This window comes from Saccopteryx leptura, chromosome 11, assembly GCF_036850995.1.
Source record: "Saccopteryx leptura isolate mSacLep1 chromosome 11, mSacLep1_pri_phased_curated, whole genome shotgun sequence".
In the NCBI taxonomy this organism is placed as follows: domain Eukaryota; kingdom Metazoa; phylum Chordata; class Mammalia; order Chiroptera; family Emballonuridae; genus Saccopteryx; species Saccopteryx leptura.
The window spans coordinates 22,534,641-22,660,346 of NC_089513.1; the positions used below are offsets into that span (position 1 = coordinate 22,534,641).

Genomic DNA, 125,706 nt, shown 5'->3' on the forward strand with positions numbered 1-125,706 from the left:
ACGTGTCTACAGTGCCTGCATCCCTTCCTCCCACCCTCCTCCTCCGCCATTCACCTCCGTTAGCCGCACTCGTCTGTCTCCAAGGTAAGAATACAGTACAGTACTAAATAATACTTTTTTCTTTTGTTTCATGTATTTTGTTATGCATTGGTAAAGTATACATGTGTGTTCTTAATTAAAAACGTGTATTTTAGGCCCTGGCCGGTTGGCTCAGTGGTAGAGCGTCGGCCTGGCGTGTAGAAATCCCGGGTTCGATTCCCAGCCAGGGCACACAGGAGAAGCACCCATCTGCTTCTCCATCCCCCCCTCTCCTTCCTCTCTGTCTCTCTCTTCCCCTCCTGCAGCCGAGGCTCCATTGGAGCAAAGTTGGCCCCGGGTGCTGAGGATGGCTCCATGGCCTCTGCCTCAGGCGCTAGAATGGCTCTGGTCGCAACAGAGCGACGCCCCAGATGGGCAGAGCATCGCCCCCTGGTGGGCATGCCGGGTGGATCCTGGTCGGGCGCATGCGGGAGTCTGTCTGACTGCCTCCCCGTTTCCAGCTTCGGAAAAATAAAAAAATAAATAAATAAAAGTAAAAAACCATGTATTTTTTCATAATTTAGGATGGTTTGGGGATGTTTCACAGGGCGGGAACGGATTAAATTTATTTCAGTTATTTTAAATGGGAGAAATTTGATATACGAGTTGATTGACTTACGAGCTCAGTTACAGAACGAATTAAACTCGTATCTTAAGATGCCACTGTATTAAGTTTGTATAAAACTTCCAAATAAAACACTTCAAAAGTTTTCATGCAAATCTTGAGAGCACTTTCATGAGTAGATCTGTTTGAAATAGCTATACCTACTGATTATGACATTTTTAAAAAATTTATTTATTTATTTTTTTAATTTTTCCAAAGTTGGAAACAGGGAGGCAGTCAGACAGACACCCGCATGCGCCCGACTGGGATCCACCTGGCTTGCCCACCAGGGGGCGATGCTCTGCCCATCTGGGGTGTCGTCGCTCTGCCGCAATCAGAGCCATTCTAGCGGCTGAGGCAGAGGCCACAGAGCCATCCTCAGCGCCCGGGCAAACCTTGCTCCAATGGAGCTTTGGCTGCAGGAGGGGAAGAGAGAGACAGAGAGGAAGGAGAGGGGGAGGGGTGGAGAAGCAGATGGGCGCTTCTCCTGTGTGCTCTGGCCAGGAATCAAACCTGGGACTCCCGCACACCAGGCCGACGCTCTATCACTGAGCCAACCGGCCAGGGCCGATTATGACATTTTAATGACAATTTCTTCAAATTCTTGTAGATGCGATTGGAAAGAAATTTTACCTTTTACAATCATGCAAAAGTTGAAATTATATTTTAAAAATCTAATAGGCATTCTTTTCCTCTCATTTTTATCAAATATAATTTTGAAAATTTTTATAATAGGCTCTAGATTTCAATTGTGCACATAGCACAGAGAGAATTCCATATATCCATTTCCTTTGTTGTTAACAGCTTGTATTAATATGGTATATATGTCACAAATAGTGAACAAATGCTGATATGTTATTATTAACTAAAGCTCATACTTTATTCAGTTTCCTATTCCAGGACCCTAACCAGAATACCACATCACATTTAGTTTTTTTTGTTGTTATTTGTTTGTTTGTTTTCTGAACCCCATGTCCCCCCAATTCACAATACAGACCAGGCAAAGAGCCAGGGCTGAGGTGTAGATGGGTGGGCTTACTCTGCCTCCTCTTTCTGTACCGTCAGTGTAAGAACACAGCCTGCGGGAAGCACTGGGAGGCCCCACGTTTAGTTATTAAGTCTCCTTAGGTTCCTCTTGGTTGTGGCTGTTTTTCTGATTTTTCTTGTTTTGGATGATCTTGACACTTTTAAGAAACACTGGTCAGGTAGTTTGTAGAATGCCCCCTAATTGAGATTTGTCTGACTCTTCTCTTATGATTTAACTGGGGTTATAGGGTTTTGAGAGGAAGATCACGGGGCAAAGTGCCATTCGCATCACATCATATCAAACCACATACTATTATCACGGTTTATCATATCTCATCAAAACTGGGGTGATGATTTAAAAAAATGTTTCATGACAATTCTTGTGATAGAGAAGTGAATAAAAAACAGACTTGGCCTGACCAGGCGGTGGCGCAGTGGACAGAGCGTTGGACTGGGATGCTGAGGACCCAGGTTTGAGACCTCGAGGTCGCCAGCTTGAGCGCGGGCTCATCTGGCTCGAGCAGGGGGTTGCTTGGTCTGCTGAAGGCCCACGGTCAAGGCACATATGAGAAAGCAATCAATGAACAACTAAGGTGTCACAACAAAAAACTAATGATTGATGCTTCTTATCTCTCTCTGTTCCTGTCAGTCTGTCCCTATCTATCCCTCTCTCTGACTCTCTATCTCTGTAAAAAAACAAAACAACAGACTTGTAGCAGTTCCTCACAAACCTGCAATGTTTTTTGTTTTTGTTTTTGTTTCTGTTTCTTCAGAGAGAGAGGGGGATAGACAGGGACAGACAGACAGGAACGGAGAGAGATGAGAAGCATCAATCATTAGTTTTTCATTGCGCGTTGCCACACCTTAGTTGTTCATTGATTGCTATGTGCCCTGACCACGAGCCTTCAGCAGGCCGAGTCTTCAGAGAGAGAGGGGGATAGACAGGGACAGACAGACAGGAACGGAGAGAGATGAGAAGCATCAATCATTAGTTTTTCATTGCGCGTTGCCACACCTTAGTTGTTCATTGATTGCTATGTGCCCTGACCACGAGCCTTCAGCAGGCTGAGTAACCCCTTGCTGGAGCCAGCAACCTTGGGTTCAAGCTGGTGGGCTTTTTGCTCAAACCAGATGAGCCCACGCTCAATCTGGTGACCTCAGGGTCTCGAACCTGGGTCCTCTGCATTCCAGTCCATGCTCTATCCACTGCGCCACCGCCTGGTCAGGCAACCTGCAATGTTGATTTTTAGTTATTTGATCTTGTTTTCTGACATGTCTGGTAATTTGTGAGTAAATGACAAGGATTGTATATGAATTATATGCTGGTTTTCCCTTTCATTAATTTTTTTTTTTTACAGGGACAGAGAGAGAGTCAGAGAAAGGAATAGACAGGGACAGACAGACAGGAACGGAGAGAGATGAGAAGCATCAATCATCAGTTTTTCGTTGTGACACCTTAGTTGTTCATTGATTGCTTTCTCATATGTGCCTTGACCGCGGGCCTTCAGCAGACCGAGTAACCCTTTGCTGGAGCCAGCGACCTTGGGTTCAAGCTGGTGGGCTTTTGCTCAAACCAGATGAGCTTGTGCTCAAGCTGGCGACCTCGGGGTCTCGAACCTGGGTCCTCTGCATCCCAGTCCGACGCTCTATCCGCTGCGCCACCGCCTGGTCAGGCCATATTTAAAGTTTTAATTTTCTCAGTAACCATGGCTTTAGGTACAACTCACAAATTTTATTTTATTTTTTTTAAATTTTTTTCTTTACAAGGACAGAGAGAGAGAGAGAGTCAGAGAGAGGGATAGACAGGGACAAACAGACAGGAACGGAGAGAGATGAGAAGCATCAATCATCAGTTTTTTGTTGCGACACCTTAGTTGTTCATTGATTGCTTTCTCATATGTGCCTTGACGGCGGGCCTTCAGCAGACCGAGTAACCCCTTGCTTGAGCCAGCGACCTTGGGTCTAAGCTGGTGAGCATTTTTTTTTATTTTGCTCAAGCTAGATGAGCCTGCGCTCAAGCTGGTGACCTCGGGGTCTCGAACCTGGGTCCTCGGCATCCCAGTCCAACGCTCTATCCACTGCGCCACCACCTGGTCAGGCAACAAATTTTAATGTGTAGCATTTTCATTATTATTCAGGTAAATAGTTTTAAATTTTTCATTGTGATTTCTTCTTTAAGCCACAGATTATTTAGAAGGGCATTTCTTAATTTATAAAATTATAGTGATTTTCTAGTTATATTATTTATTTTTTGCTTAATTGTGCACAGAACATAATCTGTATGATTTCAGCCCTTTAAAATTTGTTGAAACTCAAAAACAAAACAACAAACTACTGATTAAAAAATGGGTAAAGGGCCTGACCAGGTGGTGGCTCAGTGGATAGAGCATCGGACTGGGATGCAGAGGACCCAGGTTTGAGACCCCGAGGTCGCTAGCTTGAGCGCGGGCTCATCGAGTTTGAGTAAAACTCACCAGCTTGAACTCAAGGTCGCTGGCTCCAGCAAGGGGTTACTCGGTCTGCTGAAGGCCCGCGGTCAAGGCACATATGAGAAAGCAATCAATGAACAACTAAGGTGTTGCAACGCGCAATGAAAAACTAATAATTGATGCTTCTCATCTCTCTTCGTTCTTGTCTGTCTGTCCCTGTCTATCCCTGTCTCTGACTCACTCTCTATCTCTGTAAAAAAGAGAAAAAAATGGGTAAAGGACTTGAATAGACTTTTCTTTAAAGAAGATATACGAATAGCAAATAAGCACATGAAAACATGTTCAGCATCACTAGTTTTTAAGGAAATGCAAATAAAAACCATGAGATACCACCTAACACCTATTAGGATAGCTACTGTTAAAACCAGAAAATAACAGTGTTGATGAGGATGTGGAGAAATTGAAACTCTTGTGCTTTGTTCGTAGGACTGTCAAATAGTGCAGCCACTTTGGAAAACATTATGTTCCTGGCTTAGTGGATAGAGCATTGACCTGGCATTTAGACATCCTGGGTTTGATTCCTGGTCAGGACATACAGAGAAGCGACCATCTGCTTCTCTCCCCTCCCTATCCCCCTTCTCTCCTTCTTTCCCTCCCATAGCCAGTGGCTCGAGTGGGGCACTGAGGATAATTTAGTTGGTCCAAGCATGTCAGCCTCAGGCTCTAAAAATAGCTTGGTTAATTCAGGCATTGGCCCCAGACAGGGTTTGCTGGGTGGATCCCGGACAGGATGCATGTGGGAGTCTGTCTCACTATCTCCCCTCTTCTCACTTAAAAACAAAAACAAAACAACAAGAAACACTTTTCCTTAAAGAATTAATGAAATAAATTAAAAATAGTATCACCATATGATCCAACAATTTTATTCCTAGGTATATACCTCAGATAGTTGAAATCAGGATCTTGAAGAGATATTTGTACACCCATGTTCAAAGCAGCATTATTCACAATAGTTAAAAGGAGAAAGCAACTGTATCTCTGTGTCCCCTCAAAACCCATACAGTATTTTGAAGCCCTAATCTCCAGTGTGATCGTACTCGGAGATGGGGCTTTTGGGAGGTAATTGGGTTTAGCTGAGGTCATGAGGGTGGAAGCCCTATCAAGATTGTTTCTGGCAGGAGGCTTGACTGGGAAAGAGCAGGAAGGAACTTTCTGGAGTAATGAAAGTGTTGTGTATCTTGATAAGCATTTTTCAATACAAATTGAAGAATTTACTTAAGATATGAGGATTTCACTAGATGTAAATTATGCCTTTGTAAAAATTATTGTTTAAATATTAAAATTATTGAATCTAATTAGAATGTATACTGTATAGATATGTTCATTGTATTATGCTTTCAACTTTTCTTTAAAAAAACTGGAAATTTTAGAATAAAAAGTTTGGGATATAAAATTAAAAGTTAAATTCATCATTCAGTTTTCTTGATATTAGTTTCAGTAAAGATTAAGTCAAACACTATCTGCATAGTATAAAAAAGTGAAGAAATATGATTAAAGTAGATCTATGTTCATGCACATAGTGTGAGTGAGATATTTCTACAGAGCTTATTAAAGTCAGTTCCTTTCATTACCACTTAGCCCCAGTATTTCCAACCATTGTTTCCACACAAAGACAAGTACTGACGACTTGCTTGTTTTTTTCTATTTCATTGAAAAATAATTGATATATATTACCATATAAATTTAAATTTTTTTTAAAGATTATTATTTATTTATTTATTTATTTATTTATTTACAGAGACAGAGAGAAAGTCAGTGAGAGGGATAGACAGGGACAGACAGACAGGAACGGAGAGATGAGAAGCATCAATCATTAGTTTTTTGTTGCGCATTGTGACACTTTAGTTGTTCATTGAATGCTTTCTCATATGTGCCTTGACCGTGGGGCTACAGCAGACTGAGTAACCCCTTGCTCGAGCCAGCGACCTTGGGTCCAAGGTGGTGAGTTTTTGCTCTAACCAGATGAGCCTGCGCTCAAGTTGGCAACCTCGGGTCTCGAACCCGGGTCCTCCACATCCCAGTCCGACGCTCTATCAACTGCGCCTCCGCCTGGTCAGGCATCACCATATAAATTTAAGTACACCATGATGGTTTGATTTATATCATTGTGAAATGATTAGCACAATAAGTTTAGTTAACATTCATCATTCATACAGAAATAAAAAGAAGAGAAAAAAAATTCTCCTTGTGACAAGAACCCTTAGGATATGCCATCTTGGCCCTGGCTAGGTAGCTCTAAAATCAATTTTAAAAAAAGATATGCCCTCTTAATTCCTTTCTTTATATCATACAGCAGTGTTAACTATAATTATCATGTTGTACATTGAATCCCTAGTAGTTTTTTTGTACATTACATTCTTATGCCTTATTTATTTTATAAATGAAAGTTTGTACCTCTTGATCCCCTTTACCTATTTCTCCCACCTCCCAATCCTTCCACTGCCCCAGCAACCGTCTATTTTTTGTATCTGTGTTGTTTTGATGTTCATTTGTTTTGTTTTTTAGATTCCACATGTTAGTGAAATCATATGATCCTGTCTTTCCCTGTCTGACTTGTTTCACTTAACTAATGCCCTCAAAGTTCATCCATGTTGTCATAAATTGCAGATTTCATTATTTTTTATGGCTGAGTAGTATTCCATACACACACACACACACACACACACACACACACACACACACACCCCACATTTTTATCTATTTATCCATAGAGGGAGACTGAAGTTATTTCCTTCTATTTCTTTTGGCACTTAAATTATATAATTAAATAACATAGCTTTAGAATTAAGCTCTCTTTTTTTTTTTTTTTTTTAACAGAGACAGAGAGAGGGATAGATAGGGACAGACAAGAATGGAGAGAGATGAGAAGTATCAATCATTAGTTTTCATTGCGACACCTTAGTTGTTCATTGATTGCTTTCTCATATGTGCCTTGACCGTGGGGCTACAGCAGACCCAGTAACCCCTTGCTCGAGCCAGCAACCTTGGGTCCAAGCTTGTGAGCTTTGCTCAAACCTGATGAGCCCGCGCTCAAGCTGGTGACCTCGGGTCTCAAACCTGGGTCCTCCGCATCCCAGTTCGACGCTCTTTCTGCTGCGTCACCACCTGGTCAGGCTTAACTTCTTGATTTTCTGTTTTCTGCATTGTCTACTGGCTTCTTTCTCTGGAAGGTGAGCAGTTAGCCTGCTCTCCCTTTTTCTGCCATCAGCCATGTTCCATCCCCAATTCTCTGTCCTCTCAATGTGGTTATGTCATCTTTTGTCTGGATCAATATTCTGTGTTCACATTATTATGATTTAGTAAATGCTATTCACTGCTGAGGTATGGAATAAATATGATGACTTTTCCTTGCACAACCCTTTGTGTTCTCTGGAGTTAATAATTGTCTTGCTACTTTTCTTAGTTTTCTACATACTTGTCACAGTTCCATTCCCAGATTATCCCCAGTTGTTAAAATTTTCTGTTGATACACTCAAACACATCAGGCATTTTATCTTTTTGGATACTATTCTTTTTTTCTACTTTTTATTGAATTTATTGGGGTGACAATGGTTAACAAAACTATACAAGTTTCAGGTGCACAATTCTACAACACATCTGTACACTGTATTGTGTGCTCACACTACAAGTCATTTTTCCTTCCGTCACCATTTCCCCCCCACCCCTCCTCCACCTCTTCCATCCCGCCTCCCCTGTCAATCACCACACTGTTGTCTGTGTCCATAGGTTTGTCTTCCTCTTTTTTGTTTAATTTCTCCACTCTCTCACCCAGCCCCCTGGCCCCCCTCAACAGCTGTCAGCCTGCTCTCTATCTATGAGTCTATCTCTGTTTTGTTAGTTCATTTTATTCATTAGATTCCACATATCAGTGAAATCATATGGTACTTGTCTTTCTCTGGCTGGCTTATTTCACTTAGCATAATGCTCTTCAGGTCTATCCATGCTGTCATAAAGAGTAAGATTTCCTTTCATGTGCATCAACACTTTTGATCAAAATTAAAATTAAATTACAAAGAAAGCATTCTAACTTGACCAGGTGGTGGCAGCGGTGCAGTGGATAGATATGGGCTTGGGACACAGAGGACCCAGGTTAGAATCCCCAAGGTCGCTGGCTTTGCTTGATTGCGGGCTCACCAGCCTGCGTGCGGGGTCATGTCATGATCCCATGGTCACTTGGTTGAGTCCAAGGTCGCTGGCTTGAGCAAGGGGTCACTTGCTCTGCTATAGCACCCTGACCAAGGCACATATGAGAAAGCAATCAATGAATAACTAAGGTGCTGCAACAAAAAAATGATGCTCTCATCTCTCTCCCTTCCTGTCTGTCCATCTGTTTCCCTCGCTAAAATAAAATAAAAAAATTATTCTTTAAGCAGAGTAAATCTTCATCTATCATAATAGATAAAAATCTAAAGGAATAACTATTATTTATCTAATAATATTATGAAGGAAAAATTCAGGTTCGGTGAGCAGTTATAGAGGATTTGAATTAAAATAGGGCATGTGGATTTAGGTTTTTTTTTTTTTTTTTAAAGAAGTAATACTTAAATTGAGACCTTAAGGATGAACAAATGTTCAAGAGGGGAAGAGGGAAAGAGTGGGAAGTTATTGTTGGCCCAGGGATCACCATTCAGAGGTCTTAACACCTGCTGCTGGTGGTGGGTCTGATGGAGGAACTGAAAGAAGTGCATTTTAGGTGGAGTGGTAAGAGGCAGTGGGGTAGGAACCAGATTAAACAGGGCCTTATAAATTATATTAAGTGTTTTAAAATCTTTTCGTGGGTGAGTTCCACCCACAACTTCAAGGAAATTTGAACTCTGTGTTCCATCCAGTGAATTTTCTGACTAGCTTGATTCAGCATCTTCTCTTATCCTTTATCAGCAAGTCAGGGATGCCATCAGACTTCCTCCATCTTCTCAGCACTCGCCGTCTCAGGCTTTTGGAGCTATCACATTTCCCTGACCCCTCCACTTTTTACCATCGCCCTCTAAGTGCTCTTAGTTCACTACTCCCCCAGCGTCCCCCACCCCAAAGCCTCTCAACTCTGCTGCCCGTGACTTTCAGTCTCCCTTCAAAGTCAGAATCAGCTAGGTTAGTACTGAGAATGTGGATGTAAAAGGGGCCACATACTAAACCTGACAAGCCCAGAGGAGGCCTGCATGGGGGCAGGGGGTGTGGCAGTGCTTACACACTGGAGACCTGACCACAGAGGATGGTCTGAAATTAAAGCTTACTAACTCAAAGCCAGTCCTGGTGGGTAGTCCCGGTCTAAACTGGTATCTTCCTTGACAAAGGTCAATTTTCACCTTAACTGAGCTTGTCCATTGTCTTTGCGTCCACTATAAAGTCAGGGTAACTTCCTTTTTCCACTTCAGGGCACACTCTTCCACCAGGGGAGACCACAGAACCACTCGTTGTTACCGTGTTAATTGCTGTTAAGTATCCTACACCCCCCTCCCCCCATATAAAAGAAGTATGTCAATTCCTTTTATTTTTCATCCAATCCCAGGGATATCCCCGTTTTGCTTTCTCTCGCCTCCCTGATCTATCACCAGTGGATTCCATGCAACCCCATTATATCTTCTTCTTGGGTTTTAATGTATAAGGTGCAAAACTGCTCTTCTTCGGAGCATTTTCCCAGTCCCTTGAGACTGTCTGGCTGAAATGAACTCAAACTCTTATAGGTTTGGACGGTCCTACGTGGACAAGGATATTAGGAAACTCAGAGGTCCCACCAATCGTGCATCATGACATTGGAACAATAGCTTACCCAACACCCACATTTAGATTGTTCCCACACGACTACTCTGGGGGATGGTTTTATTTGCGGCTGCTTCCTCCATCCAAGCACCATGTGGAAGGGCACCCTGAGAATATCCCGACATGTTCCTGTCAGGAGTCCCGGCCAGCTCTTCCTGAGCCACTCCCCCGGGCCAGGCCTTCCTCCAGGCCCCACGGTAACGCCGCAGCGGCCACGGCGCTTCGGGGGGGAGGGGGGTCAGGCCCCGGCCTCCGCGCGGGAGGGTGGGGGAGAGGAGGCAGCGCGCTGAGCAGAGTAAAGAGTGGGGGCCGGGAACCGGAAAACGTGCGGGAGGCCGGCAACCCACGGAGACGATGGCAGCTGACGCGAGGATCACGCAGCGCAGGAGAGCGCGGCCGGAAGACGCACACCCAAACTGGTGGGCCAGTTGGGCGGGGGCGCCAGGTGGGCGGGGCCTCGCGTGTCTGGGGCGGGGCTTCCGTGTTAGTCACGTGAGGGGCCTAGTGGCGGCGGCGGCGGCGGCGGCGGCGGCGGCTGTATCGGCCGCGGCGTCTTCGACGGCGCCCAGTGCAGGATGGTGCTGGAGGAGGCGGCGGCGGCCCTGGTGGCGGCGGCATCGTTGGCGGCGGCGGGAGGGGGTGCTGTGGCGGCAGCGGCGCCCGCGGGTGGTATAAAATGGCGGATTTCGAGGAGTTGAGGGTAAGCGGGGGCGCGGGAATGGAGAGCCGAGGCCGCGGGGGAGGGGAGAGAAGGCGGGGAAGCCGCAGCGTCGCAGCCGCCGCCACCTTCTTGCTACGCGGGGACGGGTTTGCGGAACTCCGCGTCCCGGCCCGCCTCCTAGCGGGCGCCCAGTGGTCGTGGGAGGGGAGCGAGGCGGCGGAGGGCGCAGGGGCCACGCGGAGGCGCAGGGCCCGGGGCCGGGGCCGGAGCGAGCGGTCGGTCCAGCCGGCCAGGGCTCCGCACACCTGACGCGGGCGCCGGCGCGGTCTTCGGGGCAGGGGGAGGGCACGACTTCCCCGTTATTTTAGGGGCTGAGGTAAAAAGCAGGATGTGCTTTTCCACCATCGTGAGGGGTGTCAGTGTTTATGGCGATTCAGAAGTCCACATGCTCCTCAGTCGGTGGGAGACTTGTTTTCTGAAACGTGAAGTTGCGTTTAGGAATTCCCTCACTTCTGTGGCTGATGCTCCAGTTTAGTCCGATGTGTCACGGGAAGGGTCCCTTCCTCCAGGGCTTCCTCAGCATCTTGGAGAAAAGCGTGGTCTTGGGGAAACCCTGCTTTTAGTAGTTGGCCTTGAACTTTGATATTTTCTTAGTGCCATGGTAAGAAATCTGCAAAAGTCGTGTTGTCTTCAGGGTTGTGAACTCGCCTTGCTCTTGAGGAAAAACATTTTTCCTCCTAGCCTTAGAACACGGCCACAACTTTATTGCTGATACTTTTGTATGGTGGATGATTGAAATGGGGTCTGCTGGGGGTAGAATGGAATGGAAATGCTATTTTCCCCGCGCTGATAACCTTCAGAGTCCTCAACGTAACGAAACTGTCATAAACGAGTCGAATATATTTTTTATAGCTCGCTGAATTGCCGGCGACATAATTGGAATACTTAAGAACGGAAACCCAACCCGGATTTTAAAAACAGTCAAAGTAGAGTTGAAAATGTGAACTCGAAATTAACCGCAAAACTTTTTGCAAAACATAGACGTCTGATAGGGTTACTTAAAATAAGAAAGAAAAGGAATCAGGGAAAAGATTCAGTTTTGTAAATGTTTGTAATTGCTTTATGTTGGTCGGGGAAGGATGTTGGTTGGTTACCTGGCCTATACGGTGGACATCAGCAAAACAACCAATTGGTGATTCTGGTTTAAAGGGAGGTTGTTAGAGTTTGCATAATGCCTGCCAGTTTTCCTCCCTCTGTTCAAAAAGAATTATTTAATTCCCAATAAATTGAAAATTCATTAATGAATTTATGCCCTGTAGTAGTTTTACAGAGAACCATGATAGTAGGTAAAAGGTGGGTCATAATGGTAAAGTTTATCATTTAGTGTCTTAGAGCTTTTAACACCTGTGGAGCGTATGAAGCAACCAGGCCTGAGCCCCTCACCTGTGTAAATTCATGCATTAGGTTTAGAAGGGGTTGAGAAGACTGAAGTTTGAGATTACATTTATTTTTACCAGGAGGTTAAATTTATTTTTACCTGCAGTAGTGTCTTAATTTTTGTCTATAACAGATGTATATAACTTGGGCAGATGTTCGTAAAGTCTGTATTTTCTGGTTTTGCTCACTTTGTTAAAAATGGCTGCTGCTCACGTGATGACGCCACCACGTGATACTGATAATTACCTTTCTGCGTGTGAAGTGGTTTGGTTTTGCTTCTGTGTGTTGGAGGAGGGGCTTTCATGCCGAAAAGTTTTAAAGGAGGAGCTAGGAAGCCATTTTGGCAGAGACCACGTTGTTGCAGAGGAAGAGGCAGTCAAGATGGCGGGTGGCTGAAGGAGAAGCTAGTTTGTGCAGGAGAAGGAGATGGGGAACAGAGGTGAATAAGGCTGGTGTGGCCTTGGATTCTAGGAAAACAGGGAGAAAGTCAGTGGCTTTGGGAACCCTGAGTGGAAAGGGAAGTGTTTTCCCACTGTGTGTATGTACTCGCCTTCTGGTTGTGAGCTAGAAGATGGCTCACCAGTTCTTGGCTCTGCCCGAATTCAGTGAGAACCTGTATGTGAATGGCCACGATGGCAGAGGCCCCTGGCCTTGCGGTAACTTTTCCTTTTTGGAGGTTTTTTTGTTGATGAAAACTTCCATGTCTTGTATTACACTTGTATAAACGTTGTTGGTCAAAGTTTAGTAAAAAGCAGAGAATTTATTTACTGATACAGGGTGAAAGGGGTGGTCAGTCCCTAGCTTGGAGTAGAACCAGAAACTGCAAAGTGATTGGAAACCAAAGAAGCTTTTCTCTTTGTCTCCCTCCTACCCTCCTGCCTTTTGTTTTGTGGGTCAGCTTCATCATCTCTTTCTGTAAATCACTTTGCTTCTCTGTGCACTGGAGCATTCTGGTGGGTTGAGGGAAAGGAAGGGGGCGAATTCTCTGTGAAGGGAAATTGTGGGTGGAACCATCAAAGATTATTATAATAACGCATCACGTATTAGAAGCTTCCAAGATGCTGGAGAAGAAACTATTCAGTTCATCATTTGCTTATTTACAACACTTATGTGGGTTCAACTTTGTAGATTAACTAGTTTCCAAATTAACCTGAGACAAGCTCTTAAGAGCTGGTGGCCTGGACCACCCTGCTTTCTGTTCTCTAGCAGAGCCAAGCACAGAGGTGGAGAAAAGGCCGAATAGTTGGGGTTCTGACAGCTATCATCTCTAATTCAGTCAGAGTGCCTTTTTTACCCTTGTCTTTCTCCTCCAGTTGCATAATTTCATGCCGGTGTGACCCTTCAGCTGTCCTAAAATAGGTTCCTGCTGCAATTTAACCTGGTTGATCCTCTCTTCCTACTTCTCTCCATTCAAGTGTAAGGGTGGATGGGGGAATCTATTGTAGTAAGTTTTTGTTTTTTTTTTTTAAAGAATCTCTCTTCTGTATTCCTCTCTCCTTTTGTGCATTGGAAGTTTTTATCTCTGTCAAAACAAGAGCAAATGTGGTGTCTGGGTGTGCATTTAGGCTAGTAAAGGAGCCAGTGATTATAACTTTCTCAATAGATAAACCAGGTACAGATAATCTTTTATACTAAGAGGCTTAAGCAATTTTATAACAGATTTCCTGTTCCAAAGGCTTTTTTTTCTGTTTTTAAAATTTTAAAATTTATTATTTTTGTATTTTTCTGAAGTGAGAAGCAGGAGGCAGAGAGACAGACTCCCGCACGTGCCCTACTGGGATCCACCTGGCAAGCCCACTAGGGGGCGATGCTCCGGTTGCAACTGGAGCCATTTTAGCGCCTGAGGTGGAGGCCATGGAGCCATCTCCAGTGCCTGGGCCAACTTTGCTCCAGTGGAGCCTTGGCTGTGGGAGGGGGGGAGAGAGAGAGAGAGAAATGAGAGGGGGAAGGGTAGAGAAGCAGATGGGCACTTCTTCTGTGTGTCCTGACTGAGAATTGAACCCGGACTTCCACACGCCTGGCTGACACTCTACCACTGAGCCAACTGGCTAGGGATGTTCGAAGGCTTAAGTGTTCAGTTCTTTATACCTACCAGGACTAGCCATCCTGGTAGCTGCAGGTGCTGTTGGGTTGCAGAGGGAGAATGAGAAGTTAAGGGGGGGGAGGGTGGCAGTTAGAATTCCTTATTCTTCCTACCCCCAACTACTGGGAAAGAAAATAGTCTAATAGATATTATAGCTGTAACAGAATCTTCCATGTGATTCTGAACTATTAGTGATGTTAAATGATAAACTGAAGCATTAAAATTTTAGGAGTTTATTTGAGCAAAAATTAGTTTGAATCGAGCAGCAGCAAACCAGAAGTGGTTAGGACTGTGATGGCGAACCTTTTTATAAAAACCACCCACTTTTGCAGTGCTGGTCAACCTGGTCCCTGGGGTCCCAGGTTTTTATAAAAAGGTTCACCATCATGGGGTTAGGAGCACTCAGTTGATAGTGTTATATCTGGAAAGCAAGAAAACAAACATTTTGCCACACAATTAAGTAGCCAAATTAAGGAGTCTTTATTTTAATGCCAGCAACTGCACAGGAACTATAGTTACCAAATCATGTGGCCCCGAATGAACTCAGGGGTTTGCTTTTGAAGGCAAAAAGAAGCGAGCACCTAGCCAAAGCAGTTTTACAGAAGCGAAACAGGCTTTCGGTTATCATTGAAACAATCTAGGGGGAGAGTGCTCACGAAGCATTTTAAAAAAGCAAAAGAATGTGCTTGGTTATCTTGACCTTTTACAGAAGTTGTTAGGCAGCATCTTGAGGGCTCTTCCAGAATCTAGACATCAGGGAATAGTTATGGCCTTTACAGAACTAACATTATGGCTTTACACAAATCTTTTCATTTACTCATTGCAAATCTTGCAAAACTCATTCTGTGGTCAGGGATATGATGTTTTTACATTTCAAAAGGAGCTGGGGAAAGAGAAAAGGCAGAAGTCACCTATGGAGATCATTGGCTGTAGTTTAAACCCGGGTTGGCTTAGATTTTGGTTTGCTTCTTTGGCACCACAGCATTAGAGCCACCTTAGTCTAATGGCCTCCTTGTTTAATTAATTTAACAATTTTTCCATTTTGGTTATGGCATACATGAGAGTTTGATTAGAAACCTGTTATTAGCACCACAGTTAGTTACTGTCAGAGTTAACTTGTAGGTTATGGTGTCAGCCATGGAAGAATTGCTTTTGCTGTTTATCCCATTCTTCATCTTTCTGTTTCTGGATCATGAGGAGAACCTCGTATGGTTTAAGGCATTCATTAAAAGGCATTAATTCCTAGGTTAAAAGGCATTCATTCTTAGCTGTCGTTTCTAGAATACCTACTCTTCAGGTTCTAAGGTTTGACCACATGTTGGAGTAAGTTTTTTCATGGAAAGCTTCCTTTACCTGCTGGAAAGACAATTTGGTATAATGCATTAAAGCTTTACAGTATTGAGTTATATCATAATGAATGAGTACAGCAGATGTGGTTTTATCATCAAAGGTACAGGTCTTGTTACTATTTCATAAGGTGTCAATTTATACTTTTGTATAATTGTTGATTTAATTGCCGTCAAAACCAGTGGTAGAACTTTTGGCCAGGGCAGTCCAGTTGAGTCTGTTAATTTAGCTAGCTTTAGTTGTAAGTTACCTTTTGCTTGTTGGACTTTACCAGGTGGCTGAGGACAGCAAGGACAATGGCAATGCCATTGTGTCACCAGTGTCGTATTTAATTGTTTAATTATTTGTGCAGTGAAATGAGTTCCCCTATCACTAGAGAGTTCTCTGTGGATACTCCATAAAGAAAATAGACATATTTTCTAAGTTTCTTAGCCACAGTTGTAGCGTCATCCTTTATCAATCCTGAGGCGATACAGTCACAAGAACATATTGATAACACATTGTGGAAAGCAGCTGAGCAAAATCCATTTGTGTGTGTTCAAATGGCCAAGTAGGTCACCAGTTGGAAATGCCTTTGCCTGATACCTTCGTGACCTTTCCAAGGTTATAGGCTTGAAAAATCAGACATTACTTGTAAACCAAATTTACGACCTTGAATCAGTCATCCCACTGATATTTTTTCATAAGATCATCTTATCTGTGCCATGATGTGTTAATGAATGGAGAGCTTTTAGTAATGGCATTTTTTAAAGGACACGGGAAGAACCAGGTGGTTTTCTGGACCCTCAGTGAGTCCTTAATATTGAATTTGCACCCTTATATGAGTTTCGGCATTGTTACTCTAGCTTGGGTGCCTGATTTTGTCTTTTATATAAATTATAAATAATTTGGTTAGACTTAATCATACAGAGTTTATTGCATATTGAAACAATTTAGTTCTAGTTGATATGACATCTGCTAGAGCATTTCCCTGAACTGAGTTTCTGTTTTTCTAGTATGAACTTCCAGTTTTAGTAATTGCAATTTGGTTAGGCAGAAGAATGGCAGAGAGTTGTTCATTTACTTGGGGCCTGTTTTTGATTGGAGTTCCACTAGAAGTGAGGAACCCTCTTTTTTTCCCCCTGGAATTGGAAATGGGGAGGCAGTCAGACAGACTCCCGCATGCGCCCAACCGGTATCCACCCGGCATGCCCACCAGGGGGCGATGCTCTGCTGCAACCAGAGCCATTCTAGCGCCTGAGGCAGAGGCCATAGAGCCATCACCATCGCCCAGGCCAACCTTGCTCCAGTGGAGCCTTGGCTGTGGGAGGGGAAGATAGAGACAGACAGGAAGGAGAGGGGGAGGGGTGGAGAAGCAGATGGGTGCTTGCCCTGTGTGCCCTGGCTGGGAATCGAACCTGGGACTCCCGCACGCCAGGCCAACGCTCTACCACTGAGCCAACCGGCCAGGGCCCCTCTCTGTTTCTTTAAATTTTTTTATTTTTATTTTATTTATTTAGAAAGGAGAGAGAGAGAAGGGGGAGGAGCAGAAAGCATCAACTCCCATATGTGCCTTGACCAGGCAAGCCCAGGGTTTTGAACCGGCAACCTCAGCGTTCCAGGTCGACGCTTTATCCACTGCGCCACCACAGGTCAGGTGCCCCTCTGTTTCTTTAACATAGCAAAGTCATGGACCACCCCAAAGGCATATCCGCTAGCAGTATAACTTTATTGATTTTTTCATTGGATAGCTAAAAAGCTTCAGGGAGAGCGTGTAGTTCTGTTGGTTGAGCTGAGATAAACTGAGTTACAGCATATTGTGCTTGACATTTCTCTTCTGCCTTCTTAGCATAGGACTCCTGGAAGAAGAGCATTAAATCTGGGCTTTCTAATGGTATGTTTTGCAAGTCAGAGGGCTTAATAACCATGACATCACATCTACATAGTTATGGTGATTTGTTCCATAGGCAACAGTACCAGGGTTGAGCAAGTTGCAGTGCTTAAGATGGAGCTTAAGGGTGACAGGAGAAGGATCTCAAGATATTTGCTGAAAAATGTTGAGTCTAGTTGTAGCTTGATAGACTCTCAACATCATGAGGTACTTGTGAGGATATAAGTCATATCTTAGTAACCATTCAGCTGAGGCTTCCACAAGTTCGGCAGCTGTGGCTACTGCTTTCAAACTGCTTGGATATGTTCTGATTACTGGGTCTAATTGTTAGTATAATTTGGAAGCCCTAGGACAGGAATTTTTTGTAGGGCTTATTTTACTTGGCTCAAGTCTTGCTCGTGATTTTATTCCTAGAGTAAGGGGTCTGGAATTGAGTTCCGTGTGAGCTTATACAGAAGAGTTGCAATCTTGGAACCCAAAATCTGTAATACTCTGCAAGTCCAAGGAAACTCATTAACTATCATTTAGGTCTGGTGAAATTTTGGATAGTGTTTGTTCTTTCAGGTGAGAAGGAAATGCCTTCAGTCAAATCATGTCCTAAGTAAGTGAACCTTTTTAAAGAATTGAAGTCCTTCTGACCTTTACATGCTAATTGTAATACGTAGATAATTTGAATCTATTTCTGAATCCTCTCTTGTAACAGAACATAACAAATCACCTATATATTGAATGCGTGTAGAGTTCTTAGGGAACTGTAAAGTTGCCAAGTCTTGTAAAACCTGCGTAAAATAGAATGGGGCTTCAGTGTACCCTGTGGCAGGCATTATAGTACAGGTATATGGTTAGTTTTTCTAAGTGAAGGTGAATAAATACTGATTCTTGTTGTCAACTTGGATACTAAAGAAAGAGCAGAGCAAAGATCCACCACTGTGAACCATTTTGAGTCTGTAGGTACATTAGATCAGTGTTTTTCAACCAGTGTGCCATGAGACATGGTCAGGTGTGCCGTGGGGAGCATGGGTCCCCAAACTACAGCCCGCGTGCCAGATACAGCCCACGGAGGCTATTTATCTGGCCCGACGCCAGCCGCCTCCATCCAAACATAAACATTCCCCTCACAATCCCTCCAGCTATCAGCGACAGGAAGAGTGGAGGCACAGGGAACGCTCACTGACCAATCACCTTCTAGGATTCATCCCGACCACTAGCGATGAACCAATAGTAGGCCGCCTCTCATCCACACCCAGGAAAGTCCCGCTCAGGCTGCTGCGCACTTGTCATTGTGTGGCTGCAGCGAGTGGTTGAAGCTGCTACTCCTCCCCATGGTCCCGATTTCTAATCCTGGTCAGGACTGGAGGTAAATGTTGCCACCACTAGATGAAGCCTTAGCCTCAGCTGGTTATGTCTATTCTGATGGTGTATATAGATATTTGACCTTTTTCTTTTTAAAAGAGGCCCCCGCAGCGGGTGATATACAATGCATCACAATGTTATCTAACTTTAAAGCTAAAGTTTGCTGATCTTCCTTTGGACAGTTTTTGGCTATCTGTTGCCAAGGAGTTCCCCATTCTGGCCAACAAAGCTATTTTGACATTGCTCCTGTTTTCAACCACATATCTATGTGAGCTGAGCTTCTCAAGCTTCACTGCCATAAAAACTAAAAACAGAGGAGAGACTGAGAACTGTTGAGGAAGAGCTTCGTGTGTGTCTTTCTACCATTTCTGCCAGGCTATCCCTTTTGTGTTCATTGAAACAGGCCCAGGTTTCACACTGAGTATAAATACATTTAGAAACTATATTACTAACTATATGTATAATATGTACTGTGTTAGAGTGTCATTTTGTGTCAATTTGGTCCGTGGTGTGCCCCAGGATTTTGTAAATGTAAAAAATGTGCCGCGGCTCAAAAAAGGTTGAAAATCACTACATTAGATAACAAGGTTTTGGAATTTGGAACTACAGGGAACCTTGGTATCACAGTTTTATTCATTGCATTCAGCAAATTACCAACCTCATCCATTTGGTTTTAAATGGGTAAAATTGGAGTGTTAGAGGGACTAGTGCGTGGAATTATAGGTCCTTGCTTAATTAAGTCTTCTACAGTTGGTGAGAGCCCTAGGATACCCTCTGGTGTTAGTTGGAATTGAGGGAATTTAGGCAAGGGTTTGGAATGATCCGTTTGGATTTTTATGGGTTCAGCTCTTAATATTACCCTTGTCAGTTGAAGAAGAAGCTCATAGGCATTCAGGGACTTCTTGAGAAATTGGGGCTTTCAGACTTTCTCAATTTCCTCAGTTCCTGCTTATAGAGGAACAGAACAATTCAAGCTCAAGAAAGTTAGGAAATTCTAAGATAATTTCTCCTTCTTAGTTAAATGTTAAATGCCTTGTAAAGCCAGCAGCCACGGCCAGGGCCATCACAGTAGCCCGGCTCACGCAGGTTCGCATTGGATTCGGACAGTCGGTAAAGAAACAATGGAGCCCAAAACTGATAGGCCATTTTCTTTCATTCTAGCTTGCACCCGGCGGGCAAGTAAAAACACACACTGGGTTCCAAAACCCACTCACATTCAGTGATTACAAAGCCACTGACTTATCCGAGTTTCCTAGAATCAAAAGTTTCTAGCTCACCAGCCTTATTCTCCTCAGTTCCCCATCTCCTTCCTTATCCCAGATACAAACTCTGCACAAACTGGCGTCTCACTCAGCACTCCGCCATCTTGGCTGCTTCTCCTGGCCACATGGCCTCTTTCCGCTGCTCTCTGCTCTGCTCCCTCTGCTCTCTCATGCTAATCATCCCAGGAACCAAGAGAGCAAGCTCCCGTTCTGCCCCTATTTTATAGTGTAGAGATCCAAACCTTTAAACCAGTATACAAAATAGGGAAGTCTCTAATACAGGGGTCCCTAAACTACGGCCCTCGGGTCACATGCGGCCCCCTGAGACCATTTTTCTGGCCCCCACCGCACTTCCAGAAGGGGCACCTCTTTCATTGGTGGTCAGTGAGAGGAGCACTGTTGTGGCGGCGCCGCAAAGCACGACATCACTCACGTACAGTACTACTTCCGGTGACGCAGGATGCACGCATCACGGCTCCAGAAGCGCGTCATATCACTTGTTACGGCTAGCAGTGACAAATATGGAACCGGACATTGACCATCTCATTAGCCAAAAGCAGGCCCATAGTTCCCATTGAAATACTGGTCAGTTTGTTGATTTAAATTTACTTGTTCTTTATATTTTAAATATTGTATTTGTTCCTGTTTTGTTTCTTTACTTTAAAATAAGATATGGGCAGTGTGCATAGGGATTTGTTCATAGTTTTTTTTTTTTTTTTGTAGTCCGGCCCTCCAACGGTCGGAGGGACAGTGTGAACTGGCCCCCTGTGTAAAAAGTTTGGGGACCCCTGCTCTAATACAAAGTCACTTCTCTGAGGCATGATTGGATTGTGCCGCCCCACATCAAAAAGGGTGGGAAAGGCTTAATCCCAAAACCAAGCCCCAGGCTACAAGGATTCTGCCTGCCCACAGAGACACACATTAATATCACCTGGGCAACAGCCTCCTCGTGGGCAGCGTTATCTTTAACAAAGTGAGCATAATACATTTTATCTGCCCAACATGCCTCCTCGATTTAGAAAGCATATCTCAACCTAACAGGTTAATGGGGAAGTGTCACACAGAAGAAAAGTATGTTTTCCCCAAAATGGCCTTAGTGTTTTCTGGACTTATTTAAACACAGGTACCCTTTGAATTAGTTTAGAAACTCCCACTACAGAAATATTCTCTTTACTCCTAAGAATTTGCTGTTTTATGAAAGTAGATAAAGTGGCTCTAATATCCACCAAACTGCAAGATTTTTCATTAGTTTTTATCTTAGTTTCCCCTTGCTCATTTGAGGTATCATGGGGAGCAGCTTCCTGAAGGATCCGTTGGTGCCCCATCAATGATTCTTAACTTTGGTAATCAAAATTTTTAATACCCCCCTAATGGAAGAGCAGTCTGGCAAAAGGTAGAAGTCTATTAAATGATGGGTTCAAGTAGGGGTGATTTCCTTTTCCCGTGCCCTGGTTGTTGACAATAAAGGCAGACTTTTCAGGGCACGGTATTTCTGACTGGAGAACTTTTAGGTTCTGGCTTGAAATGTGTATGTGGAAGTCCTCTCCTCTTGGCCTCTGGAGCTGTTGTAACTGCAGGGCCATACATTTACTGATTTTAAAATTTTACCTACGGCCCTGGCCGGTTGGCTCAGTGGTAGAGCGTTGGCCTGGCTTGCAGCAGTCCCGGGTTCGATTCCCGGCCAGGGCACACAGGAGAAGCGCCCATCTGCTTCTCCACCCCTCCCCTTCTCCTTCCTCTCTGTCTCTCTCTTCCCCTCCCGCAGCCAAGGCTCCATTGGAGCAAAGATGGCCTGGGTGCTGGGGATGGCTCCTTGGCCTCTGCCCCAGGCGCTGGAGTGGCTCTGGTCGCGACAGAGCATCGCCCCCTGGTGGGCGTGCTGGGTGGATCCTGGTCGGCGCATGCAGGAGCCTGTCTGACTGTCTGTCCCCGTTTCCAGCTTCAGAAAAATACAAACAAAAAAATTTTTACCTACAAGGTTTTTTCAAAATGGTCAGCTGATTCATCAAGAGGGACAACTTTCCAGCCCATCTGGGTCTCTTGTCTACTTGGTTCAGACTGGAGCCTGCTAATGAATAAGGAAGTCAGGGCTTTTTTGCACTTGCGTTTAATAAAGAAAGCCCAGAATGTTCAAAGGGTTCCAGTCTTGTGTTGTAGTCTGAGATTGGTTCTTTTTTTTGTTTGCAAGGTTGAATGATAGACTAATTAGTTTTTTAAAGAAATACCTTGTCAGTACTTTCGAGTAAGTCTTGGGCTATTTTTCTAGCAGGATTTGGGCTACAAGTAACTTGAATGTGGGTCTTTAATATTGCTCTTGGGATCTTCCCATGTGATTTCAGCCATTCATTACAGGTGTCGCCAGGTCCTAATGTTATATAGATAAATTGGTAGAGATCTGGGAGTTTCAGATTGTAAACTCTAATTAGAATTCTAAATTCCTTATAATGTTTTTTTGTTTGTTTTACAGGGACAGAGAGAGAGTCAGAGAGAGGGACAGACAGGGATGGAGAGAGATGAGAAGCATCAATCATCAGTTTTTCGCTGTGACACCTTAGTTGTTCATTGATTGCTTTTTCATATGTGCCTTGACCATGGGCCTTCAGCAGACCGAGAAACCCCTTGCTCAAGCCAGCGACCTTGAGTCTAAGCTGGTGAGCTTTTTGCTCAAGCCAGTTGAGCCTGCGCTCAAGCTGGCGACCTCGGGGTCTCGAACCTGGGTCCTCTGCATCCCAGTCCGATGCTCTATCCACTGCGCCACCGCCCGGTCAGGCCTTATAATTTTTTTTTTTCCCCAATGCCTCTATTTCCAGGCCTTATAATGTTTTTGATGATTCTCTTTAGAGCTTGGAAATACAGTACTTTGAGGATGGCCCAAGTTCAATCTTTGACCATTGAGAAGCTGGTATTCCTAGCTCAGTGCAGGGCCTCATTTCAAAAGACAATTAACTTCTGCCTCATCTTCAAAGTGAAAAGGCAATGAAGTAAAGGGATTAGTAGGTTGAGAATGTTTAAGGAGAGGGTAAAATGAAGGAATCAGCGTCAAATTAGTTGATACTTCATTTTAGATTTTGTCAGCTTGTTCCTTAAATTCTTCATTTGCCTTTTGTAAAGAATCTTTTAGAGGTAATTTTTGATTCACTTAGTTTCTTAGACATTTCTGTATACCAATAAAAAATACACTCCAATTCGGGACCCTTTTTTCTCTAGACCATTTGAGCCAGTGACCCCTTGCTCAAGCCAGTAACCTTGGGTTTTAAGCCAGTGACCATGGGGTCATGTTTATGACCCCACGCTCAAGCTGGTGAGCCTGCTCTCAAACCAGCAATCTTGGGTTTCAAACCTGGGTTCTCAGAATCCCAGGTCGACTCTATCCTCTGCGCCACCCCTGGTCAGGTTGGGCTCATAATTCTTAAACATACTGTTAGCCAGGGGTCCCAGATGGAAGACTTTTGTGTGGATTCAGAGAAACCCATTTTTCTCTTTCTAAGCACTGGATCTTAAGTTGAACCCAGTCCAACCCTAGACCCAATCTGGTTTCTTTTAAGTCTGCTAACCTCAGACCCATTCATGAGAAATTATCAAATAAATTTGAAGACCTCTTTTAAACACAAAAGTGGTGGAACTCTGATTTAAGAGGTACTTACTTACTACCTGTGACTTCCAGATGCGTCGAGAAAGCAGTGAATTCACCAGGTTGCTTTTGAGGGTTGTTGCCGGGGGGGGGGGGGGGGGGGTTTCATTGGGTTCTGCATTTGACACCAGGTGTTAAAAGATAAACAGGCATATTAAAATTTTAGGAATTTATTTAAGCAAAAACCATGATGAAAATTGGGTAGTACCAAACTGGAAGTGGTTAGAAGCTGGGAAAAAACTTTCATAGAGAAAAGGTAAAAAGCAAAGTAAGGAAATTATTGCCTGGCTATAGTTTACGCCCTAGTTGGCTGTTTGTGATTGTTGTCCTTAGGTATTTACAGGCTTAGATCTTGATTTACTAACAATTAGATGCTGCAGCATTTGAGCCTGTCTAATGGACTCCTTGTTTAATTAATTTAACAGTAGATACTGGCTAAGTTAACAGATCTTTAAAAAAATTTTTTTAATTATTTATTCATTTTAGAGAGGAGAGAGAGAGAGAAAGGGAGGAGCAGCAGAAAGCATCAACTCCCATATGTGCCTTGAACAGGCAAGCCCAGGGTTTTGAACCAGCGACCTCAGCATTTTAGGTCGAGGCTTTATCCACTGCGCCACCGCAGGTCAGGCTAAAAATTTTTTTAAAATTATTTGTTGATTTTAGAGAGAGAGGGCCAAGTGTCCCTACTAAGGATCAAACCTACAACCTTGGCATACTGGGACAGTGCTCTAACCAACTGAGCGACCTGGCCAGGGTAACAGAAGATCTGTTATATTAATTAAGAGTCTTAAGTAATTTGTAACAGGAGATTTTCTGACTAGAAGGCTTGAGTATTCAGTTCCTTACACCTAGCAGGACTTTACATCCTGTTAGCTTCAGGTGCTGTTGGGTTACACAGGGAAATTGGGAAGGGGGTATTTGAGTTTAGAGGTCCTCATCCCTCCTCCTGCCCACCCCCTCAAGGAAATAGTTTAATAGAAATGATAGATATAACAGAATCTACCATATGATTCAAAGCTATTAACAGATACAATTCAAATTTCCGGGAGGACTTCACTTGAGATTATGTCTATGAAAGCATATTCAAAACGAAATACGTTTAACTCTTGAACAACACAGGGGTTAGGGGCTCTTGACTCCTGCACAGTTGAAAATTTGTCTTTTTTTTGTGTTTTTTGTTTCTGTTTTTTTGTATTTTTCTGAAGCTGGAAATGGGGAGGCAGTCAGACAGACTCCCGCATGTGCCCGACCGGGATCCACCCAGCATGCCCACCAGGGGGCGATACTCTGCCCATCTGGGGTGTTGCTCTGTTGCGACCAGAGCCATTCTAGCGTCTGAGGCAGAGGCCATGGAGCCATCCTCAGCGCCTGGGCCAACTTTGCTCCAGTGGAGCCTCGGCTGAGGGAGGGGAAGAGAGAGACAGAGAAGAAGGAGAGGGGGAGGGACGGAGAAGCAGATGGGCGCTTCCCCTGTGTACCTTGGTTGGAAATCGAACCCGGGACTCCTGCACACCAGGCCGACGCTCTACCACTGAGCCAACCGGCCAGGGTGACAATTTGTCTTTTGACTCTGCAATAGGCTCTTCAAATATACAACAGATTCAACCAACCACAGATCAAAAACTATTTCTTTTTTCATATATTAATTCATTTAGTCCTTTTATCAATTAATTTTTTAATAAATATTTACTAAGCACTTTAAAATTTTATTTATTTTTTTAAGTGAAATGAGGGGAGATAGACTCCCATATGCACCCCAACCTTATTTTTAAATTACAGTTTACTTTCAATATTATTGTACAAGAAAGCCTGGCAGTCATACAAAATGACCACTGTTCTAGAAATTAAAATTTCTCCGTTTGTAACTGTTTTAATCTTTTTTGCGTTTCGGTCAGCATTATTCTGTCGTGTTTTTGCATTTCTCTCCTGCCTTCGTCCAAGGGACTCATTTTGTCGAGACAGGCTTTTTTGTCTTGCACCTGAGGCAAGCCTTGTTTCTCTATGCTCATCAGTCTCATTTTGCCGAGAAAGACGCATTTGCTCTGTGACTGAAGCAAGCCTTGTCTTTCTCTGCTCAGTGGTTTCTTTTTGTTGAGAAAGCCGTTTTTGTGTAGCTTTAGCTCCTTTTCTCTCCTCTTCAGTGCTGTATTTTCTAGGAGGCATTCTTAAAAGAAATTACGTTAAGACGTAGTTTTTATGTAAAACAGATGATTGCCAATGCAAACAAATGTTCACCTTCCCCCTGACACGCTCAATTTGCGTTCAGCCTTAAATTGTTTCAAAAGCAGATGATTGCCAATGCAAACAAATGTTCACCTTCCCCCTGACCCACTCAATTTGTGTTCAGCCGTGGCAACTTCACCCCATTGGCTAGTACAGTTACGCAAGCAACCAATAAGCTATCGGCGACAAACAGACACTTAAGCCGCATATAATAAAGATATGGTTTTAGGTGTATAGCTTAGTGGTTAGACAATCATATCTATACTTTACAGAATGTTCTTGATACTTTCAGTAGCCCAACCAGTACCATGCGTAGTTATCACATTATTATTGACTATATTCCCTAGGCTTTACTTGCATCCCCATGACTATTTTGTAATACCAGCTTGTGCTTCTTAATCCCTTTACCTCTTTCACCCAGTTCCCCCAGTCCTCCTCTCCTCTGACAACCACTAGTTTGCTCTGTGTCTGAGCGACTGTTTCAGTTTTGTTTGTTCATTTATTTTGTTCTTTAGATCCCACATGTAAGTGAAATCATATAGTATATGTCTTTCTCTGACTCACTTATTTTACTGAGCATAATATTCTCTAGGTCCATCCATGTTGTCACAAATGGCCAAGCAATATTTCATTGTATTTATGTACCACAGCTTTTTATCCACTTCTATTGATTTGGCACTTGGGCTGCTTCTATATCTTGGCTCTTGTAAATAATGCAATGAATATAGGGGTGCATGTATTCTTTTGAATTAGTGTTTTTGTTTCTTTTTTAATAATTCCCCAGAAGTAGAATCTCTGGGTCATAAGGCAGTTGCATTTTTAATTTTTTGAGGAAACTCCATACTGCAAAAACTGTTTTAAATCTGCTTAGGAAACTGCAGTTGGGAATGAAAAAATACTGTTTTTGAACCGTGGTTGATTGAATCCACAGATGTGAAACCCATGGAAAAAAATCCATATATAAGTGGACTTGCACAGTTCAAACCTGCATTAGTCAAGGATCAACTGTATTTAAATTAAAATGAAGTAGATGATTTCTAATAGTTAACCAGATGATGTTGCGTATAGTTGACACTTTTGCATTTGTTTGCTACTTAGGTCTGCACCTCACCTGCTATCTTTCCTATAAAGCTGACATTTTTCTAAGTATATTACATTCTCATGTTTCTTTTTTTTCTCAGCATTTTTGCATTTGTGTATCTGGATTGGAGCTTAGCCTTTAATTTTTTTTTAAATTTAGATATAATTTATTATAAAATAAAATTCAGCCTGTAAAAGTATGTATGTATGTATGTATTTTGTATTTTTCCGAAGTTAGAAATGAGGAGGCAGTCAGACTCCCCGCATGTGCCTGATCAGGATCTACCCTGCATGCCCCACCAGGGGGCGATGCTCTGCCCATCTGGGGCATTGCTCCATTGTGGCTAGAGCCATTCTAGTGCCTGAGGCGGAGGCCATAGAGCCGTCCTCAGCACCTGGGCCAACTTTGCTCTAGTGAAGTCTCGGCTGTGGGAGGTGAAGAAAGAGCAAGAGAGGAAGGAAAGGGGGAAGGATGGTGAAGCAGATGGGCGCTTCTCCTGTGTGGCCGTGCCGGGAATCAAACCTGGGATTTCCACACAGCGGGCCGACGCTCTATCACTGAGCCAACCTGCCAGGGCTGTAAAAGTATTTAATTTGATGATTCTGGTCTGTTCACAAAGTTGTGCAACCATCACCAATATCTGGTTCCAGAATATTTTTATCATCCCTAAAAAACTTTATGCCCATTAGCAGTGACTCCCTATATCCTCTTTCGCTCAGCCCTCAGTATTCACTAATGTACTTTCTATCTCTTTGGATTTGACTGTTCTGAACATTTCATGGAAATAGACTCATACAGGTGGCGTCTCTCATTTAACGTAGCCTTTTCAAGATTAATTCATGTTGTAGCATGTATTAGTACTTGATTTCTTTTTTTTTTTTTTTTTTTTTTTTTTTTTTTTTTTTTTCTTTTCATTTTTCTGAAGCTGGAAACGGGGAGAGACAGTCAGACAGACTCCCGCATGCGCCCGACCGGGATCCACCCGGCACACCCACCAGGGGCGATGCTCTGCCCACCAGGGGGCGATGCTCTGCCCATCCTGGGCGTCGCCATGTTGCGACCAGAGCCACTCTAGCGCCTGAGGCAGAGGCCACAGAGCCATCCCCAGCGCCCGGGCCATCTTTGCTCCAATGGAGCCTTGGCTGCGGGAGGGGAAGAGAGAGACAGAGAGGAAAGCGCGGCGGAGGGGTGGAGAAGCAAATGGGCGCTTCTCCTGTGTGCCCTGGCCGGGAATCGAACCCGGGTCCTCCGCACGCTAGGCCGACGCTCTACCGCTGAGCCAACCGGCCAGGGCCTTGATTTCTTTTTATGAGTGAATAATATTCCACAAAATTTTGTTCATCCATATATGAATTTTTGTACATTTGGGTTGTTTCTACTTTTTGACTAGTATTCATCTACACAATTTTTTTTTGGTGTTTTTTTTTGTTTGTTTTACAGAGTCAGGGAGAGGGATAGATAGGGACAGACAGGAACAGAGAGAAATGAGAGCATCAATCATCAGTTTTTCATTCCGACACCTTAGTTCATTGATTGCTTTCTCATATGTGCCTTGAGTGTGGGCCTTCAGCAGACCAAGTAACCCCTTGCTCAAGCCAGAGACCTTGAGTCCGAGCTGGTGAGCTTTGCTTAAACCAGATGAGCCCGCGCTCAAGCTGGTGACCTCGGGGTCTCCAACCTGGATCTTCCTCATCGTAGTTCAACACTCTGTCCACTGCGCCACCGCCTGGTCAGGCTCATCTACAAGTTTATAGTTTTGTGTGAACCTAGTTTTTAATTCTCTTGGGTAGTTATCTGGGAGTGGGATTCCTGGGTCATGTGGTAGCTATATGTTTAAGTTTTTGAGGAACTCCCATACTGTTTAACAAAACTGCTGCACCATTTTACATTCTCATAAACAGTATATAAGTGTTCTAATGTTTCCACATCTTTAATTCATGGGTGTGAAGTAGTGTCTCAATTGCAGTTTTGATTTGCATTTCTGTGATGACTAATGATAGTGAGCATCTTCTCATGTGCTTATTGGACATTTTATATCTTATTTAGAGAATTCTCTTTCTAACCTTTTGCCCATTTTTAAAATTGGGTTGTTTTTTTTAATTACGTTTTAAGTTTTTTATTCTAGATATAAGTTCTTGATCAGATATGATTTGCATGTTTCATTCTTTTTTGTGGACTGTCTTTTCACATTCTTGCTAGTATACTTTGAAGCACAAAAGTTTTTAATTTTGACAAAGTTTATTTATTTTTGTTGCTTTTGATACCATCTAAGAAAGAAACCATTGCCTAAGCCAGTGTCATAAAGATTGATGCCTGTTTTCATCTAAGAGCTTATATTTATATCTATAGTTTTAGCTTTTACATTTAGGTGATCAATCCATTTTGAGTTAAATGTTGTTTATGATGTAAGATAGGAATTCAACCTCTTCTTTTTTTTTTTTTTTTTAATTAAATGAGAGGTGGGTGAGAGAGACAGACTCCTGCTGTGCCCTCTCACAAGCCCCCTATGGGACTCGACTCTGCCCATCTGAGGCCACTGTTTGTTGCTTAGCAACTGAGTTATTTTAGTGCCTGAGGTGAGGTGGTGGAGTCATCCTCAGTGCCCAGGGCCAACTTTGCTTAAACTTTTCCAGTTACGACTATGGGATGGGGAGAGAAAGAAAAAGAGAGAGAGAAGGGGGAAGAAGAGGAGAAGCAGAAGGTCGCTTCTTCTGTGAGCCCTGACTGGGAATTGAACCCAGGACTTCCACATACTGGGCCTACTCTCGAGCACCAGGGCAAGGATTCAGCTGTTTTTTCATGTAGATAATCCAGTTTTCCCAGCACTATTTTTTTTTTAAAAGACAGTTCTTTTCCCATTGGGTTGTCTTGACAAATTGTCTATTTTTATTCAGGTACCTCAAAATAAGTAACTGGAAAGTTGAAGTAAAAGTGTTATGTGGAATTCATTGGTATCCTAGTCCAAACTATTTTCTATGAATATTCATTTTGAACCTCCTGGTAATGTGGCCTTTTTCCTAGACTTTTTGGAAAAATGGTTTGTTAATTTTTTTTTTTCCCTCCAGGGACAGAGAAAGTCAGATAGAGGGATAGATAGGGACAGACAGACAGGAACGGAGAGAGATGAGAAGCATCAATTATCAGTTTTTCCTTGCGACACCTTAGTTGTTCGATTGCTTTCTCGTATGTGCCATGACCGCGGACCTTCAGCAGACTGAGTAACCCCTTGCTCGAGCCAGTGACCTTGGGTCCAAGCTGGTGAGCTTTTTGCTCAAACCAGATGAGCCCGTGCTCAAGTTGGCAACCTCCGGGTCTTGAACCTGGGTCCTTCCGCATCCCAGTCCGACGCTCTTATCCACTGCGCCACTGCCTGGTCAGGCTTTGGAAAAATGGTTTGAAACTAAGGTTTTTTGTGGGTTTTTTTTTTTTAATATTTTGCAGAAAACAATATAAACCTAACAAATATGCAGAGCTTTCCATGTAATTTTTCATATAGGTCAGTAAAAGCAAATCTTGATTATATCACAAAATGTATTAAATTCTTTTACAATCTTTATGGTGATCTCTTTATCTTTGGTTTGTTAAATATGTTTAGTTTTAGGCTTTTTTCATTCCTTCTGATGGGTACCTTTTCATTTCTAAAACTCTGGGTTTGGAGAATTATCTTCTGTGATAATTTTTTCCTCCTTTCCTGTTTTCTCTTAAGACTCTTGACAGGTGAATGTTGGATTTCCTGGATTGAAGTTTTATTTATTATACTCTGGAAGCGTTCCTTGATTTTGTCTTTGAACTTTTCTATAGAACTTATTTCAGTAATTATATTTTTAATGTATAAGAGCTTTATCTTCCCTGCCTCCCTTCTTCTTTTCTGAGTATCATACATATTGTTGTACATAGTTTGTTCATTCCCTTTCACTAGCAAAATAATAGAGTACCAGTTGCTCCATGTTCTTTCTTGTCCACTCTTTTTTTTTTTTTTCTGTATTTTTCTGAAGTGAGAAGTAGGGAGGCAGAGAGATAGACTCCTACATGTGCCTGACCAGGATCCACCCAGCAATCTCACTAAGGGGCGATGCTCTGGTCATCTGGGGCATTGCACCATTGCAACTGGAGCCATTCTAGCGCCTGAGGTGGAGGCCATGGAGCCATCCTCAGCACCTGGGCTAACTCTGGTCCAGTGGAGCCTTGGCTACAGGAGGGGAAGAGAGAGTTGGAGAGAAAGGAGAGGGGGAAGGGTGGAGAAGCAGATGGCTGCTTCTCCTGTGTGCCCTTGCCGGGAATCAAACCCGGGACTTCCACACACTGGGCCGACACTCTACCTCTGAGCCAACTGGCCAGGGTCTCTTTTCCCCTCTTTTAATTTCAGACATTTCAGTTGATGTTTAGTGGTTTTAATTTGCATTTTATATTCCCCATAACAAGTAATGATATTAAACTCTTTTCAATATATATATTTTTCAATATTCTTATTGGCCATATGGATATCTTTTGTGATGTTGCTCCCCAATCCCCAAGTTTTTTGCCCATTTTTATATTGGGCCATGATCTGTGTTGTTTTCATACTTTTTTTGGGGGGGGGGAGAGTTTTCCTTTTATTTGGTGCAGATTTCACTTTTTTTTTTTTAATAAATAAATTTTTATTTAAATGGGGTGACATCAATAAATCAGGGTACATATATTCAAAGAAAACATTTCCAGGTTATTTTGTCATTTAGTTCTGTTGCATACCCATCACCCAAAGAGAGATCGTCCTCCGTCACCCTCTATCCAGTTTTCTTTGTACCCCTCCCCCTCCCCCCTCCCTCCGTCCCTCCCCCCACCTCTCGTAACCACCACACTCCTGTCCATGTGTCTTAGTCTCACTTTTATGTCCCACCAATGTATGGAATCCTGTAGTTCTTGTTTTTTTTCTGATTCGCTTATTTCACTCCGCATAATGTTATCAAGATTCCACCAATCTGCTGTAAGCGATCCGATGTCATTTCTTCTAGCTGACTAGTATACCATGGTGTATATGTGCCCTATCTTCTTTATCCAGCCTTCTATTTTTTTTTTACAGTGATTAAAAGCCTTTAAGCAAACTCTTGGCCCATACAGCAAGAATCCATAAAAGAGTAGTGTCCTTAACATGTTCACTAAGTCCAAGTTGGCCCCATCACCATGTCAAATCCCTGAAAAATGCAACCCAACCACAGTTCAGTCTGTTAGGATCTGTCACAGGGAGCAGGAGTCCAGGAAAAGTCCGCATGGCACTGGAATTGTTGTCACCATTCTATACTTTGCAGCTCATGTCCAAGTCCCAGTGACCGCTGCTTCTAGCTGGTAATGATTCAGGTAGACTGGAGAAGCCATTTGCAGCATGCGTGGATATGAGCTTCTGTTCTCTGCCTGGAGAGATGAGACCAGGTAGCTTTTCCCTGGAGCTCTGCGACTGTGGCATGGTAAAGAGAACCTTGGGATACACTAAGCTGGGTGGCAAAGGTAGATTCATAATACAAGTTGGCAAAAGGGGGAAAGAGAGCTCTAAATTAGGAGTAGGTCCCAGCCTGAAATATGAGTGGGGCACTGAGATAGGAGGGATAAAGGAAACACTATATATTAAGCAAAGCAGCAGAACATAGGACTATCAACACCCACAACAGAGATCTTTGAGGGAAGAATAAAAAACCTGACTATTCAGGCAAAACATAGTTAAGTGGCCCTTGTGCAAATGAGATCAGTGTACCTGCTTCTTGGAAGAAATACCCTGGGCTCGTCCACAGTGTCGTAGATGGGGCCGACGGCCCTGGGCACCTTCAGCCTTCAGTGGCAAACCCCAGCTTTCTGGGCAAGGTTAGGTCATAGGTGGCTGGAGCAGGGCTGGAAGAGACTGAACCCTCCCTTAGAGGAGTGAGGGGGAAGCCTACCTTCCAGTGTCCCTGTTTCCTCACAGTAGAGGCATGTAAGCCTGGCAGGCTTTAGCTCAATGACCTTCCTTTCCACTATTGAAGCAGGACCCAGATGGCATCCTAGGAGACCCCTTTGGGGCGTTGGAGCCTTTAAGGGCGTATCCTAAAAGCTGGTAGTTCCCCTGATCTCTATTGGGTTTTTTCTGCCTCTAGTATCTTAAAAGCCATGCTCAGAAGATCTCGCTGAGGGGTTTGAGGATCCCCAGCCGCCTATATAAATCTTTTCCATATATCTGGAACTATTTGGAAAAAGACAAAACAGTATATTAGCAGGATCTAATAAAGAAGGTAGTAGTTTGCAGGCGAAAAAGATTTGGTGTCTCCTGTCTCCTGTTCATCAGCATTCAAAAGAAATGTAAAAAAAAAAATTTTTTTAAGTAAAAAGCAGTTTTCATACTTATTTGTAGGAGTTTATTATATATCCCAGATACCAGTTGTTACAGGTTATATTTTGCAAATAACTTCTCATTTCCCCAGCCCTGTAATTTTATTCAGAGTTCCATTTGGCTTCTCAACCTCCCCATTGCCCTTTTCCAATTGGCAAATATCTCCAAGGGAAAAGAAGCATCCAGTGTTTTAGGCTTCCCTTCTTAGCCCACAGCCTTGGCCGCTCATTCAGGTCCTTGCTGCCTTTGTATTATTGTTGCATGCCTTCAAACAAATTAGTTTTATATTATGTTTAGTTTTTAGGTTTTCACAGCGAGGGCTGGTTTGAAAAGTCTGGTCAGTGTCAAAGTCCTGCATTGTAGTTCTTCAAGACGCTGCTTGACAGTTTCTCCATATAATTTTAGAGTCACCTTTTTCAGTTACATGGATACACACACAGCCTATTGGGATTTTGGTGGGAAATGCATTGGAAAGTTAACATTTTGTTACTAAGTTTTCTTAATCATGAATTTGTGGTCATTTATAATGTCAATAAAATTTTATAATTTTCTTCAACTAAACTATTGCAGATATTTTGTTCGATTTATTTCTAGGTACCCTATGTTTGTATCAAATCATAAATGCTATCTTTTTATAATTATATTTTCTATCTTGGTGTGTAGTAGTAAAATTTGACTTTGTATAATAATCTGTCTATACTCCTAATCGTGATGAATTATCTATAGAATTCTTTTGGGTTTTCTGTTTAGACAGACCTATCTGTGAATAATGACCTCTCTGTTTCCTCCTTTCCAATTCTTATGCTTTTTTTTCTTCTTTCTTTTTCTTGTCTTAATGTGCTGGCTAGGATCTCCAGTACAATGTTGAATAGAAGCGGTGATGGGGGCATCCTGATCTTGTTCCTGATTTTAAAGGAAATGCTTTCAGAGTTTCAGTTAAGTATGATGCTTGCTGTAGGTTTATTGTAGATAATCTTTCCAGGTTAAGGATGTTCCTTTCTGTTACTGGTTTAAAAAATGATGATGAATTTTATCAGAAGCCTTTTCTGTATCTTTTGAGAGGATATCTTTTTATCTGTAACCTATTAATATTTTTCTTCTGTAATTTGTTAACATGGTGAAATACATTGACTTATTTCCTAATATTTAAATCAACCTGTGTTTACAGTATAAAGTCAACCTTGATCTCTCTGTCTCTTTTTCTATTGGACTCAGTTTGAAAATAGTTAATTCAGGATTTTTGCCTTTAATAACATGTAATGTTGACTTATAATTTAAAATAGATGTACTTTTTTCTCTTATTTTTCTGGAAGAATTGATGTAAGATTAGAATGATCAATTTCTTAAGTGTGTGGTAGAACCCCCTTGTAAAATTGTTGCTGGTGTTTTCTTTGTGGGACACTACCACTGTTTGAATTGCTTTGGTTGTAGGATTGTTTGTATATATTTTCAATTTTCAAACTGATTTTGGTAGGTTTTACTTTTACAGAAAGTTGTCCAATTCATCCATGTTCTTGGATTTATGGCATTAATTTGTTAGTCACTAATTTTGTAGTACCTGTAGTTGATGTTCCTTTTATCTTTTTAAAAGAATTTCTTTTCCTTGATTTGTGTTAAAAGATGAAAGTTTGCCGATTTTTAAAGACTTCGAAGAATCCTGTTTTTGTCTTATATGCTCTTAAATGTATCCTTCCACCACTTTATTAATTTCTGCTCATTTCTTTTTTTATACTTACCTTGGGTTTGTGTTCTTTTTCTGATTTTTAAGTTGGACACCTTGCTTATTTTGAAAATTTTAACATAGGCGTTGACAGCCAGGAATCCTCCACCCCCTTTTTATTGACTTTATTGGGTAACAGTAGTTAACAAAATTACACAGGTTCCAGGTGCACAACTTGAGAACATATCATCTGTACACTGTATTGTGTGTTCACTACCTCAAGTAAGACTTGGAATTTCTATGTATTGCTTTCCTGTGTCACATAATTTTTGATGTGCAATATTTTCATTATTTTCACTAATGAATATTTTTCTATTCTGTGAATTTTTTAGTTTATCATTAATTAAATTAATTACTTTCAGTGAGAGGAGGAGAGATAGTTAGATTCTTGCATGCGCCCTGACTGGTATCTATCTGGCAATCCCCATCTGAGGCTGATGCTCGAATCAACTGAGGTATTCTCCATGCTGGTCCAACACTTGAACCAGTCTATCACTGGCTGAGAGAGAGAAAGGGAGAGAAGGGGCATCGGGAGGGGAAGAGAAACAGATGGTCGCTTCTCTTGTGTGTCCGACTGGGAACCGAACCTGGGATGTCCATATGCCAGGTCAGTGCTCTAATCACTAAACCAGCTGGCCAGGCCCAATCATTTATTTTAAAAGAAAATTTTATTTTCAAACATAGAGGAGTTTCTTTAGTTATTGATGTGTAATTTTGTGTTGTGGGGTGATCTGTATGCTACACCCCTCCTTTGAAATGTATTGAGACTGTGTTGCCAGTTTTTATAATTTTTGTTTTTATTTGAAGAGAATGTGAGCTCTCTAATTGTTGGTGTAAAGATTTTTATATGTCCAGTAGTTAGGCTTGTTAATTGTATTGTTCAAATCTTGTATCTTTGTGTATTTAGAGAGCAGAATGTTCATCTTTTACTAGAATGGTATTTTCCCCTATTCTGTCAATTTTTAAAGCATACTTTAAAATTGTTACTATTACATGAAATTTTTAAACTTTATCTTTTCCCTTTGAATTGGAACTTTTACTATGTATAGTGACTTTTTTTTTTTTTTTTTCATTTTTCTGAAGCTGGAAACGGGGAGAGACAGTCAGACAGACTCCCGCATGCGCCCGACGGGGATCCACCCGGCACGCCCACCAGGGGCTACGCTCTGCCCACCAGGGGGCGATAATCTGCCCATCCTGGGCGTCGCCATGTTGCGACCAGAGCCACTCTAGCGCCTGAGGCAGAGGCCACAGAGCCATCCCCAGCGCCCGGGCCATCTTTGCTCCAATGGAGCCTTGGCTGCGGAAGGGGAAGAGAGAGACAGAGAGGAAAGCGTGGCGGAGGGGTGGAGAAGCAAATGGGCGCTTCTCCTGTGTGCCCTGGCCGGGAATCGAACCCGGGTCCTCCGCACGCTAGGCCAACGCTCTACCGCTGAGCCAACCGGCCAGGGCCTATAGTGACTTTTTTAATGCCTAGAAATGCTTTTTTATATTGCATGCTACTGTTATTACTGTACCTTCACTGGTTTGTTGTTTTTTTTTTTTAATTTTTTTTTTTGTCAGCTAATTTTGGCTGATTTAAAATATTCTCTTACATTTTTGTGTTTTTATTTTAGTTTTGTCTCTTGTGAATATCATATTACTGAATTTAAGAACATCTGCCTGATAGTCTTGGTCTTTGTAATTTTAAATTAAACTTTTTATTAAATTGTCAATTCATTTACAATTGTAAGAAATAATACAGAGACCTTCTATGTACACTTTACCCAGTTTCCCCAAAGGTAGTATCTTGCAAAACTATAGTACTATATCACAACAAGGAAGTTGACATTGACCCAGTCAAGATACAAATCATTTTCATCACCACAAGGACCCCTCATATTGTCATTTTTATAGCCACACCCACTTTCTTTTTTCCCTTCAATCTCTGGGGCCCACTTATCTTTGTTTCTACAATTTTGTTTTTTCAAGAATGTTATAAAAATGTAATCATATGTCACTTTTCAGTTAGTTTTTCTTTCATTCATTATAATTCTCTGGAAATTCATGTTGTTATATATATCAGTAATTCATCCCTTTTTATTACTGAGTAGAATTTCATAGAATGGATTTGTTTAACCATTCAATTCCTAAAGGCATCTAGATTGTTTACAGTGTTTGGCTACTACAAATGCAAGTGATATAAAGATTTGTGCATATGTATTTTGTGAATATAAGTTTTCATTTCTCTAGGATAAATTCCCAGGAGTACAATTACTGGATTGTATGGTCATTGTATATATAGTTTTTTTAAGAACTTGTCAGACTTTCCTAGAGTGGCTATACTATTTTAAATTCCTACCAACAATGTATGGAGTGATCCAATTTCCCTGTATCCTTGTCAGCATTTAGTGTTATCACTTCTTTTCATTTTAGTCATTCTGGGATGTGTCTAGTGAGGTTTTAATTTGCATTTTCTTAATGGCTAAAGATACTGGAGATATTTTAATGTGTTTATTTTTAATCTATATATCCTCACTGGTGAAATGTCTGTCTTTTGTCCTTTTTCTCAATGGACTGTTTGTTTTCTGTTGAATTTTAGAGTTTTAGATATATTCTAGAGACTAGTCCTTTGTTGGACATATGGTTTGCAAATATTTTCTCCAAGCCTATTGATTCTTCTTTCATCCTTTTAACAGGGTATTGCAGAACACAAATTTTTAATTTTGGTGAAATCCAATGTGTCGTTTTTCTTTTTGTAGATCTTGCTATGTAATGTCAAGTCTGAGAACTCTTTGTCTAAAGATTTTATTTTTTGTTTTTCTTCAAAAAGTTTTTTATAGCTGTGTTCTAACATTTAAGTTCTTGATCAATTTGGAGTTAATTTTTATATAAAATTTTAGACTAAGGTGCAAGTTTATTTTTTTGTCTGTTGGTGTGCACTTGCTCCAGCATCATTTGTTGAAATGCTGTCTTTCCTCCATTTAGTTACTTTTGTAACTTTGTCAAAAACGGTTTAGGCATATTGGGCATATTTCTTGGTTCTTGATTCTGTTCCATTGACCTATGTGCCTTGTCTTTGCTAATACCACAAAGTCTTGATTACTGAGCTAAGTTGTGAAATGAGATAGACTGATCCTCTCTATTCTTTTTCATAATTGTTGTAGTGCTTTTTTAGTTCCTTTGCCATTCCTTGTAAATTTTTTTTATTTAGAAAATTAAATGTAATGGGGTGACATTGATCAAAAAGAGTATGTCGGTTCCATATAAATTTTAGAATAATCTTAACTATATCTATAAAAGGTCTTGGTAGGAATGGTATTAAATCTATATATATATATATATATATATATATATATATATATATGCTTAGGGAAAATTGGTGGTGTTACATTGTTGAATCTTCCAATCCATGAAGAATACATTTATTTAGATATTATACTTTTTTTTTTTTTTTTTGTATTTTTCTGAAGTTGGAAATAGGGAGGCAGTCAGACAGACTCCCACATGCGCCCTACCGGGATCCACCCGGCATGCCCACCAGGGGGCGATGCTCTGTTGCATCCAGAGCCCCAGGCCAACTTTACTTCAATGGAGCCTTGGCTGCGGGAGGGGAAGTGAGAGACAGAGAGGAAGGAAAGGGGGAGGGGTGGAGAAGCAGATGGGCGCTTCTCCTGTGTGCCCTGGCCGGAAAGCGAACCCAGGACTCCTGCACGCCAGGCTGACTGACGCTCTACCACTGAGCCAACTGGCCAGAGCCTAGATATTAGACGTTTTTTCATTAGTGTTTTGTAGTTTTCAGAATATAAGCCCTGTACATGTTTTCTTATGTTTAACAACATGTATTTTCATTTTCTTCGGAGAGATTATAAATGGTATTGTGTTTTTAACTTCCTTCTATATGTTCTTAGTATATAGAGGTGTGGTTGGTATTTCTGTGTTGTTCTTGTATCCTGAGAGCTTACTGAACTCATTTCCTAGTTGTAGGAGTTTTGTAGATTCCTTGGGATCTGCAAATACAGGCAGTTTTATTTTTTTCTTTCTAACTGTACGCCTTCTATTTCTATTTCTTGTCCTTTTCCACCAGCTAGAAGTTACAGCACTATGCTGATTGAGAGTGGTAAGAAGACATCCTTGCCTCATTCTCAATCTTAGAGGGAATTAAGTATGTTAGCTCTAGGTGTTTTTGTGGGTTCTATGAAGTGGAGGAAGTTCTCTATTCCTACTATTTTTTTTGAGAATTTTTATTATGAGTGGCATGCCTTTTATGCATTGGTTAACGTGATCATGTGATTACCTTTTTTTTTTAGCTATTAATTAGGTGTACTACATTGATTTTCAAACATTGTACCAGCCTTGCTTTCTCACTCTTGAAGTTTCCACGAGTTATTTTTCTTAAAGTTTTAATGCATGTTTGCAAGTCTAAAATTACTATCCTTTTCTTTCTCACCTATAGCAATATTTATAAACTGTTCACCACTCTGCCGACTCATATGCATGCCATTGTTGCCTAGCGTTTTTTTTCTATCTTTTCATAGTCTTACAGGTTTGATATTATGGTTCTATATGGTAAATGTGTGTTTAGGGTAATCATTTCACTCAGGTTTATCATTTTATTTGCTCATCCTTCTGTCTTAATAGTCATTCCTTTAGGTTACTCTCTTCAGCAGTGATGGGCTTTTCACTTTCCCTTTAATTTTTTAAGCATGCATTCTTCATCAGGACTTATGTACCTGCTGTGTCCTATGCCTTGGAATGCTTTTCTTCCTCCACTATCCATTGGGTACTTTTTCATATTTCAGTTACTTATTGTCCTTCACAGTGAGACCTTCCCTCCATTAAATTGCAGTCTACATCTTTACTAGCTGTTTTCTTTTTCTCCTTTGTTTTTGCCAATTCTGTTCATCACCACATGTCATATTACATACTTTGTTTAGTAACATGTTCCTTAATCCTTGTTATTTCTAGTCTTTCTGTTACCTCACAGGTGTGTGGTAATATCTTATTGTGGTTTTTGTTGTGGTGATGGGGTCTTTTTTTTTTTTTTACAGAGTCAGAGAGAGGGATAGATAGGGACAGACAGACAGGAACGGAGAGAGATGAGAAGCATCAATTATCAGTTTTTCATTCCGACACCTTAGTTGTTCATTGATTGCTTTCTCATATGTGCCTTGACCGTGGGCCTTCAGCAGACCGAGTAACCCCTTGCTCAAGCTAGCAACCTTGAGTCCAAGCTGGTGAGCTTTGCTCAAACCAGATGAGCCCGCGCTCAAGCTGGCGACCTCAGGGTCTCGAACCTGGGTCCTCTGCATCCCAGTCCAAGGCTCTATCCACTGCGCCACTGTCTGGTCAGGCTCATTGTGGTTTTGATTTGCATTTCCCTAATGATTAGTGATGCTGACATCTTTTTATGTTCCTTTTGGCCATCTGTGTATTCAGATCTTCCTATTCTTTAAATCATGTGTGTAGTTTTTTTGTTTTTTGTTTTGTTTGTTTTTGTTTTTCGCCTTTGGGTTGTGTGAGTACTTTATTCATACCTCAGGACTATATCTGTTACATCTTATCAGATATGATTTACAGATAGTTTCTCTCATTCAGTAGGTTGCCTTTTTATTTTGTTGATGGTTTTGTTTCCTTTGCTGAGCAGAAGGAAAGAGGGAAACAAAGTAGTGAATTCCAAGTTAGTTATATATATTTTTAAAAAAAATTTTATTTCCCCACAGAGACAGAGTCAGAGAGAGGGATAGACAGGGACAGACAGACAGGAACGGAGAAATGAGAAGCATCAATCATTAGTTTTTCATTGCGCATTGCAACACCTTAGTTGTTCATTGATTGCTTTCTCATACGTGCCTTGACTGTGAGCCTTCACCAGACTGAGTAACCCCTTGCTGGAGCCAGCAACCTTGGGCTCAAGCTGGTGAGCTTTTGCTCAAACCAGATGAGCCCTCACTCAAGCTGGCGACCTTGGGGTCTCAAACCTGGGTCTTCGCATCCCAGTCCGACGCTCTATCCACTGCGTCACTGCCTGGTCAGGCTTCCAAGTTAGTTATATTTCTTTAGGAAGAATCATGGATATCTTGTTTTCACAGGACTGCCATTGTTGGTGTTAGTGTTCTCCATGATTTAATGTTCTTTACTGTAATATGAGCAAACTTTAATTAGGATTGGGGACTTTTGGGAGGATGCATTGTATTTTTTGGGAAGACACTTTCTGAAAAGCTGTCATAGTCCTTTTTATGTATGAAACATTGATTAAATGTTAAAACTGTAACAGGTATGTTGTGTGAGATAGGCCAAGAACTTACTTGTTTTCCATTTTTGTTATTTTTAATCTTTATTGTCCATAACATTAGGGGTAAGATAAATAAAATCATCTTAACAAATGGAAGAAATGAAGTGAGTTCAAGTATAATGATCATAATATGTTGATATGCAAGAGTCGTTTAGAGAGCTGCATTGTCCAGTGTGGTAGCTACTAGCCACATGTGGCTTTTAAGCACTTGACATGTGGTTACTCAGAATTGAGATGTGCTATAAGTGCAAAATACACACTGGATATTGAAGAGTTAGTATGGGGGGAAATCTCATTGACACTTTAAACAGATTATTTTTAAATTATAAAAATTGATTTCATGTTGAAAATACTTTTGATATGTTGGATAGAGCATATTAGAATTATTTTAATATTGCTACTAAAAGAATTAGAATTATGTATGTGGTTCCTACTTTGGTTGGTCAGTGGTGATCAAGAGTATAAAAAATGTTGCTAGGATTACAATTTAATAATTCTCTTACCTGTACAATATGGAGACATAGCAGATGAAGTAATTATGCTATAGCTTTTATATGCAGCTGTATTTGATACATTTAAATTTGTTTGCAGTTCAGAAAAGTAGCAAATATTATTCCCAACAGTTATTTAAAAACCAAGAAGAGTTTTTAAACAATTGCTTCTGGGCTGTCAATGAGACCTAAAGGTACAGAACAGTGGAATTTCCCTATTATGAATCAGTGCCAGCTGCAGGTATTGCCCCTGTATACCTACCAGGTTGAGAAGGAGTCCCAGGTAGCTGTGGGGTGTGCAGCACTGAGGAGGAGAGGTGGGGGAAAGTTTCCTTAGGGAAAGCGTAGTCTTCTTCTGAAAGGGCATTTGGTCACCTCTATGTTTTACTCTTCTTTCTGGAACGGTGGTGCACATGTTTACAACTAAATCTGACCCACACATGGGTTACCTCTTGAGTTCAGAATTGACTGAAAATCACTGAGTAAATGGATTTATGAGGGTAGCAACTGACTAAAAGTACATTCTAGATCAGGGGTCCCCAAACTGCGGGCCACATGCGGCCCCCTGAGGCCGTTTATCCGGCCCCCACCGCACTTCCGGAAGGGGCACCTGTTTCATTGGTGGTCAGTGAGAGGAGCTCCTGGAGTACTGTATGTGGCGGTACTGCAAAGCAGGGCGTCGCTCACGTACAGTACTACTTCCGGTGACGCAGGATGCACGCATCACGGCTCCGGAAGCGCGTCATATCACTTGTTACGGCTAGCAGTGACAAATATGGAACTGGACATTGACCATCTCACTAGCCAAAAGCAGGCTCATAGTTCCCATTGAAACACTGGTCAGTTTGTTGATTTAAATTTACTTGTTCTTTATTTTAAATATTGTATTTGTTCCCGTCTTGTTTTTTTTTTACTTTAAAATAAGATATGTGCAGTGTGCATAGGGATTTGTTCATAGTTTTTTTTTATAGTCCGGCCCTCCAATGGTCTGAGGGACAGTGAACTGGCCCCCTGTGTAAAAAGTTTGGGGACCCCTGTTCTAGATTGTTGTTGTTGAATAAATAGATAGTAAGATCTGAAGCAGAAACTACCTGTTAGCTTCATTTTACACTCAAAAACAAGTCAATAAAGAGTGGCTTGGAGGGAATCTTGCATTTGAGATTTGTGACCACTCATTCCATTGTTCTTCAAAGGTCTTTTCCTCATTGGATATTCACTTGGGAACTTGAGTCATTCTAGATGTTTGTCTGCAAAATAAGTTATATGGATTTTTAGCTTTAATTTTTAAAAATCATTTTCTTATATTGTCTGTTCCTCAATATTTGAGTTGGGGTAAAATATTCATTGGATTTTGGATCACCAATCTGTCTTGATTTTATAGATTTACAACTTAACAGCAGAAATTATGTATATAGTGTTGTAAAAATCTAATTGCTTGGTTAATTGGTTATAATACTATAACAAACATGTATTAGTAGGGCTTAGTTTTAGAAAGGAACATTTTTATTGGTTGTAAAATTCATAATCATAAAGCAAATACAAGTTTTTACTTGATAATAAACATAACGAGGACGTTAATAGAAACCAATAGACTATCAAAATTAAGAGTATAACAAAATGTAATGAACAACATAAGTTGAATGTAACTTGGTGGGATGGGGCTAGCAGAATAAACAGGAAAGATTCTAACCTGTTATTTGGAAATATTGGTTAGTAGACCATGCTACTTAATAGAATATTGGGAAAATAAGATTTTATAGTATATATTTTAAATTTTTTTATTTTTAATAGTCTATTTTAAATAGGGGTTTTATATGCTGTGGGTGACTATTAGCTTACGTCTTTTTTTTTTCCCCCCCTTTTAGAATATGGTTTCTAGTTTTAGGGTTTCTGAACTACAAGTGTTACTAGGCTTTGCTGGACGGAATAAAAGTGGACGCAAGCATGACCTCCTGATGAGGGCGTTGCATTTATTGAAGAGCGGCTGCAGCCCTGCGGTTCAGATTAAAATCCGAGAATTGTATAGACGTCGATACCCACGGACTCTCGAAGGACTTCCTGATTTATCCACAATTAAATCATCAGTTTTCAGTTTGGATGGTAGCTCCTCACCTGTAGAATCTGACTTGGCTGTGGCTGGAATCCACACGTTGCCTTCCACTTCAATTACACCTCACTCACCGTCCTCCCCTGTAGGTTCTGTGTTGCTTCAAGATACTAAGCCCTCGTTTGAGATGCAGCAGCCATCTCCCCCAATTCCTCCTGTCCATCCTGATGTGCAATTAAAAAACTTGCCCTTTTATGATGTTCTTGATGTTCTCATCAAGCCCACAAGTTTAGGTAAGTGTTAGACAAATGCATTTCTTCTGGACAAGAAATAAAGCAAGAAACCTTCAGCTATTGATTCAAAATTTGTTGTTAATATAATAAAATTGAGGATTAATGCTAAATGTTTAAATGTATGGATAAAAAAAGCATTGGCAATCACATGACTAAATTCTAATATAAAACTGTTGATGCATATAATTTGCATTTTTATAGCTTAGAACTCAAATTGCTTTGTGTATATATGTATGGCAACAGACACAAATCTTATTGCCTGTGATTCCGTGTTTTTCTTTTGATATTTTTACAACGAGACTTAATTTCTATTTAACATAGCTTTTAAAAGACTTTCCTATGAAATAAACCTTTTATATTTAATTTTTTTCTAAAGTGGCACAGGGAGTTTGACATACTTTTTTTAGCTTTTTGTTTAATATTCATCAACTGCTCAGAATATTTAATAAATTTTATCATATTACTTAGAGTTGATGTGTGTGTTTTTAACAAATTTTTACCTAAGTTGATAACTTCTCTGTTGTAATGGCATAAATTCTTACTGCCTAGTGAAATTATAGATATACAGAGGTATTAGGTTTTAATGATAAAATAAATTGTTTGAGAAGTGGTATTTCATAGTTAACCTGGGAGATTATTTTCTTTTTCTTTGCTTTTTTCCTTTGTGTAGGATTATACTGTAGTATATCTTGGTTGCACCAGAAGGAAATTTTGAGGGGCAGAGCTGTTTAATGGAGTCCATGTCGCATGATCAGTTGGCAGGCCAAAGTGGCTATGCTTTTCCCAGACCCTTTCTCCTTGTTTTGTTTTTATTTAATAATACTGAACCAGCCAGGTAGAATAATGCTTTTTATCCCTTCATTACATTCATTTTGAAATAAAGATTCTGTATTTGTTTGCCTTATATTATTTGTATAAGGTCCTGTCTGTAGGATTATTGCATCAAAGAGTAAGAACATTGTAGACTCTTGATAACATTGCTAAATTAGTTTCCAGAAGAGCTGTGCTAGTTTAAATTACACAAAGTGAGAGAATGTCTCTCATTTCACATTACTTCCTGCCTCTAGTGGATGTTATTAAAAAATCTTTTTGCTTTTTATGGATAAAAACTTGTGTCTCTAGATTATTTTTATCTCTAGAATTAATAACAAGCAAAAATTTTAAATGTTTATTACCTAGTTTCTCACTTTTTTTTGAAGATTTTTATTTTCATCTTTAAACTTTTTTACAGCTTCATTTATCTAGTTAAAATGTTTCCATAATTAATTTTATTTCTTCCTTTGTCATAGATTTTTGGTTTATACCAGTGCTCCCAGTACACAATGACATGGCTTATAAATACGTTTTTTGCTAAACAATTATTGCAGATTTATTTCTTTGTATGTGTTTTGAGAAAGATTCAAACTAGTGATATGCTTAGGTGACGCTACCTCCGGAATATGGTCAAGGTGAGGACTGAGAAGATAAAGAGATTCTGTGGGGTTGTGGTTACAGTGCAGGGTGTTTCAGAGACAGGGTAGAATGTGGGGGAAAAGACGGAAGACGGAGAAGATGCAGTAATGTGTCTTCTATGCATATTAGCTTCTATGGTACACCTAGGGGTGAACTCTGGGGAGTCTTCTGCTTTCTCTCTTTACTTTCCTGCTTTGTTCAGAAATAGAAATATTCTTGCTTTTCTATATTCTTCATAGTTTCTCTTATTAAATTCAATAAGGTTAAAGAAAACTAGTAGGCTTTTTATAAGTTTACTTAAATAAAACTTTTGTGTCTTATTTGGCTTAGGTAAAATAATGCCAGAAGTATTTTGTGTTGAGCGGCTTAGAAAAATCTGCCTTTTCTCAGTTACTATGTAAGAAATATATATAACCTCAGGGCTTATATAACATTTTACCCCTGAGCTAAAAATATATGTTTTCCAGGAGCCCTATCATTGTTTTTATAAACATTATAAATTGATTCTTGTTTTAAAACAAGGATTAAACATTTTATCCTGCCTTCCTTAAAGAGAAAAAATAATTTTCTTAATGTATTTAGTCTTATTATGTCTGATGGATAAAACATTGATCGAAGAAATGCTCTTTTAGACTTGAAGGTAGAAAATTTAAGAAAAACAGCATAGTAGTACCATAGTCTGCCAAATAAAAATGGAAAATATTTAATACTTTCCAATAATGACCTTCAGTTGAAAGTTGTAGTATCACATTTCTAAGGCAATGTAATCTGGCATGTTTTATGATGTTGAAACTACTTATAAGAATAAAAATTTTTTGAAAACTTACTTGAATACTGCTGTGGAAATACTGTTTACATTTGGGAACCAAGAATTAAAAATCTTCAGGAGTCAAAAGAGATATCAAATCCAAATTTCAAAGTGCATATTTTTGACAATGACAAGCCAGTTTCTGTGTTTTTAATTTTATATACAATTGGTTTGATGATTTCTAAGCCATCAACATACTGTTGAATAGGAAATGACAACATGGGAGAGACTGGAAGAGCCATGGTAGAAAAAAAACAGATACAAGAGGTCAAAAATGTCATTCCAGAATCCCTTGGGATATTGAAACCAAAAGCCTTTTAGTATTGAAGGAATTGCTGTTACAGCATGGCATATGTATTTATGCTAAAAAACAACTATAATGAATATATTCTATTTAAGATGATACATTATTATATAGTTTGCAGTTTGGAATTATTTTTCCTCAAAATTATTAAACTAAAAATATTTTAGCATTTAAAATGACAGACTGGCATCTAGAAAACCTGAATGTACACAGTACTAAATGAGATTTTCTGTACTTATGGTTATACTGTAACAAATGCATAATCCCTAAACTAAAAACAAACCAGCAAGAATTTCTGTTCTCTCTCAAATAGCTATTCTGATTTGCTTTCACAGGCAGTCTTTCTCTTTTCTTTCTTTTTTTTCTTTTTTTTTGTATTTTTCTGAAGTTGGAAACGGGGAGTCAGTCAGACTCCCACACGTGCCTGACCGAGATCCACCGGGCACGCCCACCAGGGGGCGATGCTCTGCCCATCTGGGACGTTGCTCTGTTGCAACCAGAGCCATTCTAGCGCCTGAGGCAGAGGCCAGAGCCATCCCCAGTGCCCGGACCAACTTTGCTCCAATGGAGCCTTGACTGCGGGAGGGGAAGAGAGAGACAGAGGGGAAGGAGAGGGGGAGGGGTGGAGAAGCAGATGGGCGCTTCTCCTGTGTTCCCTGGTCAGGAATCAAACCCAGGACTCCTGCATGCCAGGTCGACGCTCTACCACTGAGCCAACCGGCCAGGGCCTCCAATTTTTTTTTTTTTTTTTTTTTTTTTTTTTGTGACAGAGACAGAAAGGGACAGATAGGGACAGACAGGAAGGGAGAGAGATGAGAAGCATCAGTTCTTTTTTGTGGCTCCTTAGTTGTTCATTGAATTGCTTTCTCATATGTGCCTTGACTGGGGGGCTACAGCAGAGTGAATGACTCTTGCTCAAGCCCACAACCATGGGGTCATGTGTATGATTCCATGCTCAAGCCAGTGACTCTACGCTCAAGCCAGTGACTACGGGGTTTTGAACCTGGGTCCTCTGCATCCCAGCCCAACACTATCCACTTCGCTACCACTGCCTGGTAAAACTCAATTTTCTTTTTTCTTAAGATAATTTCTTCTGAGGATGAATACTCTTGAAAATACTATTTATATTTTAAATTTTTGTTTTTATTAAACCTGTAAAGAATATATATAAAACATTCAGTTGTAAGGAATACCAGTGAACTAAACACCTGTGAAGCCACTACTCACTTTTTAAAAAAGAAATACTATCAGTATTTTTGAAGCCATATCCTTGCCTTTTCTCAGTTAAATCACTATCCTGAATTTTGTATTCTTTTCCTTTGCTTTTTTTTTTACCATATGTGTATGTATACATAAATAAAAGTAATGTTTAATTTCCTTGGTTTTGAAATTTATATAATAGTCTACAGCAGGAGTAGTTAACCTTTTTATACCTACCGCCCACTTTTGTATCTGTTAGTAAAATTTTCTAACCGCCCACCGGTTCCACAGTAATGGTGATTTATAAGGTAGGGAAGTAACTTTACTTTATAAAATTTATAAAGCAGAGCTACAGCAAGTTAAAGCATATAATAATTACTTACCAAGTACTTTATGTCGGATTTTTGCTAAGTTTGGCAGAATAAATCTTTTTTTTTTTTTTTTTTTTTTTCATTTTTCTGAAGCTGGAAACAGGGAGAGATAGTCAGACAGACTCCCGCATGCGCCCGACCGGGATCCACCCGGCACGCCCACCAGGGGCAACGCTCTGCCCACCAGGGGGCGGTGCTCTGCCCATCCTGGGCGTCGCCATGTTGTGACCAGAGCCACTCTAGCGCCTGAGGCAGAGGCCACAGAGCCATGCCCAGCACCCGGGCCATCTTTGCTCTAATGGAGCCTTGGCAGCGGGAGGGGAAGAGAGAGACAGAGAGGAAAGCGCGGCGGAGGGGTGGAGAAGCAAATGGGCGCTTCTCCTGTGTGCCCTGGCCGGGAATCGAACCCGGGTCCTCCGCACGCTAGGCTGACGCTCTACCGCTGAGCCAACCGGCCAGGGCCGGCAGAATAAATCTTTATAAAACAACTTACTATAGTTAAATCTATCTTTTATATTTATACTTTGGTTGCTCTGCTTCTGCCCACCATGAAAGCCGGAATGCCCACTAGTGGGCGGTAGGGACCAGGTTGACTACCACTGGTCTACAGTCTCCTGTGACTATAGCGGATTTTTTTGTTTTGTTTATATTTTTCTGAAATTAGAAGCTGGGAGGCAGTCAGACTCTCGCATGCGCCCAACCAGGATCCACCTGGCATGCCCACCAGGGGGCGATGCTCTGTTGTGGCCAGAGCCATTCTAATGCCTGCGGCGGAGGCCTTGGAGCCCTCCTCAGCGTCTGAGCCAACTCTGCTCCAATGGAGCCTTGGCTACAGGAGGGGAAGAAGAGAGGGAAGGATGGAGAAGCAAATGGGTACTTTTCCTGTGTGCCCTGACCGGTAATCGAACCCAGGACTTCCTGGCACTCTACCGCTGAGCCAACTGGCCAGGGCCTGACTAGCATTTTGTTCACTCTTGCTACCTCTAGCTGTTTGGTATTTTGTAAAATACCTTCAAGGTATTTTGAGTCTTCATGTTTTTCAAGTTACAAAAGTAATTATGCTAGTAATTGAAAATTCAGACATAGAAATAGTATAACAGAATGGGAAAGTCCCACGTAATCTCATGTGTTATCAGCGTCATATCAGTAGTTAGTTAACTGTTTTTCTGTATACATTCTGTCATCTTTGCTGACTTGTCTGGGATATCTAAGGTGGGACCTTAGCTGAGAAGACTTAAAGGCTCGGGGAGACCTGAAAGTAGAATCATCTCGAGGCATTTTCACTCAGCATGTTTGGCAGTTATGTTGTGTGTACGCTTGCACACAGCATGGCTGTTGTGTTACTGTCTGGAATACCTCTATGTGTGTCTTTTCAGGTGGTCTAGTTTGGACTTTTTTATATCATGATAACTGAGTTTCAGGGTTAAGTGTTCCTAGAGAGCAAAGAAGAAGTATATGGCACTTTTATGATATAGTCTTGCAAGTTGTTTAGCATCATATACGTAATTGGTTGAAGAAGTCGCAAACTGCTCTTTGAGTGATACAGACTTCACTATGCAATTGGAAGAGTATCAAGGTTACATTATTTGAAGGGCATGATGGAAGATATTGTACCTATCTTTGAAAAACAGAATCTATATTGTGAAGGATTGTTGAAAAGAAAGGGTTTGAACAAAGTCATCAGATTCAGTCCCTGAGTTAAGGTCTGTTTTCATTTGTTGCTGTCGACATAAAAGCATCCATGGAATCTATGTAAAATTGGTTTTCTGATCCCATATTGGAGAAACTAAGGGAAAAAACCCACAAGACCTGCATGTTTCTACTTTACAGTCTGCTATTCCTTTTTGTGATCTGATTTAAAATGACAGTCTAGCTCAGGGGTAGTCAACTTTTTTATACCTACCGCCCACTTTTGTATCTGTTAGTAAAATTTTCTAACCGCCCACCGGTTCCACAGTAATGGTGATTGATAAAGTAGGGAAGTAACTTTACTTTATAAAATTTACAAAGCAGAGTTACAGCAAGTTAAAGCATATAATTACTTACCAAGTACTTTATGTCAGATTTTTGCTAAGTTTGGCAGGATAAATCTTTATAAAACAACTTAAATCTATCTTTTATATTTATACTTTGGTTGCTCTGCTACTGTCCACCATGAAAGCTGGAACGCCCACTAGTGGGCGGTAGGGACCAGGTTGAGTACCACTGGTCTAGCTAATAGACTTACGTCATGGCATATTTAATGTGATTTTGACTGCTTTTCTCATAAAATTGTCCTACCTAAAAACTGTTATTAAGTATTGATACAAATTAGACTTTATTAGCATATGCACTAATAGTTGTAAATTCCTGGAATCCAATTATAATACATAGTGATGAGATCCACTTTTCCCATAGAAACGGTAGTTATTTGGGATTATATTTTGGACTGAAAATGTGGCAACAAATAATTGATAAATCCAAAGCTATTTCAGAAAAAAAGGCACAGCAAAGGTATGTCTATTGTGATATAAACTATTAACAGTAAGCTGCAAGTTCTGTAAATTGTACATACATAATTGGCACATACTGACTATGGAAGCATTCTAGTTTCAAGGTAGGGTTCATAGTTTATGGGTTCTTTTCTAGGCAAGTTGACTTCTGTCATACAGACAGGGCCTCAAATACTGGCATTAACATTGGTGAATTTATGAAGGTCTTATACCCAGCTTTGCATTTGGATGCCAGTAAGAGTGGCTCTGTCTCTGGAGAATTATGTTGATCAGGCTTATCAGACTGAAGCAAAAATTACAGATGTTGGGTAATTTCATATCCCTATCCTTTTGGATCCTGCCTTTCAATGCCATTATTTTACTTTAAAGTTATCTTTTTAAGGAAATTATAAGAAAAAACAGCATGTCATTTTACCTTTACCACTTGTATACTATTGTGTGGTTTTCATTCCTGAAAATTTGGTTTTAAAATTGGTATCTTTTTTTATTTTTATAATTTTCTTTATTATTTTTATATAGTGTATATCTGATTTCAACAAAATCTCTTAGCTTTTATTTATCTAAAAGCCATTTCAGCCCTGGCCAGTTGGCTCAGTGGTAGAGCGTCAGCCTGGCGTGCAGGAGTCCCGGGTTCAATTCCCAGCCAGGGCACACAGGAGAAGCGCCCATCTGCTTCTCCACCCCTCTCCCTCTCCTTCCTCTCTGTCTCTCTCTTCCCCTCCTGCAGCCAAGGCTCCATTGGAGCAAAGTTGGCCTAGGCACTGAGGATGGCTCTATGGCCTCTGCCTCAGGTGCTAGAATGGCTCTGGTTGCAACAGAGCAGTGCCCCAGATGGGCAGAGCATCGCCCCCTGGTGAGCATGCTGGGTGGTTCCCGGTCGGGCACATGCGGAAATCTGTCTGACTGCCTCCCCATTTCCAACTTCAGGGGGAAAAAAAAAGCTATTTTACCCTGTTTTTGAAGGGTATTGAATTTTCCCTTGACAGTTTTTCCTTTCACCACTTTGAAGATGACTTCTGGCCTACATTGTTTCTGATATGAAGTCAGCCTTTAGTCATATTGTTTCCTTGTATGTATGGTTTATTTTTTCTCTTGACTCCTTTCAAGATTTTACAGTCATCATTGGGTTTCAGTAGTTTAATTTTAATGTGATAAGATAGTTTTCTTGGTGTTTATTTTGCTTGGTTTTCCCCCCCTTCCATATAAATTGGGGATAGTTTACCATTAATTCTGTAAATTTAAAATAAGTATTTCTCTTTTCCTTCTGGGACTTCATTTGTACCTGTGTTAGACCATGTGAGGTTTCTGGCGGGAGAGACTGGTTGTTCATACCATTAACTAAGATTGGAAATGCAGTGTTTACCTCTAATCTCCAAATATAGGTTCTTAAATTTGATAGCTAAGAGGTCATTCATGACCTTAGCCATGGATAGAGAGTGGGAAGTAGAATTTGCACAAGAAAGACTTGAAGAGTAAATAGTAATTGAAGAAATGGAGACTTCTTACTGCAGTTTTGTGTTTGTTTTATACCCATCGTTATGTTTATGACTTATAGTTTTGTTTCATTTTTAGACCTGCATCATAAATAGCCTCCCTGTCTTTCCTTCTTTTTTTTTTAATTTTATTTATTTATTTTTTACAGAGACAGAGAGGGATAAATAGGGACAGAGAGGAACAGAGAGAGATGAGAAGCATCTAATCATTAGTTTTTCGTTGTGACACCTTAGTTTTTCATTGATTGTTTTCTCATATGTGCCTTGACCGTGGGGCTACAGCAAACTGAGTAGTAACCCCTTGCTCTAGCCAGAGACCTTGGGTTCAAGCTGGTGAGCTAGCTTTGCTGGAACCAGATGAGCCCGCGCTCAAACTGGCGACCTCAGGGTCTCAAATCTGGGTCCTCCGCATTCCGGTCCAACGCTCTATCCACTGTGCCACCGCCTGTTCAGACTCTCCCTTTCGTTTTAAAATGTTCTGGGAGAAAGGTATGAGGCACTTTATGATGTCATTTTAGGAACATAATTGCTACAGTAAACTACCTATGTTTAAAGAAAAGATTGTTTTATCCAAGGAGTTAATATTTTTCTTGATTTGGTATGACTTGTGGATTGAAGGGTTCTGGTGTTAGATATTCAGCTGGCATATTATTTATCTGCATGAACACACAAGAACCATTTTTCCTTTTCTTGTAAGTTGTAACAGTAGTTTTGGGGAAGCAGAAGACTTGAGGTCTCTATATTAGCTTTTTTATTTTAATGAATACCAGAACATCATTGAATAATTCATCAGTATAAATCTTAAGTTCTTTGTGAAGTTAATACATTATAATTTTTAATAACATAGTTAATAACTTTATGTTATCCTTTTTAACTAATGTTTTATATGCAAATAATTATGTATCTTAATAACTATCAACTTAGAATAAAGTGAGTTTTTTTGAGACAGAGAGTCAGAAAGAGGGATAGATAGGGACAGACAGACAGGAACAGAGAGAGATGAGAAGCATCAATCATCAGTTTTTATTGAGACATTTTGATTGCTTTCTCATATGTGCCTGACCTGGTCCTTCAGCAGACCGATAACCCCTTGCTCAAGCCAGCAACTATGGGTCCAAGCTGGTGAGCTTTGCTCAAACCTGATGAGCCCCGCTCAAGCTGGCAACCTCGGAGGTCTCGAACCTGGGTCCTCCGCATCCCAGTCCAACGCTTTATCCACTGTGCCACCGCCTGGTCAGGAAGAATAAAGTTTTAAATTTTCTTTTATATGAATAATATGTATATTGAATATAAAGTATCAAAAACAAAACAAAAAACTCTAAAAGATATCTGGATTTTGGATAGAGTTCTCTTGATGGGAATTATAGGCATGATCAGATGTTCATTAGATATTATATAGTCAAAGATGAAATTAATTTTGAAGGGGTGTGTTATTTTGATTATATTATAATTAGTGTTAAAATTTAAAAAATATATACTTAAAATTGAATCTGCTGTATGACTTGCATGATTCCAAGATGAATTCAGTTTAGTACTTATTTATTTTTATGTATTTTAACCATAAAAATTTTGGAACTTGGCCAACTCTTTATCACAATTACCTGGTTGTTGTGGGTGCTAGTATCCTTGAATTTGTTATTTTAATATTATTTCTTTTCTCCTTCCCAGCTCAAAGCAGTATTCAACGATTTCAAGAGAAGTTTTTTATTTTTGCTCTGACACCTCAGCAAGTTAGAGAGATATGCATATCCAGGTAAGAAGAATGTTTGGAATAGATTTCTCCATGAATATTGATGTAGCAGTCTGCTAAGACTGCTGTAACGAAGTACCACAGTCTGGGTGTCTTAAACAGCAGAAATTTATTTTCTCACCTTTTAAGAGGCTTGAAATCTAAGGTTAAGGTGTTGACAGATTTGCTTTTACCTGAGGTTTTTGTTTTGGGCTTGTAGACGATTCTCTCTTTGCTATGTGTATTCCCACGGCCTTTCCTCTGTACACCTGTGCATCTCTGGTTTCTCTTTGCCTTTTTATGTGGATACCAGTCATATGAATTAAGGTCCCAACCTTATGACTTCATTTAATCTTAATTACCTTTATAAAGTCCCCATTTCCACTTAAGTCATATTGAGGATTAGGGCTTTGATATGAATTTTGGGATGATACAGTTCAGTGTATAACCAAAAAAAAAAAAAAGTAATTACCTACCCTTTTTTGCTCCAAAGTGACTTTTTAAAAAAATCAAGTGCCTATATTTGTGTATGATAATTTTTGTGTTAAACATTTACCAATCAGATGCAGTCTTATTATGCTATGTGACCAATAAGATGCAACTCTATCATAACCTATATATCTATGGTTCAAGACAGGGCATTCACACTGGACAGCTAATGTATCGGCTATTAGTAAATTTTTATTTGACAATCTAAGAAAAATGAGGTCAGTGCCCCTGACTAAATAGTCAGGTATTGCATGTTTTTAAAATTCTTGTGCACACCAGTTGAAAATCACTGGTATAGAGATATTGAGACTCTTGGCACCAGTTCTTTGTTTGATTCTTACTAGAATCACCCTAGTAGCTGTAAAAATTACTAATGCTCACACTGTACTCCAGGCCAATAAGGATTATTTGAATAATAGGTGAATGGACCTTTATATTTAAAAAATTAGAAAGTGATTAGAATTTGTAGCCAAGGTTAAGAACCACCATAAGCAAACAAATTAATTTATTAACCTCTTTTAGAACCTAGGGTGCTCCTTTTCAAGTTAATCGTGACCCACAAGTTGAAATGCCTACTGCATTGTAAAAGTTCCTGTGAAGTGAAAATACCCTAAAATTACTCTAAAGACATGATTAATTATTAAGTAAATGAGGGTTATTATTACATTGTTTTGATTAAGGCTTGTGCTATTGGTAGGGTAGTGTTCATCTTTTAAAGAATAAGAATAAAAATACTAATGATGGTTTTTTTCTGGTGAGACTGTTTCTGTGAATTCTTGTTGTGCTTTCTTTTTTTTTTCTTTTTTTGTATTTTTCTGAAGTTGGAAATGGGGAGGCAGTCAAACTCCTCCCACATGTGCCCGACTGTAATCCACCCAGCAAGCCCACCAGGAGGCGATGCTCCGCCCATCTGGGGCATTGCTCTGTTGCAACCAGAGCCACTCCAGTGCCTGAGGCAGAGGCCATAGAGCAGTGGTTCTCAACCTGTGGGTCGCAACCCCGGCGGAGGTCGAACAACCAAAACACAGGCCATCGGAAAATACATATTTATTATACAATACATTTTTAAATAAAATATGTATTTCCGATGGCTTTAGGCGACTCCTCTGTTTTGGTCGTTCGACCCCCGCTGGGGTCGCGACCCAAAGGTTGAGAACTGCTGCCATAGAGCCATCCTCAGCGCCCGGGGCCAACTTTGCTTCAATGGAGCCTTGGCTGCTGGAGGGGAAGAGAGAGACAGAGAGGAAGGAGAGGGGGGGTGGTGGAGAAGCAGATGGGCGCTTCTCCTGTGTGCCCTGGCCGGGAATTGACCCCAGGACTCCTACACGCCAGGCCAACGCTCTGCCACTGAGCCAACCAGCCAGGGCCTCTTGTTGTGCTTTCTTAACCCAATTTATTTTCTCTTTCAACAGGGATTTTTTGCCAGGTGGTAGGAGAGATTATACAGTCCAAGTTCAGCTGAGGTGAGTTTGAAATTTTCTGTTACTTCAATAACACTTGCTAACTATGTGCATATAGTCAAGAATTGGAAAATACGTAAGCATATTTGAGTATACTATTTGAAAATAATTTTCTTTTTTCTTCAATGCAGACTTTGCTTGGCAGAGACAAGTTGCCCTCAAGAAGATAACTATCCCAATAGTCTATGCATAAAAGTAAATGGAAAGCTTTTTCCTTTGCCTGTAAGTTGCTTTTTATTCACCAGGAGTTGGGGTATAGAGTAGGTAAAGACTAATTATGAGTAAAGAAATTATTGATTGAATGATAGATATATGGGAGTTCATTATACTTTTTTTCTTTTTGTGTTTGAAATTACCAATAATAAAAAGATAAAGACCATAGATGTTGGTCTTGAAGCAGTTGGGAAATTTGAATATAATCTGTATATTAGATAATTTTTTAAAACTATGGCTAATTTTGTAAGGTGATACTTTATTTTAAAGGTCTTAATAAAGATGCATCTAGAGGTATCCGTGGGTCAAATGGCATGTCTACACTTTGCATTTAAATACTTAGGGCAAAACCACATGTAGATTTGTGTAAAGTGTGTTTTGGTTTGGGCTGATGGGGTCAGAGACAAACAAAGCACAATTAGCAACATGTTTATAATAATTGAATCTGGTTGGTATTTACTTAAAGTTCTCTCTACTTTTATATGTGGAAATTTTTATAATATGAAGTGAAAAAGTAAATCTGTGATAGTAATATTAAAGCAGTAGCAGTAGTTAGAAAATGTTAAAAGAACAGTACTCAACTTTTGTCAGAATTACAAACAAGGTACAATGTTATCAGAGCAGCCAACAAAAGGTTCTTTGAATATATCTTTTATTGAAATGTTAAGGCTGAAACAAAGGCTTTCATGGGCTCTTCAGCGACCTTTAGTTAGAAAGCTTTTAGATTTGAGTGAGAGGTCCCCTGCTAAGTGAACTTCATTTTATTTTTGCTTAAAATGTGGAAAATTGTTAGAAATATGTGAACATTAAATATTTATATCTTATAAAATTCCAGCTATATCCTATTCTTTTTTTTTGTTTTGTTTTTGTTTTTTATTTTTCTGAAGCTGTAAATGGGGAGAGACAGTCAGACAGACTCCCGCATGTGCCCTACTGGGATCCACCCAGCACGCCCACCAGGGGGCGAAGCTCTGCCCACCAGGGGGCGATGCTCTGTCCCTCCGGGGCATCGCTCTGTTGCAACCAGAGCCACTCTAGTGTCTGGGGCAGAGGCCAAGGAGCCATGCCCAGCGCCCGGGCCATCTTTGCTCCAATGGAGCCTCGGCTGTGGGAGGGGAAGAGAGAGACAGAGAGGAAGGAGAGGGGGAGGGGTGGAGAAGCAGATAGGCACTTCTCCTGTGTGCCCTGGCCGGAAATCGAACCCGGGACTTCCACACGCCAGGCCGACCAGCCAGGGCCTGATTTCCAAAGTCTTATTGCAAGTTGTAGATGATAAGTAATCATGTGAATTCCCACTGCGTAATTACTGCCCTACCTCCTGTACAGCAGTGAGGAATGTTCCCTACTTGTGATACAGTATGTTCCTTAGCATAGCATTCCTTTGTAATACTACCAATATGGTATTTCATTTTTTCCTAGGGTACATTGTGTGTGTGTGTGTGTGTGTGTGAGTGACAGAGAGAGAGAGACAGACAGGAAGGGAGAGAGATGAGAAGTATCAATTCCTCGTTGTGGCACCTTAGTTGTTCATTGATTGCTTTCTCATATGTGCCTGACGGAGGGCAGGGCTACAGCAGACTGAGTGACCCCCTTGCTCAAACCAGTGACCTTGGGCTCAAGCTGATGACCTTGGGGTTTTGAACCTGGGTCCTCTGCATCCCAGTACGATGCTCTATCTACTGCGCCACTGCCTGGTCAGGCCTAGGGTACATATTTTTAACATTTCTAAAATCCAGAGTTGTCTTACAGTTAGTTGCTGATGACCAGTGGCAGCTGTAATGTATTGTCATTGCCCTCATTGTACAACCTTGATGTTATTTCCTGGTATGACTGGTTAGGTGCAGTCCCTTGGTTTTTCAGTCAACACATGATTTAAGTACATTTTGAGGAAGGTTTAAGAATCTTGGGTGTTTGATACATTCTTATAAGATTCAGAGTGTATCAGCAACACAGGCAGTTAATGTTGTGAGGGTGTCGGTGACTTGGCAAGGGAATCTGAGAGATGTTAGTGGAGGTAGAGTATAGTTTTATTTTGAAGTAAAATAAGTAGTATATATAGTAGAATACTTTTATCTCCAGAGCTTATGGTGGCATATAGTAGGAGGGTATTCTGTGAAAAACGTGTCCACTGCTGACTTAGTGACAAGTAATTCGGAAGATTATTATCTCTAAAAGGAACAAGTTAGCCAATTCATTTTGCTTTTTTTCCTTGTAATATATGCAGAAATAAGTAATGATACACTCAGTTTTATTATTAACTTAGAGTTTTTCACTTATCGTTGGCATATAGCTAACATCAGTGACATCTTATTTAGTAAAATATGATACCTACTTTTGAATATGTAGATATATTTATGGCTTAGGATTTTGAATATTCTAAAAAATAAATTATTTTGGTTTTGAAAATCACAAACTAAAAAGCCCTGTGGTAATTGAAAATGAGATGTACTATAAATCAAAAATGAGTGCATTTGCTACTTAAATACTTAATGACTAGAGAAGTAGAATACAAGCATAAATATTATAACCATCAAGTTAATTTAATACCAAGTATCACGAGATTTTAATAATTCCTTTGAGATTCGTTCGTTTTTTATTAAATTCTTAAAGCTTATTTTCCCTCTTTGTCACCCTCAGAATTTGAATGCAAGCTCCTAAGATGAAGCAATACAAAGAGGTGCAACTTTATTGTTTGTAAAGAGGAAATAGATTCATAGCCCATGTGACAGGATGTCAGCATCTTTCATTTCAATGGTGGAGCATGGAATATTTTTGCGGGGGGGGGGGGCACTTTTCTGAACTTGTGAAATACTTTATATCTTTATAAAAAGGTCTTTTTCCTCTTTCACATTGGTGACCTTAGGGTGAGGAATATGTGATTTCCAGTGTAAAATAAAAATAATTAGTGTAACTGAAATTAGACAAGATCCTGTTTCTATTTTGGGGGAAATGTTTAATTGTCTACAGAGAATTTATTTAATTTCATTCTTATGGTTGTAGGGCTACGCACCACCACCTAAAAATGGGATTGAACAGAAGCGGCCTGGACGCCCTTTGAATATTACATCTTTAGTTAGGTTATCTTCAGCTGTGCCAAACCAGATTTCCATTTCTTGGGCATCAGAAATTGGAAAGGTAAAGATTCTCTTAATTTCACTAGGAGCTGATTGATTTGTTTATTTTTTCCTTAGGCTACTAGCTCCAGCTTGTTTTGTTTTCTGATTGTAATCTCTAAAAGGCAGTGATTTCCAATTCAGAGATGTAGATGTGGAGATTCTTGAGGTTAAAAAGGTTATTTAATACTTATTAAGGTTTCCTGAGTATCATGTCATTTTCCTGAAAAGGAAATAAGTATAATTACAATATTTCTTAAGGTAATGGTTTAATCACATTTGTGTTTAGTATGTTAAACTGGAAACTGGGTGATGTTATGTATTTATGAAGAGAAACAAAGAAGCTTATGTAGCTCTGGGGGAAATGGTCAAATGTACTCATGTTGGGATGAGAAATCATCTATTCCAGTCTTTACATAAACAACTGATACTTCAGATAACATGGGCATATTATGCAAATATTTACTTAGAATTATATTATTGTCTACCTTTAGGTTGATGAACTGGATTTTTACTGATTGAGTCTTAAAATACATTATGTCAGTTATGAGATACTGATTAGTATAAGGGATTTTCATTTTAGAACTATTTGTTCATGTAACAAATAATAGAATGGTATAAATTTTCAGTTAATTTCCAAATATAAACTTTAATGTTGCTATTTCATAAGAAAAAAGAGATACTATTTTCTATTTTTATGGAAAGAGAAGTTGAGTCATGTTTGTAACAAGAATGTTTGGTTTTATTACCAAAGTAATTGCAGATCCGGACATAAAGAAGAGTACTTTTGTATTAATTTTTGGACTATAAAGATATTACTGTCTCTTTAATGAGTGTTCTCTTGAGCACTCATTTCTGAATTTTTACTGTAAATTCTTAGTATTATTGTAGAGTACTGATTTCTGCTATATTTCACTTGCATGAACTGCATGTGCAGTGGTAAATCTTGGCTTAGTCCCAAGTTGGCCGATTTTTTATTTTGGTGCAATTGCTTAATTCTCTGAGACCTACTTACTGTAAAGAGTAAGTAGGTTCTTGAGAATGGGTGTTGTATACAAATGTAAGGGATATTATTAAATGAGCAAGTATTAAATAATTAAAGAAGGTTCCTTTGTGCCAGATCTAAGAGAAATGGAACTGGATGCTATTATGTTTTGGCCTTGTCTTTTTTATTTTTATTATTTCTTTATGTGTCTTACATACTCTAGTAGCAGCTCCTTTCCTAATAAAATGCCCATTTCAGATCAGGAGTTAAATTATCAGTTTCTCTCAGAAGAAAGCTGATTTTGGGTCATTTAAATAATTGCTCAAAGTTATGAAGCAAGTGGCCTCTTCTGCCAGAATCAAAACTTGGACCTCTGGATTTGAAGTGTTGATTCAGACTACTGGGGTTTGAACTTTCTGCTGTGAAACCCATTTTTCATTGAAAATATTATGAGAGCCCATTACATAAAAACAGAACAATTCTAGTTAGAAGTCAGCACGGGAGGTAAATTCTCATTCATACCATGATGGTTTCTATGGTACCACTTTTGCTAAATTAGAAACAGTTTGAAAGCCAGTGATCTAAGCTGTGTTACCTTTCACTTGAAAAGTGATAGATTGAGATTGAGCTTTTATCTTCCCTAAAAGAGCTGAGTTGATTTTATCCTTAGCAGTCATCGACCTTCCTGTGGAAGTTATTTTAAATGTCATTTTTAAAAGCCAGAGGTTCTTAGACTAGTATTTTATGTAAATAAATACACTATTATCTCTCATCTTTAATACAGATTATCTTTCTTTGTAGAATTACTCCATGTCTGTATATCTTGTACGACAGCTCACATCAGCCATGCTATTACAGAGATTAAAAATGAAAGGTATTAGAAACCCTGACCATTCCAGAGCACTAAGTAAGTAATGTTTCTAAGACTGAACATATGAGATGCTTTAATGGAAAGAAAAGCCTCACATATTCATCCATACAGGAATAATTCAGGAACAGTTATTAGGAACCTAAAATGAATATTGAATTAAAAATACTTTAAGAACATGGCACTATAAATTGGGGGAAAAAAAACCTCTTAGAAATTACTCCCAAGTGGATCAATTTTAAATCCCAACTAGTCTGATTTTCTCATGAAAATTTTTTTAAATAAGTTTATGGTAGCTTTGATGTATAGATTAACTTGAGAATAGGAATGCAAGTTTTCAAAACTTCCAGTGTTTAATAGAATGTACATTTTACAAAATTTTAGCCTGACCAGACGGCGATTTAGTGGATAGAGCATTGGACTGGGATGCAAAGGACCCAGGTTTGAAACTGGTCACCGGCTTGAGTGCAAGCTCATCTGGCTTGAGTGCGGTCTCACCAGCTTGAGCATGGGTCGCTGGCTCGATATTGGGTTCATAGACATGACCCCATGGTTGCTGCCTTGAGCCCTAAGGTCGCTGGCTCAAAGCCCAAGGTTACTGGCTTCAACAAGGGGTCACTCACTCTGCTGGAGCCCCCTGGTCAAGGCACGTGTGAAAAAGCAATCAGTGAACAACTAAGGTGCCGCAATAAAGAATTGATGCTTCTCATCTTTCCCTATCTGTCCCTATCTGTTCCTCTCTGTCTCTCTGTCACCAAAAAAAAAAAAAAAAAGGTTGATGTCCACCAACCATAATATTTCCCTTTGGAGGTGTTTTACTTTGTACTTTGCTTTCATAATGTATTATATAATGGCTGTGGGGGAAAGTCTAACCAAAACTGTAAATAATTTAGTTCAGTAACTAAATTTAATTGAACAAGACATTTTTCTGAGAAAGAGAATGTTGTTCCCCCAATTATCTCCTGTATCACAGAATGAAGTGGGAAGGAAAAATAGATCTGTAGGTTGAAAATGGAGCCAAGTAGGGCTTTTGAAATGGTACTTTGTTTCTTATAACTCAAACCATTTCTCATCTCCTCAAACAGCACAGGATTGATTTTGCCTAGACCTGGATGACAGGGAAGCTCTTTCCTAATTTTTCCAGCCCTGCTCCAGTTTCATTGTCTCCAATTACAGTCCCATTCTCCCTATAATGGTGTTAAGAATTAGGCATCTGAAGGTGATACATATATTTATTAGCTTCTATATGCAGTAGTATACATTGCCTGGTGAATGGAATCACAGAGACATTACCACATCCATAGTAGTTTTCAGTTGTCAAAGGAAGTATAAGAATATTTCACCTTTCTGTTTACAAATTTAGTAATTGGTGGAAGCAACCAATGCTCCATAGTAAAAACAGTCATGTGTGTTAGAATAGCATTGAAGCTCAGAGTACTGCTGCTTTCCAAGTTCCTTTTCTAATTGTCTTGTTCTTAAATCTTAAATAGCTTTCTATTTTGAAACTTCTTACCTTCAATTTTACTTTTAAATATTCAAGCAAACGTGATATAGAGTTTGTAATTCTTTAATACTGGAGGTATGATTGTGTTTTCAGTACGTTAATACTTTTTTTAATTAAAAAAGTTTTTATTATTAAGTGAGATGGGGAGAAAGAGATAGATCCACCTGGCAAGCCCCCTGTGGGGTGATTCTCTGCCCATCTGGAATTGTTGCCCCATTGCTCAGCAACTGAGCTATTTTAGTGCCTGAGGCAAAGCCATGGTGCCATCCTCAGCGCTTGGGGCCAACTTGATCTAATGATCCATAGCTGCAGGAAGGGTAGGGGGGGTGTAGAGAAGCAGTGTTACTTCTCCTGTGTGCCCTGACTGGGAATCGAATCTGGGACTTCCATTCATCGGGCCAATGCTCTACCGCTGAGCCAACTGGGCTAATACATTAATACTTGACATATTGTTTTTGTTTTTGTGGTTTCTTGACCTATTTAAAGTGTTTGGGAAACTTTTTTTTTTGAGATGATATATATTTCTATAATTCTGTTCATATGTCACAATTAATTTTTAAAAAGTTATTTTTTCTTGTTTTTATAGTTAAAGAAAAACTTACTGCAGATCCTGATAGTGAAATTGCTACAACTAGCCTTCGGGTGTCCTTGATGTGCCCTGTAAGTAAAGCAATAAAACATTGTGAGGTATTTTAGTTTTTATAAATTACTAATTTTTTTATAAAAGTAAGTGTGGAAATGAATTGCATGTGATAGAATTTTGAAATTTTGTCATTTTCCTACTCAGATCTTCATGATTAAGCATTATAATCCCAAAGAATGCAAACGTTCTTTAGGCAGTGACTAAGCAAGAAGAGACCTAAAAGGATATATCAAAGAGGGAAACGAGCTTTAGGTTCAGAATAATCCGTTAGAGTTAATGCTATAGATAATTTACAGTTAATAAGAAACGTAAAGTTGCCTCTTTTATCAAAATATAAATGATAAAATCGCTAGGACATAATTTCTGATTGATAGTTTTATTTTAATGAGTTAGAATGTGAGATGTTTTAAATCATTTGTAATGTACTTATAAATTAAATAATAATTTTTTATTTTATATATTCTAACATAGAGACTAGGGGGCAAATCAGTCAGCAACTCAAGATCTTCTATGTGCTTGGTACTGAGCTAATGGTGAGACAAAATACTGAAGACTTGATAAAAAGTTTTCAGAAAGTTAATAATCTAGTTTGAGAGAACCAACTCACACGAAAAAGTAGAAGACTGTACCAGTTTACTACATATAATTGTGCTATTGTAGTACCAGAAAAGAAATAGGAAAGGTCAAGAATAGTGGGTGAGCCTGACCTTTGGTGGAACAGTGGATAAAGCGTCGACCTGGAAATGCTGAGGTCGCCGGTTCGAAACCCTGGGCATGCTGGTCAAGGCACAGATGGGAGTTGACGCTTCCAGCTCCTCCCCCGCTTCTCTCTCTCTGTCTCTCCCTCTCCTCTCTAAAATGAATTAAAACAATAAAAATAAAAATAAATAAAAATAAAAAAGAATAGTGAGTGAAGCCTTCTTTAAAATCAGTACTGTGGAAGGGGACCCTTTCCATATGAGAAGGACTTTATATGGAGTCAGGACTTTATCAGGTAGTTTAGGGGGGCATTTGGTGACCAGCCACCATTGGAAGAAATGTACAGGGTGGGGAAAAGTAGGTTTACAATTGTATGTGAAACACAGAGTTTATTCTTGTATTATTATTATTGGGTTATTTTCCATACAGACAGCTGTAGACCTCTCTCTGCCCCACCATATATAATTTTTTAAATGGAGAGAGAATTGTTTCCACAAGAGAGAAAAAGAGAATAATTGCCTAGTTCCTATTATGTGCTTATTTAACTGCTTTAGCAGACCTGTTTGGAAATTGTACCTATTTTACAGTTAAGGAAACTGAGGCTGAAAGATTGGTTAACCCAAATCACATAGTAGTTCCTAGTAGAACAAGGATAAAAATTTTGATCTCCAGTTCTCTTAACAATATATATGACCATATTGGGCTTTACCACCCTGGAAAGCAGTGTTTTGCATATATCTTTTTTCTGAAACTTTGTATTTTTTTTTTAGCCTAAACTAACTTTACCTTTATTTTAAAGGTATAGAATTACAGGAAATTGGGATTGCTTAGAAATTGAGAACCTTTGGTTGTGAAACCCAGAGAGAAGATCTGTAGCGCCAGCGGGGGAGGACACTAATGCCTTGAGTTGGTGGCAGGGGCCCTAGAGGGCCTCTACTCATAAGCTTTGTGCAAACCTTCAGCCATACATTCTTTCTTCATATCATGTACTTCATATCAGTTGCAACATCTTTTTATTTTTTTTTTTATTTTTTTATTTTTTTCCCTGTATCTTTCTGAAGCTGGAAACGGGGAGAGACAGTCAGACAGACTCTCGCATGCGCCCGACCATGATCCACCCGGCACGCCCACCAGGGGGCGATGCTCTGCCCCTTCCGGGGCGTCGCTCTGCTGCGACCAGACCACTCTAGCGCCCGGGGCAGAGGCCAAGGAGCCATCCCCAGCGCCCGGGCCACCTTTGCTCCAATGGAGCCTCGGCTGCGGGAGGGGAAGAGAGAGACAGAGAGGAAGGAGGGGGGGGGTGGAGAAGCAAATGGGCGCCTTTCCTGTGTGCCCTGGCCGGGAACCGTACCCGGGTCCCCTGCACGCTAGGCCGACGCTCTACCGCTGAGCCAACCGGCCAGGGCAGTTGCGACATCTTTATATTGTGGTAGCTTTTTTTTTGTACTGATACATGTGGAACAGTCACCAAAGTATATTATGAGACAGAAGATTCAAGATTGTGTGGATTGCATGCTGCCATTTGTGTGAATGTTTTTTAAAACACATGCTTGATTATGTATAGAACATCTATGAAAGAACGTGCACGAAATGGTCACAGTGGTTCTCTAAATAGGGAACAGGTGAGAAACATGTTCTCATTGTATACAGATCTTTTCCTGCCTTTGAATTTACAAGTTATCTATTTTCAAAAACAAATTATCTTTTAAAAATTGTAGGGCATTCAGTGGACACTAGTAAAACATAAGCGAACTTGATGGAAATAGTTCTGATGTGAATTTCTTTCATTTTGATCTTCTTGTATGACTTCTTCAGACTTTTATGACTGTTCTCTTTGAGGCTTTGTTTTCCTTTCTGAAATGGTTTCCCATGTTTTCTTTCCTGCCTGTAGTTAGGGAAAATGAGGCTGACAATCCCATGCCGAGCAGTGACTTGTACACATCTACAGTGTTTTGATGCTGCTCTTTACCTGCAAATGAATGAGAAGAAGCCCACCTGGATTTGTCCTGTGTGTGACAAAAAAGCTGCCTACGAAAGCCTAATTTTAGATGGGTAAGTATGTGCCAACATAACTATTAGCTTTATCTTGATTGAATACAGCATCATATAAATTCTCCACTATCATAAAGTCCGGATTTTTGTGTGTTTTCTGCTTTATACTTAATTATACTCTCTTATATTTAAACTAGTTACTAGCCCTTGTATCTTTATGATTTCTTTTGGAGGCAAGGAGGATAGTTTCATTTTGCTTCCCAAGGTCATATTTCATAACCTATACAAAAGAAAGAAATGGGCAGTTAGTGATGTCATTTTTCTTCTTAGAACTTCTTGAAGAGCACCTAGGGTTAATGCAGAAACCCAGTGCATGCAATAGGGTAGATAGAATTGTGTTACTCAGCTGCTAAGGTCAAAACTGGGATTCACGCCTAGGTTATTTTTTGTTTGTTTTTAATTGGTTTTAGAGAGAGAGAGGAAGTATGGGGGGGTGAGCGAGAGAGAGACATTGATTTGTTGTTCCACTTATTTATGCATTCGTTAGTTGATTCTGGTACGTGTCCTGACCAGAGATTGAACATGCAACTTAGGCATATCAGGAGGATGCTCTAACTGAGCTACTTGGCCAGGGCTGCAGTCACAGGTTTTTCTGACTCTGGAGTTCAAACTCTTAAGCATTATCTCTCATATGTTGCATATGTCAGAATTAAGAAAAATAACATTAATTAATAATGAGGTACCCCTTTTTTAAATAACTTTTAAAAATTCATTTATCATGATATTTAATATATTCATATATCATCCATGTACCAGTATAAGATTTAGAAAATACAATTAGTGAAAAGAGTAAAATCACTAGCATCCCATCCTATGGTGATGATTTTTGTTATTGATGTATTAAAAAGATTGAAATTACAATTTACATAGTAACTTGTATATAAGATTTTCATTCACTGTACAGTAAAATATATCCTAGATCTTTAAAAGTACTTGTACAACAACTTTAAGTTGTAAGAGTATTACAGTAGAGATGAATGAGGCAATGACAAGCAAATGGGACTTTCCATTTTTTCTCTAAACTTTTACTTGATTTTTACTTTAAAATTTTTTTTAAACTTATTTTGAACTTTTACAAAGAAGTTGCAATGGTAGCACAAAAAATCTCCCGTGTAACTTTGACTGCGGTGTGTCAGTCAGTTGTTAACATTCTGCCATATTTGTTTTATCACATTCCCTTTTAATATATGTGTATATACACATTTTAGCTGTGTGCATGTAGAAAGAAAGAGATGATTATTAATGCTTTCAGAATTCTTTTGAAGCATTTGAGAATTAGTAGCATATGTTGTGCCTCCTTGCCCATTAATATTTTAGGATGTGTTTCTTAAATACTTGATATTCCATTATATAGGTATACTACTAATCATTTAACATTTTTTTCTATTATTGACTATATTGTTTACTTCTACATTTTCTAGTTTAAGTTGCCTTGTGATATGAACATTTTTGAAGCTTTTGTATGTACAGGGGATCCTCTGGTTACAACACAGTTCTGTTCCTACAACAGTGACATAACCGGAATTTTGGTGTAAGTTGAAACACTCTTTAGCCTAAGTCACTTACCTATCCTAACATAGTTGTAAAATCATAACCTAGAACATAAAAACACAACTAAGCCATGGAAAAAGGAAAAGGACCTAAATATACTATACTATAGTAACAGAAAAAATGAGTATAAAAAAATTCTTTACCTTTTATTCCTGTGGTTGGCTTGCACACTGGAAGGGCATTGCAAGGTGGGAAAGAGTGACCTATTGGGGAGAGGAAGCTGGAGAGGCAGGAGAACCTGTAGAAGGTGCTGGAGATGCTGGGTCAGGTGAATCAGGATTGCCTAAGGAATATGCAGGAGACACCGGAGATGATTCTACCTGTACTACAGGTGTTTCATCTGGAGAAGCAGCTGATATAAAGGGCACAGGATCTATGTAGGCTTCTTTTTTCTTTCTTTTTTTTTTTTTTTGGTGAGAGAGAGGGATGGATAGGGACAGACAGGAAGGGAGAGAGATGAGAAGCATCAATTCTTCGTTGCAGCACCTTATTTATTTGTTCATTGCTTCTCTACCTTCTTAAAGAATTGTCCCAGGCTAGTCTTGGAGGTTGATGACTTTTCTCCCAAAATCTGCCTATAGTATTGCAAAGTATCCGTAACAACTCTGTAGACCTTACTAAATCTGTGATGCTGTACAATGCTAATGGCGTAAGCTGAAACACGTCTCAATTTTTTAAAGTTTTTATGGGAGTGAGCATTGTAAACTTGAAACGTTGTATGTAGAGACTTGTAAGCCAAGGACCCCCTATATGTTTATGGATTTTTCCTAGAAATTGAAATGCTGAATCAAACTATATAATTTTAAGGCATTTACTATTTATTATTAGAGTGACTCCCAGAAGGAGTAAACTATTTTACTCTCTAGCCAGTAGTATATGAGAAGCCTACTACTACTCAGTTTTCTTACTAATCTTACTGTATTAATTTTATTTTTTAAATGCCATTGCTAATTTCTTAGTGAAAATATACCTTATTTTGATTTCTATTTCTTATACTCTAAGAATTACCAGACATTTCTTTCATCAAATCACTATATTAGTTGCTATAATATCTTTTATGAATTGCCTTTTAATGTTTCTCTTTTTATTTTCTTCATTTCCAAGTGACAGGAAGGGAGATAGAGAAATTCCCACTTATGCCCTGACTAGGTTCCACCCGGCAATCCCCATCTGGGGTCTGTGCTCTGCCTGTCTGGGGCCATGCTCGTTCTGAAGTTATTTTTAGTGCCTGAGGTTGAGGCTCCACGGAGTCATGCTCACCTGGGGCTGATGCACTTGAACCAGTCAAGCCATAACTGGGAGGGAAGAGAGAGAAAATAGGGAGGGAGGGAGGACGAGAATCAGATGCTTGCTTCTCCTGTGTTCCCTGACAGGGAATTGAACCTGGAATATCCACACACCAGGCTGACGCTCTATCATTGAGCCAACTGGCCAGGGCCTAATGTTTCTCTTTTTTTTCCCATTTGTTATGTGGTTGTTTGTCATTTTCTTACTGATTTATAAGTGTTCATTATATTTGGAGGATATTAGTTTCTCTGTCCACGTCTGCCATATATATTTTTCCAGTTTCCCTTCTAGTTATATTTATTGTGGTATTTGTGTCATTCAAAACATTGAGTTTTTATTTCATCAAATCTTTCTTTTCGTTTTGAATGTGTCTTTAATATGTTTAGAAAGTCCCAGAGATTTTATATGAACATTCATTGTTTTTTTGTCAGGTACTTTTAAGATTTTGGTGTTTTATTTCCTTTCAGTTGTGCAGTTCTTCATTTTATCATGCGTTCCTTCATTAATTTATTTAACACAGTATTTTTTAAATACCTGCTATTTATTAGATACTGGTCTAGTGTGGAAGACAGTGAGGAATTGTATATCAAGTATTAAGTGCTTCGAAGGTAAACAATGGAACTACCAGAAAAAATAAATAAAAGAAGAATGGAACTACCAGTATATAAGGAAACAGAGATGGGACAAAATTTTAGGGTAGGGAGTAGGTCAGTGATTTTCAACCTTTTTTGAGCCGCGGCACATTTTTTACACTTACAAAATCCTGGGGCACACCACCTACCAAAATGACACTCTGTTAGACTTTATTTAAAGTTTAAATAAATTACATTTATTTAAAAAAAAAGTTAAAAAAGGATAACTTTTTCATATATACAGTCCCACGTAACATCCCCTTATAAATACAGTCCCACGTAACATCCCCTCATATACAGTCCCATGTAACCCCTCATATATACAGTCCCACGTAACATCCCCTCATATACAGTCCCATGTAACTTCATATATACAATCCCATGTAACCTCATATATACAGTCCCATGTAACCCCTCATGTATACAGTCCCATGTATCCCCTCATATATACAGTTCCGCTAATAGATACTGAAGCTTTTTTTTGTTTTTTTTGTTTTTGTTTTTGCATTTTTCTGAAGCTGGAAACAGGGAGAGACAGTCAGACAGACTCCCGCATGCGCCTGACCGGGATCCACCTGGCACGCCCACCATGGGGCGACGCTCTGCCCACCAGGGGGTGATGCTCTGCCCATCCTGGGCATCGCCATGTTGCGACCAGAGCCACTCTAGCGCCTGAGGCAGAGGCCACAGAGCCATCCCCAGCGCCCGGGCCATCTTTGCTCCAATGGAGCCTTGGCTGTGGGAGGGGAAGAAAGAGACAGAGAGGAAGGCGCGGCGGAGGGGTGGAGAAGCAAATGGGCACTTCTCCTGTGTGCCCTGGCTGGGAATCGAACCCGGGTCCTCTGCACACTAGGCCGACGCTCTACCACTGAGCCAACCGGCCAGGGCCGATACTGGAGCTTTCATCAAGGTTGTGGGTTCAAATCAATTTGGCAAATACTCTCTATATAGAGACTGGTCAAAATCAATTTTAGAAAATGTTGGGTACTTGTGTAACATATAAGTCCTCAGAGCATCTCTACTGTCAGATTGAGAAGTTTGCTTTCTAGGTAAGGATTCTGATAAATACTACAGTTCTCCCTGAGGTTGTGGGTTCAAATCCCATGGTCAGCTGGGTGCAGGGGCCTTGGTTCTATCTGTTTTGATGGTGTATATAGAGATTTGAGCTCTTTAAGAAGATGACCCTTCAGGAGGCCATATACAATATAGATAACATTGTGATGCATTGTATATCACCCTCTGCGGGGGCCTCTTTTAAAAAGAAAAAGGTCAAATATCTATATACACCATCAGGATAGACATAACCAGCTGAGGCCGAGGCTTCATCTAATGGTGGCAACATTTACCTCCAGTCCTGACCAGGATTAGAAATCGGGACCATGGGGAGGAGTAGCAGCTTCAACTACTCCCTGCGGCCACACAATGACAAGTGCGCGGCAGCCCGAGCGGGGACTTTCCTGAGTGTGGATGAGAGGCGACCTACTATTGGTTCATCGCTAGTGGTCGGGATAAATCCTAGAAGATGATTGGTCAGTGAGCATTCCCTGTGCGTCCACTCTTCCTGTCGCTGATAGCTGGAGGGATTGTGAGGGGAATGTTTATGTTCGGATGCTGGCGGCTGGCCGGATAAATAGCCTGGATAAATAACCTCCGTGGGCTGTATCCGGCATGCCGTAGTTTGGGGACCCGTGTTTAATTTCCCCACGGCACACCTGACCGTGTTTCGCGGCACACTAGTGTGCCGCGGCACACTGGTTGAAAAACACTGGAGTAGGTGATCCCATTGAGGTAGGATCGATTCACTCCACCGTACCACCCTGATTGTTAGTCTCACCAACATTTATTGAATAATCTCTCCCATGGACTTAAGATATTGCTTTCACCATTTAATGCATTCTTATGTACACTAGTGTTAATTTCTGAACTGCTGTTTGCTTCATTGATCAAAGTATTAACAGGCCAGTATAAACCTTTTTAATTATTGGATATCTGTTATATGTTAATAAATCTTTGCCATACATTTCAGAATTTTCTTGACTATTGTCACAATTTGTTCAGATTTGCTATTACCACAAAAATCTTCTCAAATTACACAAAGCAGTCATGTTTGGATTTTGATTTGAGTTATGTTTTCTGTATAATTGAGGGTAATAAACATGTTTATCTTTTAATGAAAGATGTATTTTTTCCTTTTTATTGTTTTTTTTTTTTTTTTCAGCTTTATTGGGGTATAAGAACTGCCCATATATAAAGTATACAACTTGATAAATTTTGACCTATACATAAACCTGTGTAATCATGAACATCAAAATAATGAACTTATCTATCACACCCAGAGTTTTGTCTTGTAGCTTTCTAATCTCTCATTATACACTCTGGCAAACACTTTATGTGCTTTTTGTTTCTACAGATTAGTTTATTTGTTTAGAGTTTTATTGAATGTAATCATGTAGTATGTGCTTATTCAACATGCTTATTAGCATTTTTCCATGTTGCTTCATGTACCAGTGGTTTGTTTGTTTTGCTGAGTAGCATTCCATTATATAGATATGCCACTTTATATCAGTTCACTTGCTGATGGGTTTTTCTGGTTTGGGGCTATTTCAGATAATGCCACTGTGAATGAACATTTACAGGGTGAGGCAAAAGTAGGTTTACAATTGTTCGTATAGAAAATAATACAAGATAAATAATACAAGAATAAACTGTGTTTCAAGCATACACAACTGTAAACACACTTTTGCCCGACTCTATGTCTTAAGTATTTGTGTGGACTTAAAATTTCATTTACCTAGAAGTGGACTCCCTGATCATATGCTACATGTATGCTTAACTTTTAGTTAACATTTTTTTTTAACTGGTTATCGTTTTTTATATTTCTACTAGCAGTGAATTCCAGTTGCTCATAAGTATGTGTTCTCACATGTGTAATTTTGTGATTTACAGATGTTTTATGCTATTTTATCTTTTCAGTCTTTTAACAGTGTCTTTTAGTTAACAGTTGTCTTAATTTGGATGAAGGCCAGTCTGTTGAGATTTTCTTTTATATATTGTGCTTCTGATATTAAAAGACTTTTTCCCTTATACAAGGTCACAAAGATTTTTTTCTGCTTTTGTTAGTTTTATAATCAAATTTTACATTGAGATCTATTACCCATATCGTTAATTTTTACTTTCATTTTAATTTGTCTTTTTTCCCTTAGTCTTATTTAGGTAGAAGCTGAGCTTATCAATTTTAATTCTTTGCTAATATAGGAAGATTAATGCTATACATTTTTCTCTAAGTACTGCTTTAGCTACATTTCACAAATTTTATTATATTTTCACTTTCACAAAGTTTAAAATACTTTATAATTTGTTTTTATGTTTTGTCTCATGGGTTGTTTTGTTTAATTTCCAAATATTTGGGGATTTTCTAGATATTTTTCTGATTTCAAATTTTATTTTGGTCATAGAACATTATTTGGATGCTGAGTTATTTTAAATTTATTGAGACATATCCCTTTCTTTCTTCATCCTTATGATCTTTTTTCCGTAATAATCTTATAAATTATTTTTTCATATAATATCCTCTGTTTGCTTATGTGTATTTTATGTGTTGTGTTGAAGGTTTTTTTTTTATTGCTAATCTCAGTTAAGAAACCCTAAGTTTCTGTTCCTTTTTAGCCACTAATTTTTTAGATGACTCAGTAAGTCATTTAATTCTTTTATTGCCCATTAAAGATATAAAACCTAGGAGGAAGGGAGTATAATAGTTGCCCTAATGTCTGAAGTATTGAAATACTAAGACAAACAAAGTCAGATAGCACTACATTTGTCTCCAAGGTAATAAATATTTTTTTGTTACAGTTTCACCTTTGAACAAAACCACTCATTACATTTATATACTTAATTGGTTTGTAGGCTTTTTATGGAAATTCTCAATGACTGTTCTGATGTGGATGAGATCAAATTCCAAGAAGATGGCTCTTGGTGTCCAATGAGACCGAAGAAAGAAGCAATGAAAGTATCCAGCCAGCCGTGTACAAAAATAGAAAGTATGTGCAGAATGGCAGCAGAGAGCCAAGTAGTGAGATTCCTGTAGCATTATCCTTCTCGCTAATGTTGGCCAGTAGAAATACATTTGGAGCTCAGTTTACTAACTTTGTCTTTCATCATCTCTTACATACGTAATTTTCCCCAACTGATTTTTATTCTTTTCTTTAGAAATGTGCCAAAGTTTATACCATCTTATAATCATTCTTTTTATTGTTATTTTTCATATGTAAATGAAACAATCATCTAAAATTGTGTTAATATATGTTTTGGTTTTTTACAAAGTGAAAATTTATAAATGACATTTCTATAGACAGTTTTTCAGAATTGTTTTTAGAGTATCTGTTGAGGGAACCCCAAGTGAAGGTATGGTTAGAGAAGCTACATCACCCATTAATGGAGGGTAGAGGGAGGTGGTCACAGGTTAATTGCTAAAATCTGGGAAGGTATTTTACCATTGCCTTGGTTACTTAGGATATGTACTCAGCCTTCAGCTCTCTGCATCTAATCACACTGAGTAAGGGGGAAACTAAGGGCCCTTTGAGTAATTGAAACCCATAGGTGAACTTAGGTTCTTTTTGTCTGACATAGTCTGCTTACTGCTTTGAGTTTTGTGTTGACTTTATTTGATGTTGTAACAGTGTACTGGATAATAGGTATTCGAGTAAGAAGAAAGGAAAAGTAAAGGATTAATGTCAGTGTTAATCATTCTCCTGTGATTGTTTAGTGAACCTATGGGTGGAATGATCCAAGTTTCCTGCATCTCTGAGAAAAATAGTGATTTAGTTGGTTAGTTGCGGCTGCTTTTGCATTATCAACCAGCATTCATTTGCTGCTAAATAGATTGAAAGACATGATATGCATTCTGTGAAATGGTGCACTAACATACAGTGTATGAGACTGTCATCGTGGACAGAAAGGAGAAACTAGGTGATTAGAAGATATCGATAAGAAAAGTTTTAAGTGAATAACGAGTGAAAAGTTGGGAGTTTTTTTATGGTGAACATTTTTGTCAAGTTCTGGCTTATGGTGAAGAGCCTATATAGATAATCTTTGACAAGAGCACCATTGCTTCCAGAATAGAAGTATCTGATTATCACTGAACTCGACCACATGTCTGTAAATTCAGTTATTGAAACCATGTATTCTTGTTCATGATTGGAAATCAGCTTCTTAACTCCAGACGTCTGTCTGTAAAATCACTGCTGGCGGAGACAGCATGAGCAGCAGGATGTGCATAAATCCGTTGGTCTTAAAAGGGAGATAAGTAAGAGCATGCTTGAAGGAGGCTTTTGGCTCTCTCTCAAGGCATAGAGCTCATCCTGTCTCCCCAGGTTAGTAGTCATTTTACAGACAAGATGTCTGGGGTTAGGGAGTTGGTCTCTTTCCATTGGATGGAGTATGTGGCTTTACTGGCTGTGTGTTCTCCTAGGGGTGCTGCACAGTTAAGACTCCTTTGGCTAGAGTTTGTGTCACATCTTTGAGTTTCTTTTTTTCCTGTTTCCTACATGCAGGTTCAAGTGTCCTCAGTAAGCCTTGTGCAGTGACTGTAGCCAATGAGGCATGCAAGAAGAAAATCGATGTTATTGACCTAACAATAGAAAGCTCTTCTGATGAAGAAGACCCTCCTGCCAAACGGAAGTGCATCTTTATGTCAGAAACACAAAGCAGCCCAACCAAAGGGTTTGTTATTTTATAGTTCACTACTGTTCATTACACTTGGAACTGTTACTGAGATAGGTTTGTACAATAAATGTCTCTTGGAGAGTTGAATAATCATAGAAGGCTATTTTAATTTGCCTTTTGTTCAGTTGAAATATTTTCAATATTTTAATGAAAAGATTCCCGTCTTTGGGAAGTGAGAGTTGAAATTTTCTCATCTGTAAGGATTTCATATAAGTAGCAAATTTGGCATCTCAGACCAACAGACTGAGAATTAGAAATCTTAACGTGTGGATTCCAGTTTTGATACCATTGTTTACTCATTCTGTGATATTGGATGAAATACTTAACTTACTTGAGCCTTCTTTTACTGTTCTGTAAAATGAAGTTAAAAAATGCCTACCTCATGAGGTTATTTTCAGGTTTCCCATCCAAGTACTAGCCAGGTCCGACCCTGTGTAGCTTCCAAGATCAGACAAGATCGGGCACGTTCAGGGTGATACGGCCATAGACTATTTTCAGGTTTCAATACGGTAATGAAAGAGTGTCAGGCACATGGTAGTTTTTCAATAAACATTGATTGTCTTCCCTTTCACCCTCTCCAGGGCAAAATATGAGCAAGTTAAATGCCTTCTGGCATGTATACTTTATGATTGATCTGGCAGAAGCCATTGCTGACTATAATAAGTGACAGGTTTGAGTATTTTGCAATAGGTATTTCTTAGAGATTTTGAAACCTGCAAGAGAGTAGCAGAAGGTTCTTTTTTTTCTCTCTCTCTTTGTATTTTTCTGAAATGGGAAGCGAGGAGGCAGAGAGACAGACTTCCACATGTGCCCAACCAGGATCCCCTTGCAAGCCCACTAGGGGGCGATGCTCTGCCCATCTGGGGCATTGTTCCATTGCAACCAGAGCCGTCCTAGCGCCTGAGGTAGAGGCCACAGAGCCATCCTCAGTGCCTGGGCCAACTTTGCTCCAGTGTAGCCTTGGCTGCAGGAGGGGAAGAGAGAGACAGAAAGGAGAAGGGGAAAGGTGGAGAAGCAGATGGGCGCTTCTCCTGTGTGCCTTGGCCAGGAATTGAACCCGGAACTCCCACACGCTAGGCCAACTCTACCACTGAGCCAACTGACCAGGGCAATCAGAAGGTACTTTTGACATCCCATGAACACATCCTTTCAAACTTGAGTGTTCTAGTGTTGTCTGTTTGGTCTCTCAGTGTACTTATTTTTTCTAATGGCTTTATTGGGGGTATAATTTACATAACATAAAATGCTTCCATCTTGCCTGACCAGGCGGTGGCGCAGTGGATGGAGCGTCAGACTGGTATGTAGAGGACCCAGATTCGAGACCCCGAGGTTACCAGCTTGAATGTGGGCTCATCTGGTTTGAGCAAAAAAAGCCCACCAGCTTGAGCCCAAGGTCGCTGGCTCCAGCAAGGGGTCACTTGGTCTGCTGAAGGCCCGCGGTCAAGGCACATACGAGAAAGCAATCAATGAACAACTAAGGTGTTGCCAAGCGCAATGAAAAACTAATAATTGATGCTTCTCATCTCTCTCTGTTCCTGTCTGTCTGTCCCTGTCTCTCCCTCTCTCTGACTCACTCTCTGTCTCTGTAAAAAATAAATTAAAAAAAAAATGCTTCCATCTTTAGTATTCAGTTGCACAATTCACTGATTTTAGTCGCTTCCATAGAGTTGTAAGATCATCATCACAGTTCACTTACAAGATATTTCTAATACCCAGTAAACTCCTTTTAATGTGCATTTGCAGTTAATCCCCATTCACAACTCAGATCTAAGCAACCATTGATCGTCTTTTCACCTCTATAAATTTGCCTGTTCTAGACATTTTACATAAATGAGATTATTCTCAGTGTATTTTCACAACATTCTTGTTTTATAGTTTCTTTTGAAACAAGGAAAATGAAATGAAACCTTTGGTGCTGCCTTTTTCACTACTGAAATTCTTCTATTTCCAGATATGTTTTACACATCTTAGGGTGTATATATTTTTTATCTATTTAATCAGATTTTTTTTTAAGTGGGACAAAAGACGAAAAAGTATTTCAGTTGAGTTTTATCTGGATGTTGATCATTTCTTTTTTCAATTTGGGTTGGCATTTCTATTATTTAAACAAAAAATGAAAAATGTAGTACCTGTCAGAAGAAACTGGCACCTTAATTTAAGATTTTTAGAAAATCTCTGATTTTTTTTTTACATTAAAAGATAATTTACTCTGTCTCTCTCCTCTTTCTCTCTCTCTAAAAAAAAATAAATAAATAATTTAAAATATTATGCCCCTGCCTGACCAGGCGGTTGCGCAGTGGATAGAGCGTCAGACTGGGATGAGGAAGACCCAGGTTCGAGACCCCAAGGTCACCAGCTTGAGCGTGGGCTCATCTGGTTTGAGCAAAAGCTCACCAGGTTAGACCCAAGGTCACTGGCTCAAGCAAGGGGTTACTTGGTCTGCTGAAGGCCCACAGTCAAGGCACATATGAGAAAGCAATCAATGAACAACTAAGACATTGCAACACGCAATGAAAAACTAATGATTGATGCTTCTCATCTCTCCGTTCCTGTCTGTCTGTCCCTGTCTATCCCTCTCTCTGACTCTGTCTCTGAAAAAAACATATATATATATTCCCCTATTTCCCTGGAAATTGAATGTCGATTTGTCATTAATGTGGAAGTATTTTAAAGATGGGGAAAAAGAATAGACATAAATATGTATTTCTGTGGATTAAGGATCATTAGGAATTGGTTGCAAAAATTAGTCTTTATAAAAATATTTTTATGATCATAAAGTGGGAGAGAGTACACGGTGAATTTTGGGCTTATGGATAAAAATTCAAATTATTGCCTGACGTGTAGTAGGTCAGTGGAAGTTGCCAGTTCAAAACCCTAAGCTTGGCTAGTTAAAGCAGATAATGAGAAGCAAATACTACTACTACAAGTTGATGCTTCTTCCTCCTTCCTCCCAACCCCTTCTCTTTTCTCACTAAGACCAAGATATTAAAAACTAAAAAAACATTCAAGTTATTGAATTGGTAACCTATTTTTAGGTATTTAAGTTTGGACCCTGTATGATAAATTTAAAGCTCTAATACCTAGTCTAGAATACTAATATTCACAGTCTTAGCAGCATTCTAGCAACTTAACTTTGTGCTGTAATATTATACATAAAGTTTAAAAATTTAAAAATACGTGGCTACACAGTAATAGTGTATAGATAAATATGCCTGTGTGTTTGCCAGTTCTATGAGTAGGCAGTAATAAATGGTAAAAGGTTTTAAAGAATTGTTATTACTTTATGGCATCACACTTCTATACTCATAATTTCACTAGGCATAGCTGTTTACATTTCTCCAAATACTGTTATTTTGTATCTATAAATACATCTATATTTTTGCATAGGTATTAGAATCATTCACCTTTTTTAATGTAGTCCTTATGATGATTATGAATAAAACAAAAAAATATACTATATCAATACATAATTTGATAATCCTAACAAATGACTTTTTACTCATTCTTTATAAAGTTGAATTTGTGTTAATGGTTGCAAATTCAGGTAGGTAATAGGAATTAACCTATACAAATGGTTTAGCTTTTCAGATGTTTGCTGAGGTTTCAGATGTTGATTTAATTATTTAATTTTTTTCTTTTTTGTATTTTTCTGGAGAAGCGAGGAGGCAGAGAGACAGACTCCCGCATATACTGGACCAGGATCCACCTGGCAAGCCTACTAGGGGGCAATGCTCTGCACATCTGGGGCGTTGCTCTGTTGCAACCAGAGCCATTCTAGTGCCTGAGGTGGAGGCCATGGAGCCATCCCCAGCGCCCAGGGCCAACTTGGTCCAATGGAGCCTTGACTACAAGAGGGGAAGAGAGAGAGAAAGAGGAAGAAGAGAGGGAAGGGTGGGGAAGCAGATGGGCGCTTCTTCTGTGTGCCCTGACTGGTAATCGAACCCATATGCTGGGCCTATGTTCTACCACTGAGCCAACCGGCCAGGGCCTGATTTAATAATTTTTCCCTCACTGGATTCTGACATTTTCATATGATTGTGCCAGTCAGTATTTTGTGTTAGAAAAAGAAGGAAAGTTAACTAATCATTTGAAGTAAGGTTTCCTGTTAGGAGCAACACATATGCAATAATTAGACATGACTATGGTGACAGTGTGTTGGGACATTGATCTGACATCTCTACAGATAGAAATCAAGGGACGGGGGAAGTAAAGTGAGTTTTGTTGTTGTTTACTGTAAATATGATCCAAGTTGAGTGGTCATTCAGGTTCAAGACAAAAGAAAATCTCTAGTGTGAGATACCAAAAGAGGGAGGCAGGAAGAAGGCAGGCATGGTTTTTTCTTATGAATCTAAATATTTTCTTTTAGTTTCTTTCTGTCAGAGAAAAAGTGATACAGTAAAATGTGCTTTTAAGTAGGAACTTTTTAAAAATAAATTTATTCATATATGTGTATGTGTATATACAGGGTGAGGCATAAAAAGATTTATAGTCTCAAGCATATCATATTTCTTGTGTCTCCTAAATGGATGTTTTTAAGATTTCTGAACTCTGACCTATGTTACGCATTTTTTTTTTGAGAAGAACTCATTTGCAAGCAGTCATGTATGTACTTGGATGACTCCATTTTTCACATTTTGCAATGACATCCATGTTTTTATATAGTACAGAATAAAAAACTATGCTTTCAGGGATCATTTCTATAGTTTGTTACTACAGAATAACTACTAGACTGGATCCTTATATAATAATGCATATTAATTTTAGAAGGATTCCAGTGTCTAAATAGGTTGTGATTGTTTTAAGTGATTTGAGATTTAAATTAAGGTTATAAAAGAGTTTTGTTGTTTATAAAGTATGAAGAATATCATGCAACTATGTCATCAGTTATTGTTAACTAATATTTAGTAATCTGAGCAATAACAGGAAGTGTTTCAACCAAGAGAAAGGACATCTAGATGTCTTAGTTGTCGTCTCAGTGTAGCTTTGTGACCATTGTCCTACTTCTAATTTTCTGTCGATTTTACTTTCTTCATCTCTGCTGTGGTCCCTTCCAGTTACAGACTTCTGAGCCTCTCATTAAGCTTGCCACTTTCTGGCAGTGTTGTGGGATGCTAACCTAATGTCTTCGTGTCCCCAGTTCCCTGGCCCTTTTATTTAATAAAGTTTTATTTTTCAAAATGTGCAGTTGGTGAGATCTGTGAGTACATTTTTACTAGCAGTTAGCACTTCCCTACTCTTGGTGTTTCTAATGAACATTTTTGAACTCTCCACCTTGAAACCAGTTTAAAAAGTCTTTTACTAAGGAGTTTCTGTAGGGTTGGGTTGCCCTGGCCAGGGAACTGCGAATCTTCAGTCTCAGAGACAGCAGCTTGGGTTATAAGCTTATAGTTGGGAACTTCCGTGCAGAATTGTCATGTATGGCTTTGTCAAACAAGACTAGATTATTGTGTTTGTTCCAAACTTTGCCTTTGGACCAGCTCTTTTTGGCCTTGCCTCTAGTCTTCATGTTTCTTGGCCGATTGGACTTATCTTTTTGTCATCCTTGGGTGACATTGCGAAGTTCGTAGAGCAGCTGTTACCAGTGCAATTACCCTAAGATGTCAGACACAAAGCTGACCACCATCAGCCATAGGGTCCATAATGGTGCTTAGTTTCTTCTGTGCATTAAAGATGTTTTTCTCGTGAAGTTCTAAATGTTTACCCTGAGCAAAAATGAAGGTTAAATAGGAGAAGGCAAAATTGTCTGAACTTTTTAAAAAATATGTTTAATTATACTGCTTCTTGAAATTATAAAGTCACTCTGTGTGTCACTGCAGTTTACACAGGAGGCAGCTATCATAGTCTCTTCCTGGTGCCTCAGTTGCTTCTTCAGCCTGTAGGCTGAGTCCCTGCACCAGAGGACAAGGGGCATTGTTTGCAGGGTGCATCAGTCCCTGGAGTTTAGCCCTCACCGCTGGTGGGTGCCGGGTCATACCTGGGCAGACCAAGTCCATGCTGCGATGGTCATGAGGAACTAGCCCGATGGAATACAGACATGACATAGGTCAGTGCATGGCAGAGTGAGTGCTGGGGCAATGCCTCAATCAAGTGCTCATTGCTAGTCTGCCTAATGATTCTGCGACTTCCTCCCTCTGTAGTTTTATAACTTCATTTTTCATATAATATTTTAAATAAAATCTTAGAGTTCCATTAAACTCTAATAGTAGTTAAAAAGAAATTGTATAATTATATGTTCATGTTGTGTGTATATAATACCATTTATAAAATTAAGTGTTTAATTTCAAAGCCATAAACCCTCTTAGAAGAGTAGATGGTATCATGGTACCCAACATTTTTATTTTTAGATCCTATATCTTAATTCCTGAATAGTTATTTTTTTATTGGTTTTGTGTGTGTGTGTAATAAAAAGCTTTATTTAGCACAGCGGATCCCGCTCAACGATGATCTCTAATCCCAAGGACAGAGGCCAGGGAAGTCACTGAATAGTCATTTTTAATTTCTGAATGCAGCATATTGTCATCAGGTTGGCAGGCTTTAGGACTGGCTTTCTTTGCTTAGGTGATTCCTAGATACTAGTGCTAATAATTAACACAATTCAAATTAGAATGGAAGAAATTCTGGTCGAACCATAGAAAGTAGCTTTATTCATAAAGTTGCCCTGATTTATATCAATTCTTAGGACTCCTCTATTTTTATTTCTAAATTTCTTTATAGATAAACTAATTATATCCACATGTTACATTAATAAATGCATATGCAAAGGATATTTCTCTTTGTCACTGAACATTTTCTGTACTACTTCAGCACTGTACCTTATGCTTTAATGCTGACTTACTCTTATGTCCCAGCTTCTGTTGACAGCCCACCACATGCGTGCATGTTAAAATGAAGACTGTTTAATAAAAGAGGAGAGTAGAGTGGAGTGCTAAAACTTAGTGAACTTACCGCTGAGAATGCCCAGTAGTACAGCCCTTCTCTCTTGTGAACTAACAGCCAGATTGTTTGTAATTTCCCATGCTATTTAAAACAGGGTTCTCATGTATCAGCCATCTTCTGTAAGGGTGCCCAGTGTGACTTCGGTTGATCCCGCTGCTATTCAGCCTTCATTAACAGACTACTCAGTACCATTCCACCACACGCCAATATCAAGCATGTCATCAGATTTGCCAGGTATGTGAAGAGTTATTTTGTTTTGTTTTTTTTAATCAAGTTTTATCATTTATTTTTTATCTTAATTTGTGGAGCAAATAGAGTCCTAAAATGTTAAGTAGAAATGCTAAGGAAATTTGAAAACCTTATGTAAAGATAATATCTGTTTTAATATCATATTTAATTACTATCATTTTAACTATAGAACAATCTATATATGGATTCCTGATGATAGAAAATATAGTAGGATAGTAAGAAATTTCTGTAGAATTTATTTTCCTTCATAGAGAATTGGTACTCAAAGATTTTTTTTATTATTATTATGCAAGCTTCACAGGTTACAGGGAGAGAGTATTTTTCACAGGTTAGGGAGAGAGAATATTTTATCATACTCTTCTTGCAAGTCCATCACAACTTCAGAATATACTGGTTAACTCTGAGTGAGTGTTTGCTTACAGCTTTACCCTGTGGGTTTTTTTCTCCTTGAAAAATAGGATCTACCAGCTGTTTCCCTGGAGCACTGCTTAACATTTGGGGATATCTTTTATATGTATGTTAACTCATCATTTAAAAACTTTAAGGCTACTTGAATTACCTTAGTATCAAGACTTGTGCAACTAAAGCCATATTATAAGTTTAAACTCTCTCCCCCAACTCTTCTTTCTTTTCTAAGAGCAGTTGATTTTGCAGGTATATTTTGTCTATCAAATGTGTGCAAGTTAGAGCCCAGTGCCTCTTATATATATATATAATTTCCCTTCTCCCTGAAGGATGCTTTTAGTGTAATACAATTCCCTCCTCTGGGGTTTTTTTTTTCCCCCCCTCCTCTGGTTTTAATTTTTTCTAGATTTCTCAGGTTAATTTTGTTCTATGATTTATTCTTATTCCTCTTAGTGAAGTCTTACTTTAAGAACAATATATATTCTATTGCACAAAATTAGTGTTGTTTGAAACAGTTGATAATTGTATAATCTGGATCAAACCAAATTAAATTTAATGGAAAAGAATAGACTAAAAATAGTAGCCTTTAAAAAAACTTTAAATACTTTTTGCTCATTAAATATTGAGTTGGCAAGAAAGTATTTTCGGTTGTCACAGCGTAATTGTTTTGAAGGACTTCTGTCAGTGTGATGGTACTTTCCTTTGGACATTTGATATCAGTCACATTTAGGTTACTTTAGAAGCAGGTTGTGTGTAATTTTGTTGTAGCTGTTAGTTTACGGTCTATTTTAACATGGAGTGCAGAAACAAACATTTTTGGCATATTTTACTTTTTTATTTTCGTTACGGAAAGAAAGCTGCTGAGCCTCACAAAAGGGTATGTGAAGTTTGTGGTGTTCATTGCATAACAAATGTACGTGTCAGAATTGGTTTAAAAAAATCTGTTCTGGAGATTTTTCACTCAAAGATGGCCAACATTCTAGTCATCCTACTGAGGTTGATGATGACCAAATCAAAGCCCTAATTGAAGAGAATTGCCATATAACTGTACGAGAGATTGCAGAGAGGTTCAATGTGTCGCACACAACAATTGAAAATTACTTAAAATGTCTTGGACTTGCCAAGAAGTTTGATATTTGAGTTCCACATTAATTGAAAGAGATTCACTTAACACAATGAATCAATATTTGCGATTTGCATCTCAAGCACAATGAAAGCGACCCTTTTATGAAAAGAATCATCACTGGTGATGAAAAATGGGTCATCTACAGTAACATCATTGAAAACAATCATGGTTCAAGTGTTAGGAACTAGCATAAACCACATCTATAGCTGAATTGCATAAAAAGGTCATGCTGTCAATTTGGTGGGACTACAAAAGTACTGTGTGTTTTGAGCTGCTTCCAAGAAACCAATCAATTCAGATGTTTACTGTCAACAACTAATGAAACGGGATGAATCAAAGAAAAATGGCCAGAATTGGCAAATCACCAAGGAATTGTATTCCATCATGATAATGCAAAGCCTCACACATCTTTAGTAACTTGTGGGAAATTATTGGAGCTTGGTTGGGAAGTGATGTTGCATCCCCCACACAGCCCTGACCTGGCACCATCTGATTACCATTTTTTTTTGAAGTTTGCAAAACTCTTTGGTAAAACTTGCACAAATGATGATGACCTTAAATCGCACTTGGTTCATTTTTTTGCTGATAAGGACCAAATTTCTATGAGCACGGAATCATGAAGCTTTAAGAAAGACGGCAAAAGGTCATTGAACAAAGTGGAAAATATATAATTGGTTAAATTTTATTCTTTTGTATAAAAAAGTTTTATTTTACACTACAAAACCGAAATTATTTTCTTGCCAACACAATATGTTTAGTCCATATGTACTTTGGGGATTATATTAAAAAAAAAAATTTAAACCCAGCTCTCTCAGCTGTTATAAAGTATTTGCTGTATGCAAAACTTAATATTCAGGTCCATTAGAAAAACAGACACTTGGAAATTCTTAATTCCTAACTCCTGTGTTTGAAGTTTTAAGAGTGTCCACGTCTTAGTGTATGTTTTAAACAAGCCTTCCAGAAGGATTTTTTTCTGAAAATTTTGAATAAAGCCCGACCAGGCAGTGGCTCAGTGGATAGAGCATCAGACTAGGGTGCAGAGGACCCAGGTTCGAAACCTCGAGGTCGGTGGGTTGAGCATGGGATCACAGACATGACCCCATGGTCACTAGCTTGAGCCCATGGTTGCTAGCTTGAACAAGGGGTCATACACTGTGCTGTAGACCCCAGTCAAGGCACATATGAGAAAGCAATTAATGAACAACTAAAGAGCTGCAACAAAGAATTGATGCTTCTCATCTCTCTCCCTTCCTGACTGTCCCTGTCTATCCCTCTCTCTGTCTCTGACTCTCAGAAAACAAAAAAAAAGACTGTATTAAAAAATGATCCTGTAAAAAGATGATAAATGTTCTGCTTACTAACGAGACCCTGGCCATTTAGCAGTAGAATAGACACAATTCACAAATCATTTGCTCTGTTTTCAAATTATGTGATTCTGGGTGAGTTTTTACTTGGAGAATTTATAGTTTTTTCAAATTTGGGTATAAATTGAGACTTTCATAAAATGTGCAGATTTGAGAAAAATTCAATATAATATGTTAACTGTCTTTCATAAAATGCACTTCAAGCTGGTATTAAGGAACTAACACTTAATATTCAGGCTTGATATTTAGCCAGTATAAACTAATAAAGTGATACTGGTTATTAAAAACTTGAAATGCATTCTACCGATTGATAAACAGAGTAGAGTAGTATCTATTGTACATTACAAGAATGACCAATTTAGCGTCATCTGTGAATCACATAGCAGTTAGTACATCTAAATAGCTTAGTTTTTATTTTAGTTTTATTGTTAATGTGCTCTTTTATAATTAGTTTGGTTTTATTTTTGTGCATAATTTTTATGTAATTAGTCATACTGTACAAAGTTGATATTTATAAATTTAATAACATAATAAAATATTAACTAGAACACCGAGAATGGAGAGATGACAAAGTTTTAATACATTTCTTAACATTTTTTTAAAACGTCATAAACATGAATCTTCTGAATCTGCAGGGGAACAAAGAAGAAATATTAATAATGAACTGCAGCTTGGACCATCTTCTGATACTGTGCAACAGTGAATTCAAAATAAATATAAGTTGTGTTTATGGAATGGAAAACAGCTTGATTATTTCAAGAAAAAAGATGACTGCCTTATTACTAGTGATATAATGTCAGGTGTGAATGGTGCTCAAAAGCGGTGTTACTAATATTTAAAAGTGCTAAACATTTAAATATTTAATCATGTAGCAATCATGTTTTGTTAAAGTTCATGGCTCAAGTAAGGAAAATGTATTGTTATTAATAAGGCATGTAGAGTTAGTTACACATAAAGATGCATTTGAAATCTAAAAAGTACAATTTTATCAGTGTTAATAAAACAAACACTTAGAATGTACCATCAGAATTTTTAACACTACCTTCTTTTTAGTTAAAAATAATTGAGTCCATTTTCAACCGTGAAATACTTAGGAGTGCATAAATATATATCATACAACGTATTGCAATTGAAATTTATGGTGAAATAAAACAGCATTTTGATAAAGATAAAACAAGGAAGTAGCATTAGTCACTATCTATGAAACTTTAACTATTTCATATGAGTTTTAATAGTCTACTTAAAATGCAACACTGATAATGAAGTTTACTAGAAGGAATAGCATCAGGAGTATGTGATCTAATTTTAGTGATAGCATTGGGGAAAAAATAGTTTCAGTGCGAAATACATTAAAACATTATTGGATTTTGTATAGACAGCATTTGTGTAATAATGCTGGGGAGACAGCCTAGAATTTCAACGAAAATTTTAGAAAAATGGTTAGTATTTTACTATGTATTGTATATGTCACCATATGCAGTGGTTCCTGGATAATGTATTAAAAGATAGAGATCAAGGTTGTGTGTGTGGGTGTGCACACACACGCATGTGAAATAAGAATTACAGCACATCTGAAGAGCTGGGAATTGAAATAACGAAGATAGGAAGAGTCTTGGCACCTAAGTGTTTAGCCTTCAGTGCTGGGGCTGCAAAAACAGTTTGAAAATTACGTCAAGTCTGTGTGTTTATTTAAATTGAAGTTATGAAATGGGAATAGTTAAACATTGGAAAAATTAGCGTTTTTGAGTGATTTGATTTCGATACAAATATTCCAACAGTTATCGATTCTTTCTTAGCTTAATAAAAAAAGTTTGTTATTCAAGTGGACTGAGTTGTTTACAAAACATTAAAAATAATTGAACATATAAAATTAAATAAACTGTAAAAAGCAGGAGCTAGTATAAAAAGAAAATTTATACCATTTAAGCAAAATAAAATTAATAAAGTTAAGCCAATTAAATGACACACTGATAAAGTATTTTTGTGACTTAGTCAATAAAAGGGATGTTAATGTATAAAACTCTTGGAAGATATTTTAAGGGTTAGACAGATTTTGAGTTAGTGTTCAACAAAAGTAGATAATTTACTGAACATGATCATTAATGTGAAAAGAAATTGCTTGTCAAAATATGTTACCTGCTGATTACCAATTTAACGGGGAAGTTGTTGGAAAAGTTTGTTGTGATTCTCTTTGTGCATTGTTGGCTCAAATCTAGCTGTATCATATTGCTTGCGACAGACATACAAAATGGAAAATCACAATTTTTTACATGCTTTATAAATGGAATAATTGATTTCTTTTAAATGGTTGATGCCACAGCTTCTTATCACTTGATAAACATGTTTATTATACCTTATTTAGACATTATAAGGTACTAAATATACTTTAAAACTTTGAGTTATAAATTATTCTGGTTATTAAATTATATAAATACTGTTTTCAGTAATAGTTTCTATTTTGAGTAATAGTTTAGTATTTCACTCTGTATGATTGTTATTTAAGGTAACATTGAATGTCAGCAAATAAAAATTTATAGAGTTGAATAGAAATGGACCTGTCTTAGTGACTTAAACTTAGTGCGCTTTTTTTAATGTTGTAAACTAAGAAATCTAGGGGAACTGACTTGGAGATTTATTGCTAGACCTTGCAGACCTGAAGTTTTTTATTATTTATTGTTCTTTTAATGCTTCAAATGGTATTGATATTACTGGGCAACCTTTTCACCTTTCCTGTTTCTAAAGTTTAATTGGAGAATCTCACATCTTAGGTTTAGGAAATAGCATTGGCTTATAACCCAGTAAGCCTTGGTAAGATTTAGCTTGTTAGTAAGCAGAAATTACCAAGTGCTTACTTGGTGCAGAGCATGGAACTGTGTACTGCTCTTGATGTAGAGATGGGGACAGAGAATGCTTCATGAAATAGACATATGTTTAAGTGGTATTTTAGATGAAGCTCATTGTGGTATATTTCTAAAAAAATAAATGTGAAGTCTCTTAAGAACCTATGTTGTTGTTTTTTTAATGGTCTGTATCCAGATCATTATTTACCATTTTTATTTCCATTCTATTAAGTGAGGAAATGAAATGTTTGCTTTGACTAGTTCTACTTCTCCGGAAATTTTTGGGGTCTTCCCTTTAAGTCTCTGGGAAGTGATTTTTCCAAATGTTTTGTCAAGGAATATGTTCATTTTAGGGTTTGTTGTACACATTAAATATCAATGCTTCTGGTATAGGACTTTCCTATTGCAGATTGGTAAGCACTTACCCCAAATGTTTTATAGCTTATGATAAATATAAAATGGTTTTGGGAAATAATTCTTGTCTCCAAAATATGAGACAACTATTAACAAAGCATTTTTGTTTTAGGTTTGGATTTTCTTTCCCTTATTCCAGTTGATCCCCAGGTATGTATCCTGAATTTAAGCAACTAATTTGTATTTGATTATTGCTTATGTCATATAACTAAAAATGATCAGTTGCATAAAATCAGGACAGTCAACTCTCAGGTACTTAAATTGATGAAAAGAAAGTTCCTTATAAATAATTCACAGTTTTATTTTGAGAAATAAAGTTGGTATTTTTTTATTTATGATGTTTTGCCCTTAATACCTGAATTTTAAATATTTTACTTAGTTTAATAATCAATCAGCATTTATTACAAGCATCTCTGTGATTAAAATGAGGGGAAGTAGTGCTAGATCACTGGAGGTTTAACTGTACAGATTATAAAAACACTTGTTCTATACAGAGAAAAAGTTAAAGCTGATTAAAATGATTTGAATCATTATGTTGGTTCTTCCTTGTTTTTAAAGGCAATCATATTCAGACTTAGGAGGTGCCCACCCTAAAGTTGTTATAAACCAATTATTGCTGTTTTCTCAGTCAGAGATAAGGAATTCTAGTATCCCAGAGTACCAACATGAAGACTTGACAGTGAGCATAGACTCCACTGACAGGCTTATTGCAGAGAAGGGAAGGGGCAAGTGAAACAGAGGAGGCTGCTTTGAGAGATGTGGGAAAGTAGGAAAGGAATAGAGGAACAACATGGACCACCACTTCATAGGCTGCTCAGAATCAGCTAACTACAGGTCTCTGTATCTGATCACACAAACAACTCTGGAAATTTGGGCCCAAGGTAACTTGCATAAAATTTCTTCTTCTCATCAGAGTTGGCTTTGTGACATCAGTAAATTATATCTTTAGCAAAAGTATCTCTATTCTCCTAAGAAGTGGATTCTTCATGCTTACAATATTACTGATTTTTTAAAAATGAGAAGCATCCTTTTTTAAAAAGTTATCTTGGAACCTAGAGGATTCTGATTTCATAGTGCTATTTAGCATACGCAGTGTCAGGGTAACTTAATTGATGAGCCAGTAAAGGCTGAGGTTATGCCTTCAGTTTTTCTTAGAATCTTTAGATTTGTTCTACTTTTCCTCTGTATGGCCCCATTGTTCTTGTGCAGAAATGTGCTGATTACATGTACAGGATGCAGAGTTACAAGTAAATGGCTGCAACTCGAAGATTAGAAAAGGTCAAGGCAGAGAGCCTATTGCTAGCAGGACTGTAGCATTAGCGTTTATTTTACAATGAAGAAGAGTACCATTTTACTGATAGGCAGTCAAAGACTGCCTGAGAGATAGGAAAAATAAAATGTAAATTTCTGCCGTTTTTTTCCCCAGAATTCCCCCCTCCCCAGTTTTAGTAGGAAGTAGAAGATTCACTTGCTTTTAAAGAAGTTAATACTTGAGTTTAACTTTCTTTAGAACTAAGAACTGTTCCTTTTCCCTCTTAACCAATATCCTTTGAATCTCTTAGTGCATGGCATTCATTTTACTGATGAACCCACACACTTATCCATCCTAAACATTAGATTACTTTTTTTGAAAGGCAGCCTGAATTTTGGTTGTTTTACTGACTTGAGCGGCTTAAACCTGTGGCTGTCGTTCATGTATCTTTTTGAAGATCATGTAAAAAAATGTTGGCCGGACAGGTGGTTGAAAACCACTGGTCTAAATAACCTCAGTTTTAAATACCTGTTCTGTAATTTAGTATATCTAATGATAGTTGACTATAGAATTGATAATATTGATCAGCTATCTTGATCTTCTTTTATACAATCTGAAGATAAACTTAGGACATCTCTTGTATACACTGGACCTCACTTATTTTACTAAAGGCAGTGCAGTTTCTCATAAAATATTTTATCGTGATACAAAATAAAGCTTTTAGTTCTTGTCTCTATTCCTCTTGGTCACTATTAGAGTATTAAACTCAGGTTTGAATTTAAGGATCAGTAACCAAGCTGGTAAGGGAACAAAATATGAACTCTTGGGGAGGGGTGCCAAGGAAGCATCACAAGGAAGCTTTGATTAGCCTTCCTTTAAGATTTATTCTAAAATTTTTTGAATATATGAGATAATTCTGTTCTGAACACTCTATGGTAGTTAACTACTATCTAGTCTTTATTTGAGAATGAGTGACATCCTTGTAATTACACAAGTATTGTTACATGTATGTACAGAGGACTCAGGTGCTGCTGTTTAGCTGATCAATCTTAACATTATTCCTAAACAGTTTGATTGATACTTAATTTGGAAGAATTCCTGAATTTTATATTAATATTTTTGCTTAATTAGTATTTTTCCTTAATATCATTAAAAATAAGTATTTACTAGCTTTTTGCAGTGTATTTTAAGACTAGTGTAAATACATTTAGTGAACAAAATTTTTAGACTAATTTTGAGTCATTGTGGGACCAATATTTACTATTAAAAATTGTTGACATTTTCATAATTGTTCTTATATATTTGGATAATAAACAAATTGTACAAGTTTTGAGAGAATCAGGAATATGCTACATTTGCTAAATAATGTAAACTAGCTAAATTCAAGCCACCTTCCATCCAAAGATGAGAAAGTTTGAGAAATTTTAGAATCCCATTGGGATTGAAACATGTGGCTCTCACTTATGCATATCTAACAATTTTTAGTCTCTGTTTGAAGTCAATGTAGCCTCTTCCTCATCGGCATCATTATTTGTTTCAAGCAGTACTGTCCTCCTATGTTTTTGGATAGTCTCACCTCACCCTTAACAGCAAGCAGTACGTCTGTCACCACCACCAGCCCCCATGAAAGCAGTACTCACGTTAGTTCATCCAGCAGCAGGAGTGAGACAGGGGTCATAACCAGCAGTGGAAGTAACATTCCTGACATCATCTCATTGGACTAAAGGAGGACTCACTTGATTCTAGGAATCATTCGGTAAAACTGCTCTTTCTTGGATCTCTGGTCCATGGAAGCAATTTTTTGGTAACAGTTACTTTGATATTTATTGAAACGTCAAATGGATTCTTTCGCTTTCTGAGAGGTGAACACAGATGAATGCAGCAAGAACCAAGTGACACACAGGATTTTTCTTATTCCTGCTGACTCGGAGCATCAGATGCATTCAGCCACAACTGTATCTTCTTGAGAGATGGATTACAATTTCATGTTACTGGATGGATTCTACAAATCAGTTAAACATTTTTTGTTGTAATAAACAGCAATAAAGTTATGTAAATGTTCAAGTAAACTTTTTTCTAATTAAAAAAATGTAATCAATGATTTTAAAATGACAGCAATTTTGTTTAACCTAATGTGAAGGAAAAATATAAGGAAAGGAACGTTTGCCAAGTGAGTCCTTACCATGAAGATTTCTTCTATTTCGTTGAAGTGACGAAGTCTTGATAAGTGGCCTGAGCTTCACTTGATCTTAGCCAAAAGCCCAGAAGACCAAAGCTTGGGTTCCACTTTCCTTCTGCAGGCCCACCTTCCTTCCTGAGTCCATCAAAGAAAAATGGCCTTTGTGTTACATGTTTTTCTTTGGTTGTCACTTTCACTTTGAAACTGTTTGCTTCTGGATACAGAGAAAACTAGGATCTGGCTGCCTTTTCTTAGCGAGTATGTTGAAAAACACTATGCAAATTTGACCATGACATAATGTGTTATTTTTGGTAATTGAACATTCTCATTCTAGAGATGTCTTTAAATTGGGGGCTTGCTTTCTTAAAAAAAGAAATTCTGTGCAGCTGTAGAAGGAAATGTTTTTGGGGTAAGGTAGCTGGAATGTTTGTAAGAATTTTGTTCATACTGTCCAGAAATATTGAGAGCTTGGAGGCAGTGGAAGAACCGATTTAGGGGGAGGTGGAAATAACAAAGTTTAGTTTATTCCTGAGAACTTCTTTTGCTTATTTACTTTATAGACTAATATTCAATCCTTTGTTGAAACTTTTCAAATTTTAGTATTACTGACCATGAAAATAAATTTTAGATCTCTGATCATATTTAAAGAAAAAGCAAATAGCAAGAGATAGGGACGGCATCAGATTTCCTTTTCCTTGTTAAAGAGAAAGCTTTCCTGAAACCACAAAAGACAAAACAGAATTAAAAATGTTTGAGTTGAAGTGAGGAAGAGGTTAAGAGGGTGGGCCTGAACCCCACTTTGAAATCACTGTTGTATAGTATGTGATTTTAAATCCCTCAGGCAACTTTTACCCTTAGAGAAGCATTTTCATCCAAATTTAATATTTTCTTTTGCTTCATGGAATGGCTTCGTAAATAATTTTTGAGTTCTCAAGTGGTTAAAACTTTCCCATTGTTTAGCTTTCTCTTCCTAAGCTGTCTCTACTTGAAAGAAAACCTGTTAGTAAAATGACTAATCTGATTCTCAGGCTGAGTGCCCAGATGAAGAGTACCACTTTCAGTTAGAGTAGGGACACATCACTTGAGGGTTGGTGTGGCTACAGGGGGCTGATTGGTCAGTGCTTGGCTCAAGTTTTCATGGCCTCTGTGTACCTTTTGTACTATTTAAGTTCATGTGATTTTCTCTGTCATTCCTTCTTTGGCTACATCATCACCTTAATGTATCACCCTTCTTGGAGAGCTGCTTATTATTAAAAATGTGGAAAATAAACTTCTTGCAGTAGTTGCGCCATAGTTGCCAGTTCTGTCTTGTCATTTCCAATCCATGTTACAGTCCTTTGGTCCAGATACAGTATTTATAGTAAAAACTTATTTTGCTGCTTTAAATATAGTTGCAATTTCTGTTAACTCTGTAATCAGATAGAAAAAGTAACCTGATTTGTGTGGTATAATTTGTTAATAAATGATGTATATTTGTTACCATTTTGTTACCCTTCAGATTCTCAGAGACTACTACCCCTTCCCAATTTAACCGACACTTTTATAAGGTAAATGAAAAGATTACTAGAAATCAGTTGATTTACTTGGTTCTTGTAATGGATATCTCTGTGCTTTAATAGTGATTTGTTTCCTTTTTAGTATTTTGTTTTTTTTGTTGTTTTTTTAACAGACAGAGTCAGAGAGAGGGATAGATAGGGACAGATAGACAGGAACAGAGAGAGATGAGAAGCATCAATCATCAGTTTTTCGTTGTGACACCTTAGTTGTTCATTGATTGCTCTCTCATATGTGCCTTGACCATGGGCCTTCAGCAGACCGAGTAACCCCTTGCTCAAGCCAGCCACCTTGGGTCCAAGCTGGTGAGCTTTTGCTCAAACCAGATGAGCCCGCGCTCAAGCTGGCGACCTCGGGGTCTCGAACCTGGGTCCCCCGTATCCCAGTCAGGCGCTCTATTCACTGCGCCACGGCCTGGTCAGGCCTTTTCAGTATTTTATATGAACAGTTGTGTTCATTTTTTGGTGCTTTCCACTTAAATTACTTAAATTTTTTAAATTTATCTCATGAAGGTGACTTAACATTTTTAAAAAATCACTTTTAAGTTTATAATCTTAAAATTGGGGGTTTTCTGTATGTATCTTTGAAGGTGAGCACTTTTCTTTATGCCTTAGGCCCCATGACAACTGCGTGGTTAGTAAGCCATTATTCTTTTTCTTCAGTATGGTCACTCGGTATTTTTACCAAGACCTTGACTTTTTAGGAGCTGATTTTGCTAGACCAGATTTTATGTTTAACCAGGTATAGTACAGTTTCAGAAGAGGTTGTCTTAGCTGTTGTTTAGATGTCAACCCACCGGTGATTATGTGGATGGATTGTCTTGTTTAAGGAAAGGATCTGCAGTTACTAGTCTCTTACAAACACCTGTCATCCTTTTTTTTTTATCTTTATTCCTACAGAAATGGTAGCGATGTTTCTTGCTTTAGTAACTCCTGTCATTGGTGCTGAATACATTTCACATCTACGGTCTGCTTACATTCACTGACTTTGTGACACTAGGATTTTACTGTCACTTCTGCCCAGAAGGTATAAATATCTTGGCACCTGTCCTAGGACAAGTATAAAGCCTTATGAAACAGTAGAGGTGAATTTATATAGCATTTATCTAATGTTGAAGGAAAGCTAGAGTGAAAAACCATGATTAGAGCTTGTGAGTATAAATAAGTTGATCCATAACTTAGAATAAAACAAGATTTTCCTAGGGTAGAATCTTAAGGAATTTGAATACTGCCTTTCAGATGAAATGTTCCACAGAGACAGTTCTGACTTTGAGATGCACACCTTTAAGACGTTCTGCCTTCAGACCAATCCCGACACTCCGATTTAGTGTCTATTTCTCTTCTGCCAATAAAGTCTTTAGTTCCATTTTGTCTTTAAATAAATCGATTTTTACAAAGCATTAGTTTAATTCTCAGGTATGGTGTTCATTTTTCTCTAGTCCCCATTAGTAAAAAGGCTGTTTATTATGTTGGAGGGTTTCTTTTTTTAGTAAACACTTTATTTTCCTAATTTTTTCATCTTGAAAAATGTAGAGCAGTGTGCCATTTAAACGTGGGTTTGACATTGTGTTTTAGTGACGCTGGATCTATGTGGTGGGAGAACTTGGAGTTATCATTTAGATGGGTGATTGATGATTCAGTCTCACTCTGATTCACCATCATTTTGCTACAGTCTTACATAAAGCATGATGAAACTTGTGGAAAAAGACTTCAAGAATTTCTCTGCCTTTTTAGGAGTCTAATGCAACTGTCAAGTAAATGACTGGTTTGTAAGCTTTTTTGTTGTCGTTGCTAGGAACCACACCAATTCCTAGCAGAAACAAATAAAGCTATATAAAAATGCCTATTCTTTAATGCTTGCCTAACACTAATGTTTTTGTTTTTGTTTATGTCAGTATTCATCTCATAATGGAAAATTTAGATAACAAAAAAGTATAAAGAAATATAATGCCCATAATTCTATGGGAAGGGGGAGCACTTTAGTATTTTTGTATATTTCTTTCCAGTCTTACCTACTTTGTGCTTGTTTTTACATACAGTTTTATTCATTCTCAGTGTAATTTATATCTTGGTCTTTTTCTCATTCTGAAGACATTCCATATCATTAAAAGCTGTGTCAATTTTTATTAATTGCATGATATTTTATACTATGTATATGCCACAATCCATATTACTTTCCCCCATTGGACATTTTTAAACATTTTATTTATTCATTGATTTTGTTGATTCTTATATGTGCCCTGACTGGAGATCAAACCCACAACCTTGGTGCATTGGGACACACTAACCAACTGAGCTACCCAGCCAGGTCGCTTTGTGCATAAATTTTTCCTTAGGAAAAATTTCTAGAGGTGAATTTCTGGGTCAGGGATATGAACACTTTTGTAGGTCTTGCTTCATGTCACCTTTTCAAGTGGATATACTAATTTATATTCCAACCATGTGACATGTGAAGAGCTCTCTGACTGTATTCTCCAAGAACATGCACAATTTATCTCTGTGCAGGTATTGAACTAAGACCCTCTTCCGTTCTGACCCTGCTGGGGTGAGGTAACTGATTTGTAGGTAATTAGCAGAGATTTTCCTGGGCTGTCTCAGTTTCAAGTATGTCTGGCATGTTCCACAGAAACCTGTTTATAGATACTCCAGTGATTTTTCACATAGCTTTATTTGCACTGTGAAGTAGCCTATTGCCATACTTCATTTTCCAGTCTTAGTTAGAAAATATTGACACTCCAAAAAAATTTTTTTGTGCCTCGGCCCAGCCCTCAGTAGCCAGCTCTCTTTTTCCTCTTCCTGTAGGCTCCATTTTGGCCTTTCTGGGCTCCCTGAAGCCAGTAGGATCTGAGCCAAAGGCAGTCCAACCCAAATGAAATGTGGTAAGGCTAATGCAACAGCTGGACCAAACTTGCATATTTCACTTTTTATTCTTTAAGTTTACAGTCAGATCTTGGTGTTCTAAAGGCAACTGCGGGAAAGAAAGATGTTCAGATGTTGAAGGTGTGTCATTTTTTTGATTGGCACATCACATTATTTCCCAACTACTTTTTATTCCTGAGTGGCTTTTAAAACATAACCTTGAATTCTAAAAGCTTAACTCTTTTAAATGAAGAAGAGTGTTAGAAAATAGACTATCCTCTTATTTTGACCATCAAACTATTCAACAGATATTTATTCAGTATGTTTTATAAGTGTGTGTGGAATACAGTAGTATAAATTATCTGTTCCCAGACTTCAAAGGGCTTATTAACCAAGTTATCAAAACTCAAGAATTCTTACCTAACAGTGTACTAAGAACTTCACAAAAACGTCTCATTCCTTACAATAGCACTTCAAAGGAAAGTGGTATTGTCCCCATTTTATGAATGAAACATATTTAAGTAATTAGTTTAGCAGTGGACTTGGGAGTCTGCAGTAAACTGAACCTAAAATCCTTTTGACTAAGTTGAAATGGCATTAATTAGGTGTGCTATTTAGGAGACTGATATGACTGATATTAGGATTTAGACATAAAACTGAAAATTGATTGCAGACATGGCCACAGTAGTAAAGAAACAAATGAAGACTGTAGCCATTTTAAAGGATACCAGTATGTTATGGGCTGAGCTTATTTCTCAAGCCTGAGCAACCAGGGTAATTGTGCTATTTACAGAGACGGGAGCCAGTTAGAATAGACATGAGTCTTTCAGGGGAGACAATGGTGAATTTGATAGTAACCATGAAGTTTCAGAAAGGCATCCATGAAACATCTTTTTGCTGCAGTGTGTGTGTGTGTGAGAGAGAGAGAGAGACACGGAGACAGGGACAGATAGGAAGGGAGATGAGAAGCATCAATTCATTGTGGCACCGTAGTAGTTCATTGATTGTTTTCACATCTGTGCCTTGATTATGGGACTACAGCAGACCAAGTGACCCTTTGCTCAAACCAGATGAGCCTGCACTCAACCCAGCAACCTTGGTGTTTCGAACCTGGGGCCTCTGCGTCCCAGTCCAATGCTCTATCCGCTGTGCCACTGCCTGTCGGGCTGCTGCAGTCTTTTAAGAAGTGCAAAGTTTCATTGTCCATTTTCACCTTCACTTGTCTCCATTCTGTGTATATTCTGGTCACTCCCAGTTGACCACCCATCGTCTCTTCTCCCTAAACCATGTGCAACGGCATCTCAACCTTTTCATTTTTCTCTTTCTTGCCTTGCCATAACAAATTTGGTTGTCACCTGAAGTGCTACCATGTCCTGCAGCTCTGTAAGGTGCGGTCTGTGTTCACATTCCACTATCTCAAGAGGTGGTAATTGCTGCCCTTTCTATCATAATTTCTAAATTTCTCCCAAAGCTTCTGATGAAAGTCTGCCCCATTTGCAGCCCATGCCAAGAGGTTACACTATCAGCTGCTCTTAACAAGTAACCTGGTCACTCCCTTTGACTTGCTGAAGTCTTCACTTCCTGGCTCGTGGTGGTATTATCAGTGTCTTTGTTCTTATGAAGGTCCGCTTACCAGTTTGGCTGTGAAATTGTTGGTTATCCTACCTCCAACATTTTCTTCCACCAAAACTCCCGCCATTTTTACCACTGGTTTATTTTTGTACTTCTTGTCCAACTTAGACTGCTCCTTCATCATCACAGCCATGAATATATCCTCGGACCCCACCCTCAGAGTCACCTGACAGTCCTTTCACTTGACATTGTATGGCAGTGGGTCCCCAACCCCTGGGCTGTGGACTGGTACCGGTCCGTGGGCCATTTGGTATACCGGTCCGCAGAGAAAGAATAAATAACAATTTTTCCATTTTATTTATATTTAAGTCTGAACGATGTATTATTTTTAAAGAAATGACCAGATTCCCTCTGTTATATCCATCTAAGACTCACTCTTGATGCTTGTCTCTGTCACGTGATACATTTATCTGTCCCACCCTAAAGGCCGGTCCATGAAAATATTTTCTGACGTTAACCAGTCCGTGGCCCAAAAAAGGTTGGGGACCACTGTTGTATGGTACTTTTGCCCATTCTCACCAATTATTACACATCCCACTTTTTCCATAAGGAGACCCAGTGTGTCAGCATGATTTCTCTCCACCCATGCTCACCTTCATCCTTTATTCCAATTTCAGAGGATGGTGTAGGTCTTTGACTCTTCAGGACCTTTCTGATCTGATTTTTTTCCTTTCCTTCATGTCTTTCACCTCTACAGCTGTTTGTTAAAAAAGTCTCAGTCATCAAGTTTTTGAGATCTGTTATGTGCCAGGCATTGAACGGGCACTTGGAACACCAGTTGGGTAGGTACTTCCCATCAAAGTTGTTCTCCAGGAGAATATGTGGAGGAGTGAAATAGGACATTAAAATGCCACAGTAGAAGGCTACGTGGAGGGTGCAACACTAGCACAGAGATGAAGCAACTAATGGATTTCATGGAAGTAACAGACAAGAGGAAAAAGAGCTGATTGGAAGTTTGTCAAGGGGGGACTGAAAATTTTCACAATGGCTGGGAATTTGCTCAGGAGTATTAAGTATGTAAGAAGAAGAACCTTGTAAAGCAGAAAGCATTGAAGAGTTCTCAGTCATTAATAGTAATGAACATTTGGATTTGGTATGATCATCTTCATTTTATAAGTGCAGAAACATTCTGAGGGTAAGTTATTTGCATAAATGGGGAGCCAGGCTTCAAACCCAGTTCATAACCACGAAAGAGGCCTTTTTTGATCAATCTATTTTAAAACTAGGCATTTCCTAACAATCCCTGTCTCATCACTTTATATCCTATATGGCACTAATTACAACCTGTGTTTATTTTATGTATTGGTTCATTGTGTAGTTTCCCCTTCTAGATTGTAAGCTTCATGAAGGCAGGAGCGTTATCTTATTTCACTTGTGCATCCCAGAGCCTAACGTGGTGTGGTGCATAGTAGGTGCTCAATAAATATTTGTGAATGAAAAAACGATGGGGAACTGTATTTAACTCATGCTGTCTGTGGAAGTCATTTACTACTTGAGTAGCAAGTTTTCACCAAAGAGAGCAAAACAACAGACATGTTTGGGACAGATGATGGTAAAAGGTGTTAGGGAGTTGGGAGGAAGTCAGTGGAATGACCTAGACCAAGATTGTGAAGGGCAAGGCCTGGCAGTGGGGAATTGGTAGGGCAGTACACACGGGGGTTGATGGGTGAGTACGTGTTAAATCTGAAAGCTTCTGACCCCTTGTAGACCCAGCTTACTGTATATATAAGGCTGGGGGAATTCTGCATGTAGTCTGAATACCAAAGACCACTCAATAAGGTCAGGTACTCTACACCGAGTCACACAATACAGTTGTAGTATAAAGATTCTAATTTATCACTAGTCTCAAGGCTAACTGCTTGACCCGAGTTGTTACTGGACACAGTATTTTGGATCTGGAACAAGAATTGAAACTGATGTTTCTGAAAGTCACGCCATGTGCCATTAGATGATCTACAGACTTGTCCTGCGACACGTGTACAGTACTGAAACCATGAAGTACAACAGCTAATCCAGAGAGATTGGCAAGTAAGGAATGGTGAGTTAGAAAGTGAACACAGAGATGAGAAGTGTGTGGTGTCACAGAGGCCAAGAGTAGAGTATTTCAGGAGAGTAGTCAGTGAAGCTTCTAATATGAAATAAAAGTTTTTAAAAGATTTTAATGAAACACCATTATTTGAGTGAATCTACCTGATCTTGATGTCAACAACCTATGACCCATTGCTTTTCATCCCATTGATTTAAGATGTAGCCCATTAAAGCATAGAAGAGTGAATATACGTCTTAGAATTTAACAATTACGGTAATCTACATCTTCCTTGGCTTTCCTAACCATGCCATACCTTGTAATTTTCTCAAGAACGATTTCTTAGAAGTGAAGGTTGCATCCAGGTTGTAATGGGATGAGGACTGCAAAGTAATGGGGTGGGCAGATAAGGACAACTCAAACGGGCTGTGATGAAGGGAAGGGTTGTAACAATGAAACTGGTTGAGAGAATAGTTAAGGACGGGAGCACCTTGAGCCTCGTGTTTAGATACTAATTAGATAGTGGGAAGAAATCAGTGGGAGGTGAAAATGCAGGGAGTGTGGGAGGGGCCGAGATCATTGTCACACTTAGGTTCTTGAGCAGGAGGGTGCAGTTGGGGTCCATATCAGAGGCACATGAAGGGATGGGAATGGACACAGGTGTGTGTTGTTTGCATAGCAAAAGTTAAAGTTTTCATCTAAGGGTTTTGCTTTCATTTCTGACAGCCAAGTGATGTGGCCAGTTCCAGAAGTCGGGAGGGGGTGAGGACAGAGGTACAAAGACAGCAGAGATAGTTTGAAATAGTGGCCCTAGAGAATGGGAAGGAGAATGGACTAGAAAAGGGCAGCAGTGAGTTGGACACCATAAGTGGCATCCATTTATCTGGGGACTTTTCTTCAGCAATGCTCAATATTAAAGCCTTTTTATTCAGAGTTAGGACTTTGTCAAGTGGATGCAACAGAAGAATGTGCTGGCAAGGGGAAGCTGGCAAGTGGTTGACATGGTGGAATCACACTCCTGAAATTATTCTTGCTGAAGTAAAAATGTGCATATAATTGTCAAGTTCCATGGACTTGACTTTTACTAACTTGAAATTTTACATTTGACATACTCCCTTTCATTTCTTGTTTTTTTGTGACAGTTTTTTCTGACTTCTTCAGGAGCTTCTTTTCTCATTTCTTCCTGAAAATGTAAATGTAGGAGTACCTTGCTTGGTTAGCTGCTTTGCACCAGCCATTGGACACACATTCCATGGTACACACAGCCAATTATCAAACATAGATAAATCTTCAGATTTAGCTGTGATTTAGGATCAGAGGGGAAAATTGGAGGACAATTGATAAAGCAACAAATCTAGAAACTTTGTTAGTACTAAGAGAATGAATTTTATAAAATTTCTATTTCATTTAGCATATATAGTGTTATTTTGTTGGTGTTTTTAAGAGGAGGGGAGAGAGAAGCATCAACTCATTGTTCCACTTAGTCATGCAGCTTTTGGTTGCTTATGTGCCTTGACTGGGCCTTGAACCAGTGACCTTGGGTCCAGCAGTGCCCCCAGGGTGGAGCTGGTACCCACAGGATCAAGCTGGTGACCTTGGTGCTCCCAGACACTGCACCACTGGCCAGGCCTAGCATATATAGTGTTTATTTCTTTAAGTGAGAGACAAGAAGGGAGAGAGTTAAACAACTCTTCGTTGGGGCACTTTGTTCATTGCTTTCTTGTGTGTGCCTTCATGGAGGGGGGCATAGGGGGACTCCAGCCACCAGTAACCTCTTGCTCAGACCAGTGATTTTTGCGCTCAAGCCAGTGACCACGGGGTCATGTCTACGATCCCACACTCAAGTTGGATGAGCCCCTGCTCAAGCCAGTGACCTCAGGGTTTTGAACTTTGGTCATTAGCATCCCAGGCTTATGCGCTATCCACTGCGCCACCACCTGGTCAGGCTATATAGTGTTTTTTTACCAAAATTATTTAGTAATTAGGATCGAAACATAAAATGCAGTGTCTAATTGGGCTAATTTATTTGTATTTAATGAGTAAAGAAAGTAAGGATACTAAAGTCTATTGTGATAAAGCTACTTTTTTGAATAATTTTTTTTCTTTTACAGAGACACAGTCAGAGAGGAATAGACAGGGATGGAGAGATGAGAAGCATCAATCATTAGTTTTTCGTTGCGTGTTGCAACACCTTAGTTGTTCATTGATTGCTTTCTCCTATGTTCCTTGACCATGGGCCTTCAGCAGACCGAGTAACCCCTTGCTTGAGCCAGTGACCTTGGGTCCAAGCTGGTGAGCTTTTGCTCAAACCAGATGAGCCCGCGCTCAAGCTGGCGACCTCGGGGTCTCGAACCTGGGTCCTTTGGCATCCCAGTTCAACGCTCTATCGACTGCGTCAGCGCCTAGTCAGGCTGATAAAGCTACTTAAAATAAAAAAGTGAACTAATGAATAAAAAGAGTGCTTATATTTTAAACTAATAAAAAGTGTAGAAAATTCCCAAAATATTACAAAATTGGCTACAAAAATATATTTTTAAAAAGTGACTCACAAGGCCATGTAAACAGCTATGCAGTGTGTTTAATATTAAGGTACAGCCTGGCCTGTGGTGGCTCAGTGGAAAAAGCATCGACCTGGAATGGTGAGATTGCTGGTTCAAAACCCTGGGCTTGAAGGCACATATGGGAGTTGAGGCTTCCTGCTCCTTCCTCCCCCCCCCCTCTCCTCCTTCCTCTCTAAAATGAACAAATAAGTTAAAAAAAAACATTAAGATGCAGAAATGTAATAGGTGGTCATTCACAAACTGTCTCCCTGTGCCTTCCAGTGAGAGAGGGAGGCAGAGAAAATAGCAAGCCTCAGATTCAGGCTGGGCAGCAGGGATGTTTTGCTCATAAAACCTGCTCACCTAAGAATACCTAGGAGGGACCAATGACTTAGGTATTTTCCAGCACTAGAGCTGTTAGAAAAGAAACGTGGAGGAGGTAGGTCCATCTAAAATCAGCATTTGCCACAGAAGGCCTCAACCTGTTCCTGAGCACAAAAGTAAACCTCCCCGGAGACTGAGACCACATTCACCTTGCTGTCCCTGCCCTGAAGGTTCTGATGACACTAATAATGGATAACATTTAGGCAGCGCTGCAGCTAAAAAGTACTTTTATATGCTATTTATTCACGCATCATCAGAATGATTTACCAAAGTTTATGGAAAGAATATCTTACAATTTAAAGTGGCCATTCTCACCCTTAGCTGCAACATTGGAAGCACTGGGGGAGTTTTCCAAATCACAATGTCCAAGACTCATCCCGGGCCAACCAGAATTCAGGGGCCAGGAGCCAAATGCAGCAGTAGCCACATGCAGCTGCTTTCCGCTTTATGTTTGCCCAGGCCTTGGCTTGGGTAGGGGTTGGGAAGAGCCTCTGACCTCTACAGCATTACTCAGGAACAGCTGGCCCTGCGGTGAGAGGGACACAGAGCAGCCAGGGCATAAGGGCAGAGTGGTGCAGGTGTGGCTTTGAAGAGCTTTTTGGTGAACAGGAGCTTAGTGAAGCAGAAAGTTGGCCTGCTGTCCAGCTGCCCCACATTATCTGAACTTAGAAAGGAACACACAATTACAGTGAGTGCTATCTTGTATTTTCACTTGGCAGACCCTAAATTCTGGGTAGAAGGAGAGAGTAAGGTCCCTATTCAGAGCCTGCCTTCTCCAAGAATTTGGGCGATTTCTTGTTTGCCTCCCTGTCAAGGAGCATTTCATAATCCAGAGCAGCTGTTTTTATCTTCTCAGCCCCCTTCACTGCTTGCCAAGTTGCTGTCTGTGTTTTGGTCTAGTTCTGTACTTCCTATTCCATTAGTAATCAATCCAAGTATCACTATCATACTGTTTTAATGATTGGGGCTTTATAATATGTTTTACTATCTGGTCAAGTGATTTACCTCGTATTGTGCTTCTTTTTCAGGGTTGGAGAAAAAAAGATTTAATCAAAGTCACAGGTTTATCGAACCTAGACTTAATTTCTCATGTCCATGGTTGCAATCCATCCCCACCACCCCGGCCTTGCCCCATGGCCCTGTTCTCTTTATCTTAGGTGAAACTTTTCCCAACTAAACCTTATAAGTAGATGAAGAAGAGTACCCAAGTGGAATGTGGTGGGCACCAGAGCCTGGAAAAACCTATGGTTTTGAAGGAGGGTCTGAAAGTCACTGTCTCATGTATTATCATGCTGTGTCATGATTTGCTAGAATTGGCAAGCTGTTCTTTTAAATGGCTGAAATTAATATTAGTTTTATATTGACAGCATTAAAATTTTTTCTCATCTCTGTAAACATTCTAATTAGTGACTTAATAGTATTCTGTTATCTGGTGTTTCTCGTTTCTTCTTCTCTCTCTCCCATGCACATGCACACACAGTGCCTCATATTTCTCAGGTCACAAAACCAGACCTTGCCCTATACTCCCTCAGGACTAGTGTTAGGCATGGCAATATTTCAGAGCAAGATCCCCTTAAGACCTTCTTCATCCACTTATTAATGCCTTTCAGTTCTTTGTTACAAGAGAAAAAAGTCCTTTCACATAAAAGGAACTGGCAAGCATTAGTGTGAATAAGCTTTACTCCAAGCATATATGAATGCTTTTTTCTTTGGAAGGAAAATGATAAAGAAACGAGTTCTACTGAGGGGGTCATGATCATAGAGAAAGGAGGGTAGGTATACAGAAGACTCTGGGGATGTCACAGTTTTGTAGTATCGTATTATTATCTCTACCTAAGTGTGGACAGAGAGAACTGTGGGCTGCTGTGTCCTCTTGATTGTGGAAGCTTTATTTTTACCTGAGGGTAAACTGGCCTGCTTAACCATTATTTTATTGAGCATCTACTGTATGCAAGATGCTATGGGGAATGCAGAGATTTTTACAAAAGGATACTTCCCTGGAGGTTTTTATGATTTCTTGGAGAAATAGGCACAAGCTTACAAAGAACAAAATGAATGATACATTCACTAGAGGATAACATAGGTGAAAAGCTGAATTGCCTTGGGTATGATGATGACTTTTAACATACAACACCAAAGGTATAATACATGAAAGAAATGATTGATAAACTGGATTTCATTAAGATAAAAAAACCTCTGTTCTGTGAAAGACATTCTCAAGAAAATAAGACAAAGACTGGGAGAAAAGATTTGCAAAAGACATCTGATAAAGGATTGTTTTAAATGTGCAAAGAGCTCTTAAAAACACAGTAAATAAAAAAAACCATCTAATTTTTAAAAAGGCCAAAGGCCTGGACACCTCACCAAAGAAGATATACAGATGTCAAATAAGCATATGAAAAGATTTTCAATATCATTTATTATTATGGAATTGCAAATTAAAATAACCTATTGAAATGGCCAACAAGACACTGACAACACCAAATGCTGCCCAGGATGTGGAGCAATAGGAGCTCCCGTTCACTGCTGGTTAGCCACTTTGGAAGACAGTTTTGATTTTCTTACAAAATTAAACATGCTCTTAACATACGATCCAGCAACCATGTTCCTTGGTATTTACCCAAAGGTGTTGAAAATGTATGTCCAAACACAAACCTACACATGGACATTTATAGCAGCCTTAGTGGTGATTGTGGAAACTTGGAAGCAACCAAGGTGTCTTTCAATGGGTGAATGGATAAGGAAACTCGTACATTTAAACAATGGAATATTATTCAGCACTAAAAAGAAATGAGCTCTCCAGCCATGAACAGACCTGGAGGAACCTTAGATACATGTTAGTAAGTGAAAGAAACCAATCGAAAAGGCTACAAACTGTATGAATCCAACTGTATGACATTCTGGAAAAGGGAAAACTATGAAGACAGTAATAAGATCAGTGGTTGCTCAGGGTTAGGGGCAAGGCAGAGCACAGTGTATGTTTAGGGCAGTGAAACTACTTTGTAGAATATTGTAATGGTGGATATATGTCATACATTTGTCAAAACTAAGAGAAGGTACAATACCAAGAGTGAACCCTAATATGAACTGTGGACTTTGGGTGGTAATAATGTGTCATTATAAGTTCATTGATTAGACCACATGCATCACTCTGGAGGGAGAGTTGATCTTGGGGAAAGTTGTGCACGTGGGGAGCAGTTGGCCAGGACATATATTGGAAGTTTCTGTACGTTCAGCTCAATTTTGCTGTGACCCTGAAACTGCTTTGAAAAGTATTTTTTTAAAAGCAACATACACAAGCAAATTGTTCAAACTTTATCACCTTGAAAAGTTGTATGGAAATATGTCAACTATCAATAGTTGCCTCTAAAGAAAGGAATATTGGCTAAGAAAAAATGAATCAGACCTAAGTGCAATACCTAAAACAGTGACTTACAAAGGAAAACTGTCTTTACAATCTGTGTTAGGCAAACATTTTTTAGATCAACACCATATACATTCAATAATAAAAAAACATACATTGAGCTTCATCAAAATAAAGTTTTTAAAACATGTTGCTGAAAAATGAAAAGATGAGTTACAAACTGAGAAAATATTTGTAAGAGATATAGACATACCAAAAAAAATTTCAATATGTGTGTATATAAGATAAGGTGTGTGTATATAAGATAAGGATAAGAAAACAAACCACTCAATTTTAAAGTGGGCAAAATAATCTGAATAGAAATTTTACCAAAGAATAGATATAGATGGTAAATGGTCACATGAAAAGATGCTCAACCTCATTAGTTATTAAAAATGCGAGTTAAAGCTTCCCTGAGACATCATTATACATGTGTTAGAATAGCCAGGGGGAAAAAATGATAATACTGTGCTGGCAGGTTCAATGCTCATGCATTTCTAGAGGGAAAGCAGAAATGGTACAGCCACTTTGGAAAACAGTTTGGGAGTTTCTTCTAACATTAAACATACAATACAATCCAGCAATCTCACTCCTAGGTATATACATAAGAGAAATGAACATTTGTGTTTCTACTAAAACCTATACATGAATAGCTATAGCATTTTTATTCATAATTGCCCTAAACTCAAAACAATAGAAATGTCTTTCAACTGCAGAATGGACCAGTAAACTGTGATAAATCTGTACAACAGAATACTTAGCAATAAAAAGGAAGTACTGCTGATGCAATAATATGGATGAGTCACAAATGCATTGTTAAAGTGAAAGAAACTAGACTCAAAAGGTTACATAATTGTATAATGTAGTTTACGTGACATTCTGGAAAGGGTAAAATTACTGGGGAAGAAAGCAGATCGTGATTTTCAGGGGACAGGGTGGCAGGAAGGATTGACTACAGAGGGCCATTTGGAATTTGGAGAACTTGATTTTAATTTTTATGGTGGTTACACAACTCTACTTTTGTTTCATCTCACAGAAGTGTATAACTAAAAGGGTAAATCTTACTGAGGGTAAATGTGATGATTAATTTTATGTGTCAACTGGGCTAAGGAGTGTGGGTGTAGAGCAGGGGTCGGGAACCTATGGCTCGCAAGCCAGATGTGGCTCTTTTGATGGCTGCATCTGGCTTGCAGACAAATATTTAATGAAAATAATAATAACGTTAAAAATATAAAACATTCTAATGTATTACAATCCATTCATTTCCTACCACTCATGTTCATGGTTGTGGGTGGCTGGAGCTAATCACAGCTGTCCTCCAGGACAACACCAAATTTTTATTGGATAATGCATAATGTACACGGGTCCTTGTATGGCTCTCATGGAATTACATTTTAAAATATGTGGCATTCATGACTCTCTAAGCAAAAAGGTTCCCGACCCCTGGTGTAGAGAGAGAGAATTAAGGAACTGACCCTGGCAGTTGTTGGGTTGGCAATTCAACATCTGCAGGTATGCTGGCACCCTGGAGACCCAGGGAAGAGTTAATGTTGTTCAAGTTTGAAGGCATTCTGGAGGTAGAATTTCCTTTTCCTTGGAAGGTCAGTCTTTTTTTTTCTCCGAGGGCCTTCAACTGATTGAAGGAGGATCACTCACATTATGAAGAGTAATCTGCTTTATTCAAAGTCTACTGATTTAAATGTTAACCTCATCTTTAAAAATCCCTTCACTGGGGCCTGACCTGTGGTGGTGCAGTGGATAAAGCATCGACCTGGAATGCTGAGGTTGCCGGTTCAAAACCCTGGGCCTGCCTGGTCAAGGCACATATGGGAGTTGATGCTTCTTGCTCCTCCCCCCCCCCTCTCTGTTCTCTAAAATGAATAAATAAAATTTTTTTAAAAATCCCTTCACTGAAACATCTTGAATAACATTTGACCAAATATCTGGGTACTATGGCTTAGCTAAATTGACATAAAATTAACCATCACATTCAGCAAATGTTAACTGAACATAACTTCCCTGACGGCAATGAAGGAGGAAAAGGTTCCTGCTCTCAGCTGTCTCACAATCTGGTCAGGTATCACACCTTACACACATAGGAGGAGGTAATGAGTTCACCCTGCAGGTGGGCAGGAGGGAGTGGAGTAGGGGAAGGCTTTTCAGGCGAGGTGACAATTATACCGAGTCTAGAAGGCTTATTGCTTTATTCTTAGCTCCTAGAGCCTGCTTGGTGCATAGCAGGTGCTTAACAAATATTTGTGAATGAATTAGGGAGCTATGGAAAGAGAGGCCGAGTTAGATGGTGATAATCCTTGCTAAGGAGTCGAGTGCAGTGGAGAGTGACTGGTTGATTTTAAACAGTACATGAGACCAGCGTTGAGAAGGCGGTGGCAGTGTGCAGAACAGACTGTGGGAGCTGGAGGGAGGCTGGAAGAATAGTCAGAGACTACCACCTTTGACCAGGCAAGACATAAATAGGCAGCTAGCTAAGCCACTGGCAAGCCTAATTGGTGAGGGATGGATGGGAGAGGGGTTGAGGAGGCGGGACTGAATATTGAAGAGGCTCTAGGCATAGAAAGGGCCTTCACACCCTCTTATTTATCAATGAGGACTCACTCAGACCCAGAGGAGGGAAACAAGTTGCCCTTGGCCAAACAGCACTCTGACAGAATATACTGGACCAGAACCCAGGTCCTGTTTGGCCAGGTGCTGTTCCAAGGCTAGGTAGTCTGTGTTCTCCCTCTTGTTCTCCTAACCAACCTTGTCCTCAGGAAAGTCTCCAATGTCATCCCAGCCTCTACAGTGGGAGGCGTGTCCCCGGGGCCTCCGCACTCAGCGCCACCTTTGGCCGCAGAAGGAAAGGCCGCGGTGCTGCGAACAAGCTGCTGAGCCCGTGCAAATTGCGAGCGGGGAAGGGGTCACCCGAGGCTGCTGCTGGGCGCGGTACTCACTTTGGAGCAGCAGCCTGCTCTGCGTGGTTGGGAGGCTGACCCCGGGTGGCGTGTTATTTTAAGTAATTCACGTTGGAGGGAGGAAGTGACTGCGGAAAATGTGAAAATGAGTAGCTCTTGCGAGATGTACATGATAAAGGAAACGGAACATAAAGACTGAGAGGCACAGCTGTTATTTCTGCTCCTTTTTATAGCACCCTCTAAGTCGGACTTCTCGCACGACATAGGAACCCTTTGCTCCTGAGTGGCTTCTTGGCTGAGCCCTCACCAGTCCCGAGGGGACGCAGGAGGGAGGGTCCTGGCGGGCCCTGAGATCCAGCGTGAGCTATTGGAGCAGCGCCCCCACCACCCCGCTCTGTTCAGGGGCGGGGGTGGGCTTTGAATGCCAGCCCTTCTCTCACCTCCTCTTACTGAAGAATGGGGTGGCCAACCTCAACCAGTCCATAAATCCGGGAACGTCCACACCCAGACTGTTCTTCACAAGCAGCCAGGAAGGCAAAAGGGGCATTTTTATAAGAATATTGACACTGTCCCCTGAACGTGGTGAAGCACTGGCATTCTCTCTTCAGTCGTTTTTCTGCTTTTTGGAGGCGCATGCTGTGCCCAGTTGCCGTGGGCCAGTGAGGACTGGCCTGTGTTGGAAAGGGGTGGGGCTGGCGGAGCCAAATGATTCCGATCTTTTTTCAGGGGAACTGGTCTCTATTCTGAGGCCCATCAGCTGCCGTGAGGAAGGACTGAAGGGCTCCTGGGGTCCACTGTCCCTGAAATAGCCCCCAGCCATCCTGCTCTGGACATCGGCTTCCTCCAGGTGCCTCCTTTGGAGTGAAGCATTGAAGGTTCTGGTTGAAAACAAACCATGGCGGAAAGTGTATGGATTAAACTGTTAGCTATTAGTGCCTTGGCTCTCGTCAGTTTATTCATGTTGATGTGCTCTCAGCTCTGCTTTATTGTGGGATTCAAGGAAAAAGACGCCTGCTCTTGTCAGGGCGGCAGTCACCCCCTGGCTGGAGCTGGAGCAGCTTCAGAGGAAGGAAAGAAAAGCCTAACGACGGATGAGAGGGAGGATGGAGGCAAGACCTTCTGCCAGATACAAGGGTGGGTAGAGAGTTTCAGGAAAGTGATTGAACACTTGGAATAACTGCCGTGAGGCATGCAGCAGAGAGGAAACTGGCCCGCCCAGGAATGTGGGGGTTCAGTGGGCTGGAAGCCACCTGTCTGCAGGGTTGCCAGCATGGTTGTGTTATTTTCTCCAGCAGTGGTGACAGCCTGGAAGTAGTAGCGGATGGTGAAGTCATCTGTGGCTGTGGATTGGCCAGGCAGGTACAGCGGTAGGACTCCGCTTCGCCCTTTTATTTGGGACAGGAAGTAAGGAGGGACTGGGTGTGGCTGTAGGAATGGATTCTGGCTGATAAAAGGTGTTGGGTGGGAAAGCTCTAGAATAGGAGGATAGACTGCTGGGGCTCTCTCATTTGTTCTTCCCTCCTCTTCCTTCCTCCATGTGCTATCTGGAATGTAGAAACCATGACTGGATTCCAGGCAGCCATCTTGGGCTATGAGACAATGTGCTAAAAATGAGTGAACAGCAAGAGAAGAGGAGCATGTGTCCCTGATGCACTGACCGTCGCCATCTCACCTGTGGACTAACTTATTTTTTTTATGTGTTAGATAAATAGGCCCTATGATTTAAGGGCTGTTATTTTGGGTTTTCTTTCTTTCTTTTGTGTGTGTGTGTGTGTGTGAGAGAGAGAGAGAGACAGAGACAGAGACAGAGACAGAGATAGAGAGAAGGAGACAGGAAGAGGGAGAGATGAGTAGCATCAGTTCTTCATTGTGGCACCTTAGGTGTTCATTGATTGCTTTCTCATATGTGTCTTGCGGGGGGGGGGGGGGAGTGGCTACAGCATAGCGAGTGATCCCTTGCTCAAGCCAGTGACCTTTGGGCTCAGCAACCTTGGGGTCATGTCTGTGATCCCGCGATCAAGCCAGTGACCCTGCACTCAAGCCAAATGAGCCTGTGCTCAAGTCGGCAACCTCAGGGTTTTGAACCTGGGTCCTCTGCATCCCAGTCCAATGCTCTATCCACTGCACCACTGCTTGATCAGGCTTGGGTTTTCTATTATATACCACTAAACCTAATCCTAACAGAAACAGACCAAATATGGGGCAATTGTGGGTAATTATAAGAATGTCAGTAAAGTGACCATGGAGTCTTAACAAAATAGGAAAGGACGTGAAGCCAATACACTGGAGAGGGGGTGCACCACTCCCTGGGGCACTAACACAGCAGAGTAGCCTGGTGAGGGGCAGAAGGGCTTTAAAAATGGAAAACAGAGCATTGTGGTTAGAAAGTAAAATTTCTGATTTTACAATGTTAGTTTGCTTGACAAGACGTGGTTGCAGTAAGTGCTAACATTTTCTACATGGTTTCTATACAGTAATTGGCATGCCTGACCTCACTCTTCATCCTAACTCTGGAATGTAGTTTCTTTTATTAGCCTATTTTATAAAATAAAGAAATGGAGACCCAGAGAGGATAAGAACCTTAACTGACAGAACAAAACCGGTAACTAGCTGGGTTGGCATTGGAACGCAGGCACGTGACTCAGAGCCCAAGCTGGTAGCCATGCCCACTCTTCTGCCTTGCACCGCACTGGGGACCACAACCCAGCAAGCACAGAGAGGTGAGTCCCGGGAGGTGCTGGCGGCTGCGTCTTCTGGATGGACGTTCACACCTGCCAGCATGGTGGCCCGAGGTCAGGTGGAGGGAAAGGCAGTGGGCCACAGTTCCAGACATTGAGCTGATAGACCAGGGCAAGGAGACAGTGTGGCAACGGTGGGGGGAGCCTTGATAGGGTGTGAAGGAGTGAGATCTGGCCACGCAGGTGCACCAGTCCTGCCCCCGAGCCCTGGCGTTCAGAGGCTGGGAAGACAACACAGGAGTCTTGGGAACCAGCACCCCACAGTGTGAGTTTGATTGTGGCTGACGCAGAAGAAGGGACACCCTAGGCTTAGATCCCATTTCCACCTCTTATGCTGTGTCACCTCAGACAAGTTACCTGTTTGAGCCTCAGTGTCCCCATGTGTATGGGCATAGTCATAGTTCTTACTTTGTAAGACCTTGCACAGTGCCTGGTGCCTTGTGAGCCCTGGGCACTGTTGGGGCTGCCGTTTCAGAGCTTCATGGAGAAGGTAGGGATCTGTGACATGGCAGAGCAAGGTGAAGAGAGGCTTCTAGAGTGGACAAGAAGAAACCACGGGGCTTGGCCAAACCACCTCCCAGGGAAGGCTTATACCCTTGTCCTTTGGACATCACTCTGGACACGTCCCTAGGTCTCTCTTCTCAGGTTACTAGCTTGTCAGTCTTGTATTCCTAATATAGGAAAAGATCCAACCCCTTTTTATGAAGTGTCTGAACATCTAGAGCAGGGGAAGTTTTTGTCTGAGCCCCCAAACCACACCTGCCCTGTATCAGCCAGCACCTGTACCGGGTCATTGTCTAATAGTGTTTGCTAGATGATGGATGATGGTGGGGACGGCCCCAGCTTTGCCAGCATGGCTAGGACAGGGCCCGATGGTGGTTCACTGCCCTCCTCATCTTGCCAGGTGCCCTGTTTGCCAGCTCTAGGCCTGTCCCTGCCCTGGCTGCAGACGCTGCCTTGGCTCTGATCGCTTCACATTCTGTCTGCTCCTGGAGGGCCCCACCCACTCTTTGCATGGCCAGCAGTTTACTCTTTTGGGCATGCAATTATTATTAGACACCACTGGAACCCAATCCTGCTGAGGCAGTTGTTTTTCTTAACAAGTGTCCTAAGGTTGGCATCTGTATGTCTGTTTAGGAAAACTTCTGGTGAGGCCGAAACAAGTATTAGTGAGGATGACAGTGAATCTATTAAAGAACCAGGCACCCCTGGGCCAAATAAACATCTGGGTGGCCAAATAAACATCTGGCCAAATAAACATCAAGACTGTGGGCAGGTCTGCCTCCCCCCCAGTGTCAACACCTCTGGACTAGGAGGGTGCAGCTCTAGGTCAGGCATTGGCAAGTCATTTCGTCTCGGTGGGCATCATGGCGTCAGTCTGTGAAATGAAATGAGTGTTGGCTCAGAGGACTTTTAAGAGGCCTGAGTGAGAGCTAAAATGAAAATGCAGTGACATATACAGAGTGTCCAGCATGCCACAGGTTCTGTGGGAAGTACAAGAACCAGTGGGTTTGACCTTCAGGACAGTGCTTGGGTCAGTATTGGAGAAGCTACATCTCTTGCCTAGTCACAAAGCTGGTGAGCAGAGGAGCTGAGATCTAGATCTTGGATAGTCTAGCTCCAAAGGTCATGCTATTTTCTCTGTGCCAAAGGCAAAATAGCCTCAAAAAATTACCACCTCCCAGCCTCCCCTCAACGCCCAGGTAGCTGAGAGGCCTGGGAAGTGAGGTGAGCAGAAGAGGAGATGGAGACGGGGCTAAGGCAGAGTTGGGAAGAAAAGTGGAGAGAAGGACAGTATTCCAGGTGGGATATTAGCTTGGGAGGAGCACCAGGCGGGTTCTGGGGGCTGGTGGTTTCTTTTTTAATTAGTGGTAGGTACATGGGTGTCCTCACTTTGTCACAATTCATGGAGCCGCACACCATGATTTCTGTACTTTTCTGTACATATGTTACATTTGTTTAAAAGGTTAAAAAGAAAATAGGAACTTTGTAGCATCAAGTTCTGGAGTCCAAGTGTGTTTTTAAAGTTCATATGCATACTATTACATATGCCGCTCTCATCTGCATCTCTTCAAATGACATTAACAGTTACCTTTAAAAATATGAATATATCCAGGCAAAATTCCCAAGAGTCTGGGTCAACGTACAGATCCCAGAACTGAAATTTTGGGAATTGCCGACCCTTACTGTGGCTGCCTAGTTACTGATATGGAGCCCCTCACTGGTCATAGGCCCTCCTTCCTTCTTCTGCCCACCTACAAGACTTTTTCAGCTTCTGGTGACTCTAGATTGACTACATGACTTAGGTTAGCCAAAGAGATGTGGGCAGAAATATTGAGACTTCAGGGAATCTTCTTAAAGGGAGAAAGACCCACCTTTCTTTATCTCTTCCTCCATCTTGTTAACTGGACCTTAGATGTGATGGCTGGAACTCTGGTTTCTACCTTGGAACATGAGGACAAGAGCTACGTCCTTAGAATATTAGAGTAATGAGCTAGAAGGAGCCCAGATATTCAAACACTTTTTCAAATGGAGTCACTCCCCTAACCCTTGGATTGCTTTCCTTAGGTTATCTGTTATGACAGGGGAAAAAAAAAATCTTTTTAAAATCTTGTCATTTGGGGGATTTCTGCCCCTCAGAGCTGATCCTGATTCTAATTTGTATCCCCCCCCCCCATTGTGTGGAAGACACATGGCCTTTCCTTGTCCTCCTTGGACCTGATGGGAGCCCACCTTTGGCAGGCTCCAAATCGAAAAGCCAAGAAGTCACTCACCACCATGAAGAATGCCATTGACAACTTTCTGACATTAAGGCCCTACATGAAAACTGAATGGATAACTCAAGTGTAGGGATTTTATGGGATCCAGGGGGGTCTCCCAACTACCTCTTTCACATGCACAGAGCCTGAAATTCCATCTTTATAAGATTATATAACTATGAGACCCCTCCCCCAAATACAAGTAATTCTAGGGAGGAGTACTACACCTCCTATTAGCATGAAGTCATTATCTTAGAAGTGGAGACAGAGTGAGAGAATCTCAAAGATGGAAGAGCCCTTGGGGGATCACTTAGCCAATGATTTTCAAGCCCTCACATTCTGAAATGGGGCCTATGGGCTGCCATTTAGGCCAAGAAGAGCCATGAGGGGAGGAGAGAGGACACAGGGTTCCCTTTGCTTTTAAGTTTTTTATGCCAGGGAAAGTTTTAAAAACCACATCTCTTTTATTTCGTAGGCTAAAAGTCTTAAGGTTGCCAAGAAGATAGCCAAGCCTGTATCCAGATGGCCAGTCAGTGGCAGAGACAGACCTGGAATTTAGGTTTCTGACTTTGAGGACAGTGCACTTTCCACTACTCCATACTCCCTTCAGTTAGCATCAGACAGGTAACCTTCAGACTTCCTGAAGGTGAGCTTCAGGGGTATATTTAGGAGATGAGATAGTGAGACTCAGGCATATAAGTTCTGGTCGGAGGACGGCGAAGGCGGCAGATCCTGGTTTGTGGGGATGCCATGGAGTCATGGCTAGCAGACACACTTCTGGGCACATGGAGTATCAAGTGCTGATGGGGACAGGGGGAAGCCACAGAGGATGCCTGACCACCATCATTCATTTATTGAGACATCACTCCCTCTATCTCAGGCCATAGTAAATAATGCTGTTTCCCTAGACCTGGATAAATTTATAGTGTACCAAATGCTCTTACATTTTACATTTAACCTTCATAAACTCCTACTTTGAGAACGAGATACTATATTTTCCAGTGTACATGTGAGGATGTCAGTGAGTTGGAGACGGTCTTTGCAGGGCTCACAGAGCTGTGTCCTAAAGCATGTGTCCTCTTGACTTGGGCCGGTAGAGCTCGCCCACCATTCTACAGCACCTCCCACATTCCGAGACACTTCCAACCACTATCTCTAGCCTGTCACAGCCTTTGCAGCCAAACACGGAGGCTTTCAGACAACAAATATCCTCTGTTTCCACACTTGTAAGTTGGCTGACCTGTTGCCTGGCTGGCTTCTCAGTGAGCTTGGCGTGTGTGTGTTTGGGAGATTGGCAGGAGACAAGGCCATGGTGACTCTGTGCATGGTTCTGAAATGTCTCTGGAATGTTGAAGGGCACATTTCCCCATTCTCGTTTCTCTGTCATCAGCACTTCTCGATGACAGCATCTATGTTCCATTAAAAGGAGGAAAGGAGAACATAAGTAGAAAAAAGCGCTGCTCTTGATGCTGGCGGACATGGGGGTTCACTCTCCAGCATCCATTCCACCTCCATCTGTGCAGCAGCAATGCGGTTTCCGAAAATGACCCTAGCTCCTGGGAAGAGAGAGGTCTTAGTAGACTATGCTGATAATAATAATCCCCTCCTCTTGTCAGTGATTGGTGTAGGGACCCAGGCGTAAGCCAATCAGTGCCTGGCATCCCTCTCGTGATTATTATTGGTCCCAGGTTGGGGTAGTCTCTCTCTCCTTCTTTTGCTATTGTCTTGGTTACTGCTGGAAGCTATCATATGACCATGAGGACATTCACTCTTAGATAGAAGCCTACATTTTAACTCAAGACCTTCAGATTATGAGACTGACGCGCTGCCCACTGCACCAAGAGGGCCATTAGAAGCCTATACATTAGATGGAAAGAACCTGGGTTCTAGAAATACTGATTAGCAGACTGTAGAGACCACCCCACCTCTAGTTTTTCTGGCATGTGAGAAAAGAAATTTCTCTAGGTTTCCCATTACTTTAGTCAAAAGATTTTAATGGACACACTGATCTTCAGGACACAAGAATTCTGGCCACAGGAACACAACCCATATTTATGCTCAGATCCCTGGTGACTAGGCGCATGTATTTATGAGACAGATAGTCAAACATAGAGGGCACTTTGTGCATGGAAATGTCACCCTGTGATCTCGAGGCTGCACCTCAAAGATAAACGAATGTGTGCTAACACGTCGATGGTGGATAACGGATTAACACGCTGTAATTTATCAGGCCTTTGTAGAATAGACATAGTGCCTGACACGGGGGATGACTTTTACAGTGACTGTTTAGGTCAGTGGGGTCGGACGTTTTGCACGGGGCTCTGCACATCACATGGTGTGGACCAGGGGTCCCCAAACTACGGCCCACAGGCAGCATGCGCCCCCCTGAGGCCATTTATCCGTCCCGCCGCACTTCCAGAAGGGGCACTCTTTCATTGGTGGTCAGTGAGAGGAGCAGCATCCTGTGCTCCTGGAGTACTATATGTGGCAGCACCGCAAAGCGCAGCGTCGCTCACGTACAGTACTACTTCCGGTGATGTGGGACGCAGGCCTCACGGCTCCAGAAGCGTGTCATATGACACACATCTGGTCTGTGGCTCCGGTGTCCTACATCACTGAAAGCAGCGTGAAATAACAGAAGAAGTAGGAAGAAAGGCAAAGCACTATAACCATTACTACAGTACAATGGCCCCTATACTCCCCCAAATGTGCAACAACATAATGGCCCCTATAACCCCCCTTTGCCCAAAAGTCTCCCCCTACATTACTACACACCATGTTTCCCCTATTATAAGACCCTGTCTTATATTTTTACCCCCAAAAGACAGGGGCCATGTTATTTTTAGGAGGTGTCTTATAACAGAGGAAACATGCAGCAGTGGGCTTCCCACAGAAGAAGCCCACTGCTGTGACTCTCTGAAAGACGTATTCAAGTCAAGCAGCTTGCCTAATTTCTATGCATCTCTCCCCTCTGAGACATATCCTAATCTCAGGAACCATGCACTCAAAATGGCAACCATCTTTGGCAGCACTTATGTCTGTGAACAGACTTTTTCCAGAATGAAACATCTGAAATTTCCAACCAGATCTAGACTAACTGATGCACACTTGCATCACTTGTTACAGCTAACAGTGACAAATATGGACCCGGACATTGACCATCTCATTAGCCAAAAACAGGCCCATAGTTCCCATTGAAATACTGGTCAGTTTGTTGATTTAAATTTACTTATTCTTTATTTTAAATATTGTATTTGTTCCTGTTTTGTTTTTTTACTTTAAAATAAGATATGTACAGTGTGCATAGGGATTTGTTCATAGTTTTTTTTATAGTCTAGCCCTCCAATAGTCTGAGGGACAGTGAACTGGCCCCCTGTGTAAAAAGTTTGGGGACCCCTGGTGTGGACCAAGGACAGCAAACGGCAGCCTGGGGCCAACTCTGCTCATGTCCATTCATTTCTGTATTATTTATCCTTTCACCTGGTGGCAGTGGTCATATGCAACAGGAGCCGTACAACCCCCAAAGCCTGTAGAATTTATGACCTGCCCTTTTCAGAAAAAGTTTACTGACCCGTGGGGTACAGCACTGTCTGCTTCGCCTGTAAGTAATGGTAATCTGGACAAACCCACAACATAGCAAGCTAAGCTGGCATATTGGTGACTACGCTTGAGGCTGATGATCTGTTTTTAGGGTGTTCAGGCAGAATACACTGATCCTCTTATTTTTTGTATATGAGTATTGACATTGATGGATGATGAAAAATTTTATTTATTTAATTAACTAATTTTTATTATAACAGCAGGTATGTATTCTTCTGGAAAACCACTCCCCATTAGATTGCATTGAAAATGGGTGAGGATGTGGTTAAGGCGATGGTCACCTGTATGTTTCTTTACAGTGCTCTAAGTGCACTTCTAATGGGACTTGACCTTTCTTTTGGGCACAGATGATACTTCCGGTTAAATTTCTCTCCATTAGGAACACTAGAATATTTGTGAATGCTATCAGAACATTTCCCAAGAGCAGGGTTTTCAAAGGGAGGGGGAAGAGAGTGCTTTTGTACTAGGAGCCTGTGGGGCAGAGAGAGCCCTACCTGCCCAGCCAGCCTCTTCTCTGCAGTCACACTGAGTCGACTACGCTATGTCTCCCACAGCCGACCTTGGCATACTCTGTCCCCCAGCACACCTCATCCCACTCCTTCACCTGACTGACTGTCCTTACCCGTTACAATTCAGGTCACCTTGCTTACCGTTCTTCCCCCTGCCCACCTAGGGTACTGTCTGTTTGCCTTTGCACTGCACTGCAAACGCAGACTATGAGTTGCCATCCTTACTTTCTGACACATCACTCAATACCTAGCACGTGGTTGGCACTCCCAGCACGTCTACTGAATGCCTTTAGGTTTTATTTAGAACCTAGGATGGTGGGTTCTTTTAGTGAAATGACACATGCTTTGCTGTGGCCATGGGATTAGTGCTTAGGATATTCCCTGGTGCTTTAGAAGTGGACGGTGATAGTGGAACACTCATCCCTTTCTCTTCTCAGGTACCCAAGGAGCACTGAACAGTTCTAAGCAGCTATATTTATAGGGTGTTCTTTTGAAATGCTCGCATTGTACAGAACAGCAACAGAAACATGTCCAGAGACCTGTTCTGGATTGGAAATGACAAACATTCTCTCGACTAAATTCATCAGTATTCTCACTCCCAGGGCAGAGCCTGGTCCCAGTGTTTCTAAATCAGGGCTTGGCCTTTAAAGTTAGCAAAGGAGATTCCAGGTCCATTTTGGCCACCATGTCATCTAAATGTTCTCTGAGTGACCTTAATGTAAACAGTGTCGCTGTTTCTGGCTGCCTGTGGGAGTCTGACACACCCATGGTAGAAATGTGTTTTTCTGCACTGCATTGCATTGGATGCATAAATCATTTCGCATTAGTAATAACAACAATAATAATGTCTATACCCTTTGAAATGAACTGGATAAATTGGGGCAAATGCAAGAAAGAAATACCTGGCAGGTGGTGCCAAGACAGAAGAGGGTGTGAAACTAATATAAGATAATATTAAATGTCAATTGTAATTAAAAGATAAATATTAAAAAAAAATTTTTTTTTTTTTTTTTTTTTTTTATTTTTCTGAAGTTGGAAACCGGGAGGCAGTCAGACAGACTCCCGCATGCGCCCGGCCGGGATCCACCCGGCATGCCCACCAGGGGGTGATGCTCTGCCCATCTGGGGCGTCACTTTGCCGCAATCAGAGCCATTCTAGCGCCTGAGGCAGAGGCCACAGAGCCACCCTCAGCGCCCGGGCAAACTTTGCTCCAATGGAGCCTTGGCTGCGGGAGGGGAAGAGAGAGACAGAGAGGAAGGAGAGGGGTAGGGGTGGAGAAGCAGATGGGTGCTTCTCCTGTGTGCCCTGGCCGGGAATCGAACCCGGGACTTCCGCACGCCAGGCTGACGCTCTACCACTGAGCTAACCGGCCAGGGCCATATTAAAAATTTTTAAATAGCCCTGGCCGGTTGGCTCAGCGGTAGAGCGTCGGCCTAGCGTGCGGAGGACCCGGGTTCGATTCGCGGCCAGGGCACATAGGAGAAGCGCCCATTTGCTTCTCCACCCCTCCGCCGCGCCTTCCTCCCTGTCTCTCTCTTCCCCTCCCGCAGCCAAGGCTCCATTGGAGCAAAGATGGCCCGGGCGCTGGGGATGGCTCTGTGGCCTCTGCCCCAGGCGCTAGAGTGGCTCTGGTCGCAATATGGCGACGCCCAGGATGGTCGCAACATGGCGACGCCCAGGATGGGCAGAGCATCGCCCCCTGGTGGGCAGAGCGTCACCCCATGGTGGGCGTGCCGGGTGGATCCCGGTCGGGCGCATGCGGGAGTCTGTCTGACTGTCTCTCCCTGTTTCCAGCTTCAGAAAAGAAAATGAAAAAAAAAAATTTAAAAAAAAAAAATTTTTTTTAAAATAAATATATAGAAATTACTTTAAAGGGGAGAAAAAAAACCAGGAGGATGTTTCTCAGGTTGGAGATGTGAAGGCCAAAAGGGGAGTTCATACCCATGTTCAAGATTATTTAACAAATTACTTAGAACACAACTCGTACTTCATAAGGAAACTGAGCAAGGGGTTTAAATTATAGTTCTATTCTGTAATAACTTATCAAAAACAAGGTTGATGAAGTAGAATCCAGTTGACCAGGTCATGGCAAACCAGGGCTCTGTTTCATGTGGTTATCAATGGGCATTTCTGCTTAGTGAGCACAAGACCCCCTCATCACAGAAAGTGCCCCCAAATCAGAAATCAGCCTCTTGAAGCTTCCTTGTTAACACAAATGTAAAGAGGCACAAGAACAGCATACACTCATCACAAACTCCTTGAACACGTGGGTGGAATGTCACTTACATAATCTGGCCATCTGACACAAAACCTAGCTTTCTTAAACCAGTAGAAAGCTCTAAGGTCTTTGTTGAAAGGAATCTTTCCATTTTATATTGGAGACAATGTTCACAGCATGAGCAAGGCCCATCAGTTATCAGTAATTTAGCAGATTGTGCCAGTGTTGACATTTGTTCTTGGCTTAATCGTGTGCGTGTGTGTGTTTGAAACAATGACGCAGCTGTCCCCATTTCTGGCAATTAGGATGTAAAAATGGTTGTTCCCTGACTCTGGCATCATGATCGCTTATGCATGTGTTTACTCTTTTGTTTGCAAGGCTGCCCGAGTGTTTGCTGTGATTCTACAATCAGAATATGCATTTAGCTTAAAATGGAACCCAGATCCATATTAATAGCAACAACAGGGACCACAAACCTTCATGTTTCAAGATCTTTGGTGTCTGACCCACCACAGATGTTTGTGTTTGTGTGCATGTTGAAGATGTTTCTTTAACGTGTTTTGAAGGCAGTCAGATTTCAAATACCAGCAGGATTAGAAGAGCAGTGTCAGCAGAGGTTCACTGGACAGTGCTGGTCATTTGCAGAGTAGCAAGTGATTCCAGTCACCCACACAGAATACGGCCACAGAGCTCTACCTGCGGCAAATGTCAGCATCAGTCTTCCTCAGCCCCCAATCCCGCAGGAGACCTGGTCACTGAGGACAGTCAGTGCCAGGGTGTGAAGCTGTCCCGTTCCCAGGACTGTTTTGGCTGTTGGCTCGGTGGGCTTTTTGCTATTAGATTAGCCAGTTAATGGTAGTGTCAGTGAGGGTGGGCATCAGTCCTTATTAGGTCATGGCAAATCTTAAAAAAAAAAAAAACATATTTAGGAAAACTGTTTGGCAGTAGTCAGTAAAGGTGAACAGAAGCACATTCTGTGACCCAGAAATTTCACTTCTAAATACCGATACCCAGCAGAAATGCATGCATATATTCACCAACAGACATGCAACTCCCCAAGTGTCGGTCAACAGTAGAATGGATGAATAAGTTATGCACAGTCCAACAGTGGCATACTATATAGCAATAAGATCAAACAAATTCTAACTGCATCTATAAACTAAACTATGACACACAAGCTATTAATGTTCTATCTCTATGAAACAAATTACCACGAACTACAAACTTAGGTCTGAATATAAAACACGCCAGCTTGCAGATGTGTAGGTCCTACATCTGGGCACGATGTAGCTGGGTTTTCTGCTGAGGGCCTCACAGGCTGAAGTTAAGGTGTAGGCCATTGGAGCTCAGAATGCTGGTAAATTGTCAAACATCCACACTTGTACGTTTATGGGTTTATTTGAGTCAAACTGATGACAATCGCTGGGAAGCAAATCTCAACCAATTGAGAAAATGCTCTGGAGAACGGCCCTTCTACAGCCTATTTTATATACTGCAATCAATAGAGGAGATTCTGTAAGAGGGGTTACATGACATCCACTGGTGGTAGGTTAGGGAGGGGGGAGAGAGCTGAGTGGGGAAATCTCTGAGTTTGGATAAAGAGCAAAGTGGAGAGAGAAGTACTAATTTCACATTGGTGGGTATAGGGTAGTTAACAATGAACAGTTATAGCACACAGGGCTGGTATTGGGGGAACAAGGGAACAATGGGGGTTCTGTGGCCTCAGGCTCTAGTGCAGTGGGTGTGCCCGAGGGGTCTGGGAGAGGAAATGACTCTAACATTCCAAAGGTATGCTATCTTAGGTGCAAAAAAGATAATAGGCTCACTTAAAAAAAATTTATTGGATTTATTGGCGTAACATTGGCTACAAAGTTAAACAGGTTTCAGGTTTACAATTCTATACTATATCAGCTGTATATTGTATTGTGTGTTCACCATCCCAAGTAGACAGTCTCATTTAAGGTAAAGATTGACCTCTGTCAAGGAAGCCTAGGACATGACTGCTGCCATGACTCGCTTTTAGTTATCAATTTTTATGTTCAGACTATCCTACGTGATTACTTTTGGTCTCTGAGTTTGTAAGGCCCACCATGCAGGTCTCTCCTGAGTTTGTCAGGTTTAGTACGTGGCCCCTTTTCATCCACAAGCCTCTTCCAAGTTCATTCAAGTTGTTGGTAGAATTCAGGTTCCTTTTGTGTGTGTGTGTGTGTGTGTGTGTGTGTGTGTGGTTGGAGGACTGGCTCTCATTTTCTTGCTGGCTATGAACCAGGGGCCAATCTCAGTTCTGAGAGGCCGGCTGCATCTCTTGCCATGGGGACCCCTGTGTCTTTGAAGGCAACAATGAAGAACTTCCCTTATGTCCATCCTCTCGTATTTCAAATCTCTTTCACCAGGAAGATCCCAGTCCCTTTTAAGGGCTCACGTGATCAGGTCTATTGAGAATGATCTCCCTAAAAACTGATTTGGGCCTTAATTACATCTGCAAAATGCCTTTACGGCTGCACCTAGATTAATGCTCGATCAACTAACTGCGAGAAGGTATGTGTACAAGAGAGACTGACGGAGTCCTGGGGACCATCTTAGAACTCTACCTACCATGTACAACATGTAGATGAATCCATAATCAATGGTGAACAAAAGAAGTCAGACACGAAAGTATAAATAATGTACGATTCCATTTATATAAAACACAAGAACAGGAAGCACTGATCTGTGGTGTTAGAAGTCAGATAGTGATTACTCTTGGGTCCATGGTAACTGGAAAAGGGAAGGAGGGTGTTATGGGGGCTGATAATGTTTTTGTTTCTTGGTCTTTGACCTGATTACATAGGTGTGTTCAGCTTGGGAAAACACAGCTAAGCTGTACATTTTTAGCATAATCTGGGTTTATTACTTTTAAATAGATGTACAAATATTGATCGATTTACGACCTATGCAACTTATGACCATTCAACTTTACGACCACAATCGCTAGCCATGACTGCTCAGCGTCTAGCAGCGCAAGCGTTGCCCAGCTGGGCGTCCGACAGTGCGGACCAGCTTCTGGCAGCACTACCATCTCTGCGTGCACCGTTTCAACTGTTATCCCAGGCTCGGTACAGCAATTTGTGTTTTGTGTCTTGGATATTTTTCATCAAATCCCTCCCAAGATGTCTACCAAGAGGAAATTGTCTTTGCAAATGTTAAACCAGTTGTACTGGTAATGCAGTGTTTTACTTAAACCTGACGAATATAAAAATAAGAAACAAAATGGTGTAAAGGTGATACAAATGGCATAAAATGAACAAAGAAAATTATGATATATAACAATAATGAAAGAAAATTATGATAAAATATGACTTAAAGATTTTTTTTTTTGTATTTTTCTGAAGCTGGAAACGGGGAGGCAGTCAGACAGACTCCCGCATGCGCCTGACCGGGATCCACCCGGCACGTCCACCAGGGGGCAATGCTCTGCCCATCCGGGGCGTCGCTCTGTTGCAACCAGAGCCATTCTAGCGCCTGAGGCAGAGGCCATGGAGCCATCCTCAGCGCCTGGGCAAACTTTGCTCCAATGGAGCCTTGGCTGCGGGAGGGGAAGAGAGAGACAGAGGGGAAGGAGAGGGGGAGGGGTGGAGAAGCAGATGGGCACTTCTCCTATGTGCCCTGGCCAGGAATCGAACCCAGGACTTCCACACGCCAGGCCGATGCTCTACCACTGAGCAAACCGGCCAGGGCCAACTTAAAGATTTTTATAACATCATTTCACAGTACTGTACATATAGCCTACTCAACTTACGACCAAATCGTGTTACGACCTGTCTGTCAGAACCAATTGTGGCCGTAAGTCGAGCACTAGCTGTATTTACTTATTTATCTAGTTATTGTAAGGAAGTGTGTACTGAAAGACAACTATCAGAGCAGGTACCTGATGGCGGTGGAGAATAGGAGGAAAAGAAAAGAAACAAGGGTACCTTGCCTGGAGTGATGATGATGTTACCTCATGAACTCTGCAGCTGAGGGCCAACTTGGTAAAAATTGGGAAACATGGTCAACTTGGATCTGTGTACAGAATCTGCCACATAATTTGTGGGGCCCAGTGCAAGGCCTCCTTGTTCAAAACTTTTTATGAATTGGAAGACAGCAAGAGTGGACCATGAAGCCATGAGTGGTTCCACCAGAGACCCTCACCAGCCTAACCTTTATATATGGGAGAAAGCCACATCTCTCACTCCAAAGAGTTTTTGCTAGGTGAGCTACTTTGGACATATAGAGCTTCCGTCCTTTCCACCATAAAATGGGTCCGCCAGCTGTTAGGAGGCGCTAATTAATTAATAAATGCAAAAGCAAGCACTTTTTGATATGAAAGACACCAAAAATATATCAGGTTTATTATACTAATGGACCATTTAATGTTTATGTTATTTCCTTAATTAATTGAAAACCCTATCCGTGAACTCACGGGTAATATTTATTTGACACATAAACTCTTTATAGATAGCACAGGGTCCATTTCCACCTTGTGAATTCCATGAATTGCAAGGTGTGGGTGGAAACCTAAACATGAGATTTAACCGTGCATTTTTTGGTCTTTCCAGTTCAAAGAGAAAAATATTAAATACGAAGGCCAGCATATTGGAGTCTTTTTCTTGCCTCTGCGGGAGTTTCGGTCAAGTTCCAAGTTGAATTCCTGACCGGACT

The 125,706-nt window shown here is 40.2% G+C and overlaps 1 protein-coding gene and 1 non-coding gene across 11 annotated transcripts; one reads left to right on the plus strand and one right to left on the minus strand.

Moving 5' to 3' along the window:
- Window positions 1-1,651: 1,651 nt before the first annotated feature.
- On the minus strand, window positions 1,652-1,783 carry LOC136383661 (small nucleolar RNA SNORA51). The gene has a single exon (XR_010747472.1). It is a non-coding gene; the product is annotated as a small nucleolar RNA SNORA51 (small nucleolar RNA).
- An 8,686-nt stretch (window positions 1,784-10,469) lies between these two features.
- PIAS2 (protein inhibitor of activated STAT 2) lies at window positions 10,470-110,067 on the plus strand. 10 transcript variants are annotated; one of them, XM_066353419.1, is made up of 15 exons: window positions 10,470-10,654; window positions 43,587-44,061; window positions 53,850-53,934; window positions 55,812-55,862; window positions 55,991-56,081; window positions 59,073-59,207; window positions 60,972-61,077; window positions 63,129-63,202; window positions 65,776-65,936; window positions 73,310-73,443; window positions 74,956-75,124; window positions 82,158-82,297; window positions 88,574-88,611; window positions 93,391-93,439; window positions 98,634-98,707. In XM_066353419.1, the coding sequence occupies exons 1-14, from the start codon at window positions 10,631-10,633 to the stop codon at window positions 93,421-93,423; spliced, it is 1,716 nt and encodes a 571-aa protein (XP_066209516.1). In that variant the 5' UTR covers window positions 10,470-10,630; the 3' UTR covers window positions 93,424-93,439; window positions 98,634-98,707. The 10 variants fall into 10 exon arrangements, with proteins under 10 accessions (XP_066209516.1, XP_066209510.1, XP_066209518.1 ...); XM_066353413.1 differs by lacking the exons at window positions 93,391-93,439; window positions 98,634-98,707 and adding exons at window positions 34,085-34,171; window positions 91,255-93,185; XM_066353421.1 differs by lacking the exons at window positions 93,391-93,439; window positions 98,634-98,707 and adding an exon at window positions 109,928-110,067.
- Window positions 110,068-125,706: the final 15,639 nt, after the last annotated feature.

Excerpts from the sequence above, each read along its gene's own strand:
- PIAS2 (XM_066353411.1), top strand. The coding sequence starts at position 10,631 with ATGGCGGATTTCGAGGAGTTGAGG. Across the intron at positions 61,078-63,128 it reads TGACCATTCCAGAGCACTAA|TTAAAGAAAAACTTACTGCA; the intron begins GTAAGTAATGTT and ends TTGTTTTTATAG. Across the intron at positions 82,298-88,573 it reads CATGTCATCAGATTTGCCAG|GTTTGGATTTTCTTTCCCTT; the intron begins GTATGTGAAGAG and ends TTTTTGTTTTAG.